At 42.4% G+C, this 126726-nt stretch overlaps 1 protein-coding gene across 2 annotated transcripts; it reads left to right on the plus strand.

The window, feature by feature from the left end:
• The first annotated feature begins 37623 nt into the window (after positions 1-37623).
• Positions 37624-120696, plus strand: MPPED1 (metallophosphoesterase domain containing 1). Of its 2 annotated transcripts, none has more exons than XM_081005724.1 (8): positions 37624-37745; positions 51769-51826; positions 53360-53634; positions 58641-58822; positions 74540-74765; positions 108797-108912; positions 115088-115201; positions 118729-120696. In XM_081005724.1, exons 3-8 carry the CDS (start codon positions 53483-53485, stop codon positions 118845-118847), a joined length of 909 nt encoding a protein of 302 aa, XP_080861850.1. In that variant the 5' UTR covers positions 37624-37745; positions 51769-51826; positions 53360-53482; the 3' UTR covers positions 118848-120696. The 2 variants fall into 2 exon arrangements, with proteins under 2 accessions (XP_080861850.1, XP_080861851.1); XM_081005725.1 differs by lacking the exon at positions 37624-37745 and adding an exon at positions 37923-38160.
• Positions 120697-126726: the final 6030 nt, after the last annotated feature.

Genomic DNA, 126726 nt, shown 5'->3' on the forward strand with positions numbered 1-126726 from the left:
CACTTAAGTTCTTATGCCCACTGGTTTATCTATCTGAGTATTTTTTTTATGTGGTCTGGCAGCAGCTCTCCTTGATCTTAGGCAAAGCTCTTTCTACAGCTTGTTACTTGAGCTCTTTTAATGTGGCAATGCTGTGGCTCGCAGCTCAGAACTTCTGCATGCAGAATGTGTGCTCGGATCTGCCCTTGCACACTCCTGCCCCAATACTACTGTATCTCTCTCAGCAGAGTGTTTCTGATAGGGGCTACCTGGAGGTCTGCATGGCACTGAGGTTGAGCAGCTTCCCTAGGCAGGCCTCTTCAGCGCTTCTTTGGGAACCTATGGACCAGGGGAATGCAAAATAAAAAATGATCTGTAACAGAGGTGACCGTGCATGTGAGCAAAAAGGAAGCAAAGTGGGGTTATTGGGGCACAGCCTTGAAAATGATCTAGGCACTGCACAGAGAAGGCGGGAATAAGCAACGTGCTCTTTCCTGAAAGTTTAGTAAGTCTTATCCAGTGAGGAAAAAAGACCAAACAGTGAAATTAAGGATTATTGGATAAATTAGCACTTTTTTAAAAAAGCATACGCAATGAAGTCTACTGTAATTGCAGGACTCCTGAGTCAAACACTGATTTTATAAACTCTCTCAAATTTACACTGTAGGCATATATTGTGCAAAGCTAGCCTGCTTCCTGGCACACATCCTTCCACTGGGGAATTTTTGTGTGTGCAAGTGATCGCTTACACAACCACTTTAATTGCTCAAAAATATTAAACTTTTATAAATAAAAATGCTCTGTGTTAATTTGACAAAGACACTGCTGCCTCCTTGTGGAATGTCATGTCTACTGTTTTTTTGCAGATAAAGTCGCTCAGATTCAGAAGGAGGTAGACTCCACCGGGGGAGCAGGGTCAGGGCGGGAGAGTGCTAGAGTTCTGTCTAGTCTTGTTACATGGGATCAATTCCAATCTGTTACCTCCGAGGATGTGGACAGGCTGCTTGGACAAGTGAAACCAACCGCCTGTCTCCTTGATCCTTGCCCATCCTGCCTGATAAAAGCGAGCCGGGAAGGACTGGGCTATGGGCTCTGCGAGGTGGTGAATGCTTCCCTCTGTGTTCCCTCTGTTCCCTCTGAACAGCTCTTACTATCAGAAAGTTTTTTCTGATGTTTAGCTGGAATCTCCTTTCCTGATGGCATTGGTTCGAGTCCTACCCTCCAGAGAAGAAGAAAACAAACTTGCTCCATCTTGACAGCCCTTGAGAGATTTGAAGATGTTTCTCCTATCTCCTCTCAGTTTTCTCTTTTCCAGGCTAAACATACCCAGCTCCTTCAACCATTCCTCATAAGGCTTTCCAGACCCTTGATCATCTTGGTCGCCTTCCTCTGCACCTGTTCCAGCTTGCCAACATCCTTCTTGCCAACAGGATGTGGACAGGCTGCTTGGACGAGTGAAACCAACCACCTGTCTCCTTGATCCTTGCCCATCCTGGCTTATAAAAGCTAGCCGGGAAGGGCTGGGCGATGGGCTCCGCGGGGTGGTGAATGCTTCCCTCCGTGAGGGAGCCTTCCCAGACCCGCTGAAAGAGGCGGTCATTAAACCACTTCTTAAAAAAACATCTTTACACCCGGCCAACATGGCCAGCTATTGCCCAGTCTCAAATCTTCCATTCTTGGGCAAGGTGATTGAGCGAGTGGTTGCTGAACAACTCCAGGCACGCCTGGAAGATGCGGACCATTTGGATCCCTTCCAGTCTGGATTCAGGCCTCACCATGGGACTGAAACTGCCTTGGTTGCGCTGGTTGATGATCTCCGGAGAGCCAGGGACAAAGGTGAGAGCTGTTTCCTAGTTCTGCTGGATCTCTCAGCGGCGTTTGATACCATTGACCATAACATCCTTCTGGACCGTCTAGAGGGGCTGGGAGCTGGGGGCACTGTTATACAGTGGTTCCGCTCCTTCCTCCTGGGCCGTGTCCAGAAAGTGGTGGTGGGGGATGAGTGTTCAGACCCCTGGGCTCTCACTTGTGGGGTGCCTCAGGGTTCCGTCCTCTCCCCCATGCTTTTTAATATCTATATGAAGCCGCTGGGAGAGATAATCAGGGGGTTTGGGCTGGGTGTTCATCAGTATGCAGATGACACCCAGCTCTACCTCTCCTTTAAATCAGAACGAGTGAAGGCGGTGAAGGTCCTGTGTGAGTGCCTGGAGGCGGTTGGAGGATGAATGGCGGCTAACAGATTGAGGTTGAATCCTGATAAGACAGAAGTACTGTTTTGGGGGGACAGGGGGTGGGCGGGAATGGGGGATTCCTTGGTCCTGAATGGGGTAACTGTGCCCCTGAAGGACCAGGTGCGCAACCTGTGAGTCATTCTGGACTCACAGCTGTCCATGGAGGTGCAGGTTAATTCTGTGTCCAGGGCAGCTGCTTACCAGCTCCATCTGGTACACAGGCTGAGACCCTACCTGCCCACAGACTGTCTTGCCGGAGTGGTGCATGCTCTAGTTATCTCCCGCTTGGACTACTGCAATGCGCTCTACGTGGGGCTACCTTTGAAGGTGACCCAGAAACTGAAATTAATCCAGAATGCAGCATCTAGACTGGTGACTGGGAGTGGCCACCGGGACCACATAATACCAGTCCTGAGAGATCTGTATTGGCTCCCAGTACGTTTCCGAGCACAATTCAAAGTGTTGGCGCTGATCTTTAAAGCCCTAAACGGCCTTGGTCCTGTATACCTGAAGGAGCATCTCCACCCCCATCATTCAGCCCGGACACTGAGATCCAGCGCCAAGGGCCTTCTGGCGGTTTCCTCATTGCGAGAAGTGAGGTTACAGGGAACCAGACAGAGGGCCTTCTCGGTAGTGGCGCCCACCCTGTGGAACGCCCTCCCTTCAGATGTGAAGGAAATAAGCAGCTATCCTATCTTTAAAAGGCATTTGGGATTCAGGGAAGTTTTTAATATTTAATGCTGCACTGTTTTTGGCATTTGATTGGGAGCTGCCCAGAGTGGTTGGGGAAACTCAGCCAGATGGGCGGGGTATAAATAAATTATTATTATTATTATTACTATCTACTAAACAAGAAGGCTCTCTCAGCCAGTGGCTCTCCAGGCAGGAGTGCTGGGCAGGCAAGGCCTTCTGCATCAGGGCCAGTCTCAGTTCTCTCGAGCAAAGCTTGAAAATGAAAAGGACATTGTCAACATCTTCACGGCCTTTATATGGTGTGACCACACACTGATTCTTATCTACAGTTCTGGTTGCTGCACCTCAAAAAGAACATTTTGAGTAGGAACACATGCAGACATGAGGAACTGTGCCAGGAGGAAAGGTTACAGCAGTTGGAGAGTTTTTGTTTAGCTCTCTAGAAAAGGAAAAGGTGGGGGCCTGACAGATTTATGAAATTATCCATGGGTCACCTTCTGGGCCCTGATGGCAGCATTGGGTGGGGCCACAGGCAAAAATGGACACTTGATCCCCAGCGGTCATCTAGTCCAACCTCCTGCAGTGCAGGATTCTCAACCTGCAGGGCTCCATCCAGTCTGAAACCAGACCAGACCATGCCACGCATAGCTTTGCAAATGTGCTAGAGACTCGGTGGTGGTGCCCGGGACTGATGTTTCCTGGTTTAAAGCATTCTCTTACAACTTGAAAACAAATGCTGATTTTCCTTCAAAGTGAAATTGGGCTACCAATTTACCATTCCTGTCTTGCAGCATACAACCAAATCCCTGTGCTCCTGCTTTCTCTTTTCAAATTTGACCCACCTACCCTTGGTCTAAGACAAACAGCACCACCAAACAAGGGGAGTCAAAGAGCTGGCATTGGAGGTTCCCTTTTGGAAAGGGGGCACCTGCTACATTTCAGGCTACATCAGATTATTCTCAGGACGAACTCCTTTATCTCTAGGCAGCGCACTAGTTCTACAGGCTGTGGTTGGGGAAAAGAGTGGTTTTTAAAGAGGTTTGGGCAGAGGCCCAAAGCATATCTGGGTCGCTTCAAGGAAATGATCAGTAATGGTAGAAAAGCTTTCCTAAGGTCCACTTGTCCCCATGCCAGTGATCCTTCCCGCAGCCAGAGGGGAGTTTTGTGCATGTACGAGGCCACACTGGTACGCAGGAGGGATGGTCATGCTCCACAGCCTGCCTTGGTCAATGCTCTCTGCGCACTGAAACACCCCACAGAACCTTCCGCAGTCCACACGGTTTCAAAGGCAGAGATACATGCGTTTCTCAGGTGGGAAGCTGACATGGAAAGGGTTTTCCCAGAAGAGGAATGTTTGAAAAACCACACACACACACACACACACACACACACACACACACACAGAGTGCTTTTTTCCTAGAAAAAGAGGTGCAAGAACTCCCACCTTCTTTTTGACAGACAACCTTATGTTGTTGAGCTTTTTTTAGAGAGCGCCAAAAACAAAAAGGAAAACAATCTCAGCATTTTTTCTTAAAACTAACAGCTCTTTAGCAGCCTTGAATGCATCCAAGAGCAGGGGCGTCTTACCCATAGATGCTAGTGCCATGGGGCGCCAGGGCGCCAAGTTCTGGAGGGTGCCAGGGAAGAGGTGGAGGCTGGACGTGGCGCCTCCTGGCATCAGCTCACCGCCCTCGCCTGCCTCTGCCATGCCCCGCCGAAGCAGCTCCACGCCCGGAGCCTCCATCTGCCATGGCCACATTGGCACGAAGTGGCCAGCTACGCCAGGAGGCGCCGCATCCAGCCTCCGCCTCTTCCCCGCCGGAGGAGCTGCCCTCCAGCCGCTGCCCGCCTCCTCCAGCCCCGCCGGCAGCACCGTCCTCCCTAAAAAAATCTGGGAAATGGGGGGGGCGCCGGAGGGAGCTTTGCACCACGACGCCGGATATGCTTAAGACGGCCCTGTCCAAGAGCAAAACTTTGGGTCCTGTTGTATCCACCCACCTCCAGGGCAAGTGAAGATTATCTGTGAGCAAATGTGAAAAATTATGCACCAGAGCCAATGTAGCTGCCAGTCTGTCCCTCAAGTGCTGCCTGCCATCTTACCCCATGTGTGGATTTAACAGTTGATTTAAAACCAGTCTCAGGAGGACCTCTGGATGCTTGGCTCTGGCATGAATATGCCCTTTGTCTTGCATCAAGCCTGCGGCTCCCATGTTTTGTCACCAGATGGCAGAATTCTCCATAACAATAGCAAAGAGATACAGCAGAGAAGAATGACGTGGAAGAGGGAGCTGCAACTGGAAATAGTAGCTTTCAACTCATCTGTTTCTATTGAAAGTTTTACTACCATTCCCCCCCCACACAAAAACATCAAAGAAAATAAAATTCTGAACCGACATTCAATATCAAGTCTCTCCCCCCATTTTAAATAGGTTTAAATTCTAGTTTATTAGATTTGCTCATAAATTTTATAATTTTATACTTCAATATGTCACTTGCAGAGAGTAATGAAAGAACACAGGTTCTTTAATCCAGCTAGGTTTTACTCTTCCTGGCATCTGTCTGTCTCAGGAGACAATGGAGGAGAGCGCCTTTGGGCGTAAAGTCAAACAGGTGGAAGGTTGCAGCGCCTGCTGTGGCTGTGGAGGCCGATACGGGAGAGACATGTTTTGTTGCAGTCGGGGCAGAGGAAGGCGTCCAGTTGTGCTGCTGCAGATGCACCAGGGCACATCTTCTCTCTTCGTTTCTCCTAGGCTCTGGTCATTCTGTGGATACCTGACTTGACTGCCTGTCTCCAGGCACTGTGGCTGACTGCAAGGGACTCCCAGAAATCCCATGGCAGGGTCGATGTTGCCAGCCTTCATCCTTGGGGATCCTGCCATCTTCCATTCTACATGACCAAGGCAGCGCAGATGTCGTCTACACTTGTTGTACTCACCCATTAAATTAATGAGCATGACTAAGTTTGGTCCATTCTTTTCAAGAGGTCTGCTCTGAGTAAAACTTTGTTGCATGCCACCCACAATGTTTGAGTTGAAGCCCATGTATATTAACTCATTTATAACCCTGGCTTTTCTACTAGTACCATCATTTTGTTTAAATATTAATTCACAGCACCGCTAGATCCTCCACAGATAATAGTTTGTTTTACATGTCTTTCTAGTCAACATCCCATCAATAACACAAAATGGCCATTATAATCCAAGTGATCCTTCCTGCGCCCAGAGGGGAGTTTTGTGCATGTATGATGAGTTATTATAATTATAATTCAATTTCTCTCTTGGTTTTGCATTAAAGTAAATACACAGCATAGTGCCATTGTTTTTGGAAAGGAAAATATTAAGAGATAATTAAGCCTTTAAATGTCATGCTGACTGGTGGGGGGTTGGGGGGGGAAAGGCAGTGTGGTCTATAGGGCACAATTGGTCCTCAGGTAAAGAATGCTAAAAATGGGTGCCAATTCATTTGAGAGCCTTGCTTTTAGAAAAGTGGGAGGCAAATGAACTGAGAGGTTTCAGAACTTGTAACCCAACCCCTCCACCAAAGCAAGTCATTTGGGGCCCAAAGAATCCAAACAAATACTTACACAGACTCTCCTTGAAAATCAAAGACATTTTTTTGACCATAAGAGAAATTTCTCTCTCTTTTCCATTGCATTCAGGCCAGGTTGTGTGCAGAAACACGTTGCAACATCTATTATCATTTTTCAAAACAAGCATGGTACTTCAAACAATGCGTTTACCATCACATCTAAGCTTGGCCATGAAGCACAGCTAACGGCTCTGGATTTTGGTCTATGTCTGATGGATCTGGATGCTCGACCCTGTACCACCCTCACAACAGATCATACCGACTCAAGGTTTATTCTCAGAGAGGCCACCACCATGGAAGAGGGTTGAGAAGAGGGCTGTGACACATAAGGACAATGAAAACTTCCAGTCTGGACTAACGGCACCGTTGCACAAAGGACCCCTCAGTTTAAAGGACCCCTCAGTTCAGAAACTAGACTATACATGAATCCTGTACAGAAACTGGACTCAGAAACAACTCTCCTTGAGTTCAGGGGGGCTTCCTCCCAGGCAAGTAGGCGCAAGATTGCAGTCTTCATTTCTTTACTGGGCTGATCTACTACAAGACTGCAACAGCCATGCCGTTACATGCAGAATTGCTTTGATGTTTATCGGAGCTAAAGGAATACAGCTTCTGTCTGTCTACCAAAGACAAGTAATAATTATCTGAAGGGTGGGAGAAATGGAAGGAGAACTGCATGAAGAACAATGGATAATAACAAAGGCTTTATTTAATCTGTTTCAAAATAATAATAATAATGAAAAAGGTCTAGACTTGGTACCACCCAGCTTCATCTAGAAATGCAAGGAATGTAAGAATTGGCGCAATCTATCATTTGGCACTGATGTTGCATATGTTCTGGAGAATTATCCTTAAATTTGTCTAATCTTATAGCAACACACCTCCCATGGTACAAAGAGGAAAAACAACAAGGATATTTCCGTTTGGAATGTTTTGTATTAGATTTATTACAATATAAAAGTTAGCTCCAGCCATACAGTAAGAGATCCCCATCTCTTGCAGACCTGCTGGCAGAGCCGGCCCACCCAGGAGACAAGGCAAGGCAGCCGCCTTGAGCAGCCCAAGCCCAAGAGAGGCAGTGCCGGCAGCAGCACTGGTTTCTGGCAAGATCTCACTGAAATCTCATGAGTTCTCACAGCGTGCACAAGATCTCACAAGATCTCACAAGAAGCCGTGGTGCCAGCAGGGCAGGGAGGCAAGTTCCTGTTTCGGTTCAAGTGGCAAAATGGGACTCACCACCTCTGGTTCTGGGCGATCCATTGTATGTGAAGATCCCTGGAGAGTAATGGTCCAGGGAGCCATACCCAGCCCCAAATTGCCGGCAAACCCAGCTGTCCCTCCACACACTGCTTTTGCCTTGGTTTGAAAACACAAAACTGTTCTCCCTCACACCTGGTTTCCTATGTGGAGAGAGGACTTCCGTATGGAAGAACTTTCAGTCATGTTAGAAGGGATACAGCCCAGGCATGAATGTATCTTTCACCTCAGTGACAAATAGGCCTTAGCATGTGCTGGTGATGTCAGCAGAATTCTCCAAATTCTCATTTATGTAGAAATTTAGGGTGTTGTGGTACACCAATGTCTGCCCTAGAACCAACCCTTCTGCCTTTTTTTTTTTAAAAAAAATAATTTTTATTAACAGACCAATCAAATCAAATTAAATCACATCACATAAATTCCGAATTACAAAGCCGAATTTTAAATTTTTGTTGAGGGGACCCATATTTCAAGTTCCGAAGGGGGATTCCGATCATCATCTTGCTACTGCGTTAATATCCAAATCAGTCCAAATAAAGTTCATAAAGTTCATAATTCTATCCAGTCTTATCTTGCTGTTTCCACATCTCATCTTGTTCGTATCTTTTTTCTTTTTTCTTTATGATCTCTTCTGATAATCTCCTTAAGCAGATAAACACCAATTATAATCCTGTGTGAATTTTTCCGTTCGTCCAATCCTCATATCAAGATGGTTTCCATATATCATCGCTTTCATAAATAACATCGCTCTTTCCATCATTGATCTTGCAAAACTGTTGCTCTTAAGTCCCTCTGAGGAGTCTCATCCACAATATAAAAGCAGCTCTATTTCTCCTCCCAGACCCAAGTCCTCCGACAGAGCTTGCCAACATGGCGACGGTATTTTTAACTGCGTCATTCCAAAGCTCTTATACTTTGCACAATCTTCTTAAATCATGCTTTGGTTAGAAAATTTATCTCCACACAGTCATAAATCCACAGCTTAAGTCATTAAAACGACATTTCTGACTTGTGGGGGGGGGGGAGGGATTCTTGGTTAATCACATACAGGAGAAAAAAGGAAAGTTTTCCCCCCCCTCCCCCCTCCAGCCCTTTGCCGTACCGAGCCTTGGCGTTTCTTCTCATGATTTATCTTGTTCCTCCGACCCGTCTTGTTTATCAGAGATCTCTTCTGTTAGCAGTCTTTACTCCCCCTCCTTCCTTCAAATATGTGCATTCGCTTCCTCCTAATTGTTTCTTTTGAAGTTCTTGCAGCTAGTGGCGCGGATCAGAGACAGCGTCCAGGAGCGCCGAGATCCACAGGAGGGCATTCTGCCTAGTGCCCCCATCCCCACAAATTCGGGGGTGGTATAGGGCACAGCAGGCAAGGGCAGCCCCCCCACAACCTTGGGGGGGGGGTAGGGAGGCTATTTACTCCCATCACAGCCTCCTAATTACCTCGTGTGGGTCGGAGAGATGTTATTGTCAGCCATCTTCCGATGCGCCCCTAGTGGCCCCTCCCCAACCCTTCTGCCTTAGATAGTCTGTCAGTTTTTGTCATGAAGTAGTAACTGATTTTGACTCAACAAAAAACAGGGGATTTTTACTCACTGCTTAAGTACATAATATCTTAATCATTTTGATGAATGATTTCTGAAATTCTCTGAAATTTTGAATTACTATTACTTTATTGAATTGTATCATTCATTTTTATGAATTTGTTGTTTGTTTTGTATATGCTATTGTGTTTGATAGTACAGTGGTTGCAATGTTTGTTGTTTTTCAATCTTATTGTGATTATTGTGATCCACTTTGAGCTCAACATTTGTTGTTGGAAAAGCAGAATATATATAAATATTAAATCAAATCAATGTTAAATCACATACTGTAAGTTATGTTGACTGACTACTTTGTGTTTTATATCTGGCCAGTTACACACCTCATGGAGTGATTTAGTGTTAAAAACCTGTCTTGGATTGGGCCAATGCTAATCTGAGTCAAGTGTTTTGTTTGTTATAGTGATCAGACATGTGCTGGGAGCTTTTGAGTTTCAGGAATAGAAATATTTCCTGAAAAAAACATTTTGGTTATGTGGTCGTTTACTTGGATCGTGTGCAGTTCCATTGTTCTCTCTACCTGACTGTTGCTACATCTTTCTTCTTCATGTAGTCGTCTAGCCAATCAAACATCTTGTAGTGAACAGAATGATGTCACAAGGCTATAGCTACTCAGATTTGACTAACAACTTTATTGTATTTTATGTGCTATAAGTCACCTTGCTATATTTTATGAAAGAGCAGATAATAATTGTTTTTTTTAAATAAAAGAATAAACAATACAACTAAAGGTAAGTGAAATTTCCCCAAAGAATGTATAATTGCCAAATTTTCAAGTAGCACCAAAAAAATAAAGTTCATTTATTGAGATTCTGCCTGAACCACTTTGTAAGTGATATTGCAATACAGATTCTCACTCTCTCCAGTTAAGTTATTTGGAATCCTTCAAGATTTGGGGATGGTGACTGATTACCTGAATTACCAAATGTTTCAACAGTGCTGATTTATTTAATTGCTATTTCTATAAATGCACACACACAAAGCGGGCATGGGGACGTGGGAATAATGTCATATAGTTAAGTCACTAGGTGGTATTGGACATAGTTCTATCTGAGTAGAGTCAGGATTTTTCAAGATTTTTCTACTCTGGTTAGAGAGAGACAATGAAGTCCTTTCCCCACTTTCTCAGTTTACTTCCTCTTAATGAATGCAAATGGTATTTATGACTTACTCAACTATTTAATCATGCAACCTGCAGCTGCTCATTTCCGTAAATTTTCTTATATTTATATCCTGCCTTTCTTCAATCATAGAATCCAAGGCAGAGTATACAAGGTTCCAAGTCAGTCACCTTCCTACTGACCAGACCTAGTCCCTGATGGTCTTCAGCAAGATGTGGCCTTTTATACGGTCAGAGTCAGACCATGCTCTCATCATATACCTACCTGATCCGCTCTATGGAATATTAATCTGGCACCCTTCCGATCACAAGAAAATAATAAATAGAGTTTTTCCCACCTCTGTTTTGCAGTCCTTTAGATGCTGGAATTTGTTTCTTGCGCTAAGCAAGTTGCACTCAGGCTACATTAAAAGCATGTCTATAATCCCAATCACTGGTTCAGTTCAGAAGTATGATTACAACCTTAAGCATGATGGGTAAATGTAAGGTTATTAGCTGTTAGGATTGCTATTGAGGTCAGGATTTTAATAAGTTCTGTGTTGTGTACTGCCAGGATATCAGATTTATGCAGTTGCAGTTTGGGTACTAGCATTTTTAGCGTCAGCATTTTTGTAGCAACAAACCAGATAATGTCAGGGATTATTGAGTCCAGATAGTTTGGGTGCCTGCCTGCCTGCCTGCCTCCCCTCCCACTATGAGAACCTTCATCAAATTGGTCTTTTACCAGAAGGAGAATGCAACACTTTTCTTTCACCAAAACCAAGCAAGACAATACAAAGGCTAAAAAAAGGAGACTGTTTAGCTTTATATCTTTGGAAAACTTTAGTGTTAACCACATACAGTACATTACATATGCATTTTATTCGCCGCTAATAAACTGCAGGGTTCATTTCTTTCCAGCAGGCAACATGTTCCAAGCATGTTTCCAACACTTTTATTTTTTCCAGTTGTACTGCAAGACTCTGAAGAAAAGAAGAAACTGAATAGCAGAGTAATCGAATGCATTCCTATTTAGCATGAAGAGAGCAATACACACCCAAGATGTCCTGGGATTAACAAGTTAAGATCCAGCAGATCTCCGGCCCAGCCAGCCAATTCCCAGCTACACTAGTGCAAGCCCTGCGATGCCAGCTGAACAGAGACCGGTGGATCTTATGCTGGCGTAAGCCCTAAAAATATTGGTAACGCAGGAGAGTGACAGCCAGCAACAGGGCCAAGCAGTGTCAGGGGGAGACTAAGCTGCACCCTACCTCCTCCACGCAGCTCTGTCAGAGCAGCAGAACTTACAGTGGCACAAATGGTGTAAATGTCAAACTCTGTATCAAAGGCTTGTTTTCCTTTTGCCAGGCTCAAACAGCTCAGCCAGCGGTAGCTGCACTCTGGAACGGAATGATTTTTGCCATCTTCCTAAAGTTCTAGGAGGATTGCAGCCTGAACCTGCCGCCTGCTTTGGGAATGCCAGTGACCCCGATGGCATTACTACACCAACAAAGGCTTTTAACATGTAAGGATCAACTGTATGAGGATTGATTCAGCTTTGCTGACCAACAAAATAATATGTAATACAACAATAATATTTAGTACACGAATTTCAATATTTATTGCAATCATTAACAGTCTCCACATACCACTAACTGAGAATTCCTTGAAGATGTATTTCGTGTTTAGATTGTTTATTATCCTGGGACATAGGACAGATTAGTGAAGCCCGACTATTCCTCTTATGAGTGGAACAGAGTTTTTCAAGAAACAAAGGGTTCTTTCTGAAAAATACGGCTCCATCGAGTTCCCCCTTGAGTACCATTTGCCATATCATGGGCCAATATCATTAAACTATATGTGTTTCCTTGATTCCCCTGGACATCAGCAGCTGCTGCTGGTGGAATCATATCATCACAGAGTTGCAGAGTTGGAAGGGGTCCTAAGGGTCATCTAGTCCAACCCCCTGCAATGCAGGAATCTTTTGCCTCATGTGGGACTCGAACCCACAACACTGAGATTAAGAGTCTCATGCTCTACCGACTGAGCTATTCCAGTCCAGACAAGGTAAAACACGGTGCAATGACTTCAGAGATAGAATTTGTGCAGGAACACTTCTCTCTCTCTCTCTCTCTCTCTCACACACACACACACACACGGTATCTCGTACATAATACACCCCATTATTTGTTGTGCATTCCAATAAGCTGCAATTCCATCTCTAGAGGTTCATTGAAATGAACTGCAAGTTCAGCTTAGGTTCCTCATCAGTATTTTATTCTTACCAGCCTTGTTACCCAGTGCTATTGCTATCTGCAATGAACAGATACTATGGCATACTCACTAAGAGACAGCGCTGCCAACCAGAAAATCCCCTGTCTGTCACCATTTCACTAGTGACCTCAGGCAATCTGCTCTACCCCAGCTCCCTCTCCTCTCTGCTAAATAGTGACAGTAACAGTAACTTACCTAGCGGGTGGTGGGGTTGGAAGATTAAGTAAAATAATTGGCCTCTTGGCTGCTGTCTTATTTTGTGCTGTAATTTTAATGTATCTGGTACTGTTTGCCACCTTGTGATTTCAAATGAAAGGCAGCATATAAATGCTTTAAATAAACACACTGATATAATATGTACCTTGATCATCTACAGCATCCAAGATTGTCAGCATGTACGTATTTCCTTGCCAGAAAACAGCGGTTTGTGATATTTACAGTCTGCACTATGCTCTCCTTTTGGTGTCCTCCTCCTGTTTGTTTCCTGTTGTGGCCTGGGAACAGGTGAGTGTGGAAATCTGGCAGTGCGAAAGTGTGAGTATTCTGCCTGGTTAAAAACTCTTTGCACTTTGACAACTAGCATGTCAAGGAAAAGGCATCCCTGGCAGGCTGGCTGACTACATGCAGGATCTTGAAAAATATATCTGAGGAAAGATTCGTACATGCAGCATCCTGCCTCCATCCAATCTGTGGGACGTTGCAGCAAGAGCTGCACCAAAGGATTCTACTCATTGTGTGGTTCTGCTGAATGTCAGAAAGGGGGTCACACTGAGGACTGGAGAGCTGGTCTCCATCTCCAGATGTCCTTCCTTTGGAGCCGCCTTCCATGAAGCCGAGGTGGCTAATCTGTGTTCCTGCAGATGTGGATGAAATACAGCTTCCGCCCATCCAGGGCCAGATGAACTGCATCCAAGAGTATTAAAAGAACTGGCAGATGTGATCTCAGAACCACTGGCAGTCATCTTTGAGAATTCCTGGAGAACAGGCGAAGTCCCGGCAGACTGGAGGAGGGCAAATGTTGTCCCTATTTTCAAAAAGGGGAAAAGAGAGGACCCAAATAATTACTGCCCAGTCAGTCTGACATCAATACCAGGGAAGATTCTGGAGCAGATCATTAAGCAAACAGTCTGTGAGCACCTAGAAAGGAATGCTGTGATCACCAATAGTCAGCATGGATTTCTGAAAAATAAGTCATGTCAGACTAACCTGATCTTGTTTTTTGACAGAATTACAAGCCTGGTAGATGAAGGGAACGCAGTGGATGTAGCCTACCTTGATTTCAGCAAGGCATTTGACAAGGTGCCCCATGATATTCTTGTAAAGAAGCTGGTAAAATGCGGTCTTGACTATGCTACCACTCAGTGGATTTGTAACTGGCTGACTGACCGAACCCAAAGGGTGCTCATCAATGGTTCCTCTTCATCCTGGAGAAGAGTGACTAGTGGGGTGCCACAGGGTTCTGTCTTGGGCCTGGTCTTATTCAACATCTTTATCAACGACTTGGATGATGGACTCAAGGGCATCCTGATCAAATTTGCAGATGACACCAAATTGGGAGGGGTGGCTAACACCCCAGAGGACAGGATCACACTTCAAAACGACCTTGACAGATTAGAGAACTGGGCCAAAACAAACAAGATGAATTTTAACAGGGAGAAATGTAAAGTATTGCACTTGGGCAAAAAAAATGAGAGGCACAAATACAAGATGGGTGACACCTGGCTTGAGAGCAGTACATGTGAAAAGGATCTAGGAGTCTTGGTTGACCACAAACTTGACATGAGCCAACAGTGTGACGTGGCAGCTAAAAAAGCCAATGCAATTCTGGGCCGCATCAATAGGAGTATAGCATCTAGATCAAGGGAAGTAATAGTGCCACTGTATTCTGCTCTGGTCAGACCTCACCTGGAGTACTGTGTCCAGTTCTGGGCACCACAGTTCAAGAAGGACACTGACAAACTGGAACGTGTCCAGAGGAGGGCAACCAAAATGGTCAAAGGCCTGGAAACGATGCCTTATGAGGAACGGCTAAGGGAGCTGGGCATGTTTAGCCTGGAGAAGAGGAGGTTAAGGGGTGATATGATAGCCATGTTCAAATATATCAAAGGATGTCACATAGAGGAGGGAGAAAGGTTGTTTTCTGCTGCTCCAGAGAAGCGGACACGGAGCAATGGATCCAAACTACGAGAAAGAAGATTCCACCTAAACATTAGGAAGAACTTCCTGACAGTAAGAGCTGTTCGACAGTGGAATTTGCTGCCAAGGAGTGTGGTGGAGTCTCCTTCTTTGGAGGTCTTTAAGCAGAGGCTTGACAACCATATGTCAGGAGTGCTCTGATGGAGTTTCCTGCTTGGCAGGGGGTTGGACTCGATGGCCCTTGTGGTCTCTTCCAACTCTATGATTCTATGATTCTATGATCCCAGCCACCTGGGCTGAGGGGCAGAAATTAGGCAGCATCTGGAAGGCCAAAAGTTAGCCACTTGTACTATAAGGCTACATAAAGGTTTAAAATGCAACCAGCAGAGGGAAACAGGTTATATGCATTCTCTATGCATTGTGTGTTTTATAGTTTGAAATTATCTTCTTCTTGAGACTATGGGATAGGAAATTGGGCAGAGACAGTGAGTGGATATTGGTGATCATCTGCCACATGGTAACTTACTATGGCCATACTGCTAGAGGTGCAAATGTGTGATAAAAGGGGCATCCGCACGCACTCACCATGTGAACAACCACGCCACCACAAGGTTATTTCACGTGCCACAAACTGAGTTAAGTCATTACAGAACAGCTCCCCTAATATCTGGCAGTAAGATGTTGGGCTGGAAAATCACATGCCTGGATTGAGCTCATTGCTTTTGGGGATTTAGGATATGACACTTCGTAGTTACATAAAAACTTTAGCTCAGAGGGACAGAGAAGCTTTTACACTTCTTTCTCCCCGTGTTTGACATTAGATGGATGGACAAATGTACACACACCACTCAATCTCATCACTGATTGACAGCTTGGCAGCCTTTCCCTTCAGATGTTTTAGACAACACCTCCTATCAGCTCTGCCCATTGGTCATGCTGGCTGATAAGCTGGAGGCCAACAGTATCTGGGTACATCAGGTTGGGAAAGATGGCATTGTAAGATGGCTCACAGCAGGATGTGGAAAGTGCTGAGGTGGGTGAAAAGTCCTGCATCTGATCGTTCACATTGTGTGTGTGTGTGTGTGTGTGTGTGAGAGAGAGAGAGAGAGAGAGAGAGAGAGAGAGAGAGAGAGAGAGAACTCATCCTCAGAACAAGAAAGTTCTGTTCTGTTTCAACCTCTACCCTATTAGCTACTGCAAACACATCCCCACTGTAACCATTACCGTCACCCCTGTTTTTCATTTGCTTTGTGGTTTGAATATTGTCCAAATATTCCTGCCTCCAGGGGCACATCTGCTTGTATATATTCCTTCTTGTTTATATAATGAAAAGCCAAATACTGGTGCCAAATGGTGGACCCAAGAGAACTTTAACAGGGCATCCAAGTCCTGCGATTTGGCACAACAGTGAGATTTCCATATTTGTACATTCAGGCTGCGTGTATATTAATTATTATTTGTCAAGTACTGACTGTGCTTGGCAGTGTGGAAAGCATGGAGGCAGACATGAATTCTGCTACACACAAAAACACTCTCTTTTTCTTTCTTTTCTAAGTCTATACTGTAAACAAAAGAAAGAATTTGACGGTGATGGTGAAACGCGGTAGCAAGTTGCTAAGGTGTCCTGTTGTCATAAAAGAACATGGCAGGAAAGAGAAAGCAATTCTGAAGATGGCAGCATAATGCTACGTTAGGAACCGACCAAGAACAAAGATATTTCACCAAGAACCCAATAAATTTGCTAGTTTTGCTGGCTACCAGAGACTGCAAAACTGAGGGGTGTCATTAGGGATCGGTAGCCAAAAAACAGCAACAGGTCAGCTGCAGAAAAGAAGAGGCAAGACAGGCTTCTTTTTATCCCACACTATCTTTTAGTTAATCTGTACATCTTAAATGAACAAACAGTTTTGATTTTTTTTAATGATATTTATTACTTTTTCAACATTTCCAACACAGCACTACAAACAAAAAGAAAAAGAAAAAAAGAGAAAAGAAAAAAGAAAAAAAACAATACAAATACAATACAAAAAAAAAAAATGCTACATGGACTAACAAAGCAAACAAAAGCAAACAAAAACAATTTAAAAACACCTCAAACATTTTCATTCACTTATTTCCAGCAACCTCCTCACACCTCCCTTTTTGTATTCCACTTCTATTATTTGTTTCGGCAATTCCTTTCCATCTTACTCTGTTTTCTGTTCTATAATTATCTTAACACATTCTTACCATACTTTCCCTTTAATTTTCTATTAATCTACTTATACTTAATTCTTTATGACATTTCTACTAAAGCCATGTAATTTCATTCCAACATTTTTCTAACATTCCTTAATTTTACCATATTTCTATAAATAGTCTTTAAACTTTTTCCAATCTTCTTCCACCGACTCATCACCCTGGTCTCTGATCTTGCCAGTCATTTCCGCCAATTCCCTATAGTCCATCGACTTCATCTGCCATTGTCCAACACTTCAGTGTTTTCAAAAAGCAACCATTCTCTCAACCAGCAAAAAGCAGATGGTTCACAACGAAGTTTAAAGGTCTGGCAGGGCAGGTCCACCTCCTTCTTTGGCATCCATCAATATCTTAAGTTTTACTCGAGGCTTCCTGCCCTGCCAAACAACTCTAGGAGCATCCCTCTGCCACCTCCTGAACCCCTCCGTCCCATCCAAAGCTTGCAATGTTTGAAAGAAAAGCAACAAACAGTTTTGATGCTGGGCTCCGTCAAAATTTGCTAGGCCTGTCAAAACCCATGGGACTCTTGCCTTGATCAGCTCTGGGCTCTGTTCCTGAAACCAGAGTGCTCTGCCCCAGCTCCAACACAAATTCGAGGGCAGAATGTATCCCAGCGTTACCCATCCGGCCAAGTCACAAAGCTTGTGGCTTCCTTTGGGTGGGTGGGCCAGGGTGGGCCAGGCATTTTGCAAGCCTGAGCGAAGCACCAAGCAGAGGCCTAAAACCATAAGCGGCTGTGGGCTTGTTGACTATTGTCTGGCGTGAGCTGAAATGTTGTAGGAGAGAAACGTGTTGGTGAATGAAAATAATAAAGCTTTCGAGAGCAGTATGGGCGTTATGCTTAAATGTGGTGAACATTTCTTTTATTGTAATACCATGTAAATAGCAAAAACCATGAAAGCCTAACCGCCCACATGCAGTTCTTTTAGCCTGTGTTGGAGGGGGAAAGCACAATTCCGTACGTTTCTCCTGCTATGGAAAACAGCTGAGCAACATACGAGTGGCATTCAGGAACCAGAGAAAGAAGGCAGTTCCTGCCTCATTAGCACTTTATTTTTGTCAATCTGATATACCTTGGGAAAAGATTTCTGCTTTTCAGGCTCAAAGGCATCATCTTTCTTAGCACTATAAATGCAACCCTTCTTAATTTAGGAAATGCTCTGCTGCACATCTCATTTCCAGCAGTTTTCCCCACAGGATGAACCCACTTTCTGTACCAGATCCAGCCATGTTGTCCAGCTCCATTTTGCTTTTTAAGGATGTTTCGGTGACCAGTCAGTCAGTATGATATAGAGCAGGTGTGGGGAACCTTTTTCAGCCTGGGGACCACATTGTCTCCTGGACAGCCCTCTGGGTGCACGTCCAGTGGTGGGTGGGGCCAAGGGCCAGGTAGGTGGGGTCAAAAAAGAAAAGTGGCCAGAGCCACAGGTGTCCCTCTTACCTTTGAACATATTGTCGAGATGTTCCAAAATTCAGAACATTTGGCTAAAACATGATTAATGTTTGGAATGATGATGCTGTACAATCAAGTCATTGTAATTCTGGGATGTCTGATAGATGTGGGAACTGAGCAAGTATATATAATTATAGTGCTGTTTTTCTAGAAAAAGAGGTGCCAGAGCTCACCTTGAACTTCTCCCTTGTTCTCTTAGAGTGGCCATGGAACCCACCTGAGAAGTGTCGGAGCTGAGCTCTGGCTGAAAAAAGGTTATACATTTATCATTTGTTATTGGCAGAGAGGATTTTGATAGTTCAGCATTGGACAAAAGTAAAAGTTACTTGGAAATTAATGATTTGTCCTTGTTGAAATGTTTGCAACTCAGTTATCTGATGCTTGATGTATGAGATGAGGTACAAAGATTCAGTCAAAGAAACTGTAATACAAAACAATATAGGCAGCATCTCCTCTTAACTGTGATCTCATTCAGACTTCTCTGGACACTAATGACAACCTCTTTGAGAGTTTTAATTATCGGATGTGTTTTCATTGACTGGCTGATCTTTCCTTAACTTGTGATGCACTGGTGAGTCACCGAGGTGAGGTTTCTAAACAAGTTCTCCCCCCGGCTCCTGATGATCCCACCTCCATTCTGCTGCCCCTCACGCCACTTCTTCCCACAGGCTCACCTTCAGCTCATTTCCAGAGGCACCTTTGGGAGGGTGGCTGCTTTATCTACTTGGAGGTGGGTGTGCACAAAACAAAGAGTTTGGCAGTCCAGATGCAGACCATAGTCCCCTTCCGCTCCAACCAACAACATTCTTTCCCCTTTGCTGCCACATTCTGGACCAATATACGTTTCTAGAGATACTTCAAAGACACATCCCATGCAGAGACCACTGCAGTAATCCAGCCTGGATGCAGATAAGGCCTGTTGTGACCATGGCCAGATCTGATCTCAGGAACGGGACATGTTTTGGAATATTGTGCATTTTTGAAATTTTGACAAATGGGTACACTTAGAAACAAACCAGCATATTAAACTGGGCTCAGAAACAGATGATGAGCCAGTGCAGTTTAAAAAAACAACTGGTGAGGCATATCGTCTGTGTGGTTCCAGTCAGCAGTCTAGCTGTCATGTTCTGTACTTTCTATAGTTTTACTCTTCACATTCTGCTGTGAGTAACCAGAGGGATCTGACTGGCCACAGCTGAAAACAGAATATTGTCCTTGATGAACCATGGCAAACACCCGAAGGCAGCCCTGTTTCAGGAAGCTTTTAATGTTTGATGTTTTGGTGTGTTCGTGGCTGGGGTAACCCAGTCAGATGGGCAGGGTACAAGAAAATAATAATAATAATAATAATAATAATAATAATAATAATGTCATTTAAATCCCATTGACTTGGATGTCCCATTGTCAACCTGGGTTACAAACTAGCTGGTAATGTTACAATATTGCTTTTAGGAGTCCAAGAAAATTGGACTATGCAAGCAATGTCATCACCAGTTTTCCTTAAGAACATAAGAGGAGCCCTGCTGTATCAGACAAAAGGCTTATCAAGGCTGCATGCGGTTTATTGTATTTCCCCAATGTTTCCTTACCTGATAGTTTCTGCATTTTATTTGGTCTTTTGCATCACATAAAACCCACGTCTGGCAATCTAGCGGAATACAGTGAAAGTTTAACACTCATCTCGGTGTTGATTGTTTCTGGAAAAAATCCATTTGCAACCCCATTAAGCCAGAAAATCACAGCAGTAAAGTGACAAAATTTGCAGCTGTATACTGGCAAAATGCTATTTCCTGCCATTTTCATGGGTGAATCAGAATCACACATGCGCAGAAGGTGTGGGGGAGTAGCAATGCTATCCGGTGATGTTCCTTGTGCCACACCGTGGTCCACTGAAATGAAATGAAATTTAGCATGACATGCTGGTGTATTGCTGCAACAGTCACAGTTTTATAATGCAACAGGTACTGCAGTGTGAAAGAAACGTTAGAAATTGGGAGAGAAGCACTGCTCTTTTAATCAGTTAAACTAACACAGGAAACCCCATTTCTGAATGCAGCCCTAGTCCAGCACCCTCTTCTCACAGTGGCCAACCAGAGGCCATTAGGAATCCCCAGGCAGGACCTGGGGGCAACACTTCTCTGTCCACCTGCAATTTCCAGCTGCTGGTATCTAGAGGCATGCGGCTCCCAGCTGTGGAGCTACAATACAGTCATTGATAAATTTATCCTCCACGAATCAGTCAGACCCTCTTTTCAAAGCCAGCCAAGTTAGTGACCATCGCTAAAGTTTGCAGGAGTGAACACGGCATTTTTACTATGCACTTTGCAAAGAAGGATTTTCTTTTGTCCTGAATCATCCAACAACCTGTGCTGAATGATGGAAGATTCAGGGTGGCTCCGAGTTCTAGTATTATGAAAGAGGGAGAAAATAATTTCCCTGTTTACTTTCTCTGTATTATGCTTCATTGGGCACTTTGCTAAAAGCATAACCATCGTCAACAACTTAGAAGAAATAAAATGAGTGTGTTTTGTGTTCAACACCAGACCTTCTTCACTCCCTTTCCTGAGTGCCACACAACCTTTTATTTTTTTATTTTTGGTACCTAAACCATAAAAAAACAGTGCCTTGTTAATGAGATGAAGATTTGTGATTGGGGAATAGACTGGAGAAAGAGAGACAAGGTCAGGAGATAGACATTCCCTTTGGAATCTTCTCCCCCAAGTTGGCTCTTCCATGTCACTTGACAGTAACTTACTTCTAAGTCTCTATCTTACAACGGGTTAAGGTTTCCGCAGTGTCTCATGTGTTTCTGTGCCTTAATTGCTCTCTTATTAGGGTAAAGCAAAGCAAAGCTGTAGGTTTTCTTCTGCAGTATGAGTGTGGCTTAATTGCATTTGGGAAAGGCAAAGAGGGGAATGGGAGCTTGCCAACATTCATGCTGTCTGTCATCCACAACCTATTGATGACAAGGAGTTGAAAGCTTGGCAGCTCCTCTTATAAACAGCAACCTGGACGATGAGGAATGGAAAAGATTATATGAAATATACAGACAAAAGGGGGGCATTCTTCAAGAGAAAATTAAACACGAACAAAGGGCACAGAACTACCCCAAACAAGGGCCTTATCAAAACAGGAGAATGTTACATAAAATAGTTGCCTTTTTCAATTAAAAAATAGATTTATGCTAAGCAACATAAGCAGGCATAAAAACACACAGTATTCTAGGGCTTGCCGATCAGAAGGTCGGCAGTTCAAATCCCCACAATGGGGTGATCTCCCGTTGCTCAGTCCCTGCTCCTGCCAACCTAGCAGTTTGAAAGCACAAAGTGCAAGTAGATAAATAGGTACCGCTGCGGCGGGAAGGTAAACGGCGTTTCTGTGCGCTGCTCTGGTTTCGCCAGAAGTGGCTTAGTCATGCTGGCCACATGACCTGGAAAAACTGTCTGCGGACAAATGTCGGCTCCCTGAGCCAGTAAAGCGAGATGAGCGCTGCAACCCCAGAGTCGTCCGCGACTGGACCTAATGGTCAGGGGTACCTTTACCTTTATTCTTATAACTGTAGAGCAGGTATATATCTCTGTCATACAGTAGTATGAGTAACAAGGTATTTTTCTAAAAACACATTTAATTTATGTGAATTGCAGCTCCATTGTGGTATATTAGCATAGAGACTGTGGGCATCTTCAGGCATTTGCCTGAACATGTGAATGCCAGAGTGTTTTGGGGGTCAGGGTGTGCGTGCAAGTCCCACCCTATAGCCTCCTGCATTTCCTTCCCCATAATGTGTAGGAAAGGTGTGGCTGGTGATTATGCTTGCTTAAATGCAAATGGAATTGTCCTCACAATCAGGGATCTCCTTTATCTAGCTCCCCAGTGTCACTGAAGGTTCGACATGCAGTAAATGAAAAGGAGTGAAAGCCCAGTGCACACCTTTTCTACGCAACATGGGGGAAGTTAGGGACTGAGCAGTGGGGCTGGGCTTGTATGTACATCCCTGCTGCCATCCACTCTTTGACGCAGCTGTCTGTGCAAAGCAAGAGGCTTTGATAAGCACAACAGAGGAAGCAGCCATTGTTGTTCACTAGCTAGTTTCATTCATATGAAAAAGACCAGCTCCTAGTACCTGAGAGGAACAAGATCTCTGAATGTATGCTAATGCACAGATTTGCACTGATCTGTTTGCCAACCACCAACGCGAACACACACCTCCATTTGGCCTTTAATTAGTCCTGGCAAGAACAAAGCACTGCTTTCAATGGTAAACTCACGCAAGTTGTTTGCATTCCTCCGAGCTAGGATGCCCTTTCTCTGTTTTGCTGCATTGGCCCCCTACTCTTTTGCACTTGGCAGTCAACGCCAGGTGCAGTTTGTACCTAGATTGGCTCATGGTCTTCAACTTTGCTCCCCAAGAGTGCTTCTCCAACCTGTGGTAGAACACTTGTCTCATCGTACTCCGGGTTGTTGAGCACATTCACCTTGATCTCAAAGTCATCTCCTTCCTTTAACCTCAGTTTTGATTTCATTCACCTTTTGTCTTAAGAAACATCTTACAAGTTTGTATGCGCTTGTTTCCAAGGCACCACATTGTTAAGCCTTTGTAGGATCTCTTGAGGACAAATTGCTCCAAATGTAGCCGTCTCCCTTCTTCCACCTTGCCTCCACTCCATGTTTGTTGTTTTATTCAGCTTACACAGAAATCTTAATGGGACATGAAACCATTTGTTCTCCCTTGTGGTCATTGTTTTATCTTCCACCATAGCATCTACTAGAAATCCTTTAGTTTTACCCTAGAATATTTCAGGTGAGGCACATTCTGGGCTGTCATTTGTGTCCAAGCTTTGTGATCAGTGTCTAATGGGCTAACCTATCAGTTTTGGTTTCTCAGAGTTTGCCCTTTGTTCAGTCTTAAGTTCAGTCTGAAAACATGTTTTTCCTAATATGCACATTTTTGTATATGTACAATATACATTTGTCTAACATGTATATGTTATATGCATAATATATGCATTTTTGCAAGGAATTTCTCTGGTGTATGTTATTTTCACAAACATATTTTTTTGTGTGTTTTCCCTCCTAATAGAAACATTTCATACTTTTGTGTGTGTGTTAGAGACTGCATCACTAAACTCAGAAAAGTGTGAATTTAAAAGGGAGAGCTGCCCCTTGGTTTGTTTATTGGTTAAGAAATTTGAACAAAGTAGTCTCATATTAAGCTATGAACCAATTGGATTTCTCCCTGACCTCTAGCTCAGGTCACTATGAAACAGGAATTCTCCTTGGAACAGGTAACAATTAGGTTTGCAGTCCTTCTATTACTCTCTAACTCCTCCATTTCCCAGACCTCACTGTATTACAGTATCTCCGGTCACATGGTCCAAAAGCTGTCATTTGTATTTGAGCTTCCCCCACTGTATCTAGGCTTCTATTGCAGTCTAGATTGTGCATCAGTTCCATATATGGCAGCAGTAATGTTTCCTGCTTGCATCAATCTCTAGCAAAGAAACTCAAAGTAACCATTTTACTCTGGGCATTTATTGCCTTGCCCCCTTCAACAGCAGACTGCTCTTCAGTGCTGTTCTGACCCTTCTAATATTTTTTTTTAAAAACCAAATTGAAACACAGTGGTTCTTGCATTCCCCTAGCTCTTAAGGGTACAGTGCTCTAACAACTCTGGGTCCAAGTGCCAAGATCCATGCATCCAGCAGCACTCCAAACACAGAGCCAGAGGCTGCAGAGGCAGCAGCTAAGGAGTGGGGCCAACTTTTTGGACCACCAGGGCCTGTAGGGTTACAGCCCAGACCCTCGCAGTTGTCCTCCCCCTGAGCCTTGAGGAACCAGGCTCCCACTGCAATTCATTGGTCCAGGGCTGCAGGAAGCTCACCAGGAGGAAAACAATGGAACAGAGTGCCCATCTTCAGCCGGATTATTGGCCTTACAAAGCTGGGAGCTATCTACAAGGGGATGGGGCCTGGAACAGGGAGCCAAGAGACAGAGGCTTAAAGGGTTTGTTCTGCTTCCAACTTCTGTGGGAGTAAGTTGCTTGCTTGGAGCTATCCATGGTCCTGTAACTCACCTCCTTCTCCTTAGGATCTGGCATCAGACCAGAACATGGCAGCAGTATTTGGGAAGTCTGAAGCCTCTGTGGGGACACATGTTAAAGGGACATATGGCTTGGTACTGTGTCTGTTTGAGTGGACAATGGCTTGGTGAATGCTGTATGAACCAAATTTTGTTTCAGGGAACCATAAATATCCTTACCTGCAGGCTAGAGGAGCAGGTCTGGTACATATGGACCTTGCTCATCTCTCAAAGCCTCTGAGTCTATCTCAAGTAGAATATATCCTACCTCTCATTCATTTAAGCAACTTTTCTTATTGTTTTAGAATACTTGTTTATAATATACTGAATTTTCTCTCTTGCTTTTAAGTTAGCTGGGCTGGAGGGAGGGTGGTGGGAAAATGATTGCTTTCTTATATTTCATTTTCCATCCTCAAGTTGTTGTTATATAAAACTTTCTATTCAGTACTTATAGTAGCTCCATTGTAATTTTTTCATCTTTTATATTGTAATCATTTTCATATATTTTTCTGTTTATCCTGGATCACGCTTTCACTGTTTTAAAGTCATATATGTAATTTTTCACAATTTGTCAGCTTGCTAAGGTGCAACTTACAGTATACTTCCAGGATAGGCCTTGCAGTAACTTTTGGTGTGGTGCTGACTTTTGGCCACTATTTGTATGCTCACTGGAACAAATTTAAAGACTAGACTAAATTTAAAGCTGATTTTTCACATTGTACTATTGTTTTTCCTCACTCAGTGCCCCCACAATCCTCTGCATTCCACTGTGTCATCTTTGGTCTTGCATCATAGGAAATTTTGTTTTGATTGTAATATACTTGTGTGCAAACTTGTCTTTTGTGGGGGAAGAGGGGCTATTGTTTTGTTTTCATTATGTATTATGTATTTTTATCTTGTATTTTTATGTATTAATTAATTAATGATAAATTATGGGTTCAGGTCTGTGGCTGTGACATTGTCTGGGAATAGCAAGAGAGGCCTCTCATTTCAGCAGTGGCAGGGACGCTCTGTGCTCTACCTCAAACTCACCTTATCGCCCACTGCATGACAACAACAACAACGAAAAGAACAGCTGGATTGCTGTTTTGTCTTGAAGCTGCTGAAGGCACAGGAGCTTTGTCAGAGAGAAAAAATAATTAACCTTCCTTGCCAGTTTAGTTGTTCATGCCATAAATAATAAATGGATAATAAATAAAATTGTTGAATGAATATGCGAAGAGGGGAAGGGGAATTTCGCAGTGGTTATTGTTTGATGTTGGAGGAAAATACTCCTTTGCTCAGGCATATCAAAGTGGTTTTTGCAACGTATGATTAAAAATAGATATAGGGAATATTGAAAAAGGGAGAAAAGTGGGGTCAGCTGGGAATAACAGCTGACACAAAATTGTAATACATAGTTCTTCTGCCATTTTTTTGAGTTGGGGGTGGGAGAGAGTAACAAAGAGAACATATTGCAGTGAAAGAGCTGCTTACCCAGTCTAGGATGGGCAGCAGTTGTGGTCCATCACGTCTGGCCATGCAACCCCTCAGAGTAACCTCCTTTAGGCGTCTGACCACTGATAATCCTCAGGCCAGCCACAAGGCACTATGGGGATTCCTGCCTTACCTCCTTATGAATTTGGCCAATCCAGCTAGGCCCATGGCTTGGGAGTGGCGTGTATCCCTCCCACCCAATAAAACATGGTTGGCCCTCTCCTTGGCACCATGTTCTGCCATGGAGCAACACCCACCCATCCCACCCTCAGTCAGCTAAGCTTTTGTGTTAATTTCCTAACATTTTTCTTCCAGGACTCTCTTCTGCGGGCTTTTGCTGTGGTTTTATAATGGTTGCTGTATTTGGAGCCAGGAAGGAATTTCCCCTGCAGATTAGGCAATGATTGGAATCCTTTAGTCTAATCTCTGGCGGTGGCGGGGTGTGTGTGTGATCACCACAGCAGCATGATCGCAGGGTATCCCATTAGAGGGGTCTAGAGGGAAGTCTCTGTCCAAAAGCTGAAGCGATCAGCAAATGGGCCATAGAGCTTCCTCCAGCGCTGTGGGAGAGCCATCTGTGTAGACCTGTGTCTTGTGATGGATCCATTATCCCAGGACTGACCTTGTTATGCCTGTTAGTTCTTCAATAGGGGGCTGAGGGATACACGCCAAATGCCTATGCCAAATCCTACCTATACCTGAAATCAGTAAAGTTGTAGCCAGTTTAAAATCACAGTACCTTGTCGTATACGTCACCTTCTCACATTGGGCCTTGCTCCCGGGAGTGGAGGGCACTGCATGTGGGACTGCAAAGATCTCCACTTCTTGAACTTTGAAAACTAATGATGTCCGGTGTGCAGCATGTAATGCAACAAAGGGTATATTAACATTCATTTGGAATTATTCATTGGAAAGAAAAAGAATAGACACACGCTGATCAAACTTCTGCAAACAACGAATGAATATAACTAATCATGCACAGAATCATGTTCTTACTACTATGCCTGTTTTTTAATCAACAATTTTAAATGTTTTATTTTATATTGTTGTAAGCCACGCGGGTGGCGCTGTGGGTTAAACCACAGAGCCTAGGACTTGCTGATCGAAAGGTCGGCGGTTCGAATCCCCGCGACGGGGTGAGCTCCCGTTGCTCGGTCCCAGCTCCTGCCCACCTAGCAGTTCAAAAGCACCCCCGGGTGCAAGTAGATAAATAGGGACCGCTCTCCAGCGGGAAGGTAAACGGCGTTTCCGTGTGCTGCGCTGGTGCTGGCTCGCCAGCCACGGCTTAGTCACGCTGGCCACATGACCCGGAAGTGTCTCCGGACAAGCGCCGGCTCCCGGCCTCTTGAGCGAGATGAGCGCGCAACCCCAGAGTCGGTCACGACTGGACCTGTTGGTCAGGGGTACCTTTACCTTTACCTAAGCCACATACAAATTTTGCTGAAGAAAGCAAAGCAATGTACTTTCCCAAGGTGAAATGTAATGAATCCCAGAAGAGAGGAGGCCAACAACCCTCAGGGGCCCCCAGTCACATCGCTGACCACAAAAGGGACGTTTTAAAGCAGATAGTGGAGTCATCTGACCATCTGAAGAATGCTCCTTCACAATAGAAGTGGGATAAAACCCAGGAAGAGATGATGCAAATTATTTGTCAGGGCAACTGCTACATCAATTCCATGAGAAACAGAGCAGAATTAGCAATCCAACAAATTTTATTTATGAAATAAATATCAATCTGTGTTTGATGTTGAGCACAGTATTACTTGTATTATGTATGTCTGAGATAGATTTTTACACAGACACTTTCAAAAGGAATCTCATCTCCAACACCAGGGGTGGGGAAGTGGATCTGTGGACCATTTTGACACAGGAGTAGGGCCACTCACCTGCCAATCACCTGAGGTCACCATGGCATCAGATGAAGCATATTCCTTTGCAAACAAGCTGTAGCTGACTGGTGGCATCCAGCCTCTGCTTCCTTTCCCCACATGGTTTTATTTCAAACTGTGTGTGCAAAGGAAGTATAAAGGAAGCAGAAAGGGATATGCTTGCCTTTATGCTTTCTTTGCCCATGCTGTGTGAAATAAAACAATTTGGTCAAAGGAAGTGGAGTTTGTAGGCTCTGCCAGTCAGCTGATTGGCAGCTGCAAGCCCCACTTTTGGCTTCAGTCAGGATCTTCCAAGTGGATCAATTCCCAGAGGGGTTACATTTGGCTCCAATTTTAAAAGGCACTAAATGCACGTCCCACATGCCAAAGAACAATTGCCAACACATTTTAAGTCTCCTGGTTATTTCTTGGCAGCTGTGTCTATGTTATACATGTCAGGTGTGGGGAAGGTTGGTGTGGTTTTGGGAAAACAGCCTTGCCAACCTAATAAGACCCATGGGACGAAGATGCCACATCTGGACCACACACCTATTCCTAACAAGAACCTCATCTGCCCTGGAGTGCTGTACAATATATGTAGTATAAATCAGGAGGACAACCATTAGTATACACTTAATGACGTCTAACTGTATTTAGTAGAACCACTGTTAGTGTAGATATAACCTGATTAGAAATGGACAAACCTGTCCATTTCAGTTTCTCTCAGTTTTCTATTTTTCTACTCTTAAATAAGTTTCACCCCTTTTACTGTGGAGGAGAGCAGAGCGACCAAGACAGCCCCCCTCCTTCATGAATCCATCTAATACTCTTCTAAAGCCATCTAGAACTTTTCCATGGTTAACTGAAAAACATCGGGAACAACAAAATAATTAGTGGAACAATATTACTTTCCAATAAGTGTTAAGATACGAGAATGGTAAATAGCTTAAAATACTTGATCATTTAATCCTAAACCCTCACAAAAACTTCCCTTGAAGACCACCATTTCCTGGGGGAACAAGTTTTGACCTCTCCAAAAGTCTTGTCATTTGTAATTTTTTTTATTTTTGCCCCATGTGTACTTAATGAAAGCCACAGAGGGTATAACAGAAACAGAACCCAACAACTGGTATATAAATATACGTGAAATATAAATAGATATTCCTAATTTGATTTATATGTGTGTGTGCATCTGTATTTTTATATCTCTGCATTGCCATACAACACATTATGAAATCATTGCTGATAGGTGGTAAAGAAATGTTTTTAATAAATGAATATATTGAAATAACTGTTCTGATACTTCCATGTGTGGAGAGGACAATGATCAGAGGGACTTCAAATGTAATAATTATCAGACAGGCAGAATGAGCAGAATGCAATAGTGTAAATAAATAAACCATCACCGTGCATAGATAATGTGCTCCCTTAAATGCTCCATCAAGCCTTACTGTAAATAACAAAAAATGTTCTTTAAAGCAGCAATGGGCAATTTTTTTTTCATTTCGTCCATGAATGATGATCCACTGTCCCATCTCACAGGAGTTGAGATACAGTTGCTACCACCCCACAGCCACAAGTATCACACCATTCTGCTCCATATTAGTTCATGTGAACTAAATACTACCTGCAGCTTCCTGGCCACGATCGCAACCATAATTCAAGATACTTGCTTGACAATAACCATACGTTGAAATGGTTTATGTGAAAAAGATCCAAAGAGCAAAACTGCAGACAGCAAGAGTATGGGTCTTTCTCCAATACATTTCTATAGTAGAGGAAAGTGCTCAAGGATTTTGGCAGTGTGGGTGGTTGCGTGATTTGCCTCTATGGTACAGCTGAAAAATACGAACCTATAAGAAAAAGAAAAAATAGCAGCATGACACTTTGAAGATTATCTATAGCAATAAACTGTAGGGCAAGGATTTCTACCTCTCAAAGTCCTTCAGAGCCAGCTGCGCTTTACAGCAACTGTAGGTGAGCAATGCAAACGACTTCTCCTTTGCTATACTTCACAACCCACATATTTTTAGACAGTACCAGGCCAGCTTTTATCATAAGCACAGGCTCTGGACATCTGCATTGGGACCAAGAGAACAAAGACCTGTGATACAAATAAATCCAGCAGATTGAAGACAATCATAAATGTACCATGGCATTCCCGAAAGTGACAAGACATTTTGGATACAGATAGGTAGCCGTGTTGGTCTGCCATAGTCAAAATAAAAAAAATCCTTCCAGTAGCACCTTTAAGACCAACTAAGTTAGTTCTTGGTATGAGCTTTCGTGTGCAAGCACACTTCTTCAGATACACTGAAACAGAAGTTGCCAGATCCTTCTATATAGTGAGAAGGTGGGGAGGGGTATTACTCAGAAGGGTGGTGGGAATGGGAGATTGGCAGATAGCTGAGATGAGCCTGCTGACGACTCTTAACGACTGCAATAGGTCTTACAGGAAAAAGCAAGGGGTGAGAAGGTGAGAAATGGCTTAGTCATGTATAATGGGATAAGAATCCAATGTCTTTGTTCAAACCAGGTCTCTCCATGGTTTTAAGTTTGGTAATGAGTTGCAATTCAGCAGCTTCTCTTTGGAAAGAGAAGCTGCTGAATTGCAACTCATTACCAAACTTAAAACCATGGAGAGACCTGGTTTGAACAAAGACATTGGATTCTTATCCCATTATACATGACTAAGCCATTTCTCACCTTCTCACCCCTTGCTTTTTCCTGTAAGACCTATTGCAGTCGTTAAGAGTCGTCAGCAGGCTCATCTCAGCTATCTGCCAATCTCCCATTCCCACCACCCTTCTGAGTAATACCCCTCCCCACCTTCTCACTATATAGAAGGATCTGGCAACTTCTGTTTCAGTGTATCTGAAGAAGTGTGCTTGCACACGAAAGCTCATACCAAGAACTAACTTAGTTGGTCTTAAAGGTGCTACTGGAAGGATTTTTTTTATTAAGACATTTTGGAATAAAGCATAGGCAGCAATATTTTTGACCCTCTGTGCTTAATTTTGACAATGGAAAGCTTGAAGGTTTTCCTCCAATTTATTCGGTTAAGTTTTGATCAGTTGTTTTGATAAGTAGATTGGAGAAGGAAGGCCGAGGTCTAAGTAGATACATAGCTTTGAGTGCAGTGGAGCCCCCACTTTGACCCCCAAAAGTTATGAAAATAACAGTTCAACTGTAGCCTAGGACTAAACCACGGAGCCTAGGGCTTGCCGATCAGTAGGTCGGCGGTTCGAATCCCTGCGACGGGGTGAGCTCCCATTTTTTGGTCCCAGCTCCTGCTCAACTAGCAGTTCGAAAGCACGTCAAAGTGCAAGTAGATAAATAGGTACCACTCCGGCGGGAAGGTAAACGGCGTTTCCATGCGCTGCTCTGGTTTGCCAGAAGCGGCTTAGTCATGCTGGCCACATTACCCAGAAGCTGTCTGCGGACAAACACCGACTCCCTCGGCCTATAGAGCGAGATGAGCGCCACAACCCCAGAGTTGTCCGTGATTGGACCTAATGGTCAGGGGTACCTTTACCTTTAATGTTTTAAAAGCAATATTGCAGTTACTATATGCATAAAAAAAAAAATAAACAATTTTAAAGCCAATTTCATTATTTTAAATCCAAATTTTATTCCTTCGCAAACCCCACCATGCTAAACGTAGAGTTTTTGGAATAAGCAGCAACTGCTCTGCCTGTCCATTATCTTCTCTTACAATCCATAAGAACTGGATATTGATACGGAACACTCCCCAACCAAAGAAAATAACAGCCATCCCCAAATTCTCAGATGATGTGTGTCTGAAAATAGCAAGGGTGCAAACTGTCATTGTTTAGCAGTTTCACCACCATCTAGGAGACAGATTCTGTGAGCTTACAGGACAGCCTTGGCCAAGTCCCTGTCTGGGCTAAATATTCAATAATTTTTCCTAATACTTGTATTACTAAGACTGTATTTAATGCCTATCAGTTTGAAAGACATATAAGGCCATGAAAATAAGGGAGTAAATCTTCCTATGATGGTAAAGGGAAACATAGCAGTAAAATAAAAAACAAAAAGTGGTTCTATGTTGCAAATCAAGCACTGCTAGTTGTCTCTTTTTGTTTCCCAGTGTATTTCTTACCAATATAAAATTTGGTGTGGCACGAGCAGATTTTTCTTCTGAAAGTGTGGCTCAGAGGAAAAAGTTTGGGAACCGCTGCCATAAGGGATGCCAGTGGCCGCCCCCCGGGGGCCCTGTTAATGTTTGTGGCCCCTGGCATTTGCCCCACCCTGTTGGGTGCTGATGCTAGGCCTGCCAAAGCAAGCTGACCCCCAAGACTGTCACGCTAGGAAGAGCAACGGCCTTCAGGAATCCTGCTTCCCAGCCATGCTGACTTTATGCCTTGGGATGTCAGCCACTGGGGAAGAGCAGTGGCAAAGGCCTATTGGTCGCATGTCCTGCATGCGACCTTTTCATAGGCATCTGGCTGCCCACCGTGGGAAACCATGCTGTGCTAGATAGGCTTGGTGTGATTCGGCAGAGCTCTTCTTATGTCTTTATAGCTTAGAAATAAAGTTACATAGTTACTCCTTAAAACCTATCAGGGAGTGTCTGGTCACAAATTTCCCTCCCTGATACTGGATATCAGCTCCATGTTTTCCCTTTCACTCAGGTTTGATTGGCAAAGATCAGGAGTAGCGCTTTATCAATAATAGCACCCACTCTACAGTATGCTACCCCTGCGGAGATTTGTCTGGCATCTTCCCTGTTGACATTTAGTTGAAATAATTTCTATTTGTGAAGTGTTTCTGTTCCTGGGGGTATATTTTAACTGGCACTGTGAGTTTTTGATTTTGGTATTTTATTGTATGCAACTTTCATTCCCTTGTGGCAAACGTATAAATATCCTCAGATTACACATATCCCGTTTTTCTTACTGTTTTCACAATCACAGTGCTAAAAAATAGCAAAATGTTAATTTACAGAACCATTCCAATGCATTGTTTTCTGTGATTTTTGTGGGATTCTAAACCATTTGCAAAAAGTGATGTTTAAATTGGTGTTTGCATCTTCGACATGTGTACATTGGGGCAATTAAAATGATTTTTAATCTCACATTAATAACATTCATACATGGAGACATATAATTTAGTTCTAAAGGTAATTGCAAGCCATGTACACTTCCGTTAACTTTGCATATAGCACATGCCTACAGCTGGTTTGGAACAGGGGCGTAGTGGGGGGGCAGCTGCCCCCCCCCAAATCAAGTAAATAAATAAAAATACTTAACTGACGAATTGCATCACAGATAACTTGGTTCTTTCCCCACTAAAATAAAGCCTGGCTATGCCCATGTTTGCAAAGTGGCCCTTCTTTGTGTGTCTCCTCTACGCGAGGTCCGAAGGGTGGCAACCCAAGAGTAGGGCCTTTTCAGTGGTGGCTCCCCGTTTGTGGAATGCTCTCCTCAGGGAGGCTGGCCTGATGCCTTCATTATACACCTTTAGGCATCAGGCAAAAATGTTCCTCTTTAACCAGGCCTTTGGCTAATTGACATCCCTTTTAATTGACATCCCTCTTTTAAAACGTGTTTGAGGGGGGCTTATTTGGTTGTTTTTGTTTTATGTACTTTGTGGTTTTATATTCTGATTTTATCCTGTGAACCACCCTGAGACCTGTAGGTATTGGGCGGTATACAAATTTAATTAATTAATAATAAGTGTTGTAACCATGACGTTAGCCACAGTCCATATCTATTCTGTACCTGTCCTGTCATTTTTGACAAAATGCTGTGTTCTGATGTGTTCCCTGTGCCAAACCTGCTTCAATCTTAATTGAGAAAAAGAATGACCCAGCCTTGCTTTAAGTTGGTGATATGTACAAAGCATTTGTGTCAGGTCCGAAAGTGGACTACCGAGAGATGAAAGTAAGCCAGAAGAGTTAGAAGAAGAGAAGAGTTACTAAGGGTAAATTCTCCCTCTGCAGTAGCCACTGGGGAGTTTGTGACACGGACGGCTGATTCTCTTGTGCAAAGGTTTTCAACCTTTTTGGGTCCATGGGTCCCTTGACCAACTACATTCTTTCTGCGGCACCCATGTGAGGCTCAGGAGCCCAGTTAGGTCACCCTTGCCTGCAGAGCCGGCAGCCTCTCACCCTTTTTCAAACACCCTCCCTTGTGAAGTGTTCCCTCTCTGAGCTGCCCCTCCCCTGCCCCAAAGAGAGGTGCCTCCTCACACAGCCCCACAGGGGCCTGGCACTTGTCTGTCCATTCCCAACAACGAGGGACTGGCAGGCTGGGCTCCCTCACCCACTTGCTTGCTTACTCCAAGGATGCCTCAGCTCCTGGAAACCAGCACCCCCTGGCCAGCCCCAGAGACACCATTCACATGGGGAGCTTATAGCCAGGGCTGCTGCAACAAACAGCTGTGCAAGCCTTGGGGAGGCAGAGATGCAAGAGGGCATCAGAGGGAGGGAGGGAAGGAAGGAAAGAAGGACAGAGGCCAGTGTTGCCTGGGGCACGCCTGAGCATCATTCAAGGCACACTGGTTGAAGACCACTGCTCTAGTGTACTGTTACCAGCATGGCTTTTTGATGACTCACAAGAGCATGCTATAAGTCACAGTAGCCCTGTGAGGTAGATTAAACTGAGCCATAAGTGACTACTGGCTTTGGGTGCAGAGAGTTCTGCGCATTAGTTTCCTCCGCATTCTTCCCCCCACCCACTTCATATCATGTTTGATTGTAAGCCATGACTTTATGTTAGCCACATTGAGCACATTAGCAGAAGGGCAAAAAGAGAATGTAGCAGATAAATACATAATGTATGAATCACAGAACGGTAGGGAAGGGACCCTAAGGGTCATCTAGTCCAACCCCCTGCAATGCAAAAATCTCAACTCGGAAAAAACCTTCAAAGGAGGAGAGTCCACCACCTTTCGTGGGAGTCTGTTCCGCTGCTGAACAGCTCTTACTATCAGAAAGTTTTTCCTGATGTTTAGCCGGAATCTCCTTTCTTGATGGCACTGGTTTGAGTCCTACCCTCCAGAGAAGAAGAAAACAAACTTGCTCCATCTTGACAGCCCTTGAGAGATTTGAAGATGTTTCTCCTATCTCCTCTGAGTTTCCTCTTTTCCAGGCTAAACATACCCAGCTCCTTCAACCATTCCTCATAAGGCTTTCCAGACCCTTGATCATCTTGGTCACCTTCCTCTGCACCTGTTCCAGCTTGCCAACATCCTTCTTGCCAACAGGATGTGGACAGGCTGCTTGGACGAGTGAAACCAACCACCTGTCTCCTTGATCCTTGCCCATCCTGGCTTATAAAAGCTAGCCGGGAAGGGCTGGGCGATGGGCTTCGTGGGGTGGTGAATGCTTCCCTCCGTGAGGGAGCCTTCCCAGACCCGCTGAAAGAGGCGGTTATTAAACCGCTTCTTAAAAAACCATATTTAGATGCGGCCACAATGGCCAACTATTGCCCAGTCTCAAATCTTCCATTCTTGGGCAAGGTGATTGAGCGAGTGGTTGCTGAACAACTCCAGGCACGCCTGGAAGAAGCGGACCATTTGGATCCCTTCCAGTCGGGATTCAGGCCTCACCATGGGACTGAAACTGCCTTGGTCGCGCTGGTTGATGATCTCCGGCGAGCTAGGGACAAAGGTGAGAGCTGTTTCCTAGTTCTGCTGGATCTCTCAGCGGCGTTTGATACCATTGACCATAACATCCTTCTGGACCGTCTAGAGGGGCTGGGAGCTGGGGGCACTGTTATACAGTGGTTCCGCTCCTTCCTCCTGGGCCGTGTCCAGAAAGTGGTGGGGCGGGGATGAGTGTTCAGACCCCTGGGCTCTCACTTGTGGGGTGCCTCAGGGTTCTGTCCTCTCCCCCATGCTTTTCAACATCTACATGCAGCCGCTGGGAGAGATCATCAGGGGGTTTGGGCTGGGTGTTCATCAGTATGCGGATGATACCCAGCTCTACCTCTCTTTCAAATCAGAACCAGTGAAGGCGGTGACGGTCCTGTGTGAGTGTCTGGAGGCGGTTGGAGGATGGATGGCGGCTAACAGATTGAGATTGAATCCTGACAAGACAGAAGTACTGTTTCTGGGGGACAGGAGGCGGGCAGGTGTGGAGGATTCCCTGGTCCTGAATGGGGTAACTGTGCCCCTGAAGGACCAGGTGCTCAGCCTGGGAGTCATTCTGGACTCACAGCTGTCCATGGAGGCACAGGTTAAATCCGTGTCCAGGGCAGCTGTGTACCAGCTCCATCTGGTACGCAGGCTGAGACCCTATCTGCCCGCGGACTGTCTCGCCAGAGTGGTGCATGCTCTTGTTATCTCCCGCTTGGACTACTGCAATGCGCTCTATGTGGGGCTACCTTTGAAGGTGATCTGGAAACTACAACTAATTCAGAATGCAGCAGCCAGACTGGTGACTGGGAACGGCCGCCGAGACCATATAACACCGGTCTTGAAAGACCTACATTGGCTCCCAGGACATTTCCGAGCACAATTCAAAGTGTTGGTGCTGACCTTTAAAGCCCTAAACGGCCTCGGTCCAGTATACCTGAAGGAGCGTCTCCACCCCCATCGTTCTACCCGGACACTGAGGTCCAGCACCGAGGGCCTTCTGGCGGTTCCCTCACTGCGAGAAGCCAAGTTACAGGGAACCAGGCAGAGGGCCTTCTTGGTAGTGGCACCTGCCCTGTGGAATGCCCTCCCACCAGATGTCAAAGAGAACAACAACTACCAGACTTTTAGAAGACATCTGAAGGCAGCCCTGTTTAGGGAAGCTTTTAATGTTTGATGTATCACAGTATTTTAATATTCTGTTGGAAGCCGCCCAGAGTGGCTGGGGAAACCCAGCCAGATGGGCGGGGTATAAATAATAAATTATTATTATTATATTCTTAAATTGTGGTGCCCAGAACTGGACACAGTATTCCAGGTGTGGTCTGACTAAGGCAGTTAGGTCCAGTCGTGACCAACTCTGGGGTTGCGGCGCTCATCTCGCTTTATTGGCCGAGGGAGCCGGCGTACAGCTTCCGGGTCATGTGGCCAGCATGACTAAGCCGCTTCTGGCGAACCAGAGCAGCGCATGGAACACCGTTTACCTTCCCGCCAGAGCGGTCCCTAAAGCAGAATAGAGTGGTACTATTACCTTCCTTGATCTGGACACTATAATTCCGTTGATGCGCCTAGAATTGCATTAGCTTTCTTTCTGCTGCTGCATCACACTGTTCCCTCATGTTCAGCTTGTGGTCCCCCAAGACCCTTTTCACACGTGCTACTGCTGCCCAGCCAGGTGTCTTTCTTTGGTGCATCTGGTTCTTCCTCACAGCCCTAGACTTAGAGGGCAGGGGGGGCCCCCGAGGGTCAGACCCGGAACCGCTGAGCCCCTCGGACCCCAAGGTCCTTTCCACACGTGCTGCGGGCGAATCCCTCACACCACTCCGCCGCCCCCCCCCCCCGCGGCTGAGGAGACGGCGACCCAGAGGGGGTCGGTGGGCGAGGGCGGCCCCAATGCGCCCCTCGGAGTGGTCGTCGTCCCCCCTCCCCCTTTCTCCTCAGGCCGGGGAGCGAGCGAGGGAGGGAAGGAGGCGCCCGGAGGCGCGTCTCTGAGGGGGCTGAGCCGGCGGCGGCCGGGCTCTGTCTCGGGGGTGGCGAGGCGCCCGGGCCCCCCAGGAAGAGGTGGGGGCGAAGGGGGAGGGGAGACCGGGAGCCCCGTTGCCAGAGATGGCTGCGCGCTTTAAAAGGAGGAAGAGGAGGAAGAGGAGCGAGAGGCAGAGACGGGCTCCGTGAGGAGAAGTGAGTCTTGGCGGGAGAGCGAGCGAGCGAGGAGGTGAAGCGGCGAAGGGAGGCGACGCCTTGGCGGGACGGAGAGAGAGGCGGGCGGGCGGGCGGGGGGCGCTGAGGGAGCCCGCCTGCCATTGGCGCGGGGGCGAGGCGGGCACCCCCTGCCCAAGGAGGAGGAGGAGGGCCGGCCTGCCTCTGCCTGCCTGCCTGCCGGGGAGGCGGTTCTCCCGCCCGCCCCGCCGAAGCCGCGATGGGGGCCGCTTCCCTCGCGCGGGCGAGGCAGGCGAGAGAGGCAGCGAGCGAGAGCGCGGCGGCGGCTGCTTGTGGGAAGCCCCTGGGCGCCTCTCCTTCCCCTTCCTCCCCGCCGCGGGCTTTGGCGGGCTTTGTTGTTTTTCCAGGTTCCTCCTCCGCCTCGTCTCGGAAGCAGGTAAGGGACCCGCCGCGCTCTGCCTGTCACGCGTCTCCCTCCCCGGCTCGTGTGTGCGCGCGTGTTCGCGTGTCTGCGGCTCCCGCCTTCCGCTTCTAGATCCTTCTTCCCGGCTGCTTCGGGGCTCCGAACAAAGCGGAGCGGGAGGCGGAGGAGGACACGACGGGGCGGCGGGGGTCTCCCCCTCCGCCTCCGCCGCCAAGTTAGTCCGGAGTTTGCCGAGTTCCCGCGGAGGCTCCTCCGGGCGAAGGAGGCATTGCAGGGCTGAGCGGCTGCAGGACGCCGACCTCGGCCAGGCGGGCTCCCCCGTCCCTCCGCCGCGCTCCTGCCGCTCTTCCTCCGCCGCTCGGCTCTTGCCCGGAGCATCTCCTCCTCCTCCTCCACCCCCCAATTTCTTAAGAGCCTCCTGCCTCTTGTCCGCGGGTGACTTTGCAAAGCGGTCCCTAAATCCTCGGAAGCCCATGCTCCCTCCAAACCCGGCACTTTTTCGTTCCTGCGCACATGCTTGGCTTTTTCTTCCCCCTTTAATAATAGTAATAAAATAAAATAATTCCTTGGAAACCGGCTCCAACCCGGATCATCCTGCAGCCCCGGCAAGGCTTATTAGGGATGCTCACTGAAATCATCAAGTGTTTCTTCCGGGTAAAATGTGCATAAGGTTGGCCTCTATCCTGCTGACACCAACGCGAGAAGTTAAATGTCATTCAAGGGGGTTCGCAGGTCAAGACCTTTTTGCTCAGAAGTAAATGCCATTGAATTGCGTGGCGCTCTCTGCCACAGGACTAACTTCAGCTGCGTTGGGGTCTTGGAGTTTGGGTTAGAGCACCGCTCAATGGATTTCTACTGGACAACTTGTGTCCTCTGCCCTACATTTTACTTCGTCAGTGGTAGTAATAAAACAAAAATTGAAGTCATGTCAGTGGCTAGTAACCTAGAGCATTGTTTTTCTGTTTGGGATCAGTAAGTGAATTCATTGCCTTCACCCTGCGGAAGCACTGGTGTCTGCTTGAAGCATAATTGTTATGTCCCAGTATGTTATTTAATGTTGGATGTAGCAAAAGTCACTAGCCCATGGTGTAACAGACTATTGTTCTCGCACATCTGTCAATGAAATTGAGGATATTGAATTTTGAAAGTTCCTTCTAGTAAAGCACAGTGATATGTATGTATGTTCAAGGTAGCAGGCCATTGATAATTCCTTTGGGAAAAATACTGGAGAAACTATATTGGAGTTTAAGACTCTGAAAGAGAACAGTAGGATGTAATGGACCTGGAAAAACAAAAACAGTAACAACAATAGTTTAATGTTTTTGGACATGTAAAATTTGGACACTTAAATTCATACTGTGTTTAAAATGCTTTCGCCTTAATAAATGTATTTTCTTGAAATCTTATTAAGTGTGATCCCATATGCCGTTAAGTATGGCAAAAAGCTGGTATATTCTAGGCTGTAATTTAGCCATGGAGTCGTAATGATATGTTTAAACTGTCATCTCAAGGTTTATTTCATTATCTCACATGATAGGCAATTTTTATTAAATTGCAACCTTAAAATTTCTACCTGCAGGGAATGTATATTGTATGCATATATAAGTTAGTGCAGTGCATATTTATGAACACTCTCTCTCTCCTTTTCTCCCTCTTAAGGTTTAGGAAGTGATATGACTGCTAGGATTTCTGACATCTTGTAAGCAATGTTCTATCTGGTGTGACTGAGGAATCTATCTCACAATTGATACCAATACCTTTAGCTGCTTTTCTGAATTAGGAATTCAGTTTTACAATAATAATGTGATCCAGTCTTAAAGGTGAAATCTGTAGCTTGTTCATTTATGGTAGTGTTAATGTTTATTTCTATAGTTTACGTCTGTTTGTTATGTTGGAGGTGTTATTGGTCTCAGTGTAAAGATGGCCAATAGTTGTTACAGTCCTCCTATCATCTATAGATATCGGGGTTGTATATCCTGGAAACTGGTTTACCCCTAGTTACAGTTCCCAGGGCCCTTAACAGTACAGTTCCCATGATAATTGGGGGAGGGAGGGGCATGCTTTAAATGTATTGTGTGTACACGGCTTAAGTTTCTGGGCCACTTATGGGCAGCATATTATGGTTTTGTTGAACAACCTTTATGTTGCAGTTTTTTTTATAGGCAAGCTATAACAAATAATACTTACAGAAGTTATGGAAATAATTGTTCACTTCAGACAGTCCAGGAAGTTCACAGACCGACCTCATTTGCATTGTTTTACCTAAACAATTTCAGTCCGACCATCTTTAGTAGATGAGGCAAAAACTTCCAGGGGATGTTGCTATTCACAAGGGAGAGTTAATTACTTTTTATAATAGAATACTTGAATACCAGTGTCATCCTTGTTTAGGTAGTGATGTTCCTGGAAAGGGTCTTACTGATCGCATGTTTTGTAAGATCTTATGTCTGGTGGCTTATCTGAAGCATAACAATTAACCATTACCACCATCCTCTGCAGTTTAATTACTTAATTTGATGATAATACCGCATGTGAAATTTGTTGCCAAATCTTGTTCTAACAGTCTTGCAATGGAAGGCCATTTTCAGTATAAGATCACCTTCCCTTGAAAACCCTGCCTGCTATGCTGGCATCATATTAAATATGTCACCATTTTCGGTTTGGATTTGGAAGGAGTTGGTTGATTGAGGATGTTGAATACAGTACTTCCTTTCTGCATCATAAACACGTTAGTGAAAATTTGAGTGTAAAACCATCTACCCCTAGTAATGAAGTTCTCCTACTCTCTCTTTGTCCTTACATTAGGTGTGTAGGAGAAAAGAAGGAAAAAAAGGTGGCACTATGCTTGGCAGCTTTAAGCTGTTTTCCCCCTCCCTACACCTGCTCAAAGAAGATAGATAACGAGTAAATTGATTAAACGATGGGTTAAGAGATTTAGGTTATACATTAGAAATAGTGATGAATAACCTGTCTAAAGATGAAGTAGAACCCTTCTAGAAGTGATATGGAGAGCCATGTCAGATCCGTTGGTGCCTTACTTTAGGAAACAGAAAGACAGTACTGTGTGTTGTGGAGGTGTGTTAAGGGGTGTGTTAATAGGGTGGTAAGGGTTATAAGGGGTCAGTGACCGAAGACAGCAAAGGGGAACAGATTTGGATCCGGAATTGGTGTGTAGGGGTGGGATTGGAGTGCTCTGGGATTTATTTGTGTGGGGACTATGGGGCTGAAAAAGTGTGAGACTTGAGTGTCACAAGGCATTTGGAAGCTGCAAGCTAGCTTTTTAAGGTTTGGATGTTCCTTTCCACTGAAAGTAGAAGGCATTTTTTCTTCTTTTTTGCTAGGAGTGCTATTAACTTTTGTTTTTGTTTAATTTATTTATTAAATTTGTATATTGCTCTTCATCCGTTGATCTCAGGGAAGTTCACAAAATACATACAACAAAATACATAATAAAAAGAAAAACAGAAAACAAATTCACGATGAATTTATTTATAGGTGAATATTTTTGTCTGAATTTTCTAAACATAAATCCTTAAACGAATTGGTCACAAAAATCACTGACTTAGTTTCTAGTGATAGTACCAAGCCAGACAGCAGATGAAATTACTGCATTTTTACTATTTTAAATTCCACTATTTCACATTTAACTAATACCAACAGTGTAAAAGTTCATTGTTCAAAAATTATAAAGCTCCTGTCCAAAGGCCTTACAAACCTTTTTTTTTTGTCAGGGGGGTACCCTAACTCTAATGTGTAGAATTGCAACCTAAATGATTTGCACTTTAACTCATTGGTATTGTTTGATTATTAAGGAGAGGATGAAGATTTTTTTAAAATTATAGGTTATAACATATACCTATGTTTCTTTCTGATTGATTGAAAACTAAGAGACCTGTAGCACTTTAAATGCTTTAATAATAATAATAATAATAATAATAATAATGGCTTAAGCTTTTTCTGATTACAGCCCACCTTGTCAGGTGCCAAAGGATTATTTGTTGCTTTTGCAACAAAGATTTGTGAATAGATTTCTGGAAACCTGCATCATTTCTTGTTTTACACAAGGCATACATGCAACAGCATCATTCATTTTTTGTTTAAACTTCCCTTTATAAATGCTTTTAAATAAAATGACTAATGTAACATAAGAATCATTTTTCTCCATTAGTTTTAGAAACTAATTAAAGAGTGAATGTTTTCTTTTTTTAAAAAAAATCCTGTTAAATTCATTAGGTAATTAACCGGCAGCAAGCAAATGAATTGTTCTTAAAATCAGGCTATATTTTGAGTTGTAACAAATTTTAAAAGTCTAGCACGGTAAAGGAAAACCATTTTTACTATATCACAATTTGATCATTGTAGAAAGTAAATCATGGAAAAACATTTAATATCTGGATTTGGAGTCATTAAATAAATAGATGGTCAGGTGTCATTTTGATGCAGAACACTGACAAATATAATTAGTCTTTCACTGTGAGTCCTAATTTTCCTGTAAATGAACAGTTCCTTTGTTTTCCTCTTACATTTTACATGGAATTAGTCTGATTTATAAGAACTTACCAAGAAAATGTTATCCTTCTTGTCTACAATTCTTTATTTATGGACTTAATTAGATTTGGAGCCCGTCTCATTTTACAGATATAAAATGAAGATAGATTGTTCCTATCCTATATATATGTTAGACAAGGACTTGGATAAGAGTGGGCGACAATTTATGTACAGTCACAGGTGTTCATACATGCTGCACTCAAATGGAATTTCCTGGGGAGAAAGCAAAACAGAAGTAGGGGAAGGGAATGCTTCATAAGGAAAAATAAGGAGAGATGTTAGCATATGAAGGATCAGAAATGAGAAGTGAGAAGACAGGGAAGTGAGGCTACTTTTCATTAAATTACTCCTAGAGACAAGTGATGGTGCCACAGAAATGTTAACAGAGAAAATTAAGGCATGGGATGGCAAGGAAACATGCAAGGGAAGAGAGTTTTGAGGAAAGGGACCAGGATGTCTGTCCATGTGTCTTTAATAGCGGACAGTCCTCTATTTGAAGGACTGCGCCCAACTCCAATAGAGAAGGGGGCTCACCAACTCCAACTGGATGGCTCTTCAACAATACCTGGGCAGTAGACTGAGAAGACTCACAAGGAACCTGATCACTGTCCTCTCTTCTATGATGAGATGTGTTTCTAGTCGTTGAGTCTGAATTTGCATCTATACATTTAAATCAGCATCTGCAGAGTTTATGGTAACGTGTCCTTGTTTGTCCTCTTTTTTTGGTTATGCATTTCTTAACCAATTCCTGATCCACAAGAGGACCTATCCTTGTATTCAGTGACTGCTAAACCTACTCAGGAGTCTTTGGTGGGATACTTTGTCCAAAGCTTTTCGGAAGTCCAAGTACACTATGTCAGCTGGATCACCTCTATCTGTACACTTGTTGACACTTTCAAAGAACTTTACCAGGTTTATGAGACAGACCTTCCATTTGCAGAAGCTCTGCTGGCTCTGCTTCAGTAAGGTTTGTTCCCCAGTGTGCTTGGTTATTTTATCTTTAACAATACTTTCCACCAGTTTTCTGGGGGCATTCAGCTAACCAGCCTGTAATTTGCAGGGATCTCTGCTGGATCTATGTTTTAAAAAACATGTTGCCTTGGCTACTTTCTAGTCCTCGGGTATGGATGCTGCTCTGAGAGACAAGTTACATATTTTTGTTAGAAGATCAGCATTTTCACATGAGTACTCTCAGTTGGATTCCATCTGGACCCAGTGATTTCTCCGTTTTTGTTTTGTTTATTTGTCCTAGAACCTCATCTCTCATCACCACTATCTCCCTTAGTTTTACAAACTCACCTCCTGCAAAGGTTAGTTCAGGCACAGGGACCTGCCCTATACCTTCTGTCATGAAGACAGAGGCAAGGTATTCATTCAGCTTCTCCTCAACCCCTATCATTCTTTAGCACTCCTTTGACTCCTTTATCATCCAAGGGTCCAACTGTCTCCTTGCTACTTCCTGCTATTAATATATTCAAAGGACTTCCTGTTGTTGGACTTAACATTTTTAGCCATGTGTCCTTCAAATTCTATTTTAGCATTCCTTACTGTCTGCTTGCACCTCCCCACCCCAAGTTTGTGTTCTTGTTTCCTTTTTTGGGACAAGCCTTCAGTTTTTTGAAGAAAGCCTCTAAAAGCTGCTTTGACTGTCCTTCCTTGGAGGGTTTTAAGCAGAGCTTGGATGGCCATCTGTCATGGACGCTTTAGCTGTGATTCCTGCAATGCAGGGGGTTGGACTAGATGACCCTTGGGGTCCCTTCCAACTCTATGACTCTGCTCATTAACCAGACTGGTGTTCTCTTGACCCTCATGGTACCTTTCTTGATCTGTGGTATACACTCCAGTTGAGTTTCTAATACTCTGTTTTTAAACAACTCGCAAATATTTTGAAGTGCTTTGACCCTCTTGACTTTGCCTTTCAACTTCCTTTTTACCAACTTTCTCTTCATTTGGGGGAGGTTTCTTCTTTTGAAATCAAATGCACTGTGTTGGATATTCTTAGATCATTTACATGTATATTTAATTTAATAGCACCATGGTCACTGCTCCCAAATGGCTCAACAACACATACATCTCATATCAGGTGCTGGGGGGGGGGTGCCTCTCAAAATTAGGTCCAAGGTTGCCACCCCTCTGGTTGGTTCTACCACCAACTGTTCTAGGCTACAGTCATTTAAGATCTCTAGAAATTTTACCTCCTTGTCATGACTGGAGGACATATGCAGCCAGTCTGTGTGAGGGTAGTTTCAGCCACTCATTACTACAATGTGTCCTCTTTTGATGCTTGATTTCATTATTCATCTCAAGATCTCCCTGGACCCCTGGGGCCCAGTATCACCACCCACAATGATTCTATAGAAGTATTCGTCACTTTTGGGATTTCTAGCTAGCGGGATTCAATGCTGTCTGTGACGTTCAGAGCGACACAACCTTAGGTACACCCTTCTTTTTGCTTCCTGTAGACTTTATATCCAGAGATAACAACGCCCCACTGGTTTTTTCCATTCCACCAGGTTTCTATTATGCGTACTATATCAATGCCATCCTCTAAGACAAAGCGCTCCCACTTGGAGGTGTCTAGGATTAGCATATAAACACTTATATAAATCTCTCTTTGGTGCTTGTGTTTGTCTTGTGGTCCTTTGGCCTCTCTGAATTTCTGTCCTGTCCCCTGCACTCTCAATGCCTAGTTCTCTGCAAGCCCATTTAATTTTTCCTCAGTTTCCTCAGTTTTACTTTGTGGTTGAACTGGTCACTGCTGCAATATCATTTTAGCTGATCTGCCACGGGGTCCACTGACCCAGGCAATCACAGACTTATTCTTTCTTGCAAGTATGGATGCAGGACACTCAGGAGATTTTCTGCCTAATAGCCTCTTGCCTTTTAGTGACTAGTCCTACAAATATGGAAGTGCACTTAGTTGTAATTGACCATTATATAAATAAACTGCTCAAAAACCAAAGTGGTTTAAAAATGTTTCATGTTTACTTCTAGTTAGAAATAGGCTTAGGTTTTTTGGTTTTGAATACTAATCCATAATTGTTCTGTCTTCAAGAAAGTTATGGGAGTGGAGAGAGAAAGTGAGAAATCACTATAGATTGCAGTTTAAAGTGTCCCAAAGGATTTGGTTCTCCTTTCAAGATGCTTGTTTAACTCCCATTGACAGTAATGGCAGATATATAATGCAGTCAAATTTTAATGAGTTGGCTTGTAAGTGCATATTTCCATGCTAGGCACAGTTTCAACTTAAAATTACACTTTTGAAAAAGGTTCATTCATTTACATTTTCAACCAAGACCGTTTTTTCAGGGTTCTCAGTTCTGCCAGTATTTACGCACATCATTGACTTCAGACTGCAGATGCCTAAATGTCAGTTCATAACAATATTGATGTCAGTTCCATAAATTGGTGGAAAGTTACTGATTAGGTCCGTGGTTTTCCACCAGTGTGCCTTGGCACCCTGGGGTGCCTTAAATAATGGTCAGGGGTGCCACGGGCAACACTGGCCTCTGTCCCTCTTTCCTTCCCTCCTTCCCTCCCTCCCTCCCTCTGATGCCCTCTTGCATCTCTGCCTCCCCAAGGCTTGCACAGCTGTTTGTTGCAGCAGCCCTGGCTATAAGCTCCCCATGTGAATGGTGTCTCTGGGGCTGGCCAGGGGGTGCTGGTTTCCAGGAGCTGAGGCGTCCTTGGAGTAAGCAAGCAAGTGGGTGAGGGAGCCCAGCCTGCCAGTCCCTCGTTGTTGGGAATGGACAGACAAGTGCCAGGCCCCTGTGGGGCAGTGTGAGGAGGCACCTCTCTTTGGGGCAGGAGAGGGGCAGCTCAGAGAGGGAACACTTCACAAGGGAGGGTGTTTGAAAAAGGGTGAGAGGCTGCCGGCTCTGCAGGCAAGGGTGACCTAACTGGGCTCCTGAGCCTCACATGGGTGCCACAGAAAGAATGTAGTTGGTCAAGGGACCCATGGACCCAAAAAGGTTGAAAACCTCTGGATTAGGTAATAGAAATCCCAAGCATATGCTTTTAAACTCTGTTACCTCCTTCACTCCTGAAGGTGGAGGTGGTCCTAGAAGCTGGGTTCCTGGGAGTGTCACTGCCGCTGAGAAACAAGAAGTGATGTGCCTATGTTTGAGTGAGGAACTAATTGGAACTCTGCAAGCAGCAGTTCTAGCAAAGTGCTTCATTGCACAGGTATTCTCTGTTGTCAAGCAAGAGAATGAGGATTACAACTGAGGTGAAGGGGGTAGTGCTTCCTCCATGTGCAGGAACTTGCATGCATGAAAGTGCCTCCAGACTGTTGGAGGGGCTCAAGTGCTTACCAATAATTTAGGTTTGTGCAAATTTAGGTTTGCACAATCAAAGTGGGTTAAAGTGCTAGGGCACCTCAGTGGAGCAAATCAACATATATATATAAATGCAGACTTCCTGCAGTTAGGGAAGTCACAGAGAAATGCACAGGAAAGTGTAGGATGAATGAAGAGTTAATGGGAAGTGGCTCACCATGTAAGCTTCATGTAAGCAAATCTATATGAGGTTCAGTATACAGGCCATATAGAGGAGCACTGAGAAGCACACACAGATGAACTGTGAACAGGCTTCAGAAGGTATCTTACTCAGAAGCAGATGAGATCTCAGGTGCTCCTCCATCTCTCTCTCACTTTTTAAATTGTCTGGAGAGTTCCAATATGTACAGGGGCTGCAGCACAAGGGAATTGAGAATTTAACCCTTCCACGTCCAAGAAGGCCAGCCCCCCCACCCTGTTTTAGCAGAGGCGGACCTTGGTAATATGGCCCTCTGTGTGACGCCAACATTTTACATCCCGCTGCCTTCCCAAAGTTGGGCAAGTGCTAACTAGGCTTTGGGAAGGAGTCTGGGGAGGGAGGGGGGACTCTAGGTTCCTGTCACACCTCCTTCCCAAAGCCCAGCACTTCCTAGACTTTGGAAAGGAAGCCAGGAGGTGCCCCCTTGCCCCCTGCGCTCTGTGTTGGGGAACCATTCGTGCTGCCGGAAATCTGCCTCTCCTGCTAGGAAAACCATATATGTGTCAATTCCAAATAGCCTCAGGGAGGGATGGTGGTAAATTTGCTCCCTCTGTAGTACTGATTAGATTAGGTCTCCAGCATTTCTGTATGAAGAAAATGTCAAAAGACAAAGGTGCATTCAGACATCTCTGAGGCATATGTAGCTTAGCCCTTGTATGATTAATAATTTTATGAAATACTTTTACTTTTACCCATCTGATTATACCATCTTTTCCCACTGGATATCAATTCATCCCTATCTCCCCCTAACATTCAATTTATCCTTGCATCATCAGCATGTTATAGATTTGCAAATATCATATGAAAATGCACTTGTCTTCTCCACACTTTAACTGCTTAAATTCCATGTTCTCTCTTGTTATTTTTATGTATTTCCAACCTTCATTATAAATATTATGCTGTATGTGAGCAGTTTTTTGTTTCAATATTAGATTGCAGTTATAAGAGATAATCACTATGGGGGTGTATCTCTGGGGTTTGTGAAATACACTGCATAGGTATAGCAAAAGTTGAACAGGGAACAGTAGATAATGGAAAGAGAGACATTATGAAAGCAGAAGCAAAGAGTTAGAAAAATGGAAATCAGGAAGAAAGAGTTCAGAGAAATATTGCCTTATCTGTAAATAAAAAGAGCAACTAAAATGTGATTGAAAAATGGCAAAATGCAAAAGATGGAATTACTTTCTGTAGACATGTCAACAATGATGGAATATGTTAGAGTGAAGAGTAAATATTCTTCAGCAAAAAAAGCAAAAATCCAAAGTCCTATAAACACCTATTCATCTCATAGAATGAGATTTCTTTATTAAGGTGCATAAAATAATAATGTATTGCCTCTGAAAGGTCACACCAGGCTAAAAACTACAGCTGATTTTACATGCCACAGATAGTTGTATTAGTCCTTTTAGTGCAGGAAGCAAGATGTGGAAGCTCTCAGAGCATCCACTCACAATGCCACTGGTTGCTTGAGGTTTTCCTTGCCTCTTGAGGCATCCAGTGATCCATTTATCCCTCCACACGTCAGAGTTCCATGTACAGGGGATTTGCTCATTCTTTTTATTATTAAATGTATATCAAACAAAACTTTACAGTATTCATGATTTGTGGAAAGGAGCTCAGAGTCTTGAAACAAGACAGACTGTATGCGTTGTATCCAGTGATCCTGCAGGTACTTTTTCCGGCACAACACTCTCCTCTCCCCTTGTCCCTGTGTGCCCTCCAAAAGTTCTCTAGAGGGTTGGGGGAAAACTCAGAACATATCTGGAGTGTGCATGGAGCGAGGAGAGGAAGGGTCAAGCATTCTGTGTGAATGGAATGACTTCTTTAACTACAACCCTGTGAGCCTACTATTGTGCTTTGGCAAAAATGACAGAGAGGAAGGTTTAGACCATGGGTAGGCAAACTAAGGCCCGGGGCAGGATGCGGCCCAATCACCTTCTAAATCTGGCCCGCGGACGGTCCGGGAATTTGCGTGTTTTTACATGAGTAGAATGTGTCCTTTTTATTTAAAATTTATGGGGCATAGGAATTGGTTCATCCCCCCCCCTCAAAATATAGTCTGGCCCCCCACTAGGTCTGAGGGACAGTGGACCAGCCCTCTGCTGAAAAAGTTTGCTGACCCCTGGTTTAGACCAACAGGTTTGCAGATCCCTCCACTTGCAAGCTGTCTGCAAATGTGGGCTCTCACAACTATGTTCTCCTTGAGCAGAGGGCAGAAACTACAATTGCCTTTTGATACAACAGAATAACTAACATATGACAAATCTTCTCCAATCCAGCAAGACGTTTAACTTGTATCTAATTTTAGGCACTTGACTAAGTTGCTTATAAATTAGGTAAATATCTACAAACCTTCTCATTTTGCATATCTTAAAACATTAACAAAACAAATTATGATTGTATATTTTTGGATCAGAAAGTACCACAACCTGGGGTTGTCAATCCCATTTCATGGGAATTTTCCTCAAAAGTGCTACGTGCTGATTGTGCTGTGCTTAATACGAAAACCTCCATCTTCATAGTTTTCAATTGCCACAAAAATGCTAGGTAGGACCTTCATGAAAATCCTTAAGCCGTCATGGCCTCTCACTTTGTCATGCAGAGTCCCAAATTCCCAGTTGCAAGCCTTCCCTCCCCCTCCTTGTAAAAAACCCCACCCAAATCTTTCCCCACCTTTTCATTCATTGCCTCTTCCATCTCCTGGCCAGGGAAAGAGAGCAGCAGCAACCTACTTCAGTTTCTCATTTGCACAGATTTACCAGCTGCTCAGGGACGCGGGTGGCGCTGTGGGTAAAAGCCTCAGTGCCTAGGGCTTGCTGATTGAAAGGTCGGCGGTTCGTATCCCCGCGGCGGGGTGTGCTCCTGTTGCTCGGTCCCAGTGCCTGCCAACCTAGCAGTTCAAAAGCACCCCCGGGTGCAAGTAGATAAATAGGGACCGCTTACTGGCGGGAAGGTAAATGGCGTTTCCGTGTGCTGCGCTGGTGCTGGCTCGCCAGAGCAGCTTCGTCACGCTGGCCACGTGACCCGGAAGTGTCTCCGGACAGCGCTGGCCCCCGGCCTCTTGAGTGAGATGGGCGCACAACCCTAGAGTCTGTCAAGACTGGCCCGTATGGGCAGGGGTACCTTTACCTTTACTTTACCAGCTGCTCAGCAACACTGCACACAATGGGGAGGGTCTGCTCTGCGTCCAAACCTCTTAGGTCCCGGCCCAATTTGTTTGCATTGCTGCCTCACCTTTCCTTGCCAGTTTCATTTGGGAACCTCAAGTGTCACTGAGGTGTGTTGTGGGCATTTCCTCTTTGGGTCCTGCTTTGAAAAAGATGCAGAGAGATCTGATCCTGCAGCTTGTCCCTCTCTGTGGCTTAAAATGAACCAGACTAGATTCCTGGAGTGTAGGGGCATTTGGGGAAATGGGGAGGGGTCTTCCGGAGGAAAAACCCCTCCCTCCAAAGCCCTTTCCTGCCTGGCTTCTCACTTGGATGGGAAAAAGACATTGATTTCTCCCATGAGCTAAATTGGAGTCGCCTTCTGAATATTGGGGCATGTGCAGAGTGCCCATTCAATACACCAGCATTCGAGTCAAGAGGTGGGGGCTTAGAGGAAACTTGCTACAAACATTTAGATTGTGCTGAGCCACTCTCTGACTCAACTCTCACAAGTATGCTGACTCACTCTTTAAGGAACCAGCATATACACTCTGGTACTAACCCATAAAACCTTTTTTAAATGTCAAAATCAGCATTTTGAATTGTTCTCAGAAGTGGACTGGTTGCCTATGCTTCTGTTTATAAATTGCATGATTTCATTTCATTTCACTTTCAATTTGTATACCACCTTTATACATTAGTGTGCTCAAGGGTTAGAAATGACAAAATATATAACAATAATCACATTGGTTCTATTTTCTACTATAATAAAGTAACAATCATATTGTCATTCTATAACAACTCAAAATGTCTTTAAAATATGTGATCGGCTAAATAAACGCAAGATATGCAATGTTGTAAATCCTTTTTGAGTTTTCTTCTGAAGACTATGGTTCTGTTTCTGTGTTACAGGGTTTCCCTTCTTTATGCAGAAAATAAAATGTTATTGGGCTGATACAACTTATTTTATAAAGAGTAAAATATTGCACTTACGACGAAGCATGCATTTTGCTTTTACAGCATATATATTTTATGAGCAAACATGGATAATAATTTAAGTAATAATCATCTCCAAACTGTTTTATGAATGATGGTTTGTTGTCTCACAAATTGAATGTGGCCTTCTGGACTTATAATAATGTTTTCAATATAGCTAGCAAATTGCCCATTCCCAGTTTATTACAACTGAGTCCAAATAAACAATGAACGTTTTTTCACACAGTTTTTGGTGTTTTTATTCTTTCAAATAGAAGATGTGATTTTCCTTCAAATCAGGTTGTCAACTCCCCCCCTCCCCCGCCCCCTGGTAGGCCAGTGCTATTTTGGAGGGGCATAACCATCACTGTGATCATTCCAGTGATATTAATTCTGTTAATTTTTTGTTTTTCAGGAGGTGCAGCACTGACAATGTGAATGTGCGATGATGAAAACATTTGTGGTTTGAAACTGTAAGTTTCCACTGTTGGTGCTTGCAGAGAAAAGTATGCGATTTTGAGACTGGAATGATGAAATTATTTAAAAGATATGTTAGTTTGGGAGGTGATAAAATTCTGATACTGTGAACAAACAAACTGATGCCAATGATATGGTTAGAATCCAAAGGGGAAGCTGCACATACTGAGAGCCAGTGTGGTGTAGTGGTTAAGAGCGGTAGTCTCGTAATCTGGGGAACCGGGTTTGAGTCTCCGCTCCTCCACATGCAGCTGCTGGGTGATCTTGGGCCAGTCACACTTCTTTGAAGTCTCTCAGCCCCACTCACCTCACAGAGTGTTTGTTGTGGGGGAGGAAGGGAAAGGAGAATGTTAGCCGCTTTGAGACTCCTTAAAGGGAGTGAAAGGCGGGATATCAAATCCAAACTCCTCCACATGACCTAGTGCTCATGCCTTATTTTTCCAGAGTTTTCTGCAATCCCCCCTCAAGCCGTTAAACTTTTTTTAAAAAAACGTACCAAATTTACATATAGTTTGATTTTACGAAGGGAAACTTGGCAAAAGGGAAAGTGCACAAACAGCATTATTTCCATTGACATGTTCATTTACATTTACAGAATTGTGTGAATGCTCCACCTCAACCTGCAGATCTCAGGCTATGTAATAACATACTTTTAAATACACTGGAAGTGAATAATCAATGCAAAACAATAGGCTGCAGGTTTTGAAAATGGATTATTTTGGTGGAGTCTTGAGTAAATATATAGAAAAGCAGACAAAAATGCACAAACCTTAGATAGTCATTATTGTGCTATTTGTTTGTCGTATTTTTAAAGATGTGGGAGCCACAATTTAGGTTTGGTAGATCCAGTCTTCATAAAAAATAATTTCATGAAAATTCTTTAAAAATATTTATGTGAGAAAAAATAATCATTAAAGGAATGTACATTTGTGACACCCATTTTCTGGATTCAACAAAGCATGTTCAGTTATAACTGTTACAACATTCCTCTGGGTAATTCATGGTTTTATGAGTGCCATTGAACCATAGGAGAAAACAGACCTTATACTGATTTCTTTGGAACACACACTTGGCTGGAATCTCTTCACGCACAGGCATGCAGTAGATTGCAGCAATAATATAAACCTTCACTAATACGCTTAGACTAGGGGGGAATTAAAATTAAATAATTGTGTTTGCAAAACATTAAAACTGACATGCAATTTCTAAGCATTACTGCATTGTTCAGTAGATTTGTGATTCAAAGTCCTTACCATTGGAACATGTTGTGCCATGTGTCCTTTGATAAGTTTGTTTTCCTCCTTACTCACTAACACACACAAACACACACACACACACACACACACACACACCCCACACACATCAAATCGTCAAGTTGCTGAGATGGAGAGATTTGTAATGAGATGTTCAAGTTGTTAGCATTTATCTTCCTCTCCTAAATCTCCTTCTGACATTAAATAAAGTGTATTTCAGGCAGATTAACTGTCAAACACTTATGCCAACTACATTTCCCCCCAATCTGCTTCTAGGTTTTCAGAAGGGAAAGTTGTGCATGATGAGGTACGGAACGAACATGGATATTTTTAGCCCGTATAGGAAGATAGTGGAGATGACCCCCTGAAAAAGCATCACCATCCTCACACAGAGCAAGCATGGCTTTTGCCCAGTCGCACGTTATGACAGCTAGAAGGCATCAGCACAGTAGACTAATAATTGAAGTTGATGAGTACAGCTCAAACCCGACACAGGCATTCACGTTCTACAACATTAACCAGGGACGTTTCCAGCCCCCACATGTGCAAATGTAAGTATTCTAGTTCTGTTATTGCTATACACAGACTTCTGAATGGTTATTGCTATGTCAATGTGGTATTTGATGGGCCAGTCAAAAGCGGGAATCGAGGGAATAGTGTTTTGGGGGAACATGTATTTTTATTAACAGATGCAAGGTGGAACACTGTGTTGTTTTACCTTGATATTTAATAAAGGCAATTGCAGGAGCTTAGTACTGTATTATACCCTTAATCAGTAACCACCCCACACCCTTATATGAACAGTTATTTTAATATGAAGCCTTTTAAAGAACAAAACAAGTCTCATTGTTTGTCTAGAGATTCAAGAGATCTGCACTGACAAAAGAATGGCAGCAACTAATGAAATAGTGTGAGCACCCATATGACAAATCCTGCTTTGATTCTGACAGTATGTGAAAGGCACAGGATGCTTAAAGTGTAATTAGATTAATGTGTTTGTTTTGACTTTTTGTGTACCGTGAAAACATCTGTAAAGTTAATTGCTCTGAAGGGTGATTTACTTTTAATGTAACATGGAAGATCATAACTGCAAAATGAACAGTGCTAATAAACTTGAGAGCCTTAAGGAAAAGAAAATATTTAGCCATAACAGTCAAATGAAGTATTGACATTATTGTAATATATTTTGGTAAAGTATAAAAACTAGTACAGTATCCTTTTTCTCTTTAGGTTAGTGAACTGTAACTTGACCAGGATAGGAGTAGTAATAGACTTAATGACTTCAAAACTATAGGTCATGTTTTTCAAAAACCAAACATGCACTGTGCACATTTGACATGCAAACAGAATTATGTTGGCCCATTACCTGGGTCTTCTGCCCCTGCCCCCTCCCCTTTTGAAGATGGGGACAACATTTGCCTGCCTCAAGTCTGCAGGGACCTCACCTGTTCTCCAATAATTCTCAAACATCATAGACAAAGGTTCTGAGATTACATCCATAAGCTCCTTTAGTACCCTTGGATGCAGCTCATCAGTCCCCAGAGATTCGAATTCATTTAAAGTACCTAGGTGTTTCCTTACTACCTCTTTTCCTATCTTGGGCTGCAGCTCCCCCCTTACATCATTTATTCTGTTATCACTTTTGGGTGAGGCCAGAGGCAAAGTAGGTGTTGAGTAGTTCCGTCTTCTCCCTGTTTAGGTTTTGTTGGGTTAGTGTTGGTTAATTGTTTAGTTGGGGTTGGTGTTTATTTTAATTTGGGTAAAACTGTAAACTGTTTATTATTATTATTATTATTATTATTATTATTATTACTGTTGATTTATTGGTTTATCTATTTAATGTTTCATTTTTTTATTACGTTTTCATATATGCTGTAAGCTGCCCTGAGTGGCTGGGGAAACCCAGCCAGTTGGATGGGAAATAAATAAATAAATAAATGATAGCTTTTCTCTGTCTTCTCCACACAGAGGACCTACCACTTACCTATTTTTCCTCATGCTTTAGACATAGCCAAATAAACCTTTTTTAAATTTATTTTTAACCTCTCTTGCAAGCCTGAGCTCATTCTAAGCTTTAGCCTGCCTGTCCTCCCCACTGCAACTGTTGGCTACACATGTATACTCCTCCTTTGTTATTTCCCCTTTATTTCATTTCTTAACTCTCAGCTCATTGGTAAGCTTCTTATGCAGCCACACTGGTTCCTTGTTGGAATTGTTGCATTTGGGTCTTCATTATTTCTGCTTTTAGAGACTCCCATCCATCTTGGACTCCCTTCTCTTTGAGTATTCCTGACCATGGGATTTCATCCAGTAGCTCCTTAAGCTTTTTGAAATTGGCCTTCTTAAAGTCCAGAGTGCATGTCTCTTGCCTCTGTATCATGAAACCCTGGAAGACATGATCATTTTCTCCCAAGTTTCCAAATCCTTCCACTTTGTTGATCAGTTCTTCACTGTTAGTGAGGACCAGGTTTGAGATAGATGAACCCCTTGCTGCTGCTTCTACCTTCTGTCAGATGAAATTGTTGGCGAGGCCATGGAGGAATTCGCTGGACCTTACATTCTTGGCAGAGTTTGAGTTCCAACAGATATTGGGGCAATTGAAGTATCCCATGACTACTGTATCTCTCCTTTTTGAATGTTTGGTAATCTGCTCTAGTAAAGCATCATCCAAATCTTCAGTCTGGCTTGGCGGTCTGTAGCAGACTCCCACAGTAAGGTCGCTGTTGTTTCTCTCTCCTGCCATTTTTACCCATATACCCTCAATCTGCTTTGCATACTCCAGGTCATGGATTTCTTTACAAGTGCACACCAGCGTTCAAATCAACTGCCTCTCAGCCTAACCACTCTCACAGGGTTGTTGTAGGGATTAAATGGGGAGGGGGAAGCAATGTTTGATTCTCACCATATCATAGAGCTGGCAATTTCCCATTCAGAACAGTCAGGGAAGGATTAAGCATACTTTTAAGTCAACTGATTTACAGTCATACCTCTTGTTGCGTTTGCTTCACATTGCGGCTTTTTGGGTTGCGAATGCGGCAAACCCGTCGCCACACGCACAGAAGCATTCATGCTTCGTGCACGCGCAGAAGCATTCTATGCACTTTGCAGAAGCGCTCTATCGCACTCCGTGTTTGCGCAGAAGCAGCGCTCTAGTTGCGGAGTTTTTGGAGTGTGAACAGCACCCTGAAACGGATCGTGTCCGCAACTAGAGGTACCACTGTATTGCACTTAGGGCACTGCCAACACCCCCACAATACACAAGTAATTATAGTGGGAAAGTAGGACAAAGGGAGATTACTTTCAGCTACAGTTTCACCTCTGAAATTGCCTCAAAGATCTTCAGAGAATATTTGGCCCATCTACCTTACCTGTTCTGTAAGGGTTTTTTGAGTTGGTAATTTATTATTCATTTATTGTGTACAATAATAAAAAGGTGCTCATAATTATGTGAAGTGCTTTATAAATATAAAGTTTAATCTGAAATGTCTTAATAGTAGCCTGAACTGGGACTGGAACATTGCAGGCAAATTACTGTGCACAGTGTCTCCTTTTGCTGATTAAAAATACCCTAGAGAGTGGAGTCAAAAGACTGGTGATTTCTTGGAAAATTTGGACTGAGGAAACCTGAAGCTACCAGTACCTAGTTCTGCCACACTTTGTATATCTGTATTGATATTTTTTTGCCACCCTATCTGGGTTCAAGCCTGGTTTTTATTTATGTTCTGGCTTGCTTTTTCATGATCACATATTTTGTTGTTCCCTTTGAAATGTTGACTTCTGGAACAACTTTTGGGCTATGTTATGCATCATGAAAATATCTAGGAAATAGACTGCCCTAGACTGATTTATGAAAAGGGTATGTTTCATTATATCTAACTTATATGAAGTAGTTACCATCCAGTTGCGCTGTGAAACTTGGGGGCTTAATACTCTATGCAAAGGTACACTGTGCTAGATAGTTTAGCATTAAGTGTTTATAATGTATTACAACATGTGCATATGAAACTTAACAAAAAATGGCTGGTGAAGCACTGCTATGGGGCAATTGAGAGAAAGAGGAAAGCATGCCTTTCCAGTAGCCATTGGGAGCTGGCAGTGGATAGTGCTGGTGGCTCTGTCAGAATTCTGCAGGTATGTGGCTGCTGACAGCTCGCTGTCCTCTGGCACAGGTGCAGGTTGCTGACTTCAGCAAGGGCCAACAATAAGCTTCCAGGCTGTTGAGTGAGCCCTACTCCCCACTGCTGTCTCCTGACAATTATCAGTAAGGATGTGACCTGCCCCTAGATTGTATTTCAGTGGCAGTGCAAGCAAGATTTCCAACAGCACACTGCCTCATCAGCTGCTGGTAGACACAACTCCATTTATACGCTATTTTTATGTTTGTGTTTCAAATGATCTCTGTTAGAACTGGGCAATATCTGCTTTCCAACATTGTAATATATCGCCAGCCATGGAGATGCACATCTTTTGCCTCTTCCTGGTGAGGCCGAGCAGGCAGCGCCACCCTGGGTGGAGCACATCAGCTGGCGCGCTGCATGCCATGGCACCACGCAGCCGCCGGTCTCCCCGGAACCGCGCCAACGATAGTCTCACTGTGCAAGCGGCGGCTACCAGGAGCCACCGTTCTACTCAGTGCAAGGAGGAACCAAGGGAGGGGACAGCCTGCCAGTGGTTGTATGGCCAGGGGGGAAAATGAAGTCACTGGCTAGCAGGCAGGCAAGCCCCATTCCCGAGGCTGGTGGCTGGGCTGCGGAGGGAGGGTGTGGCCAAGCACCAGGGGGTCATCAAGTGGCCTGTCTGAAGTGCGCAGTGCTGGCTGGGAGCGGCACTGGGGATTCATGAAACGTTGCCTGATAGGAAATTCTAAAATCGCTCTCACAATTTTATCTTTAAACCGGCTTCAGGCAAAGTTTCTCTATATCTCCCAGGCCTAACCTCTGTACCTGTTGTTAAACAGCTATTTTTCATGAGCTTTTTCAGACTGGTTTTCCTTGAAAGCTTACAGACGTTTCAGTTATGTATAATCTATGTTAATGTATTACAGAATTGGTTATTTAGGCTGTAATCCTAACCATGTCTACTCAGAAGTAAGACCACTTAAATTAAAGCAGGTTTACTCATAGGTGAGTGGGATTAGGATTGCAGCACACACTCAAAATATCTGTAATCCAGATCATGTAAACTGTTCTCTCTCCAAATTAATATCACTACAGAAAGGCCAGTTATTGATTTAACTATTGTGAAAAGTTGAAAAAATGTATTTAAAGGTTTTCTCTAAATGGTATGTTAACTGAACTTCAACAAGAAGAGGTATTTATTCATTTGCAGTAAGGAAAAAATAGCTATAAAGTAATAAACATTTCTGATTTATTTTTACAACAATTTTGTCCAACAATTATGAAAACTGAGTTAAAAAATGTACTGCTTGTCTGCTTGGCTTTTCTGAATTGCTGTGTCATATACATGGTGAGAGTGTATTGGATTTGCAAACTAGATGTGTGAAAAACACAGTCATATGATTACATTTTGTAATAATTCCTCAATATTTTTTACATAGGGTGGATCCTGTTCCACATGATGCTCCTAAGCCTCCTGGATACACACGTTTTGTCTGTGTATCTGATACTCACTCCAGAACAGATCCTATCCAAATGCCATATGGTGATGTTTTAATACATGCTGGTGATTTTACTGAACTGGGACTGCCTAGTGAAGTTAAAAAATTCAATGAGTGGTTAGGTGAGTATAGCGTTACAAATAATTTCTAAAGCTAGTTTCATTTAACCAGTGAATAAAACCATACCTCTGCTTCTGAGAATTATGAATATTAATTTTGTCTTGGTGTTGAAGTAAGTGATCAGCACAGTGACAAAATCAGATTACTGTGTGCTTCAGCTGTAAGAAGCAGCAGTTTGAAGTCATGATTTTTTGCTTCCTGAATTTCTAAACTTTGCTGCAACTCAACAGTTGAACCTTTGATGATTTGCATAGCAACTCTTGCAAACATGGCAAACATTTATTTACCCCAGAGGCTGATAATTTTTCTGTTTGTGGCTCAGCTGCACTGCAGTCCTGAAATCCAAACAAAGCAAAGCACGAGCATGTAGTTGCTGCCTTGGCTAGAGCTGCAGATGCCTTTTGTAGGAACTGTTGGCATTGTTCACTGAAATTCTCTTCCATTGGGCAAGCAAGCAAGCAAGCAGTAATCTACATGCACTCCTGTATTGTTTGGAGTAGGCGTTTAAAGTATAAGCTTTAGTTTTGCTTCACTAAGTGGCTGCCCCACTATTCCCATGAATCATGGATTTCCACTTTGACGGATATTTTCCTGAATTATCTCTCAAAAGAATAGGAAAAATGGCTGAAAACTGAGATTCATGCATAGCATTGAATATTTTTAAACCCCGTTAAAATGAATGGTCCTAAAGTAAGCACGTAGGATGAAAAAATTCTTTTTTGTATGAATGAACACAATAGACTTCATATGTCATGAACTGATTGAAGCAGTGGTATGAGTTAAGACTTATTTTAAGCAAAGCAAGAAAATGATGAGTGGTGTATATTTTTAGCACTGTTGAGCCTCTTGTCATTAGAAGGCTAGCCTAACTGGTATAATGATGTGTGAATTTGTATATATGCGAATATATATCAGTGACCAGCTTTAATGATGGAAAGCTTTTCAGCAGATGGAATTAGAGAGGTGCAGCAGGTCGAACAATACAGAAAGCATTTTGAGTCTTAAATCCTTTCTGCATCAACATTAGATTATGATGGAATATTCAGATGGGTAGTTTGAATGTGATCAGAGATTATGCCCTGCTCCTTTAAACTGCTTTAGCGAGGCAACAACTTAGTCCGTGTTTCAGTGTTGAACAGTGCTGATGTGTAGAATTTAAAGTCAGTTTTCTGTTTCATATCATGTTGTGTCCCTGTGCATTAGGCATCTTAAACATTGAGGGCATTTTCGCACATGGGGCTGAATACAGTTCTTCCTTTAACAGCAAATTCGGTGGGTGAGTGCCAACAGGGAATGGATCTAAAATAGGGCCAATGAGAAACATATTGGCATGTCTGGAAGCAGCAGGCTTATCATACACAATATCAGAATGGACTAACATACCAGGCAAAAGACAATCCCTCCTTCCTTTCAGCTGCTGGGACAGTTGAAAAGAAAAACAGAAAACTGGAGGTCAAGGGAAGAGTAGACTTGCCTGCTTGAATGGAATTGGCCGTGTGGAACCCTGAACAGGAATACTCCTGTTAGGATGCAAGAATACACTGCAACATTTTGTTACGGGTGTTTCTTGTTCTCTCTGGTAGTGAACTGGGTGGTTGGGTGCCTGTTAGTTTGAAACAAAATGAGGACACCAAAATCAGGAAGGTGTTTCTACATACTCAGGGAACCCTCTAGAACTGCTGGAGTATATACATTTGTAAAGGAATATAAATGAATATAAAAGAAAAGAAAGGTTAAATTCAACAAAGTGCCCAATAACCACCTCAGAGCTTCTAGAGTTGAGAGCGTAGGGAAAAACAGAGTAAGATATCATTGCCTGAAGAAGGAACTTCCAGGTACACAGTACCAAAGAATACAATTTACATTTGCTGTTCCCTGTTGTTGAGGAGTCACAGCTACACTAAAATTCTGATTTACCCCCCCCCCATTGTTTTCTGTGGGCACCTTTGACTTTTGTCTAGGGGTGAATAAAGATATAAAAGAATCAGAAGTTTGGCAACTTATGTGTCATTCAGTTTAGTGTGTGGTTGAGAGAAGTTGAGATACAAAATGTGAGGGTGTCAGTTGAGGAAGGGAAGAAACGGAGGTTTGGAGTAGTGTTCAAAATTAGCCAGGCACATTTTGCACCTGGCTTTTGACCACTTGCGACCAAGTGAAGATGCCTGGGTGCCAGGATGATGCCTGACCTCTGCACCATCTGGAGGTGCATGCCTCGGGATCATTGGATCTGGACTGTTTTCAGACACTAATACCTCATCCTGTAGAATTCTAGCAGTTATATTTTATCTGCACAATAGGGAATAAATTTCTGGAACCAAAATGTTTTTTTCTGTGCAGCCTGATAAGGAGCAGTCACCATTAAGAAAAAGAGGTAGGAGGTGGCCAATATATATTTGGACTGTCCCTGCCTGGATCAAGTGACTTTTCTTCTTGACATTCTCAGAGCTCTTAACCTAGCTCAAGGTTGTCATTTGAAATAGCCAGATGTTTAATCAATCACAGTCAGTCCAGAGCCATCTTGCCCCCAAAGGGGAACTAGACATTCCATTTTGGTGACTGTATCCTTGGTTTAAGGAGCCATTTGGCACCCAGCTTATACACCTGAGTTTCTAACACTGGTTGGTGGAAGGGAAGAATGATTTGCTTAGTGAGTACTCTGGAGTGAGGGGGTGGGTGTGCTATATGGGGATGTTTTAGGAGGAAGGAAAGTAAAAAGGACACCTTTGCTTTTCCCCATTCTCTAGCAGGAAATGCTGTTTCACCACTTATTGCGAGTGGAGGGAGTTTGTCCCACTGTCTGGGAGGGTGGCTAGGCCCCTCATCACATCACCAGGGTGGGGTTGCGCAACCATTGAGAGCAGGCTTCCTCAACCTCGGCCCTCCAGATGTTTTGAGACTACAATTCCCATCATCCCTGACCACTAGTCCTGCTAGCTAGGGATCATGGGAGTTGTAGGTCAAAAACATCTGGACAGCTGAGTTTGAGGAAGCCTGATTGAGAGCAAGGCTCTGGCCATTTCCTTGCTCCCTATCAAAATTTAGCCTACCAATGTTCAGTTTCCAGCCACAGATCCTTTGTTCTGTGGCCATTTAATCCAGTCCTATGCAAGACAGTTCTATGAGCTGACCAGGACAATTATGTTTTCTAGTATTCTTTTTCTGAAAGTTGTTTCAGCTAGCCATTCAAGCAAAAATGTTTACTTTTAAACACACACACACACACACACACACACACACACACTCCCCTATAGTATTTAGAGTCATTAGTCCCATCTCTTCTAGCAGAGATTTGACAGGCATCCTTGCTATGGACTTCCAGGTGTCTCTTGAAGATCCTTTTTAGGCTGACAGGTTTATGCAGCTGTTTAAATTTTCTTTACCAGCCAGTCGTTTTCAGAGTTACTTTGTACTGGTCTTCTATTGTTTTATGTTTTAGTTCAATCATTGTACACCACCTTGATATTATACATGCGATGGTGGTATATAATTTTTTAACATAAATAAATAATATAGTATGGTGGGACTGTGCAGAATAGGGCAATAAAACAGAGTGGCTCACAGATGAGGGAAGCTGAAAAATACTAGTTTGTTAAAGAAATAAAGGAGTCCTCTTTGGGAAAACTGTGGACTGCCCCCATGAAAGCCACCTTGAGTCCTTGTCAGGGAAAATGCGGGGGGAAAGAAGTGAGTGAGTAAGTAAGTAAGTAAGTAAGCAGACAAGAGGATAAGCAGAGCCACCCATGTAACCATCTAATCAAACTCAGAGTTTAAGAGAGAAATTAGGATTGGGGGAGCATGTGTTATCATAGCCCAACCCCATTTTTGTTCTCCTCCCCATTACCCCCCCCCCATTGCAGTCCTTTGGGGGTGATTAATTGGAATCAGATGGGAAATCATTTTTACTGATCCAAGTTAATGGGAGTACAGCCCCAACTGTTTAAAAGATCGTGGATGGTGAGTGAAATTAGTATCATAATGGCCATTTTCCAATCCAATTGTTATGAAGAAGCATCTCTAGCAGTATGTGCTATCCAAGGTGTGGCTTTAATTCTATTGCAGTACAAGAACTGTCAGCCAGAAGGACTCTATGGGAGGCCAGTCATCTACTCAGAGCTCTTAGCCAAGTTCAGATGTTTAGGAGATGAGTAATTATATAAAATTTAGGAAACATCTGAAGGCAGCCCTGTATAGGGAAGCTTTTTAAGGTTTAATGTTTTACTATGTTTTTATATTTGCTGGAAGCCACCCAGAGTGTCTGGGGCAACCCAGTCAGATGGACGCGGTACAAATACTACTACTACTACTACTACTACTACTAAATTATTTATACCCCACCCATCTGGCTGGGTTTCCCCAGCCATTCTGGGCGGCTTCCAACAGAATATTAAAATACAATAGTCTATTAAACTTTAAAAGCTTCCCTAAACCGGGCTGCCTTCAGATGTCTTCTAAAAGTCTGGTGGTAGTTTTTCTCTTTGACATCTGGTGGGAGGGCTTTCCACAGGGTGGGCGCCACTACCGAGAAGGCCCTCTGCCTGGTTCCTTGTAACTTGGCTTCTCGCAGTGAGGGAACCACCAGAAGGCCCTCGGCACTGGACCTCAGTGTCCGGGCAGAACAATGGGGGTGGAGACGCTCCTTCAGATATACTGGACCAAGGCCGTTTAGGGCTTTAAAGGTCAGCACCAACACTTTGAATTGCGATTGGAAACGTACTGGGAGCCAATGTAGGTCTTTCAAGACCGGTGTTATGTGGTCTCGGCGGCCGCTCCCAGTCACCAGTCTAGCTGCCGCATTCTGGATTAGTTGTAGTTTCCGGGTCACCTTCAAAGGTAGCCCTACATAGAGCGCATTGCAGTATTCCAAGCAAGAGATAACCAGAGCATGCACCACTCTGGCGAGACAGTCTGCAGGCAGGGAGGGTCTCAGTCTGCATCCCAGATGGAGCTGGTAGACAGCTGCCATGGATACAGAATTGACCTTCGCCTCCATGGACAGCTGTGAGTCCAAAATGACTCCCAGGCTGCGCACCTGGTCCTTCAGGGGCACAGTTACCCCATTCAGGACCAGGGAGTCCTCCACAGGGAAAGAGCACATCTAGCTGGCTACCTTTGAGGTCAGTCACCTTCTCTTCCCTCTTAGCCAGTGGTGAGGAAAGAAAGTTGAAGGAAGGTAGTGTATTGGCAGCAGGGGGAAATGGCAGAGGAAATGTTGTTTCTTCCTTTGCCCTGTTTCCACTTTCTTGTTGGCCCTCTCTTGAATGCATAATGATTCTGTTAGTGTGAAAGGTTACATTAGAACAGTTCCCCAGCTTTCTTGTTTAGTACCGTAGTCCTAAAGTTAGCTTTTCAGTTACTCATTTGATTTTCCTGTTCCTGGCAGAAACTCATAAAGAGTGCTTTCCCTTCAAATACTCTAAAAGTTGTATGTGGTACAATATATGAATTCTGCGGTTTTAGCTGGAATGCCATTTGAGACAACATGTTGATTTACTTCATATGGGTTCTATAGTAGAGAATTTTTCTCTCTTTTGCTGTTTCCTTATTGTTGGTAGGAGAGTGCATGCTCTTTTAGTGGGATACGGTTTTAAATATCAGACAAATAGTTCTCGGGGTTTTAATTAGTATACAATTTATTTACACTAAGCATATAAAAACTTACCCAGATTCCTTGAAAGAATTTCTTGTTTTCAATAAACCACCCCATGTGCCTCTCCCTCCCTCCTTCTCCTGCTCTCTTTATGTCTGTGATCTTGCTAATTTGTTTGAAGGAATAATTGACACCATATGGCAAGAGCTTTCACCCTTTCCCACATATTCTTGCTGCATCCCAGACTGCATTATTTAACCCTCCCCTTACAACTTTTTTTATTACTTTCTTAGATTTGGTTCCTCTCATATTCAAATATATTCTGCCATTTTCTCTAGCCTCAGAAATCCTTTTCTCATCTTTTAATGCCTATCAAACTGTCCTTCTTTCATAGTTGTGTCCCTTTTCTTTGTGTTTGCTTATTACATTCTTCCAGAAGTTTCCAAGCATTCTTCCAAGTGTTGCCCAACTTTATTTATTTTATTTTATTCTTTTTATAAATGGCTTCCCATAAAATAGCTCAAAGTAATTTCACAGTAAAAACATCAGCTGTTAAAAACAATTCCATATATACAGAAAATTAAATACAATTCAAAATATTAAAAACAATTTCAAATCCAACACAGATGCAGACTGGGATGAATATCTACACTAAAACAGATTGTTTTAAAAGGAAGGTCCTAAGTAGGAACCAAAAGGCAACAGAGGTGGTACCTGCCTGTTAGTTAATGGGAGGGAGTTTCAAAGAGCAGGTGCCATCACCCTAAAGGCCTGATTCCTGTATTGACCTCTTGATAAGATCATATAGATTGGGTATATAATGGGTGAGAAAGTCCTTTAGGTATCCTGGTCCCAAGCTGTGTATGACTTTGTACACCAGAAACAAAATATTGAACTTAGCGCAGCTGAACTGGCAGCAAGTCCAATTCTTTCAGCACTTGTGTAGCATGGTGATACTAGTCTGCCCCAGTGAGCAATTCAGCTGCTGAATTCTGCACTAGCTGCTGCTTCTCAACCAAACTGAAGGGCAAACCTACACAGAGCACATTGAGGTAATCTAGTTACCAGCAGCGGTCTGATAATCCAGGTCCAGAAATGGCCGTAGCTGTCTCACCAGCTGATGCTGGTCAAAGGCACTCCTAGCCACTGAGGTCACCTGGGCCTCTAGGGACAGATGGATCCAGGAGGACCTGCAAACTATGAACAACGGAGCAATAACCCAGACTTGGGAACCACCCACCCGCACACCTCTGTCTTGTCAGCATTCAGAGGTAGTTTGTTCTTCCTCATCCAACCCACCACAGTCCAGGCAACAGGTACATGGCTTGCAAGCATGACCTCTCCTGCTTCACATCTTAGAGGTAGATAGCATCACTCTACTGATGACTTTTTGCTCCCAAACCCCTATTGGCTTCATATTGCTGACAAGATGGCAGACCACGGCACCCCACAGCACAACTGCCAGGAGATTGAGCAACAATCATCTAATACTATTCTCTGAAACTGATATAAGATCTGAACTGTAAAACCTTGCCTCCAATAACCATCTCCCTAAGATCAAAGACCATTGGGAGATCGAGTAAAGACAACAGGGTCACGCTCCTCCTTTCCTTCTCCCAATAAAGGCCATCCATCAGGTCAGCCAAAGCCAATTCAGGCCCATAATCAGGCCTGAACCCAGAATGTTGGGGGTTGAAATAAGCAAGAGTCCCTGCAGCTGCCCCACCACAACTCTCTTAATCACCTGAAAGGGGGTATTTGCCACCAGGTGGTACTTGTCGCAAAGCAGTGGGCCCAGGCTTTCATGCCTTGTCTCCTGCCATCTACCACATTTCAAAATCTAAGTATTGTTTGTTTTTAAAGGCAATATGCACAACTTCTCAGAAGTATCTCTCTACCTATACTCATCCTATACTTATTTTTTTTACTAAACCCCCCTCTCAACTTTTTTGGATAGTACCATTTCTTTAGGTACTCATTTCCATACCATAACAATAAAATGGCATTTATTTTAATAATAATTAACTGTAGGTTAGCTATGTACTTCAGAAACAGCACCAGTAAATGGCCTCCATATAAGGATTATAGAGATTTCTCATGTAGTACATCCCATAGTTACTCTTAAAAATCCTCTACATGTCTATAGTCAGAAGCAGTGATGTGGAGACGTAAATTATCCAGTGCTTTATTTTGTTGTTGAAAAAAAATCTGTTTCAAAAGTCCATTAGTAACAATGAATGGGTGCAGATTGCAAATGCAGTACTAAACAAATATGGCAGTTTCAATGTTTTTAGCTCTGCCTGAATTTGCCCAGGGATTTCCCCCCAGAAAATATCCCAATTGATTTTTTTCTAGAAAACCCACATCACTGGTCAGAAGCAAGTCCCATTGAGTTCAGTGGAGGGTATACCAAGTAAGGTAGTATACTCTAGTCAATTTTCTTAGAAAATGACTTGTCAGACCACTATAAATGTAATATTGGATATGGAAAGCTGTTATCCTCATCACATGTACTTGGAAGTAACTTGTATTGAAATCAGTGACACCTTCTTTTAAGTAAATTGGTCTAGTTTCAAAATGGAGGTATATTTTTGAGCCAAGACAATTTTTCTCCCGTGTGTGTGCGTATACACCCACACCCACCTTTTCCCTTCCTATTAATATTGGTGCTGGGTTGTAGTATTTATTTGATATTTTAATGTTTAATTTAATTGCTAGCTTTTATTATTCAATGATGGTCAGATATAACAGTTTATAGGTTATTTAATAAGGTGTATTCATTTTCAGTGTTAATGTACATTTCCCAGACATCAGCCGAGTGTTTAAACACAGCACTGTCAATGAGATGCTTAAAATGCAATCTAAGGCAGTTACACTGTCTTTACCGTATCACTCACTTCAGTATTCTAAAAGGTTGAAATGAGAAAGAGAAAGCGTTAAGTGAGCATTTATATGGTTGCCAGTGCTCTTGCAGAATACTAAAATCTGTTCCAATAAAATATCTGCAGAAAAACAGAGCACAAACTGCTGTTAGGAGCTTGTGTATATGTCTCACTGAGGTTAGTTTATCGTTTGTACTATTTATTTTCACACATAGCATAGGAAAGGCTACAAAAGCATAGCCATGTAAAATGATTAGGCTCGGTTCTAGAACTGATGCTCCTTGCAGCAATTAAAGCCAGCAAAAGAAGGAACAAGTCTATGTGGAATCTAGAGCAGATCAGAAATGTAGTGCACACAGACCAAGAGTAAACACTGGTATACCAGGCTGGTCTAAGGCAGAGGGGAAGCAGCTGCCCCGCCAAACAAGGAGCTTGCCCCCTGCTTGCACCACCCCCCATTGCTGGACTTTGGCATTAACATATACTGTTACTTTTATTTCAGAAATCTAAACATGCGTTACACAGCTTGTGTGTGTGTGTGTGTGTGTGAGAGAGAGAGAGAGAGAGAGAGAGAATGAAGTGAAAGGAAAGAAAAAAATATTTGAAACAGTGATACAATACAAATTATAGGTATACAAGTAATGCAGTTATTCCAACTAATGTGAACTTACTTACATGACCTGATAATTTTTTAAAATGCATTCCAAATAGAATTGTATTTATCTGTGCACAATCTGCGTCTAAAAGTAAACCGTTCATATATTGCGATAGTTGTCATCTCTTCTATCCATTGCTAAAAGAATAGAAAATCCAAGCCATAGAAGAATTCCCAGCTTCCCTCTACTATCTGTGCTGTCTCTTTAAAATCCTTACTACTTCCCAAAACACCCTCTCCCTTTCTCTGGAAAATAGCAGTGATTGACAGAAGAGAGGAGATAGGTTTGACTCTGTCCTCCCCACTTCATGTGCGTGGGGCACTGACCAGAAGAATGCTGCACTACAAAATTGAAGGACATTTGCCCCATTGGCTGCACAGCTTGCCTGGGAAATGAAGATAAAAGGGAAGCAACAAGCCTTCTCAGTCTCTTCTCCCTGTATTATCCTGCTGCTTGGGTGGGCGGGCAGTGAGATCTTTCAGGGATGGGGAAGTTCATTTTGTCAAACCATGGATTACATTGACTTAAAATAATTTTTCTTCAGATTTGGGGGGGGGGGAGAACTTGGCTCATTACTGGTTGTTGTTGTTATTATTACTTATTTTATTTATTGATAATTTTACAAAAATAATCTCAAAGCAGCACACAAAGTAGAAAGAATCCATACAAAGTAGAAGAATCCATACAACACAGCTCAAGGAAATAAAACATTAAAATCAGCAATAACAAACTAAAAGCAATGATCACTAATAGATAGGAAAAAATATCTCCCAACCGAACCATAGATTATAACAAATTATAAGATTATGACAAAACTCCTAGTTGATCTACAGCTAGTTTGGGAGAGCTCACCCATCAGTATTTTGTATCCAACAAAGCAGTAATAGATTTTGGAATGATGTCCTCTGCCCATGTTGTGCTCTGCTGACCATTCAAAAGTTGTAAACTTTAATGTACAACTGCAGCTGCTCCCGTTTCTCCTGTCACCCTCCGTCCTCTGCCCAAGAGCTTGCAATTAACCTCTTCCTGCTTTTTATAAAACGTAGGGCTGCTGGGAAGGCTGTGATCAGGAAAGATAGGGTGCCTAAGTGCTAAGGTGACCTTTCTGGTGTAGGTGTAATAAATCAAAGCTGGGAATCATTTTGAGTAATATAAGTACTGCAAACGGGTTTTCAGAACCTTGGCAGTATTTTGTTTATTCTTGAAAAACATGATGAACAATAAGGTGAATGGGGCCCTTGAAATGTGGTGATATCCTACTTTTGTTGCTCCAGTAATACGGACCACAGTGTCTCATAATGCTGAAATCCTCACTATAAAGTGCACAGTAGTTTGAAAATTGGAATACTGTGTTTTAGCTAGCACATAACATTCCCCCCCAATCCATTTCATATTCCTTAATTTGTAAAATAAATGTTCAAAATGAATAAACAAAGCAATTATCAGCTATAAGCTATAGACAGACACATGCCCATTAGACTGATACCATCAAATTAAAGAATGACGTGAAAAATGAAAAACAGAACTCACACTCACAAAGTTACTGGTGAAGAAGTTAGGGATATAGATAATATGCAGTTACACAAAAAAATCAGAAAAATGGCTAATTATATTTTGCTCTAGTTATAGATGTATATACACCTGCCAACTGAGGATTAAATTTCAAGCATCTGGTGAATTGGACTTTAGTCCCCAAAAGCTTATGCTACAATAAAAACAAGAAATACAGCAGATTTATAAAGATAATTCTAAAACATGTTGGAAGTATGGGCAGTGGAGCTGAGAAGACTCAGAGCTGGTGTCAGGTGAGCTTCTTTGGAGAAGGAATTCTATATATGAGCTTTTACAAATGAGAAAACCCTGTTCCCAGTCACTATTCATCTGCCATCAGATGGTGCGTGGACCTGAATGTAGACTTCTGATGATAAATGAGGGACTCAGGCAGGTATCTGTGAAAATGGCAGTCCCTTGGGTCCCTTGACTATATTCTCTACTCGTTCCCAGCCTAACTGGACTCTGGTAACTCTTCAAATGCAACCCCATGTATAACACTTTGTAGTAATCAAGTTGGGAGGTTAACAGGTCACAGGCCACTGTGACCATGCTAGCTGATAAAGGGGTTGCAACTTACGTATCACCCTTACGTGAACCACCAAGCATTGAACCTAATATTTTAGAAGGTTTGCAACTTCATTCAGAATAGATTGAACATCATCTCCCTGGTTAGGTGAAACATCTACAATGTCTCACCTGGACTAAACTTCATTTTATTGGCCCTCATCAAATCTATTACTGCTTTCAGATGTTGTTTCAGCATGTCTACTATCTCACTTGAGTCCCAACAAAAAGGAGCTGGGTGCCATCAGCATACTGATGGTTCCTCACTCCAAATCTTCATACAATCTTACTCAGCAGCTTCAAATAGATGCTATGGGAGACAAGATGGAACCTTTGGGATCCAACAGCATAAACACCAAGGAGCCAAACTGCGATTTCCCACTACCACTTTCTGAGCTGGCCAATAATCTACAGTTTCCCCAACCCACATTCTTCTTGGGTTCCTATATTACAAGTGTTCTTCTCTCTCTTATTACACCAAAAACATAGGTAGTATACAGAACACCATAAAGAGAGACAGAAAAAGTTTACATTGAGGGCTTCTTTTAACCTGATCATATTAGGAGATATGTCAAAGGGTAAGAGCTTTCAAATTTTATATATTAGGCTAATCACTGTGCCCTGTGATTTATTAATAATTTGCACTATTTGATTTAGCATCTGAAAAGCTAATTTAGACATGCCTAAATGGGCACCCAGTCAATTTCTTCCTCTCCTTTGAAAGGCAGGCTCTTTTTCTATGTTAAGAACTGGTTTTCAAACTCCTGTAAGTTTCAAAACTGGTTTGTCATGCAGTAAAGTACTTCTGCTGCTCAAGAAAAACTTGCCTGTTAGGCAGAGAAACAGTTGCGTATTTCTTTACATCCTGGTCTTGGAAATTAATTCGAAATCATTGGAAATAATACACAAGACTTTCTAGTACAGAGGGATTTTTAATATTTGTGGTAATTGCCATGCCATGTCTGTTATGTTATGCTTAAGTGATGGGAAATTGTATGTTATCTTTCTAATTCATAAAAGAAGCCCAAATGCAGAAGCAATTTACCTGGCAAAAGAATGCTTTCAGAGTACTCTGAAACAGCAAAAGTATTCTGCATAATTTAACTTTAGATCATAAGACTGCACTCCACCAACCAGTCTATACTGGAGTAGCTATGGATTCGTGTTAGTAGGATTTTAGGGCAACCACATTCTACTGACTTATTGGATTGGAATATCCCATCCTGCTCACTCCAGTCCAGTGATTTACTTCCGATAGAGTAGCTTCCTCACTTTGAATGGCTTCTCCATGAATTTGATTAGGAGCATAAGAAGCTGCTGCCTTGTACCAGGACAGAATGTACTTGTCCATTTAGATAAATATTTCCTACTTAGGAAAAGGTATTTCATATCAGCTGTTACTAGTTCCTTTTAGCTGGAGAAGCCAAAGACTGAACATAGGATCTTCTGAATGTGGGATGCAAAGCTCTGCTGCTAATTTAATTTATTTCATTAACCTTGTAGGCTGTACTTCATTTCAAAAGAATCAGAGCCATTTCCAATGTACTATAAAACAATATGTTATACAAAGAAACAACAAACATATAAAACTAAGTTAATTTTAAAACCACCATTGATGACAAACCAGCAGTGGTTTGACACATCTCAAGATCTCAAATTGTCTAGATTTAATTCACTAAATTCCTGGGAGAACAGATAGATTTTAACCTAAGGTTACCAGACATCCCCGTTTCCTGGGGACAGTCCCCGGATTTACAAATCCGTCCCCATACAGAATTCATTGAAGTTGAAAAGTGTCCCCGGATTCATTGAAAAAAATCTGGTAACCTTATTTTAACCTGATGCCTGAATTCCATCAAAGCTGGGTCATTCTATGCCTACTGAGGGAGAGAGTTCTAGTTGGGGTTTTTATTATGGATTAGGACTGATCCCGTATTGCCACTTGCCGTGCAACAGCTGACAACAAAAAGGGTGACCTCTGCCAACCTCAGAGTCCAAATTGGTTGATATAGGAAGAGGTGTGGCCAGGCTATCATGGTCTGGGAACAACCACAGCTAATACACAGTCCTACAACACAGTGGAAATAGTCACTATTTCAGTTCAGAGCCTCAAGTTCAGCCCTGAATCTGTCACTTGAGGGTAAGTGCAACTCTGAGCCTCTTGGGCTTGCTGATCAGAAGGTTGGCAGTTCAAATCCGCTTGATTGGGTGAGCTGCCATTGCTCTTTCTCAGCTGCTGCTAACCTAGCAGTTTGAAAGCATACCAGTGCAAGTAGATAAATAGGTGGGAAGGTAAACAGTGTTTCTGTCCTCTCTGGCTTCTGTAATGGTGTTCCGTTGCACCAGAAGAGGTTTAGTCATGTTGGCCATGTCTTTGGACAAATGGTGGCTCCCTTGGCCTGATGTGAGGAGCACTACAACCCCATAGTCACCGTTGACTGGACTTAACTGTCCAGGGGTTCTTTTCCTTTAGCTTTACCATTCACCCAATTTCCAGGCAGGGAAACCACCCGTGCGTCTGTCTTGTGAGGATATGGCTTAAGTTTATTGGCCCTCTTCCAACTCATTACTGCTTCCATGGACCAGTACCTCCCAAGATGTCAAATACTGGGGACCAGGGCTTCAAGCAGGCAACTATTTGTGCATCTGAACATATATAGCTCTGTGAATGAGAACTACTGAACAGCAAGTTCTTCTGTGGTTGAGCAAGCATGAATATTTATAATATTATGGCCTAATATTTAGTTTGGGGGAAATAATCAGGTCATTTTCTGTAATGTAAGGCTTACTGACTTGCCAATAGGTATGGAGAAGCTTGAAAAAAGCTGTGCTGCAAACTCATCAAAAATAGAGTTGTTAATTGAACAGCTGACGGACCTATAACCACAACGATGCAGCTACCTCTATGATAAGTGTTGCTGTACATTTAAAGTCATTTGATAATTTGCTTAAGTAACATCCATAGATAGCAGCATGACATAAATACATTATTTGAAGCAACAACTATATCCAGCTTAAGGGTTTTAGTTTAGTAGATTTAGTAGGTTTAGATGAGCTGGAAATCATTTAGAAATCACAATGGAAATGGAATTGTTCATGCAAGTTTAGTACAGTGGTACCTCTGGTTACGTATTTAATTCGTTCTGGTGGTCCGTTCTTAACCTGAAACTGTTCTTAACCTGAAGCACCACTTTAGCTAATGGGGCCTCCTGCGCCGCTGCTGCACGATTTCTGTTCTCATCCTGAAGCAAAGTTCTTAACCTGAAGTAATATTTCTGGGTTAGTGGAGTCTGTAACCTGAAGCTTATGTAACCTGAGGTACTACTGTATTGAATTTTCTTCTACGTTTTATAAGGATACTAGTTTGAAGCTTGTTAACAGCTATAGCACTTGTGTGATATTAGCAGCTCATGTTGGTGTCAACATATATATGAAAAGGAGACAAGTCTTTTCAAACTGCAATTGAACTTATATCTTAAATTTCAAGAAGAGTTTTGAATAAATCTAATTTTATCATAAGGGCAGAAAATCCTGATATGCAGTAAAGAATAGAGATGAAAGAGGGTGGGCTTTTTTATTTTAAAAAGTACATATGTCCAGGTTATATTAAAGCTAGATTTGTTAGCTATCATTTCAAAATCAATATTCATGTAGATGAGTAATTTTGATAGGATTTCAGGGTAGGGGGATCCATTTTAGCTCGTATGGAAAAATAGGTGTCTAGGGGGGAAATGGGTAAGAATGGATATTTACCGAAGTACTATACTAATGTATATTGACAGTTAGGGCCACGTGAGATGTGATAGATGAGTTTTGTGTGTTTAAGTACGGAAATGTCATAAACACAATAGGAGCAGGTATTTCAGTAGCAAAATATGTACCTGAGTAAGAGGTGCTGAACTTTCTCCACACCTGTTTTTTTACCTTCCAGGTGCTTTTTGTGTAGTTGACCTCACTTCTAGTATCACAACTCAAATGAGGAGAACAGTGCTTGGGGAACAAAGTTGGATCATAAATAGTTGATCAGTTGACTAGTCAAATAATGGCCATGCATTTAAACAACGTAAAAGATACTTAAAACCTGAACATGTTTGATACTTTTAGTAATGACACAAACAGATTTGTCAGCTGTTCTTGTGAAACACTGAAATTAACTTTTAATTTGCAATGAATTATAACTTTTAATTATGGTAAGTAAAATTTATACAAATGTGCAAAAATCGCTGAACAATTCTTCACTTTGGTTATTATCCCACAAGAAGCAAATATTTAAAGGGTTTGACTTGCCAAGAACTTGAAGAAGTGCAAGCCATATTGCTTTCCTAGGTATAATCACTATGAGTTTCATCTTTGGACTTCCTTTGGAATGATTGGCAACATCGGTGGCATAATTTGAATATGCATACTTCATTTTGGGGTTTTTAAAAATAAGTGTAACAATAAATGGGTTTATTGTGTTTTCTCCCTACCATTTAGGCAGCCTACCATATGAATACAAGATTGTGATAGCAGGCAATCATGAACTGACGTTTGACCAAGAGTTCATGGCGGACTTAATCAAGCAGGACTTTTACTACTTTCCCTCTGTATCCAAGCTGAAGCCAGAAAGCTACGAAAATGTGCAGTCTCTCTTAACAAATTGCATATACCTTCAAGATTCAGAAGTGACAGTAAGGGGCTTCAGGATATATGGCTCCCCTTGGTAAGTATTTAAAAACTTAACAGAATTGATTAATTCTAAAATTGTTCTCATTTTGATGGTTATACAACAGGAAAAAATGGAAACCCGGGGTTTTTTTACAGCCAGAACTTGCTGTGTGGTGAATTCCGCACCCCTTTGTTGCGTTCCGGCACCTTTTTAGTGTTGCTGCTGGAATGGCTCTCATAGCTGCATGCTGGAGACGGCATGCAGTAGGTCGCTGCGATCTGGGCAGCAGCGCACCTCTTTTTTTGGGGAGTTCCTGCACCTCTTTTTCTAGAGAAAAAGCACTGTAGAAACCATTCCATATATTTTATAATAAGGTTTCAACAGTTAAATGATTTATAAATTAGATGAATTAAGAACTTTTGATCAACTAAAAAGTATCTTCAATTTATCAGGGAGCAGATTATAAATATTTGAATACAGGTCCTTATAAAAACTCTGTATAGCATGGAAGGATATACATATTCTGCCTTCCCTCATACACAAGAGGAGGCATGATAGATGTCTTGAAACCCAGAATAATCCCTGGCATTTTCAGACAGGACTTTGATCAGAGGCAGGGAAGCCACCAGACACAGTGAATCTCCTGCCATATCCAAGGACTGATCAGCTGCCAGAGAAGCTTCTATACCCTACTGCCAAGGGCTCCTCCCTTCAACCCAGTTTGAAGTCTATGGGAACCTGAGAGCAAAAGAAGCAGGAAAAGATTGATGTTTTGCCCAGTCATGAGATGTGCTCTATCAGTAATGGCACTGGTCTCTGTGGCCAATCAGGAATTTACTTTGAGCCTAGTTATTATGGGTGCCATCCTGGGTGCCTTCAGGAGGGATATGAATTGAATAAATAATAATAATAACTAATAGGTAAAGGTAAAGGGACCCCTGACCATTAGGTCCAGTCACAGACGACTCTGGGGTTGCGGCACTCATCTCGCTTTATTGGCCGAGGGAGCCGGCGTACAGCTTCTGGGTCATGTGGCCAGCAAGACTAAGCCGCTTCTGGTGAACCAGAGCAGCGCACGGAAACGCCGTTTACCTTCCCGCCAGAACGGTACCTATTTATTTACTTGCACTTTGACATGCTTTCCAACTGCTAGGTTGGCAGGAGCAGGGACCGAGCAACGGGCGCACACGCCGTCGCGAGGATTCGAACAACCGACCTTCTGATCGGCAAGCCTTAGGCTCAGTGGTTTAGACCACAGCGACACCCACATCCCTTCTAACTAATGGGTACCTACAAGTAAAAAAAAGCTAATCAGTTCTGGCCAGTTAATCTTTGTGAAAAGAGGCTTAACTTGAGGGTGTATTTTCAGAAATACAGTCGAAACTTGGTTCTCGAACTTAATCTGTTCTGGAAGTCTGTTCGACTCCCGAAATGTTCGAAAACCAAGGTGCGGCTTCCGATTGGCACAGGCGCCCTGGAAACAATAGCCAACATGCACATCAGATGTTCAGCTTGCGAAAACCGTTTGAAAATGGGAATACTTACTTACTTCTGGGTTTTCGCCGTTCAGGAGCCAATTTGTTCGTCAACTAAGCTCTTTGAGAACCAAGATTCCACTGTAACTACTAATCCAGGTTCACAGTGGAGGTGAGAAATCCTGGACGCTCCGGGTGGCGCTGTTGAGCTACTTTGGAGTATGTGGAACTCGTCCTATTGGCTATAAGACCTGGAAGACCAGCTCCCTTCATTGCAGGCCTTTTCCCACCTGACCTGGGAGGGCGGGGCCCTGACTAATTCCAGCTACAAAAGTTGAGGCTGCTGAACAAACTCTTGGGCTGGGGTGTTGTTTAGGACGTTTTGTTGCAATGGTGGTGGGAGGTCGTTTCTGTTATTGATAGCAAATTTTTGTATTGCTATTTTAGCTTTCTTATTTATATGGAACTTGTTCAATATGTCCGTGTATATATATAGAGAGAGCAAGCTGCCTTGAGCATGGTTTTAACTTTCAAAAGGCGACATAAAAAACAAAAGATTGCTTGCTCATGGGTCTGAGGAGAACTCCTGTATGAAATTCTGCAGAGTTGTGTTTGATTCCAACGTTTTATGGTGTGAGTCAATGGCTACATAAGAAATTTGAGACGGGTAGCCCTGATAGTTACAATGAACAAATAAGAGTCTTCAGACACCTTTAAGACCAAAAGATTTATTATAGCATAAGCCTTTATAGTCTACAGCCCGTGTCATCAGAAATGTGAAATATTATTCTTGGAGCCAAAGTTGGCATGATGCCAGAGATGTATGTGAAATACATCTCCCCAAATCATCACTTTTGTCTTACTCTTTTGATTAAAAGCAGCTGCAGGTTACGGAGAGCCAACGTGGAAAAGGGAGGGATATCCAACTCTTCCCTTTATGTTGACACCCTGATGCAAATCCCCATTCCAAAGCCAGTATTAGTTGTGGAATGGAAAACATGCAGAAAATGTATTTCCCTGTGTTTTTTCCCAGTGTTGATGGAGGGTGTGAATTAAGGAATTAAGCTTATTGAGGGCCAATGTTTTTAAAAAAACATTGGAAGAGAAATTGTTTGATATATGTGACAATAGAATATAGTGATGGGGTGGTTTTGCTTGATGAAGCATCAACAGAAGTATAGTGTCCAGATCAAGGGAAGTAATAGACTCCAGACCACACCTGGAGTCCTATGTCCAGTTCTGGGCACCACAATTTAAGAAGGATGTTGACAAACTGGAGTGTGTGCAGAGTAGTTGGATCAAGGGTCTGGATGATCTAGGGTCTGGAAACCAAGGGTTTGGAAACCAAGCCTTATGAGGAATGGTTGAAGGAGCTGGGTATGTTTAGCCTGGAAAAGAGGAAACTGAGAGGAGATATGATAGCCATTTTCAAATATCTTAAGGGCTATCACATGGAAGATGGAGAAGTCTGTTTTCTCCTGCTCTGGAGGGTAGAACTCGAACCCATGGCTTCAAGTTACAAGAAAGGAGATTCTGAATAAACACCAGGAAAAAATTTCTGACAGTAAGAGCTGTTCGGCAGTGGAACCTCTTGGGAGGTTATGGACCCTCTTTCTTTGAAGGTTTTTAAGCAGAAGGTTGAATGGCCATCTCTCATTGATGCTTTAGCTGAGATTCCTGCATTGCAGGGGTTTTTACCAAATGACCCTCAATGTCCCTTCCAACTCTACAATTGTATAAGATGTATCCAGCCACGTTGATGCAGGAACTCTTCTTCTTTGCCGATCACTCGTAGCCAAGTAAGATTGTCTTCCATGAACATGGTCTTAACAGTGAGTCCGTAAGTGACTGTGGAGGCCAATTCTGGATCCACAAATCCTTCCACAATGGGGACATAGGTTTCCAGCGGGGAGTTGATCATGGTGAGGGTTTGCCAAGCATGCCTTCCTCTTAGCACGTTTCCCCCTTTTGTCCTGAGTTTGAGCGTCTTCAAAGTTCATGACACCTTTGGTAAAGGTTGTTCTCCAATTGGAGCGCAGGCCAGTGTTTCGCAGTTGTCGGTGTTTGTGCTACAATTTTAAAGATTCACATTGAGAGAGTCTTTAAACCTCTTTTGTTGACCACCAGCATTACACTTTCCATTTTTAAGTTGGGAATAGAGTAGTTGCTTTGGAAGACGATAATTGGGCATCCGAACAACATGACCAGTACAACAGAACTGATGTTGAAGAATCATTGCTTTGACACTAGTGATCTTTGCTTCTTCCAGTACACTGGCATTAATTCACCTATCTTCCCAAGTGATATGTAATTTTTTCAGAGACACTGTTGATGGAATCTTTCAAGGAGTTGGAGATGGCATTTATAAGTGGTCCATGTTTCACAAGCACACAGTAAGGTTGGTAGTACAATAGCTTTGTAAACAAGTATTTTGGTTTCCCTGCAAATGTCATGGTGCTCAAACACTCTGCCCTTCAATCGGGAGAAAGCTGCACTTGCAGTGCTCAGGCGATGCTGGATTTTGGCATCAACGTTGGCCCTTGTGGAAAGATAACTGCCCAGGTAGCAGAAGTGATTGACACTTTCCAACGTTACACCATTGAGTTGGTTTTGTGGCACTGCAGAGAGGTTGTTTTGTGCTTGTTGGCACAGCACTTTGGTTTTTTGGATGTTGAGCAATAGGCCAAGCTTTTCTGCAAAGATATTTTGGATGGTTTGAAGGTCATTCTCCGAGTGTGCACACACTACGTTGTCATCAGCATACTTAAGCTCTATGACGGAAGTTATGGTAACCTTACACTTTGCTTTCAGCCTACTCAGATTAAAGAGCTTTCCATCTCTTCAATGTATGATTTCTACTCCGGTGGGGAGTTTCCTTCAACAATGTGTAGGATCATGGAGATGAAAATAATAAATAGAATTGGGACGATAACACAACCCTGTTTATCACCTGATCCCACTGTGAATGGTTCACGGAGAGCCATTGTTATCTGTGATTGTTGCTGTCATATTATCATGGAGGAGCTGAAGGATGTTTGCAAAGTTATCTGGGCACCGATTTTCATAAGGACAGTCCACAGGGCATTACGATTTACTAAGGCCTTAGTCAGGTCAATAAACACCATATACAGGAGTTGGTTTTGCTCTCTGCAGTTTACTTGAAACATTCAAGCGGTGAAAATCATGTCCACTGTCCCCCTAGAAGGTCTAAAACCATTTGGGGGTTCAGGAAGGGTAGCCTCAGATATTGTGAGGTGACGGTTTGCTAAGATCCTTGCAAGAATTTTGCTGGCTGCAGCTAATAAAGAGATACCTTGATAGCTTCTGCAATCCATTCTTTCACCTTTTTTTAAAGAGATAATTTTGGCATCCCTAAAGTCTGTTGGGATCTGCTCTCTCTCCCAGATTTTTTTGATTAGCTTGTGAAGTTGTGTAAGTTCAATTCCACCCACTTTGAAGACTTCAACAGGTATCTTATCAGGTTCGCTGGCTTTGTTGTTTTTCATTTGCTTAATAGCTGTACACAACTCTCCCAGTTTTGGAGATACTGCAAGCTCATTTCTAATTTGTTTTTGTGGGATTTGTGAGAAGACCTCAGCAGCTATGGGGGAGTTGTGGTTAAGGAGATGCTGATAATGTTCTTTCCAGTGCAGTGCAATAGCTTCTTTATCTTTTAGAAGTGTGGTACCGTTTGTTTAGCTATGATTTGTTGGCCCATAGATAGTCTTTGTGGCTTTAAAGAAACTCTGTGCATTATGAGTGTCGGCTAAGTGCTGGATCTCTTGAGCTTTTTTTACCCACCAGGTGTTTTTGCGTTCTCTGGTTTTTCTTTGACCCTCAGCCTTAGCGTTGGCATAGAGTTTTTTCTTAGTGGCACAGTTTCTATCTCTTTGCCAGATCTGAAAGGCCTTCCTTTTCTTGTCAATCATGCATTCAGTCTCACTGTCATTCTCAGCAAGCCAGTCCTGAGGTATAATCTTCATAGCCATCGTGGAATTGGTGATCTGTCCAGCAGTCGTTGGCACTCGGCATAGTTCTGGTAAGGAGCACATCACAGTGATCTTCAGCTCATACAGTTTATTACAGCTCATACAGATAACCCCACCAAAGTGGATTTTGTTGTTTGTGATTTTGTTTCTGTGTGTTCTGTAGGATTGGAATGTCCCAATTTTTCATGAAGAAGATGTGTATTCCACAGTTCCATTGAAGTGCAAACAAGTACAGAATATGATAATACTGTATGTGAAGAATATTATGTGCTTTGGGGGCATCAACTTCTGTTTTAAAACAATAAGATTTCTAGTACTGCAATATATGGCTGCTAAAATAGAAGTGAAAGCATTTGCAAAACATCTGGTAAAATATTAGAAGCCAGTATTGTGGTTACATAACATTTTCCATTGGTCTTCAGGTAGTACTTTGGTGCCTTGCCAAACTTCTTATCTCATCCCTGGTGAAATCAGGAAAATTTGTTTTATTTATACAGATTGCAGAATGCAGTTTTTTCTTTGCCATTTTGGTAGTTTTAGTACAGCATACAGGGAATACTGGGTGTGCATAAGGTGTATACTTATATTGGAAGTTCAATAAACCCACAGTAAACTTTATTACAATTTTAACCTTTTAAAGAAAATACTGAGGTGTCTGGTTTACGGTTCTATATTGTTGTTCTTTACAAGTCACATAAGTCTGGTATATAGGAAACAAGTTGTCAGACCTAATGCACATACCTCAGTGTGAATTTTCACAGTGTGAGTAAACTGTGAAATATATTGCAATTTTTTTCTAAATGAAAATTGGCATTCACCAGCTTGATGCTTGTATTGGTGTTAATCCTCCCCACCTGCAGATTGTTGTGCATTTATCTAAATTTAAAACCACATTTCACTTGAAATGCACCCATTTATCTCCAATATCCAAATGGTTTTGTATTTTCTGCCTATCCACCTGCTGTTTTCAGTTTGATCTTCCAAGTTAATTTTGTGTCTGTTATACATACAGCCAATACAAAAACTAAAATTGGCTTCTAAAATTACGAAGTAAATAACTACCATTCCCAATAGTATTTTTTTCTGTGGCATACCACTTTTGGCACCTATTACTAATTTGTAAATCTAATGTAAACATAGTAATTATCCTTTGACAATATTTCTGGACTCTTTCTTGGTATCTTCACAGTCGAAACATCGAATCATGGATGTAGATGCAAAAAAGACCTGCATTGCAGGTACAAGGAAGGAAAAGTAGTGGTGTTCTTAAGTAATATATTCTGCACTGCGGAAACAGTAGATGATGTTATACAATAGCAAACACTTCCACAAATTGCAGAGAGATCCTGCTGAAGCAGAACCTTGCTTTTTCTAGTGGCAGCTGCTGTGCCCAAATGGCTAAATGAACTGGACTTCCCTCCTCCTGACAGGTTCTGTTCAGTGTATTGCTGTCATTGCCCAAACAAATAGATATTGCTTAATCAGTAATACTTAATCTTTGGAATAAGAATGGGGTAAGATGCGAGACTCAGGTCATTGTTTTGTGGAAGCTCCTCACCCCTCTTGATTTATCCTCATCTGGACTACCAGGCAAGGGCAAGTGCTAGGAAGAGGTTTTCAAACACCTGCCTCTTCTTACTGTATGAAGGAAATTGCTGCCTCTTTCCAGAGGCTGATTTGGATGAGTCATTAGGCAATGTGTTAAGGAGTAGTAAATTGTTCCCTTGTAGGTTTTCATATATAGGATTGTAGTCTTCCACCATATAACTATGGTTTCATTGTTGCTTTCCAAAAGTGATTCTGGAAGTTAGTCATCCTCATAAAGCCTCAAAAGATCAGAATTATAATGTGGTGGGTTGATGCAAAGATATACCCTGCATTTCTCTTATGTGCTATCCATTCTTCTCAGAAGGAAATGAGCTTTCGTCAGATAAAATATTTTAAGAGGTGAGAAAACAATTGAACACTCTGTTCCTTGATAAGATTGATGTAGAGTTTCTTCTAAATTTGCTGACTGAACAGGTTATTTGATGAGGAAAAGTGTGCAATTATTTCATTGCACAAGTGAGGTTCAAATAAGCTGTCAAAGAAAACTGGATTCAGATCTTTACTCCTCCTCCCAGTTGATAGACTTGATTACTCCTTTTCTAATTGGGTTGCACAAACATCATCCCAACAGTTGCACAAGAGCACATCTGGATAAGGCATCTGGTCTTTTGCCTATGTTTTCCCAGCTGTTACTGTGCTCTTTCACATATACAGTATAATTAGCGAGCTTGCTAATCACATTTATCGGCCAGCAGCACAACCTCAGAATTTGAAAAAGTGTTCCTGTGATCACTGAAATTGACATCCAATAACTGATCACTAGGTTGCAAACCAGGATTGCTCATGGAATTTAGAACTCCAGATTGGCTGGAATGATTCACATGATCATAAACACAATGTTTGAACCTTGTGTTAGGATAATCTGTTAGGATTGTGTTAGGATAATCTGACCACTGCAGTCTCTATATTACTTACAGCATCTACCAGTCCACAGTGTCACCTCATATTCCAGTTATTTCATTCATTCCTCTTCTACTGATGATACTTCTCAGAGCTTCTTTCATTGTTCATTAAACATTTCTCCATAAGTAAAATACAATGCATAAGTAAAATACTATGCAACATCAAGACTGATTGGTTTATTTCGTACTAAAGATCCAATACCAGTTTTGCTAGTGATTGTCTTTTCTCAGACACTGTGCAGATTTTAACTATTGTCAAAGTGCATATCAAATGAAATAAAATACTTATTTAATTAAATGTAACTTATTTAAATATTAGTGTCCACTCCTATGTTGAGAAATTCAGGATTGCATTTCTGTCTTCAAATTAATGTTGAATTAATCTGAATATAGCTTTTAAACTTACATGCCTAAAAAGTCCGCTAAAGTTCCGAAACGTTTGAAAACTGAAAGCTGAAGCCTCAAATCGGAAGCCTTAATACGTAAAACTCAAAGCAGAAGCCGTGTTTCCTGTTTGACTTCCGAGGCATATTAAAAAAACAAGGCATTTTCTTCTGGGTTTTTGGCGTTCGAGATCCGAAACGTTTGACTACGGAGGTGTTCGAAAACCGAGGTACCACTATATTGCTATATGATGGGAGGTTGATGTCTTAAATTTGATGAGGTTTAGTATTCTTTGGAGCATAGAGAAGATACTTTATTTCAGATGTTCAGTAAATTAAAGTTAAACGTGACAGATGCTTAATCTTTTCATAAAAATACAGAATTGATCATCAAGTTAAAAAAATAATAATTTTAGCATTCAACACACACCGTTTTTATTAGAGCATTGAATTGACATTTTATGCCCAATGTTGTACTTACTCGGGCTCTCCGTTCTAGAAGCCACCATTTCTTTTCAAAACTCTTCATTACCCTTTCAGGTATCATTCTCAACTCTGACTCAAACATACTCCCAGCAAATCGCAGATGAAAACAGATACGTGCTTGCACCATCCCTGTTCTCACAGCATTTGCTACTTTGTGAACACCACATCCTTAATAATGGCTATAGATTACTGAAGGCTTTTCATTGCCTAGCTGTATACTGCAAATATTTACCCAGCACTAGTCTACCCACTGATGTGTATAGGCCAGACTAGGTCTGGGGGGGGGGGGGGAGAAACATGGGTGACTATCTCAGACAAAACAAGCATGCAGCGGTTTTGCAACAATGTCATATAGATTCTCCATAAATTACTAAGTGAATGAAGAATTACAATTCCAGAGAAAGGGACTAGTGTGGAAGCAACCTAACAGTTCTGTGCCATGCACAGTTTGTATAATTGTGTTATACTCAAGCAGCATACAGTTAAAACTTCATTCAATGTGAATGCTATCATTTCACACTCTTTTAAACAATATAATGCAAAAGTATGGACTTCATATAACTTTTTTCAACTGCATGGGCCTTACAATAATTTATTTAATTTTTAGCTATTTTGGAAATGGAAAGGAAAATAACTGATGTCTTGAGGTGTGTCTATTGTGGACCTTTATGCTTTTCACTTCTCCTTTAAGGGACACATACTATACACACTGTGCCTAGTAGCTGAATGTTAGAGGCGATTCCACTGAAAAGCACTGTGAATGTGATATGAAAGCTCAGTCCATGGAATACAGTGGTGATATATTCACTCACAGTAGTCATCATTTGAGGCTTCAGTCATCAGATGATGTACATGCATTGTTGGAATTCCTGCTGCATAATTGCAGTTATGGGATTTTTGTCTATCACATGACAGTGTATATTTTGACTCCACAAAGTGCGAAGTGACGGAGAAAGGATGTTTGTGTTACTGTGTTCCATGAAGTGGGACTATTGTCCTTTGTTTTTTCTCTTTGCTGTCTAATGCTAGAGAGAGAGGGTGCCATGTTCCAGTGCTCCGTGTGTGTTTATATGTAAATAAAGTAGATTAGCCAAAATGCTGAGTTGCTGAGATCTGCTACGCAACTGCGCAAACTCTGCGGATCCCAAAGTGTGCCGGTGTCTGTTGGCATCGATCGCTGTGATGTTCTGGCAGAAGAAAGCTTTTGAAGCTCCTGAATAATCGACTAGGAGGGAGAGAACATGCCAGTTGGGCATGTGTCTCTGCCAGGGTCCTACTCGATTGTAGGCTGAGCTCCTGACATGGATATGTGTGCCCTTTGTCCCAGAAATAATCAATGTATGTTTCCTGCACATTCTCAGGGTTTCCATATGTTGTATTTGCTTGCCTGGGATTAAAGTTTCTAGGATCTAGTTTTCTAGGAATGTGAAGTACCCAAATATGTTTCTGGAAAGTATCCAGCATTTTAGCTTGTACTAGCAGACAGAATGATCACTGTATGGCTGAACAGGTACATTTTGTTGTTGTTGGCACAAATGGAACAAATTCAATGCAAAAATGCGACTACAATAATACTCAAGGAGGCTGGGGCAGTGACAAGGAAGTAGGTCAGTGGGTGAACCCATGCCAAACTTGCATGAATAACTTGCACCATTTTAATGATGTATGGGGCTTTGTGTAAAAAACAACCGTGAAGTGGAATACAAACAGTGACAGATTATAGTATGTGATATAGCATGTGTCTCCTCAGCAGGTACAAAAAATGGGATGAAAAGCTCCTCCTCAGTCACAACCAGGAATGAGCATCCTGTTAAATTTAATTGTTTGTTTCCTTGCTTATTATAATGGTCATATATGCAGGATAATTTCAAAAGTATACCAGACTCTTACTTGTATGATTGTGGTATGAATTTTCTTACTTCAGCACAATGTTTTTAAATCTTTATTTGCTATACCGTAATCATAGTCAAAAATCTTTGCTTATTTTTGAAGGGAGTTAATCCTTGCATGCATGTATTATAACACGTAGTTCAGTTTTCAGGTACTTAAGAGAAAATAATTGAATTTTCAGAGTAAGTTAAGAAGTGTACTCCATTCAGCTGTCTTTTAATTTAAGGCCTACAAAATAAGAGACCTGTAATTTCACTATGGGGAATTGCTTCATTTTCAAGCAGTTCATAAAGCACAGGAATTTTAAAAAACCAATCCCCGAAAGCATTTCTTTTTCTTTTTCTTTTTCCTCGTTTCCTTAAAAGTTTAATTTTATGAGGAACATCTGGGGTTTTTTTTACGTTTTAGGTGGGGTTTTTTGTTTATGCTATAAAATAAAAACTTCTGCTACTAATTGTTCTTAATTTAATAGGGTGTCCATTCTTAAGGGGCAATCTTGCCATTGTGCATCCATGGATAAACCCCATTTACTTGCCATAAAGGCAAAAGTCACTGTACAATTACTTATATTTAAGTTCCATTCATTTCTGTGGTATGTAGGCATATGCAGCTGGATTGGAGCCATTTAAACTAATGGGTTAGCTCCAGATGTGCAGTATAATTCTGCACATGTTTACTCAGATTCAAATCCCAATATGTGTGTAGAATGAGACTTACTCCCAGGTAAATGTGTATAGGATAGAAAGCTGCCTTTGATACTCCAACAATGCTTCCCTCCAGCCAATAATTTTTAATCTGAGTAGAATTCTCCCTTCTCTTCTGGCCACAGTTCTGGTCCAATGGGGCGACGCAGACTGCCCATTTACTTAACAAATCCAAACGGCCAGATTTTGGTTGTCTCTGTAGAAATAACCAGCAGCTCACTACTATATCACCCATATATACAAATTGTGTACAAATGAGAAGGTGAATGGCAGAGTTTTTTCTGAAATATCATGTTTGTGCCATTGTTTTAGTGCACTTAATTTGTCGTTAACCAGATAAACAGAAGGCAGAAAGTCAGAAGAGGAGCTTTTTGTCCTCTTTATTTTACTGAGATAGCTTCAGCTTTTAATAATTTTTGTGTACATATTTGACATATAATATGCATGCACGTGCGTGTGCACGCACACACACACACACACACACACACACACACGTTTCAGTTTATTATTTTCTGCTTATTTAACTGAAGCCTGCTTTGAATTAGAAAAAAAAGTTGGCAAGCAGCTAGTCCATATGGTCTAATTACTTTTGGTATTTTGGAAGGGGGGAAAATGAAAGCCTTATGTGAGAAATTAAATTGAAAAGTGGATCTTATTTGGGCATTCCTTGTAAATTTTTAAAACATGTTTATTACACGTATATCCTACTTTCTTTAGTCTTTTGCCCTTCTCAAATTTATCCCTCACCAGCAGGAGTTCGTGGAAATTTATCAAATTATGTAAGCCACAGAGGTTAATCTTCAGGATTCCTGTTCACACAGGGAAATTCCCATTCTACAAAGAGTCTCACACATAGCTTGTTCTTGGCTTTGTTTGTTTCAGACTGGACTGTGTTTCCTAAACCTGGTAGTTCAGACACAGTTCTTTTCTGAATTACAGCTGAAGGCACACTTCACTCTTTTACACCACAAAAGTGTGAATAAGCCATCATTAGAGGAGTCCAACCTTTGTTCTTCATGGGTATACCTAAAAAAAGCAGTGACTCATGGAGAGATGCCATGCGTGTGTGTTGGTACATACACTCATGAATAAACAGAGCTGCAGAGATGGGATCCCCACCCCCACCTCCAGAACCAGGATAAAATGGTCCCTTTTTCTGGGAAATATTTATTTATTTAGCAATATTTATACCCTATCTACTAACCAACATTATAAATAGGAAGAGCACTGCAATTTCATCCATATTAAAAATGTATTTATTTGCACATTAGCAAACCCATTTTTAAAAGAAAAAAAAATAGCTCGCAAGTCCAAGCAATAGGGGTCTCAGCCTCCTGTGTTCCAGCCAAGGCTTCACCCATCTACTATTCAGAGCTGGCTAGCTTGCGGCAGCTGAGGGAAAATGGTGCTTGCTTCTGCTCATGCTGTTTTTGCTGTAAGAATGAATGAATCTTTATTTGTGTCAGCCATCGGCCATAGCAATAAAACAACAATATGATATACAAAGAATAGAAATAAGAAGTCAATTATACAAAATACACTTTAGGGTTTTGAATCAATAGTCAAATAGAATCATAGAATCATAGAGTTGGAAGAGACCACAAGGGCCATCGAGTCCAACCCCCTGCCAAGCAGGAAACACCATCAGAGCACTCCTGACATATGGTTGTCAAGCCTCTGCTTAAAGACCTCCAAAGAAGGAGACTCCACCACACTCCTTGGCAGCAAATTCCACCTTCGAACAGCTCTTACTGTCAGGAAGTTCTTCCTAATGTTTAGGTGGAATCTTCTTTCTTGTAGTTTGGATCCATTGCTCCGTGTCCGCTTCTCTGGAGCAGCAGAAAACAACCTTTCTCCCTCCTCTATGTGACATCCTTTTATATATTTGAACATGGCTATCATATCACCCCTTAACCTCCTCTTCTCCAGGCTAAACATGCCCAGCTCCCTTAGCCGTTCCTCATAAGGCATCATTTCCAGGCCTTTGACCATTTTGGTTGCCCTCCTCTGGACACGTTCCAGTTGGTCAGTGTCCTTCTTGAACTGTGGTGCCCAGAACTGGACACAGTACTCCAGGTGAGGTCTGACCAGAGCAGAATACGGTGGCACTATTACTTCCCTTGATCTAGATGCTATACTCCTATTGATGAGGCCCAGAATTGCATTGGCTTTTTTAGCTGCCGCGTCACACTGTTGGCTCATGTCAAGTTTGTGGTCAACCAAGACTCCTAGATCCTTTTCACATGTACTGCTCTCAAGCCAGGTGTCACCCATCTTGTATTTGTGCCTCTCATTTTTTTGCCCAAGTGCAATACTTTACATTTCTCCCTGTTAAAATTCATCTTGTTTGTTTTGGCCCAGTTCTCTAATCTGTCAAGGTCGTTTTGAAGTGTGATCCTGTCCTCTGGGGTGTTAACCACCCCTCCCAGTTTGGTGTCATCTGCAAATTTGATCAGGATGCCCTTGAGTCCATCATCCAAGTCGTTGATAAAGATGTTGAATAAGACCGGGCCCAAGACAGAACCCTGTGGCACCCCACTAGTCACTCTTCTCCAGGTTGAAGAGGAACCATTGATGAGCACCCTTTGGGTTTGGTCAGTCAGCCAGTTACAAATCCACTGAGTGGTAGCATAGTCAAGACCACATTTTACCAGCTTCTTTACAAGAATATCATGGGGCACCTTGTCAAATGCCTTGCTGAAATCAAGGTAGGCTACATCCACTGCGTTCCCTTCATCTACCAGGCTTGTAATTCTGTCAAAAAACGAGATCAGGTTAGTCTGACATGACTTATTTTTCAGAAATCCATGCTGACTATTGGTGATCACACCATTCCTTTCTAGGTGCTCACAGACTGTTTGCTTAATGATCTGCTCCAGAATCTTCCCTGATATTGATGTCAGACTGACTGGGCGGTAATTATTTGGGTCCTCTCTTTTCCCCTTTTTGAAAATAGGGACAACATTTGCCCTCCTCCCGTCTGCTGGGACTTCGCCTGTTCTCCAGGAATTCTCAAAGATGACTGCCAGTGGTTCTGAGATCACATCTGCCAGTTCTTTTAATACTCTTGGATGCAGTTCATCTGGCCCTGGAGACTTGAATACATCTAAACTAGCCAAGTATTCTTGTACTATCTCCTTAGTTATTCTGGGCTGTGTTTCCTTTGCTGAATCATTTGCTTCAAATTCTTCAGGTCGGGCATTGTTTTCTTTATCGGAGAAGACTGAGGCAAAGAAGGCATTGAGGAGTTCAGTCCTTTCTGTGTCCCCTGTTTGCATTTCACCATCTTCTCCTCTGAGTGACCCCACTGTTTCTTTGTTCTTCCTTTTGCTACGAACATACCCATAAAAGCCTTTTTTGGTGCTTTTAACCTCTCTAGCAAGCCTGAGTTCATTCTGTGCTTTAGCTTTTCTGACTTTGTGTCTACACGTGCTGGCTATTTGTTTGAATTCCTCTTTGGTGGTTTCCCCCCTTTTCCATTTTTTGTACACATCCTTTTTTAATCTTAACTCAGTTAAAAGTTCTTTAGATAGCCACCCTGGCTTCTTTAGGCACCTTCCATGTTTCTGTCTCATTGGTATTGCCTGACGTTGTGCTTTTACTATCTCCCTCTTGACAAACTCCCAGCCATCATGAACTCCCTTTCCTTTTAGTATTACTAAAAGTGGATCTTATTCTAATTGCCCCAGCTAAAAACCTTGCAACCTTTGCTGACACCTGCTTAGTTTGATCTGCCAAGAGAAAGGACACTGTGGCAGTGGTTGGGCGACCTGGCATGGACAATAAAAGAGGGGTGATAACTTCATTCCTCAAGCATTGAGAGTTTTATTGCAAGGTGAAATCTTCCTTTGTTTCCAGGCTCATAATGGTAGTTTCCCCTCCTCCAACTACCTTCCTCTTCCATTTCCTCCCCCTCTGAGCTCCTATGACAAATGAGTGCTTTGCTGTCACTCAAAGAGGAGTTTATAATCTTCCTGCTTTTAAAAATGGTTGTATTTAAATGGGGGATAGACATTGTGGGCCACATGGTCAGCCCACAACCTGCATGTACCCCTCGTAGGGCTCCTCTGTGACCTAATAATAATAATAATAATAATAATAATAATAATAATAATAATAGCAATGTTATTATTTGTACCTGCCCATCTGACTTGGTTGCCCCAGCCACCCTGGGTGGCTTCCAGCATATACAAAAACATAAATAAAACATTAAAAACTTCCCTGCCTTCAGGTATCTTCTAAAGGGTGTATAGTTACTTATCTCCTTGACATCTGATGGAATACCGTTCCACAGGGTGGGCACCAACACCGAGAAGGCCCTCTGCCTGGTTCCCTGTAACCTCACTTCTCGTAGTGAGGGAACTGCCAGAAGGCCCTTGGAGGTGGACCTCAGTGTCCAGACTGGACGATGGGGGTGAAGATGCTCCTTCAGGTATACATCAAATATCTGGCACCACATATTTTGGTACCTCTAGCAACTTTGCTGCCACCACTGCCAAATAGGGTTAAACCTCCCCTCCCCACGTGCAAGCTTCCCACATAGCCCAGGCACCAGACACCGCTGCCTCTAGCCATGCCCATTGGTTTGTGGCTCCCAAATACTCATCCACTTGCTGTACATGACTCTCAGGACAAAAAGTTTCCCATCCGTCTTATATGACTGCGTCTAAAGCTTTAATAGCTCTTTATCTGTTTCCCCTAATAGTCTGGTGTTGCAGTTGTATTTAAACTATATATTTAAAAGTACACAAGAAGATTTGACAAAGAGGTGAAGGCTAAATGGAGAAAACTGGAACAGGTTGTTAACAGCGTCATCTGGATTCTCCATAAAAACTGAGTGGATGAATGATACCAGACTACACAGCAGGGTGGTTCCTTTAGAGTAAATGAAATGCACATGTACAAGGGCAGCTGGACATGATATAGATGCACAATATCCCACATATGTTGGGACAGCCTTTAATGTGGATACCATATTTAGCAACTGAATCTGCCTGTTCTTCTTTCTGAATTCAGCTGTATGCTCCTTCATTATTCAGAGTACAGTGGTGCCTCGCAAGAGGAAATTAATCCGTTCCGCGAGTATCTTCGTCTAGCGGTTTTTTCGTCTTGCGAAGCAACCCTATAAGCGGCTTAGCGGATTAGCACTATTAGCAGTTTAGCGGCTATTAAAGGCTTAGCGGATTAGCTGCTAAAAGGCTATTAAAGGCTTAGCGGCTTAGAAAAAGGGGGGGAAAGCGAAAACAAATCTCAAGACTCGCAAGACATTTTCGTCTTGCGAAGCAAGCCCATAGGGAAATTCGTCCTGCGAAGTGCATTGAAAAACGGAAAACCCTTTCATCTAGCGGGTTTTCCGTCTTGCGAGGCATTCGTCTTGCGGGGCACCACTGTAATGTGGAACTTGCTTCCAATTCGATTGGAATTGGAATTCGATACAGAGGCATCCCAGACTACTATTCCAGTAGCAAGCTGAAGGAGGCAGTATTTCTTATGTCTCATGTCTGGACAGACACTGGTTTCCTACAACAAAACCTGGTGGTAGAGACCATCTGTACTCTGGAACAAATTGTAACAGCTCTTTCTAAGATGTCCTTACCCTAGGAAAACCAGCTGGTGTAGACCTTCCCTATACTTATGGTTGGCTCATTACCTATTTGTTTGGCCAGTTGGTGGGTCCCATTGAATAATTTCTGAGCATAGAATTTCTGCTGATTCTAGTTATGCAGCCCTCTGAAGACGGATAACAATAATCCAAGTGCCACTGGATGCTACAGTAGAAGTTTAGCAGCAGACCTAGTCACTTTAGTCAGGCCAGGTGATCTGTGTATTATTTTTTAAAAATGAATTTTATTAGGGTTTATAAAGAACAATACAAAGATTATTGTCAAAGATCTCTTTTTTTGTCCAAACTAAAACATGAATTCAGAGACTAAAAAGAGAAAGAGAAGAGGAAAAAGAAAAAGGAAGGGGGGAAAAGAGAAAGAGAGAATAAAAGAGAGGGAGAGAGAGAAAATGTGTGTGAGAGAGCGGGGAGAATTTTATATATACAGTTGTACCTTGGTTGTCAAACATAATTTGTTCCGGAAATCCGTTCGACTTTCGAAATGTTCAGAAACCAAGGCACGGCTTCCGATTGGCTGCAGGAGCTTCCGAAAAACATTGGAAAACTGGAACACTCACTTCTGGGTTTTTGGCATTTGGGAGCCAAAACGTGTGAGTATCAATGCATTTGAGAACCAAGGTACGACTGTAGTGGACAAAGAATCAGAAGTTCCTTAGCTTCTTAGCTTTTCTCAATCTGTATACAAATCTAAAGCAGGAGGGTGTGCTCTCTTATTCAAAGTACTGGGTTCTGTTTTCTGGAGCCTAAGATGTAGCAAGCACTGATGAGGCAAAGACAGAAGGCCTTACTGTTAGTATGTCAAACTTGGTGAAGCAGAGACTCAACACCGTCTTACAATTGCATGCTCTTATTCCTTAATCTGCTTGAAGAATGTCCTGAGACCTGATCATACATAATTCGAGGTAATTTACTAGGCCAGGCTATAAGGTGCTTAGGTAAGACCCTAATAAAATACTGCTTTTTATTGCTTTTACACCAATTTTAATTATGGGTGTAAATCTGAAGAGGTGAAAAATAGAGAGTTCACCTCAAATTGGAGAACCAAAAGGTAATAGCCGCATGGTGTCCCTTACTTTTGGCTGAAGCTGAACTATCATTGAGTTGTTGGTTTTTGCTGTGTGTATCTTAATGTTAAATATATGACTTTTTATTCCCACCTACCTCAGAACTTGAATGTTTCCTTCCATCATCATCATCATCTTTTGAATTTATATACCGCCCTATACCCAGAGGTCTTCAGAGGAAGTGTAACCCCATCAAGAGCAAGTGATCTCCCACCCATCTGGTCTAGGGAACCACCCACTAACAGTGCCTTAGTCTTATCTGGATTGAGTTTCAGTTTGTTAGCTCTCATCCAGTTTAGAAGAATATCGTGGCTGATGGTATTGAAAGCTGCTGAGAGGTCACGAAGAATTAACAGGGACATGTTTCCTTTGTCTGTCTCTCGACAGAGGTCATCATACAGAGCGACCAAAGGAGTTTCTGTGCCAAAACCAGGCCTAAACCCCGATTGAAATGGATTCAGAAAATCAGTTTATTCCAAAAGTACTTGGATCTGGTCTGGGACCACTGGCTCCAGAACCTCATCCAGGAAAGGGAGATTAGCAGCTGGCCAGAGGTTAGTTAGGTTTTCCAAATCCAGGGGAGCTTTCTTAAGGAGTGGTTTTACCACTGCGTCCTTCAAACAGGCAGGGACCACCCCCTTTCGTAAAGAGGCATTGATAACCTCCCTGGCCCAGCCAGCTGTTCCCTGCATATCAGACTAAATTTTGGCAGAATTGGGGTGGGTGGGGAGGTAACACAATTGTATATATTCATCATTCTGTTAACACTATTTTCTATGTGTTCCTATCTTGTCTGTCTTAGTTATGGAGATAAAACTTACTTAGTTTTATTTTCCATTGTTTTATAACAAATTAATTTTTAGAAACAATCATTTCACATTAGTCACAGCTCGAGTCTTTCTTCTTTCCAGTCAGAGATGCATGAATTCTCTTGTTAAACAAAAGGTGAATGATTCCATGTGTAATTTGAAAGAGGAGAAAAAAACAATAGTTAATATCAGAAATGCAAAAAAGTAAAGAAAAAAGTACCAGCAAATTTTGATTTCTGTGTCTCATTTTCCCTTTCATTTAAAAAATGTTAATTTAAGACAGAATCCCTTGGAAACTTCACCTGTGCCTCATTGAAATTTAAATGTGACATGGAGTTCTGGCATACCCTTTGGGGCAAGCAAAGATGGTTAAGAATGTTGTGAATATTCAAGTAAAACAGTGAGTACTGCTATTAGAATACTTACAAATGAATTTGAAGAGAGTAGGTGCCTGTTCACATTAACCCTGTCAGCCTCTGCCACTTCATACTTTTCCTGGCCCAGGGACCCATTTGCTTAATTTGGGACAGAGTAAGTCACTTGCTGTAGGGATGCGAGTGAGTAGGGACGTGGGTGGCGCTGTGGTCTAAACCACTGAGCCTCTTGGGCTTAATGATCAGAAGGTCAGCGGTTCAATTCCCCGCGATGGGGTGAGCTCACGTTTCTCTGACCCAGCTCTTGCCAACCTAACAGTTTGAAAGCATGCCAAAAAGTGCAAGTAGATAAATAGGTACCGTTCCGCCGGGGAAGGTAAACAGTGTTTCCGTGCGCTGCTCTGGTTTTGGTGTTCTATTGCGCCAGAAGCGGCTTAGTCATGCTGGCCACATGACCCGGAAAAACTCTGCGGACAAATGCCGGCTCTCTCGGCCTGTAAAGGGAGATGAGCTCCGCAACCGCAGAGTCGTCTGCGGCTGGACTTAACTGTCAGGGGTCCTTTACCTTTACCTTTAAGTCACTTGCTAGACACCCCAGAGACCCCAGCAGAATATATTCTCGTGAGAAAAGGAGCTAGGACTGCTGGCCAACACGGTTAACTTTTTCTGCAGTCACTCTGCACTTGACCTGGAGGCATCAACACCTGGAGATGGGAGGGGGGCTTTCTCCTCCTTCTGCTTTCTCTTTCTCCTTTGTGGAGTTTAGGGAAATAACTTTTATTAGGCCAACCAACATGTCACCAAGTAGTGTGTAAGGTTTCAACTTTCCCTGGTGCTCAGTAGTAGAGCACTCTTTGCATAATGAAGAACTGAAGCTTAATCCCCAGTGGGGAGAGGTAGGGCTGGGAGACACTCTTGCCTAATCCCTGAAGGGCTGCTTCCAATCAGTGTGGGAGGTTCTGAGCTAGATGAATCCAAGGGTCTGACATGCTATAAGGCATGTTTGTGAAAATGTATTATTACCAGGACTGGCCCACCCATCAAACAACGAGAGGTGACCGCCTCAGACGGCAGGATCCACAGGGGCAGCAGATCCTGATGTCCCCCCCTCTCCTCCCCCCAAATTCCCTTGTTCCTGATGTAGATTTTCACTCAACCCTTCCTCCCTGGCTATGGCGGGGCAGCGGGAGGTGCCAAAATGTCTTGGCGTCCCTGATTAATATTGTTTGTTCACTAAGTTTCTGAATCATTTTAGGGCTTCCTTTTGAATTATTGCTTGTTGACACTTTCAGAACAAATAACAGTATCCCGCAGCTATCTGTAACCAAATATTACTCTGATGTTATTAAACTTGGTTGAGTAGATTGTTAAGGAAGTTCTTCCATGCAAGCCCCATTAGATGAATAGGAGCTGTGCAAAAGGCTGGTTTATAACTCCAGTTTCTTTCAGTGAGATGCAGAGAATCATGACCAATATATTTAGAACCTGGGTAACTGGAAATAATATGATGGAGTGTGCAGGATTGAAACAATTTTATTTCATCCGCATAATAGGATGACGACAACAATAAATGTGTCTTAGTTTAATGTGAAAGCCTTAGTTTAACATGCAATTTATTGATGAGCTATAGACCACTACAAGAATACATGGTTTGATAAACTGAAAAAAGGGATTCACCAGAACAGTCTTTATAAGGCATTTTTTCCCAATTTTGGGACAATTACAGCAATGTCTTCCTTTTATATAGAATAGATGGTGTATTTGTCCAGATTACAAAATATCTACATTCTACGAGTAATGTAGAAAGTAGAAAGCTAAGGTTGCAATCTTATGCATACTTTTCTGAGATTATCCTTAGTAGGGGTTGCTTCTGCATGTATATGCGCCAGACTGAGCTCTAAGGGTGTTTTGTTGTTTATATTTTGCTCACCAATTTATGTAAGGGAGCATTCTTACTTTACTGTCAGTGGCTTGTTTAACTTACATAAAAGAAGGCAGGTATAGATTATTTATTACACTTATAGTTATCTGCATTTAAACTAGAAAAAATAATACTTCATGTTCTTGGGCCAATTTATGGAAACAAAATAGTGAAATTCTTGATTGTACTTTTCTGAGAAATGAGACGACAACCAGATTGCATCTGGACCTTTTTTTCCTGTGTTCATGCCCTGTTCATTTCTGCAACTGTTAAAGTCATTTGAGGGGCGTAAACCCTCAATTTCCATGTCAATTAAAGATCAAATCCACAGAAAGCACTATAGCCATGTAGCGTAAATTACATGTACAAATGTGGTGCGTCCCATTTAAATAGCACCATTTGAATGACACTGGCCCTTTTTAAAGCAGAAGTTGAATAAAACCAGAAACTGATAGATAATTAGTCTGAAATTCGCTTGTCCACTTTTTTTTAGTCTCACTTATTTCTGTTATTATGGTAGCAGAAATGAATACTTCAGAGAAAACTAAAGTGCTAATTATAGCTAAAGAGGTCATTTATAAGAGGTTAAATTGGTTTAATTAGAATTTATTTGAAGGTTACATAGGAGTACAAAGAGATGTTAAGGGGTTAACCCATAAGAGATTATATTGTAGTCAGTGTTCTGTTAAAGTTTGAATTAATTTTTCCCATGGGTTTTTCACATTCTAATTTTCAACTAAATGAGACATCTGTTTCAGAAAAGGAAAATTTGCTATGGTTGTCATAGCAACTATCATTCTGTAGGAAAATTATTCCAATGGTTACTTTACAGCAGAGAGGCAGACATTCGGTACATAAAGCAGCATCCAAGAGCTAGCAGAAATTCAGTCCTTTTGTATTTGACCTGTAAAAGTTGTTCATACATTTTAACATAAGGTTAATTAGGCTGTAAACAATTTTTTTTGCCATTCAGTTCTTCTCCCTGGAGCCTTGTGTGTAGCAAAACCTTTTCTGTCACAGCATTAACAACATTCAGTTTATATGGGATACAGAATACTGAAAGAAATTTGTTCTCTTTTGGAAAGGAAATCTGTCAGAATACAGTGCTTTGTCATGAATACTTTTGTTTCTTTAGTGAAATGCATGGCCATTTAGATACATTAAGTAGATTAACGTTCCAGAAATATGTGAGGGAATGTTTTCCAGACATCTGCTTAAATTTTACTTCTTTTATTTAATCAAGTGAAAGTAAAATAAAAGTATAAAGTAAAATAAAAAGTTGTATGAGCCATATTTTTTAAAAAAAAAAATCACAGAGAAGATCCTAGAAAGGTACTCAGAACCTTAGTTCCAGATATTTAATCAAATGCTCTAAATTAAATGTGAAGATCTTTTTAAAATCAAGTTTCATTAAGAGTTTCCACATAAATACAATAACAGCCAAATTGGTCTAAAGAAGATAAACAGGAAACAAGCAAGAATAAGCAAAGGAGGGAAATAAAGAAGAAGAAAGAGAAGAGAAATAAGAGAAAACAAACACAAAGCCCTCCCTCACAATGATATCTTAACCCCCAGGGGTCAGCAAGGTTTATCTTGCCTGGGCCAGATCGGTCCCGCGGAGATCCCTGTGTGGGCCAGATCACGCATGCACCTGCAATTTTCGGCGTCTGCGCGTGCACACCTGTGATTTCCAGCATCTGCGTAGATGTGATTTTCGGCGCCGCAGAAGCGAGTCCCCCTGCTATGCCGGTTTAGCGCAGCACGCAAGCAGGCAGCTCTATTTGGGGGCGGCTCAGGGGCTGGCCACACGACCTTCATGGGCTGCTTCCAGCTCATGGGCCTTAGGTTGCCGACTCCTGTCTTAACCCTTATTCCACACATACTGTAGAAGAGTGAACCCTCCCAGCTCTCACTGAGCAGCTTCCCCCTCTTCCCCCAGCCTCCCACCCTGGGAGATCCTCTCTCCCTGCCCCTCACACAGGGCCCTTCATCTTCCATTCATCACCTTCCTGTGTGTATCTTCATTAATCCAAGGTAGGAAACGTCAAAAAACAAAGCATAAGTATAGATAGAATTAACAGAGAGAAAACAAGAATTAAAGATAATAGAAAAGCAAGATAAGAAGAGAAAGGCGGGGGAGGAAAAGAGGGTCCTCTGATTCTCTGTCTGTCAATTATGTGTATGACAATTATTCAAAGTATGCACTCCAGGATGACATCTAGCTTGTATTATTGTCCAGTTTTTTCTCAATCTGCTAGGGGTTGTTTTCTCAGTCTTCATGCCCAGGCATCTTCATGCTCGCCTTTTTCCATACAAAAAGTACATAAGTACTTCAATTATTGTTGTCGTTAAGTGCCCAAAATAATCCCTCTCCAATCCAATGTGATGAATTTCTCCCCAAGGGTTCTAACAAATCTTAATAGTGTAATAGTCCGTACTTATTTGCTTGCTGTGTCTTCATTAAACCATACTCAGTTCTATATATTCCAGTCCCATCATGCTTCATCCTGGTTTGAGGAAATAGGGGGAAATCCTTTTTCTTCCACATCTTCCGTTCTTTTTCCAAATCAATTGCCAAGAGTTTAGAAGCTTTGTCTTCTCTGGTCACCTCAGTTTGTGCACTAGGCCCTTTCTCTGTGCCATCTCCAGTTGTCTCTTAATGTCTCTGATCGCTAATCCATTAATCTCTTCTGGCATCACAACAACATCCTTTGTCTGTTTAATGCCTCCAGGCTTTCCATGGAAATCTAAATTAGGGGTGAGGATCTTGTGGATCTTCAGATGTCACTGGACTCCAACTTCCATCAGCCCCAGCTAGCAGTCCTAAACCCACAAACATGGGAGTAAGCCCCATTCATGTCAGCAGGACTTGGGGCTTATCCACACTTACCTTTCCTGCATGCTTTCCAGGCATGGGCTGCACTTTAAAGCTGTGAAAAACCAAATTGCTGTTTGTTGCACTTCAGCATTAAGTAGCAGGTTTACACGGGGAAAGCTCTGGGGCAAAACGAAAGTGTGCTTGGACATGGCGTTTTAAAGCATGGACCTTGTGAGTAGACACTTTATAGGATTGCAGTTTAAATCATCTTTAAATGGAGGAGGGGGTGTCATAGGATTATTCATAGAATCATAGATTTGTAGAGTTGGAGGGGAAACCCAAGGGTCATCTAGTCCAACCCCCTGCAATGCAGGAATCTCAACTAAAGCACCCATGACAGATGACCACCCAACCTCTGTTTTAAAAGCACCAAGGAAGGAGAGTCCACCTACTCCCGAGGGAGACTGTCCCACTGTCAGACAGCTCTTACTGTCAGAAAGTTCTTCCTGATGTTTGGTTGCAATCTCTTTTCTTGTAACAATCTCCTTTTTTGTTACAGTGCACAAAGAACAATAGTTTCCTTCTTTACACTTTACATTTTAAAGATTTTTTATAATGATTCACGAAAAGGTACCTCAATGCTATACTCCTAGAATGGTTTTGAATGTGTGTCTGTTAGGCCTATGAAGTGTGTGGAGAGGTATCTTTCCAAAGGCAAGAAAGAACACGAGGCTCGTGCACCAGATCTTTTCTAGGGTTTCATCTTTCTAGCCAGATTTTGGTCTGGTTTGAGATTATCATAAGAGAGACAGAATAATGGCAAACCACACGCCTTAGCGCTACCTTTGCATAAAAGAACAGCTTCAGCTTCCATAACTCGGCGGATCTTAATATATACTACAGTTCCAAGGGAAGAGAAGGATGGACATTTCTTGTCCCATAATAAGCTGATCATTTCTATTCATAAAGGAAAACACCATTTTCTAAGAAGAAAAATGTGGGTTATGAATATTAGGCCTAATGGAGGAAATGATAGCAGTGGGATTTTGCATGTATTGCTTAGGACCGATGAAACCCTCAGTTTCAGTGGTGTGAAAAAATAGAGGTTATATTTATTTCCTTGTTATACTTTACTGTAACTACAGATTTCTCCAATATTTGACCTTTTCTATATGATAACTTTGGAATATTCCTTATTCCATATGTTTATCCAGTATCAGCTTTAAAAATTCACCAAAAACTCCAATGATATCTATAGATATCTAGTTGTAATTGGGGGCACCTAGTCAAATATAGCATCTGATGATCCTGCAAGCAAATCCATATCACCATTTGCATCAGAAGATGCACCCAGGAAATTCAGTGGGGCTTGGATGAGCACTGTCCACTGGAAATCCATTGGAAATCACTGGGAATCTGTTTGTACATTGCAAAGACATTCATTGACACAGTTCCCATAACTAATGGCAGGGAAAACAATAGAACAGCAGGATTATATTTTCATTAAAAGCTCATTTTTTCAGATTTGTTGAAATATGTAATGAAAGTGAAGCTTTGTTTAGACAATTTTGAGGGAAGCCAATTTCAGGCTAAGGAATGGTCATAATTCCAGCCATACTTTGGTCACTGACTACTGTAGCCTGGCAAAACAATCCACAAATGTTATTTGCTTGCAAAAATAAAAATGACCATTCTGCTCCTGGCTGCAAGTGGAGGGATGGAGAACTGTGCCCATCCTGTAGCAGCCTATAGTGTTTCTATTCTGGGCATAGAGCAGGAATGGAATAGAACATCTTTTGATGGACAGACCCTGGGTCCGCCTCAGTGGCATGCGGTCAGTGAACTAGTGGGACTAGGCTAGTCCCCTAAATGTGGTTGAAACTAGCATGATCAGCCCCCATGACGTATTCTCAATTTCTCCAATGGAAGGGCTTGAGATTGAGCGACCTTGGACTGCTTCTCACCCCACCCTTGCCATTCTCCAATAGGTAAAAAAACCACTTGAGAAGCCCCCTGACTTTCGAGCTATAGAGCCTGCCTTCTAATAGCTTTTAATAGGCCAGGTGTTGAGGCTGCCTGTTTCCTTTTGTACCCACTGGCCTGTTTGACCTGCCAGTCACCTGGGGCATGTAAACGATTGTGCCTTCTGAGGGAGGTCAAGAGGCAATGGGCCATAGTCCTGTCTCAAGTTCAAAGTGAGTGGACACCACTTGTCCACTTCATGGTGACCTGGCAACCAGTGGGATAGACCTGGAATCAGATAGCGATTAGACTCTCAGTAGGAGAGGGACTAACTGTGTCTGTGTAGGCGGTTGGGATTTTGAACTATCTGAGTGGGGTCAGGGAGGGAAACCCAGTTTTGGTTCCCTAAGGATTTGGAATCCTAGAATGGGTTGAGTGGATGTTGTACGGATAGCTAAGCAGTGCCATTTAAAAGTTTCTCTAAAAGGGTTCGTGTCTTTAAGTATTAATTACAGTGTAATTAAATAAACATATAGTTTTGTTCCAGACATTCCTCCTCATGCTTTGACGCTCTGAGTGGGCAGCCTTCGCTGGGCAGCCTTCGCTGAAGTGCAACACCTTGCTGCTGTGAAATCTGAAATTGTCAGTTGTAGACCTCTGCTGTGTAATACAGGATTTTTATTATTATCTATTAACACATCCAGAATATCAGTCACATTACCCAGCACCCATCTTAAGTGAGGGTGTCTGTCACACATCTCTCCTCTGCCAGCCGGTTCACTCGTTTGCATTCAGTCCCTTGTTGCTTTAAATATAAGGTTGGACTACTGTAATGTTAGAGCTTTGAAGTCCTGTATGCCATTTTAAATAGTGAAACTAAATTTTTGCAAATTTCTTCAATGAGAGGACTTTAAAATATGGTTTTGGATGTGAGGCATTCAAATTTGCTATTATGTTTGTGATTAGACATTTAGCTTGGTAAGTCTATGTTGGATTAAGAAACACATAAAGTGCTTTTGGAAAACCAAAGGATTTTAATTTTACCTTCTGAAAATGTCAGGTAATGCTAAATAATAATAATCATAATTAATATTAATATCACTAATATTAATATCACTGCATTTGCAATTTTACAAAGCAAAACTAAATTAGATTAATTTAACCAAAATATATTTTGAATTTCCAAGTCTTGTTTCAAATTTTTAGCACCCATCATTTTTTGTAATTTGAAAGTTGAAAAAATCAGCACACGCCTTTTATCATGCCTTAGTCTACCTGGAAACAGTGGTGGACTTTAAAATTTCAACGGTGCCCTGTGCAATGCCAAAATTTGGTGCCACCTCTCACCTTCTTTTCTACTTAATTCAGTATGTTATAGTTGCAAATCCCTGCAGCACCCTGTAGTGTCGGTTCCCAGTGCAGCAGAACCAGTAGCTCTGGCCAAAATCCACCTCTGATGGAAACCTGTTTGGGGGGTTTCCCATGGAAGAGGAGTAAGGAACTCACATCAATTCAGGAATCTCATACCATTCTGCTCACACAAGTAGACTTCTACAGTCTGTGTAGTGCAAGGCAACTGCTGACTTACTGTGAGAACCAGCCATCATGGTGTCTATCTGAAATGTTTTGTGTGCAACCAAAAAGAAAAGCAGCCACTATCTAATATATTCCTTTTTAAAAAAGTTCTGGGCTGTATGATTGTGTATTGTTGCTGCCACTATAGAAGGAGAAAATTAAGGGGAAAGGTGATAATTGAAAATCTGGAATTGAGAGGATGACAGGATAGTATTCATGCGTAAGGAGAAACAACCTCTGTCCAAGTTCTCTATAGAGCTGACAACTTTTGAATTGTCTTTCACAAAGACATAGTTTCATTGAAAAGAATGTAATGTACTACACTCATGAATGTAAAGGTAGTATATTGCATTTTATGTTGCTATATTCACACATCCCCAGTATGGATTGACTGGGTGGATCCTTGGAGTGCCAATGCCTCAGTGCAGGAGGGAGTCATAGCCTTCAAAGCAGTGGTGGGGTGGCCCCTTTTTAAGAAGTCCTCCCTGGACCCTTAGTTGTACTGCCCTGTTGCATATATTCCTTTCCTGGGCAAGGTGATTGAAGGGTTGGTATCTAGTCAGCTTCAGACATACCTGGATGAAAATGATTGTATAAAACAGTTTCAGTCTGACTTCAGTCTTGAATTCTCTACTGAAACAGTCTTGGTTGCTCTTGATTAATAACCTTTATTGGGAGAGAGAGATGGGTGGCGTGGGAGGGGGGAAGCGCTGTTCTGTTGTTTCTCCTAGACATCTCAGCAGCTTTTGATACCATTTGCTTTGGAGCAGTGCAGGTTTGGAGTTGGACCACTGGTCCTCACTGCAGGTCCACTCCTAGAAAGTGGCATTGGGGAACTTTGGCTTGACCCCATGGCATTTGTGCTATGGAATCCCACGAGGATCCACCGTGCTAGTCGACATCTATGAAAGCTGCTGGAAAGAATCATTCAGGGATTTGGCACTGGATGTCACTAGTATGTGGATGACACCCAGCTCTTTCTCTCCATTCCATTTGAATTGGGAGAGGCTGTGCAAAGTGCTGGACTAGTTTCTGGAGACAGGCATTGGCTAGATGAGGGCCATTAAGCTGAGACTGAATCCGGATAATACAGGTAACTCATAATGTCTGGGAATTGGAGATATTTCCCCTGATGAAGCAGATGTGTAGCTTAGGGGTGCTCATTGACACGCTGCTGTCACTGAAGGACCATTGGTGAGGAATGCCTGTGCCCATCTCCACCAGCCATGGTCATTCCTGGACAAGGATAGCCTGACTTCAGTGCTCCACACTCCAGCAATGTCACACTGGAGTATTGCAGTGTGCCCTATATGGGGCTAGTCATGGAGATGGTCTGGCTGTTATGCTATGTAGTGAAAGGGATCATCTAATAAAGATTCTTAAACCACTACACTGACTGCTAGGGCCAATTCAGGGTGTTAGTACTGGTATATAAAGCCCTAAATATCATGGGGCCCATATATTTTAGGGAGTGCCACTCCAGTATCTGCCAACCCATTCTCTGAGATGTGCATGAGAGGCCCTGCAAATTTTGATCCATTGACAGCCTGCTAAGCGGTAATACAAGATACAGAGTCTTACCTGTGGCAGCACCTCATTTGTGGAAAGCCCTCCTGATGCAGCTATGATTTTGAGCCTCACACCTAGTTTTCCATTTGCTTATCAGTTCATTTCATTGTTACAGATTGATGCTGGTATGCAGCTGTGTGTGTTTGTAATTGGCTGTATTTTGCATGATTTATTGAAATTTTTGCAGGAGGGATGGTGGTCTAGAAGTGAAAATGGAAATAAGTAAATATTGGTGAGCATATTTCCTGTCTTAACATACTAATTTATGAGCTTTTCTATAGCTCATATTTTCTATAGCTATAAAAGAGGAAGCCTGTTAGATTATCTTTCTGTCTGTAAAATAGGATCATGCACTAATATTAACCCTATATGTATTGCATATGCCTGTCTCTTCCCCATCTGCAGTAGAATTTAGTTAGAACTTTTGAGGACTGGAAACAGGAGTAGGGAGGGATGGTTTTCGCATCTGTGTTCAGTAAAACCTTGTAGTTCTAATAGTCATGGAATATCGAACTTTAACATTAAGGACTTCAAAGTGAAAAAGCAATACTACAAAGACTATAAAGGGGGTGACATGATCAGAGAGAGAAAATGTGTTCTCAAAAGAGGGGAGAAGCATTCTGGAGCATTTCTGCCATTTGTTTTCTACCAGTAGCTTGGAACTTATTCTCTCAAAATTTATTCTATATTCAGGCTAGTTTGCATTTATAATAGCTCCTGGAATGCAGTATTCTACAAACATTCCAAAATACACACACACACCCCAAAGGAAATATGAAAAAAGCTTCAGAAAGATTGCAGACAACACGTTAATTTCTGAAAGCACTAGCAATTCATCAGTAGTGGAAGAAGATAAATTGCAGCTTCAGGGGCACTTCCTTTTGTCTTTGCCATGCAGTATACAAAGAATAGTTCAGAGCATTTCTTGAAAGAATTCTCTGTCTTTTGTTGATGTAGCAAGGAAGTAGTGTAAAGCCTTCTCCAAAGTAACATCTGTAAAAGAAGTGTAGTTGATGTGACTATATTGCTAAGCACTAACATTGCAATTATCATAAAACTTATTAAATTATAACAGTCTGTTGTTTGTTGTTCCTTCTGTAAGGGATATAGCAAAAGCCCCATTCAGCAGAAAGATGAAAACCCACAAACATATTCAAGAGTATCAACCCCACACTCCATTACTTGTAGTATTGCCAGGAAGCAATTGTTTGCCACTGTAGTGATAAATTTTAATTACTGAGATTGCAATCCCTTTAACTTCCTTACATAATGAACACAGTTTAAAATAGTAACTTCAGAGTCAAATATTTGAATATGAAGGATTGGAATAGTAATAATTAGCATATCAAATGCCAGAATAAAACGTTATATACTAGTAATTGAGTAACTGGAAAGATTAGTTGTTAATTTCAAATTTTGGAAACCAGAGATTTAGGTTTTGTTTTGTTTTTATCAGATTCTTCTCTGAACTGCCCCCCTCCCTTCAATAGGAACTTCAGTGCTGCTGACATTGCTGTTAATATACATCTCGATTTAGGCAATTGCCTTTCGGACCATTAAAAATGGTTGGACATGCCATCTACAGGTGAAACTGCTATCTTAATTAAATACCATATCAACTGATGTATTTGTTTTAATAAGATAATTTAGCAGGCTAAGCAGGCATGGCCAATTAATTTACAGTGGTACCCCGCAAGACGAACGCCTCGCAAGACGGAAAACCCGCTAGACGAAAGGGTTTTCCGTTTTGGAGGCGCTTCGCAAAACGAATTTCCCTATGGACTTGCTTCGCAAGACGACAGCCCATAGGGAAATCTCAGGGACAGCGGGGAAGCGCAGCGCGTCTTCCCCACTGTCCTCGGACCTCCTCCGAAGCCTGGCGGCGGGGCGGGGACACCTCCTCCCGCCGCCGCCGGGCTTCGGAAGGCTCCTCCGAAGCCGGGCGGTGGGGCGGGAACACCTCCCGCCGCCGCCGGGCTTCGGAAGGCTCCTCCGAAGCCGGGCGGCGGGGCGGGAACACCTCCCGCCGCCGCCCGGCTTCGGAACGGTGCTCCGAAGCCGGGCGGGGGGGAGGGAACACCTGCCGCCGCCGCCCGGCTTCGGAACGGTGCTCCGAAGCCGGGCGGGGGGGAGGGAAGACCTCCCGCCGCCGCCCGGCTTCGGAACGGTGCTCCGAAGCCGGGCGGGGGGGAGGGAAGACCTCCCGCCGCCGCCCGGCTTCGGAACGGTGCTCCGAAGCCGGGCGGGGGGGAGGGAAGACCTCCCGCCGCCGCCCGGCTTCGGAACGGTGCTCCGAAGCCGGGCGGGGGGGAGGGAAGACCTCCCGCCGCCGCCCGGCTTCGGAACGGTGCTCCGAAGCCGGGCGGGGGGGAGGGAAGACCTCCCGCCGCCGCCCGGCTTCGGAACGGTGCTCCGAAGCCGGGCGGGGGGGAGGGAAGACCTGCCGCCGCCGCCCGGCTTCGGAACGGTGCTCCGAAGCCGGGCGGGGGGAGGGAAGACCTGCCGCCGCCGCCTGGCTTCGGAACGGTGCTCCGAAGCCGGGGGGGGGAGGGAACACCTCCCCCCGCCGCCCGGCTTCGGAACAGTGCTCCGAAGCCGGGCGGGGGGGAGGGAAGACCTCCCGCCGCCGCCCGGCTTCGGAACGGTGCTCCGAAGCCGGGCGGGGGGGAGGGAACACCTTCTGAAGGCGGGCGGGGGGCGAAAGTCTTTGTCCCCCCTGCCCGCCTTCCCAGGGGCTTTTGAATCGCCCCGGACAGCGGAGAAGTCCTCCGCTGTCCCGGGGCGATTTTAAAATGCCGCCCGCCAGCATTTTAAGATCGCCCGGACAGCGGAGAAGTCCTCCGCTGTCCCGGGGTTTTTTAAAATGCCGGGGGTGGGAAGAAAAGCCCTTGCCCCCCCCCAGCCTTCAGAAGAGGTCCGGGGACAGACTGTCCCCGGACCTGGTCTGAAGGCGGTTTCCCCTAGGAACGCATTAATTGATTTTCAATGCATTCCTATGGGAAACCGTGCATCGCAAGACGAAAAACTCGCAAGACGAAGAGACTTGCGGAACGAATTAATTTCGTCTTGCGAGGCACCACTGTATTAAAAACATTTAAGCTGTGGACAGAGTTGTGTATAATTTAATACACATTATTGTTTCCAGTACAGCTTTAATAATTGGCAAGGATCTTACTTTTCTATATTGCCAAATAAGTTTTACATAATAGCAGTAAAATATGTTTTGATTTAGCACAGATTTAATCTGACCCTGTGCAGGGACCAAATTATCCTGTGTTGTTGTTTGACTCATTAACAGGATGATATTACAACAAGTTGCACACCCCTAATCTCCAGGTTAATGTTCATAAGGGTGGGGGGCAACTGTTCAGCTGTGTATTACTTGAGGAGTTGCTGTAGCAGGGCTGGGTGTATGTTTTTTGAATAACTATAGAAAAGGCAAGTTGGGAAAGGTCAGTTTGTCAGGTAATAGTGCTATGCCGTAGGATACGAAAACTTGAGTCCCTCCCAATGCCTTGTTATATTCCAGGGCTTCATTGCCCCAATCCATCAAGGTCTGCAAACTGGCAGTGGGTGGAGCCAGAAACAGAAAAACTAATCCAGCATAGACAGCGCTACTTCAAGTTTCACCATGGCTACCTCACATTAGAATTCCCAGTTTATTCTTCAGTAAACTACATTGGGTTTGATGGGTTATTCTGAAGCAGGAATGGGAGGAGAAAATTTATTCAGTTTGCATGTAAAGGTGAATCTATGCACTTTCTGAAATGATACGCAACTAAAACACAGCCATCCTTTAAAATTTCTGCGTCTCTTAATTTTGCAGTGGTGTTCTCCAACCAAATACAAAGTGCATATATGCTAAATTAAAGAGTGCATAAAATGCACATATCAATGAAAATAACATACAAAAATGTATTAGGTAGCATTGCTTTGCAATAATATGTGAAACAGGCAAAATTGCATCTATCCCTATATATTAGGATAAATTTGCACTAAAATGCAAAACGCTATAATATTTTAATACACTGAAATTGTAAATGTTTGTATGGATTACTCTGTGTTTAAATTTGGTTGGTAATTGAATTGTTCTCATGTGTTTGGCTAAAGTTGGTCACATGGGAGGTATCTAGTGAAGGAGATTATGTAAAGCACGATTACTGTATTTTAGAATTTAGCCGTGAACACTGCTAAGTTGAATAGAGTGTTGGAGTTCATCTTCTCTGCTTGAAAGAAACGGAGCAAAGCTGCAGAAGAAGGTAAAAGTGGAAATCTCTCATAGGATCTGCAAGGCATGTCCTAGTTGAGAAACAGAAGGTTGAGTGCTGAGCTCTGGAAAGAGTGGAAAATACAGTTGTTTGGAAGTTAGAAGAAGAGACCGTAAGGCCATGCATAGAGAAGCATGTGCGTTTAAATATTATGTTCTAATTCATCTACAACTATAAGTTTCTGCAAGTAAAGTTTTTGAATGTTAAAGTCTGGACATTGGTTTAATTTCCAAAGAAGGGTGTCAGTCATATACCGGTATATGATTTGAGCTTCTTAGCTTCATTCTCATTACTCTTACTTCAACACAGTATTCACAAACTGATATGGAAATGTGTAGAACTGAATTTAAGATTAGACAAATGAGAAACTGAGAGAACAGAAATTGACCTGTCCACATATATAAAGTACACAAACCAAAAATAGGTGCTGTTAGTAATTCTTTCCTTAATTGTGTGCTACACACACACCACACCACACTACACCACAATGCAAACCTTTCCATTTGTTTTACACGGCTTGGAGGAATATTCCCCAAGCCGTGCAACCCAGAATATGTACCTGTATCCATTATGAACAAAGTTGAACGGAATGTTTCGTGGTTGGTCTTAACTGACTAATCCAACGTGTATATAGCACTGAAGAAAATCTCTCCCTTTTTCGGCAGGCAACCTTGGTTTTATGGCTGGGGCTTTAATCTTCCGCGAGGCCAAGCACTTTTAGAGAAATGGAACCTAATTCCAGATGGAATAGATATTCTTATAACACATGGACCACCTCTTGGTAAGGAAACACTGAAAAATGTTTCGGATCATTATTTATCTGTGTTGTGTCATTGCAAATAATAGTTTGTAGATTCTGCTGCCACTTAGAATGTGTGGGTTTAAAGGGGTGTGATTCTGCAATGCTTTAGAGTGAAACAGTATTCCACTCATGCTTGCAGTCCTCATTTCTGTTTTTTATACAGTGGTACCTTGATTTGCATACGTCTTGATTTGCATACGTTTTGGATTACAAACACGTCAAACCCGGAAGTGCGTGTCCCAGTTTGCAACCTTTTTTTGGATTACAACCCTCTTTTGGGGGGGGGGGATTACGAACAAATTTTTTTTTGAGGCCCCATTGGCAAAAGCGCACCTTGGGTTACAACCTGTTTTGGTTTACAAATGGACCTGCGGAACGGATTATGGTTGTAAACCAAGGTACCACTGTATTAGGATTTTATGTTGTGAAGCACCCTCAGATCTATGAGTATAGGCTGGTATACAAATTTAATTAAATAAAATAATAAATAAATAATTACAGGACGCTTTAGTGATTTAATGATTGAAATAACCAAGATTATAACAATGAAATAGGAAAACTATAGTGACACATTGCTTATGCAGTGTGAAGTTCTAGTGTACTGCTACAAGATTTTGTTTCTTTGCGGTGTCTGCAATATGTGCTATACTGCAAAGATGCATGCAAAGCTCAGTGGAAGCAAACGGGCATTCCAAAAGCACACACATAAAATATATGCTAACCTTGCATCCCCAATGTGTATGTTCATTGGAACATTTGAATTCCTATGCCTGGAAGTCTTCACATGTTTGATGAACATGCTTTGAATCATTGAATTGTAGAATTGGGAGGTTTCCAAAGGTCATGTGCAGCAAAATCAGCTCATGTTCCTCAGAGAATGGGATGCATTTTTTTTTTCACAACAAGATGTTCATTCACTGAATGCCAGCTTTTTGTAATGAGCTGTGGAGTCTCTGGTTTATCTTGAAAAACTGAATCACCTCCCATACTTCAGCTTGCCTGCATATTTAAAAGCTAGTGTAATATAGTGGTTCATGTAACATGAGCTATGATCTAGACTTTCCCAGTTCCAAGTGCATCTCAGCCATAAACTCACTGTATGATCTTAGACATGACACTGTCACTCAGCCCTCCATTTGCAATGTGATGACAATAATACCAGCCTATCTTCCAAGATTCCAAGAATTAGTGAATGAATGCATGTGAGCAAAATAATATATGAACTTCCAGAGTTAAGCACTTTAGAATCCCATCAGATGTCAGTAACCACACAACTTTTAGAAGACCTTTGAAGGCAGCCCTGTATAGGGAAGTTTTTAATGTTTGGTGTTTTATTATGTTTTTATATTTGTTGGAATCTGCCCAGAGTTGCTGGGGCAACCCAGTTAGATGATTGGGATATAATAATCATAATCATAATATTATGGAACTGTAGAGTTGGAAGGGACCAAAAGGGTCATCAAGACCAACCGTATGTAATGCAGGAATCTTTAGCCCAACGTGGGGCTCAAACACACAACCCTGAGATTAAAAATCTCATGCTCTACCAACTGAACTCCTACTTACGTCAATAGGAGATATTCGCCTACATGCTTAAACTCACTAATTTTGAACAATGGAATATAAAGCTAGATAATGCTCTAACTCCTAAGTGTTAGGAAAGACCTCTGGAAATGGGTTATTATTCCATTCTGAATCTTTGTTGAGACTTCTTAAATTTCCTAATAGATACAGGTTGCTTATAATTTATCCTAGCTGCAAAATATTATTGATGGCAACAGTTGCTCCATTAATATCTCTTTTTCTTGTTGACATACTTTAATGAGCTGACAGTTTTGGTGCCATATGCTTTGTAAAAAGAGGAAAATTCGCTGTCTTACTATCCCCCCCCCCCCGGCAAAAAAAATATATTACAACACTGTTGAAAGTTTTGGGGACTTTCAGCAGGGCACCCTAGGAAGTGCATTGGAGGTGGTTATTGCTCTGTGACATTAGATTTATTATAGACTCCAATAAGATGTAGCGGCTGTCTGTCTGTTTCATAATTCCAGTGACAGCTTATTTCTTCTCTATAGGGCCCATGGGATGACGTTGCAACAGGCTGTCTGACTTGAATCCTGCTCCTTGCATTAAATCACAGACAGCTTTGAGCCTAAGCCAAAGAGGTTAACTCCAAAGTTCTTTTACAGCTAAAAACTTTCCAGAAATAATGTTAGAAGTATCTGTGAAGATACAAGCTTAGTTGTAGTTAACAAAGCCCCAGAGATTAAAGCTAAATTGCCCACCCAAAGTCCTTGTAGTCTTTGTTATTCATTGTGAAAGTTGGAGAATGAGATGAGAGCTTGGGAGGTATGAAAGGAATGGGCAAGAGTCTATGGCTGTAGCGAACCTGAGTGGTGTAAGGAAGTATTCAGGTTTTAAAACTCATTGAATGCCGAAGGTCTCACTGAATGTGACAGCAAATAGTGATATCGTGTCCTCATCACGAATAGATATGGGGAAAAGTTCAGGAGTTATGTTGCCAAATGAAGTTAGGGAATCAGCAATAGATGTCTTGAATAAACCTAGAAAATTGACATCAGAAATACCCTTTTAATGCCCCCAGTAACTGGGGGGGGGGCAGTTACTCATTCCAACAAGCTAGGTAGCTTTTTAGGTGGAAGGAAAGGAGGCAAAAAGTCTTCGTGAGGATTTTTGACTTGTTTAAAACTTTATCATAACTCTCCCCCCCCCCCAGAATACCCATGATCCTTTGATGAAATTGGTTGCTTAAAGGTGCATCAGGGGTTCTAAAGGCATGTTCATTGATGAGAAGGAATGAGGGATTTGCAGATCCTAATCAAGAAATTTCATTTTCATAGAATTATTGAATCATAGAGTTGGAAGGGACCACGGAGGACATGTGGTCCAACCCCCTTTCATGTTCTACCAACTGAGCTATCCCAGCATCATGAATTTTGTAGCTTTAGTGATTTACCCAGTTTTGGAATTATCTTGTATGCATGTTTCACTTGTGAGTTTAAAGATGGTTTGGTACTGCTTAAGAATGCTCAGATCAACATATTTCTGGCCCATGTCATCCATCTATCTTACACTTTAATCTGTGAATATTGGGGGGGAAAAGGTTTTTAATAATGGCTTTCTACGTGTCTTCCTCTCAAAATCCGTGTTTTTTAAAAAATGAGCAAAAACAAAAGCTGCCAGAATATGCAGGAAGTGCAAATGCCAGTGAAATAACTAAGTTCCCATCTAGTTTGGGAGGAAGTATGGATCAGATCAGTTCATATCAGAATCCTCAAATACCAGAATCCTCAACCACAGTGCTCACTTGCCCACAGAAATGCACTTTGCTTTTTCTCTGCCACCACTTCCTACAAGTATATCCATTTATAACTAGTTTTACATGCCTGGGGTTATGCTGGTAATAAGGTGGTTAGGCAGGGATATTTTGAACTTGTTGGGACCCAGTGGATTTTTACTTTGAGTAAAAGTGCATTGTTTAAAGTGAGTTGTTTAAAGTGCATAGCAGGCCACCCTGAGCCCTTGGTTCAAGTTAGAATACAATATGAATAAATCTCTACATCCATCCCTGGCCTAATTCAAAATTCTTTCTTTTCTCTGGGGGGACTTTTACTCCTTTTGTCTTTTGTTTTTAAACAAGCTTTCATTTCTCCTTTATGTCTTTATCAAACAGTCTGTTTGATTGTTGGTGACAAAGATTTATACTTTCCTGCCAGTTACAGATCCCTGTTTTCAAGTAACCAAGCATAGGGGAGGAAGGGGGAATCTAAAGCAATCTCTAATTGTTAGCTAGGTGTAATCAATTATTCTTAGTTTGTGTAGTCAGGTGTACATAATAAGCTGCAAACATATGGGAAAGCTTCAGAAGGCTGATATTGCATGCAAACAGAAACATGTTCAACATAAATAATGCTTAATTTAATGGAGAAGTTAATTTCATGGATTTTAGTTTGCAAAGTTTTTGAAGTGGAAATACTTTTTGTCTTTACAGACAGGCTTATTTATAATTAACTATTTCCAGCCACTGGACCAGCAGTGGTTTGAGTTTCAGTCTCTGTTTGCTGCTCAGGACATTCTATATGGGAGATACTTTTCCCATTATGTACTTTGCCTTCCTTGACCTTGGCGGAAGAGTTATGCTGGTGATGTTCTGCCTCTACCGTCGGAGGCAGTGTGGCTCTGAATACCAGTAACTGGAAATCACAACTGGGTAGGATCCTGCATGCTAGCTCCTCACAGACATCTGGTTGGCCACTGTGAGAGCAGGATACTGGAACAGATCGGCCTGTAAGACTTGATTCAGCACAGCTCTTCTTATGTTCCTAGAATGGCCATTTTGTACCTTGTGCGAGAGGATTTCATGAGAAAAGCAAAAGGAAATAGAACAGTTTTTTCCACTTGCACAAGACCCTGTGCACCCTCCTGCAACAAGTGGAAGCATGAAGAATCTAATACGTATTGCAACACTTTGCGCAAACTTTGCCTTTGATTTGAGGCAGGGATGGTTTCGATCAGGGATGTCCAACAGGTTTTCGATCTACTGGTAGATCCCAGCGAGGTTTTGGTAGATCGCAGTTGATCTCCGGTTCCCTTTCCTTAGCGTCGCTAAACTGACTCCTGCCACGCCCCCTCGCCCCACCCTTCACTGTTGTATGATCTCTGGAAGGGAAGACGGAGCTTCCTCTGTGCTGCTGTTTTGATCCATAGCGATATTCTTCTGAGTGACTTTATCCCTTTGTCCCCCCCCTAAAAAAAGGTTAACCCCTAAAAAAACAGGGCTTTCCTCCTGCCTCCCTAAAAAAAGCAAAGCTCAACAATTTTGAGCCGAACCCCTTCTTCTGATTCTTCTGAAAGTAGATCACAGTCTCTTGAGAGTTGGCCACCCCTGTTTTAGATTATATGCCATTATTATTATTATATTTATTTTGCATGTTGAGCACCATATAGATAACTTTTAAAAGCTTTGCTAGTCCCAGCGGAACACAGAACTGAACAGAAGCATTTGGCATCCTGTAGGTAATGTGCACAGAATTCTGGTTAGAAACCTTCCATATGGCTGAAACTGTCAGAAAAAGCACAAGAGCATTACGGAGAGGCTGCTGGGTCTCAAGCTAAAGGCTCATCAGGTCCAGCATCCTGTTCTCACAGTGGCCAACCAGATGCATGTGGGAAGTCCACAAGCAGAATCTGAGCACAACAGCTCTCTCCCCTCCTGCGGTTTCCAGCAACTGGTAAATGTTACAGTTATGATGTCGCATGTTTTCATTTCCTTACCTTAAGGCTCCTTCACTGTAGCTCTTCAAACTCTAGCCATTGTTTTAACATAGTAAGCATCACAAAGAGGCAATAGGAACGAGAATGGAAATGAGAGGTCATTTTCTGACCTCAGCTGGCAACTGCTAACATCTCTCACCCTACTGAACCACAGCACTTACAATGAGACTTTAAAAATGGCGTGCTATACTGCAGATTAAGCGCTTCTATTCCGAAGGTTAAAAAAGAGTAACTACAATATTCCCCACCTTGAGATAATTTTATTCTTGTCAGGAATGTTTTTAGAAACTCCGGTATACTAAGCATGAGATTAGGTACTCTTTTCTTCTCGCATGGGGGCCACAAAACATTAAGTCATCAAATGTCCATTTCCATTCATTTTAGGTGTTTGCCTGTACTCCATGAGAACTTGATATTAGGCATCATGGTTTGAACATAATGGCTGGTATTCAATTTATTTCACTAGGACTCAAAGCAGAAGAATAGCTGGATGCAGGAAAACAGCAGATATGTCTTAAGCTTATTAAACTATACATTTAGTTTAATATTAAACTGTACATTTGTTAACAAATATTTATTAGCATTTATTTAAAACCATATCTACCATACACACACACACACACACACACACACCTTTGTTGTTAGCAGTAAGATTAGTCTTAATCCCTTTTGTTTGCATAGTTTGATTATTCCATTTTATTCAAATGCACTTTCAAAGATAATTCTTCATAGAGACACAGTCACAAGAACTAGGGAGAGAGGTTCAGTGCTGTGCATTTTTAAAATTCAGGTTATAAAATTTCTCAGATAATATCTGTTTTCTTTGTTCTTCTTTTGTACTGTATCTTTTATTCTAAAGGTTTCTTAGATTGGGTTCCTAAGAAGATGCAAAGAGTGGGATGTGTTGAGCTGCTGAATACAGTCCAGAGACGAATACAACCACGTCTTCATGTTTTTGGACACATCCATGAAGGTCAGAAAGCCTCTTTTTGTGTATAGATTGAATTCCAGGTCAAACTTTCATTAAATGCCGGACCCCACCAAATACAAATTGAAGAGGTCCAACTTCTGTTACTATTGTTGAAGGCCTAGGTTGTAACATACTGTGTTAATACTGATTTCACCTGAATTATGTCCACTTTAGTTCCCTAAAATTTCTAAAAGAAAAGCCATAGTACGTGGATCCTGAGGGGCAACTGTCTGCTACTTACTAAACAATGTCAGTAGTTTCCTTTTCCAGAATTGATCTGACATATTTATCTATCTTTTTCTAAAACAACAGTGCCTTTATTTCTGTGAACATCACATTATAAATAATCAGTTACACTGATTCTGAAGTCAATTTATTTAACAGCACAACCCTTTTGAAACTCAAGGAAATTTAAAAACCAATATGAAATATAGCATGGTGATAGAATATAGAATCAGAGAATTGTAGAGTTGGAAGTCCAAGCCCCTGCAATACAGGAATCTCAACTAGATCATACAAATAAACATTTCACAACTCCCCCCAGGCACATGCATGTCAGCTCTGGAGCCGACTGCGCATCCAGCGCTGGCTCTGCCCTGCTTATAAAACCCCAGAGCGGACTGGAGTGAAGCCTTCTCACTCATGGTTTGCTCACCTGGCCCTGGCCCCAGCAACACCGCAGATTGGCCAGTTTTAATAGGGGTTAGGTGGGAACCCCAATGGCCCGTGGCGCCGGGAATGCAGGCCAGGTGCGGCAGACTAGCTTGTCTCCGGGGAGATCATGGGTGCTGCGCACCGGTCTGCAAATGGCGCCCACCGCCAGATGGGTGAGCAGTTATTTCCACACATGGATACTTGAGATAGACTCTCTTGCAATGTGCATAATTAGTCATTTGTGACAGCAAAACCAGTCAAATCAATGCTGTCACAACTTGTAGCACAAATACTACCCAGAACTAAATAGTCCACTACAATGCACTGCTGAGTATGTAGTGTTTGCTTTGGCAACAGCATGATAAAGGATACAGAACATTATTTATTGCAGATGACAGGAACTTAAAGAAAACAAGTAGGAAACAGCAAGCTAGATGTTATCCTGGGACGTTCAGGTTCCTCAGGGAAGAACTCCCAAGTAAATTCTATAGACAGCCTTAGAACAACAAGCTCCTCTTTATAGTGTCTGCATGATGTGAGCAGTAGAAATCTTCCCCCAACCAACCAAAGCTACATCTGCAGTTGTCATTTATAGAACCTTGGGGAGGAATAACAACATACTGTTCTCTCCCCTCTAAAACTTTTTTCCTATCAAAAATGTCCCACCTGAAACTATATTTTCTGCTGCTCCCTTCAAATGGTGACAGAATCACCATTATTCGAGTGCTGTTGCCAACTGCTCATTCTTCAGCCAGGGCTCAGTTTCAGTTTATTGAGGGCTGGTGAAATCCTAAATTCTCCCTCTCCCTCCCTCTCCCTTTTCTTCGAACATTTCCCCCCATTCTTATATCCAGCAGCTGTTCAGTCTCGCCCCTTTAAAAACTGCTTAGGAAAAGCTACTGAACTTTCTAGGCAGCGCAGCTACTTAGAAGCTGAAGGATGGAGCCTGCAATGTTTTCATGGCATTTCCAGCCTTTTGTTTTTTAAAGGTCTCTAAAAGTGCAGGAGTATTGCCAACTTTCTCATGCTCTTGTATGTATTTATAAGCCAAGACCCATATATGAACAATATCTATCAACTGAACTGAACAGGTTTGCTCTTAAGAGTCCATTCATCTTAAAGATACAGTAATGCATATAATCGTGAAGTAAGTGCATAAAGTAGAAAAGAGGCAGCATGGAAATTGGGGTGATCTGTGTGCAGTGGGGAGTTGAGAAGAATATGGAGAAGGCTGGAGTAAAAGGAGTGGAGGTGACCATAGGAGCAAAAGGGGGGTGCAAACAAAGAGGGAGCAGGAGGCATGGAAATGTGGTTGAAGATAAAAGCAGGGACATGAAAGAGTACAAAGAAAAAAGGAGGGTGTCTTCATAAGGGCTGGTGAAAAGCAAGCTTAGTAGTTGCCTGGGGTGGGAAGAGGAAGCTCTGGAATGGATGGCGGTCCAGCAACACCTGCAAGAGTGACATGCAAACAAACAGAATAGAGACAGGAATTGCTTTGTTCCTTTTTTCCCTCCTCCTGCACTGTGCTGAGTTCAGCTAAGATTTGGCTTACTGCGTCATCTGATCCTGGGCTTTTGGCTAAAATCTCTTCTCACTAACCACAAGCTGTAGCCAACATTTGTGATGTGTGAAAGCTAATGTTTTGAGTCCTTAATGCCATTTAGTTCACACTGAGGGCAGGTAATGAGGAAGAAACAGGAATGTGGACTCCTCCTTCAAGCACAGTAGTAGCCTAACATCTCCATTGTTTCCTCATGCAAGAGGAATAGGAACTATTTCCTCTTCCAAAACCAGGGGTTTGGCAACTGACACATGTTACTATTGTTCATTTCTGAGTTTAATCCAAAAATGTCCGTTTATAATACAAAATGGATTTGGTTGTTTGAGCACGTAAGTGACCTTCAGGTCCTAATGTTCACCACCTGGAGGTCCAGACCCTGCTGTGACCTTCAAGCCGGGCCAAGGGCCTCCACATCATCCCTGCATGCCAAGTGGCAGTTTAGTGAGAATGGCCTCATTCACACCCTGAAGACCACAGCAGGGTCTGAGTTCCCAGGCCTTGGCAAGATGGCTTCCAGAAGAAAGGTATTGGGGCTGGGTTTCAACACAGAGCTACTTAAACCGTAGGAAACAGAATTTGAGCATACCTCCACACGACTTCCCTGGACACCATCCCCCTGGGTGACAATGGCCAGTATTTTATATTGCTTCTTCTTGAAATATTTTTGAACATTATGGAAGTTAGAATGCTGTTTGCTTATATTCCGGTGAAGACAGATGGAGTGACATCATTCAGTAGAAAAGGGTGCTTTAGGCTTTTCAGCATGTAGTGATGCTACAAAGCCCATGTCATGGGGTGTGATGCAATGAGGTCACCATGTAAAACACCACTGCACTTTCTGCCACCACCCAGTCTTGACTCTTTTCAAATGCCAGGACACGACAGAACCCTAGATGTGGTTGCTGAAGCTCTTTTTCTGATGAAATACAGAGTCAAAATACTTGAAGAATATCAGGCTAGAATTGCTGTTACTGCCTTTGCCAAACAACCACCATTTTGAATTCCCGGATTCCCTAATGCCTTCCAGTGAAAGTTAATTTGAAGCCAAAAAAGAGAGAAGATTATATGTGGTCTGGCTGGTGGTTTTAGCTCCTGTGATTTGTATTGCATTTTATTGTGCTGGTCTTTTTGTATTTGAATCATATGCCAAGCTGGATTTTTCAGACTTAACTGTGATTTGGGGGGGGGGGGGGGATCACAGTTATTCTGTATATCATTTATTCTGTTTTTGTTACAATGCTTGGCAAACTTGTTTGATGAGATATCTTAACAAGTACAACTGAGTAATAATAACAACTATCTTCTTAAATTCTAGGTTACGGAGTTATGGCTGACGGAACTACCACCTACGTGAATGCTTCTGCATGTACAGTGAATTACCAGCCACTCAATCCACCTATAGTTATCGATTTGCCTACTCCAAGGAACACATGATTATCACACGCAGAAGTATGAAGCCTGCAACCTGCGTAAAACATTGGCTAGCAGCACAGAGCTGCTGATGTAAAAACTAAGCATACGCTAAATTATGAACGTGTTTTTCTTTTCTCTTTATGAAATAACTGGAGGGGCAAGAATGGACAGACATCAGAGGTATCTGGTATCACAGCCTTCTAGAAATACTTCAACAGATCTAACATTTCATCATTTTAAAAAGACTTTTTAATACAGAAAAGGGGTGTGCATTCCATGTTATATCAAGAGAAATCAATGCATTATGTATATTCCATGTGCTATATTGAACTTACTAAAATGACATGACTCTTCAGCCAAGTGGTTCTTTATGAAGGTTTACAGTTTTCATGTGTGTTAAATGCTAGCATTTGCTCATTTAAACCTGGTTTCACAGGATAATCACAGTGAGGGGAAAATATAATTGTGCTAGATTCTTGGGACTATTATTACAGATATAAAATGACTCCCCATGTATTTAAGAGGTCAAAAGAAGCACATTATTATGGCACATCCTTTTCAAATCTATAATCTTCCAGTCTTGTAAAACCGAGTATAGGAGAATTTTAAAAATCTTCTTCCATCTGATATTAAATATGGAAAGTGATATTATGGTGGAGATTACTGAAATGCACCGAAAAAAATTGAAAGAGAAGTAGTTTAAATTAAATGTAAACTCAGGAATTAAAAAGCCCCCTCCCCCCAAAAACCCTAATGAATTCTGCAGCTGTTAAATCTCATACAGGGCAAACCTAATCATGTTTCCTTAGAACTAAGTTCTACTGTCTGCAACTGTCTGTACAACAATGCGCAAATGCAACTTGAAATACTTGCTGCATTTTCAGCCACTACTGTGTCCATAGCCATAGCTTTTGCCCTTGCAGCCCAGTTCTCAAAGGTCAATTCCACACTCACCCAAGCTGGCAAATGTGCGTGCATGCAACTGATCCAAACATGTTTAAGAACTGCGGAGCAATCCACATGAGCACATCACAGGGAACATAAATGTGGATTTTAACTACTATATATATATAGGCACATAACTTCAGGAATGTGGAGTTCAGGGTCAAATCTGAGAGAGGTACATAATGATAACTAGACTTGTTGCTTGTTCAGTACTCAATTTGACGATTGGTTGGAATCCATGGAACAGGGATCGCAAAAAGAAGACTTGTCATTTTATGGCAATCTTATGTGTTCTGAAAATATATATTACTGTGGATCAAATTTATTCACAAGATCGGATGTGCAGATATAACTTTGCACAGAAAGGCTACTGCAAGCCAGGCTACATGGCAGATATCTCTGGCCACCGTTGCGAGAAAAAGCAAAGCCGCTATGACAAGTGGCCAGTTTGCACCAGCCTTTCAGCACATGGTCCTTCCTCCAAATGAAGGAATTCTACATTCTCAACCAGACTTTTAATGTGGCTATTTTTATAATAAACCTTTACTTAAGTTTTCTAGTGACAACCCCAGAAAATAAAATAAACAAGCTTCCTGAAACAGATAAATGAGTCTAAAATGTTTACAATAACTCATAGCACTTCAGAAACACTTAAAAAGGAGGTGGAGCATATTATTAAAATAAGAGGCCTTTCCGTTTTTTGCCTCAAGAACATTTCTATGTAAGTCAGGATATATTCTCTGAAGAATATTTTTCCCCCTGAGAATATTTCTTTGGAATATTGTGCATTTTTATGTATGAATGACATTAAGAAGCTTTTGAGGTCATGAAAATTTTCAGGTGTGTTGACTCATTTTGGCATAACTGGATTGTTGTTGTAATTTTCTGTCAAGCATGTTAGACAAATAAAAATCTTTTAAAGCTACTAATTGCGTGGTGTACACATAGACAGGAACAGGGCATTTCACATTCAAAATGCTGCAGTTGTGGACTCATTTTTTGGTAAGTGTCTGCTTCATCATACATTAGAAAACATTTACCAGCAGATCTGATGAGGCTTGGTGTGCCATTTAAGGCAAAGTGCCCCAGTCGGCCATTCTTCTTTGCTCCTGCTCTCACTAGACACAGCCTCCTAGTTAAATTGTTGACAACGCTACGTCATCAGTCAGTGGACTGTCATGGATGCTTGTAGGCCTTCCTGGGCCATCTTATCCCACGAGGTCTCATGCCATCTGAAGAACATAAGGTCCTTCCACAGAACAGGGTGTTGTTTCAGCTTGGACAGTAGTAAACTTTGAGCAGGCACTCTCTGGGGCCACCTCACCCACATTGTCTTCCTCAGAGGAAGGGCTGCCTTGGAACAAGGCATGGGCAACCATGGGGTGCTTTTTGGTTGTTGGCTAGCCTAGGGTTCTAGGCACATGCTGCTGCTACTGCGTAGAAGCCAGGCTTGGGTTGGGAGAGGGTCTGGGCACGGCAGCGGCAGTAGTAGCAGCCGGTGACTTTTGAGCAAGAAAAACGGTCATGGGTGGCTGGAGTAATGCCAGATGTGTCAGGGAGCACTGATTCACCCTTTATGCACATACAATCTGCCACCTGTGGCAAAGGTCTCATCTTGCCCAATGGGGCAGCCAATGGCCTTAGGTTGGGTTGGCTACCACTGGAAAAAAAATGCTTCTGTTCAGCTGGTATTAAAGGCTGCAACTATAACATATGCAGGGACCTAAGCAACTGGGGACCTAAGGAATTCCTGCATTGCAGGGGTTAGACTAGATGACCCCTGGGGTCCCTTTCAACTCCATGATTCTGTCAATTGCCTTCTCCATACCAACCTGTCCATTCGCTGAAATCTACGCGTGCTGCTCGTGCTTTCACCTGCCCATCTTATACATCTCGTAGCAGCCAGTCGGAGGGCCTTCTCTGTTGCAATGCCAAACTGTTGGAATTGCCTGTCCTGTGAAATGTGGCAGACACGAGCCTTGAAAGTGGCTTGTGCAGGAGAACTTTCTGCTCGGTTGTGTTATCTTTTCTACAGGGAGCTCAAGGTGGCATACGTACTTCTTTCCCTCCCATCCCCATTTTATCCTCAGAACAACCTGCGAGGAAGGTCAGTCTGAGAGGCAGTGACTGGCCCCCAAGGTCACACCCAGTGAGCTTCATAGATGAGGGGAGGATCTGGAGTCCTTAAGTTGCCTCAGCCCCCTGGTTGGTTTGATCATCATTTCTTTACTTCAGTTTTTCTAACTCTTCAAAATAAGGCAACCAGAACTCTTTGCTTGATTGCAAAGCCACAAATTTCTGTAAGACATTTAATTTACTCCAGAACTTATACTGGGTAATATTCATGGCAATGCAAAAGCTGCAAAAGTTGGTCCTCTCCAAGGTCATCTCAGGCCATAAATAAAAGTATCTCTCCCCCCCCCCCCCGAATAAAGCATTTATTTACGGCCATTATTTGCATGCTGTTCCACAAAACGATCTTGCAAATAAAACAATTTTGAGCAAAAATAAGGCATAATATTGTAAAATCAAGGCAGGTGTCAACCCTGATGTCATTCTATGTTTGCCAGTAATTGTGGCCAACTGATGTCTGTTTTGGCCAATCTTTGCCTGCTATTTTTCCCCTTCTGCTTCCAGAATGTCTTGCACCCGGGTCCCACGCTTAAATTTAAAATGCAGCAACATTGAAGGCGTATTTAGATTGGCAAGCACTAGTAAAAAGTGAAACGGGAATCCCCACTTGTGCACAATCGGCGCACACGCTCCCACTTACATGCGTGCCAAAAATGGGGGGATGGAATTGGGCAGGGGCGGAATAGGGAATGCCCCTTGATGTGCACCCCTGTGACACACGTGATGTCCTGGAATGGAGCCCCCGTGTAAGTGGGGATTCTCCGTGTCCCACAGGGGAGCCACTGAAAGAATGTGGTTGGTCAAGAGAGACATGGACGCAAAAAGGTTGAAAACCACTATCCTAAACCATTTCCATCTCTGCACAAATATATTAACCGCTTGTCACCCCCTCCTTCACAAAAAATGCATTTCATTCACTTGATAAGAAATCACTGAATCCCAAAGTTACAGTCTAATCACAGAAACTTTCTTCTGCTCCCAGAATTTCGTCAAATCAAATCAAATCCGTTTATTGTGAGGACCATGCCTGTACACAAACATCAACACAACAATAGTTAAAAAATATTAAAATTCATTACATACTACGCCAACAAAACCTTCATCCCACAAAATAGAAAGAGAGGGAAAACAAGCAACGAGTTAAACAGACGATGAAGGGGTCTTTACATTGTCATCCATAAATCTTTCCCTGGCTTTCATGGCCTTCAACTCCCAGAATTTAATTTAAACTAACCTCGTGACCATTATCACATGAAACAGCTGTTCTTTAATAAAATATTTTTAATAAAACGTTTGCAAACATATTTGAGGTGAAAGGCGATATTAACATATGGTATCTAATTAATTTCAAGTGTTTTTGTTTAAAAGTCTTAGGTTTGTTTTCCTCCCCCTCCCCCAAAAAAAAACAACAATGCAAAAAGAACAAACTTCCTCAGACATTCCTGGTAATTGTCACTACACTTTCCAAATGACTTCCATATTTTACATGAACTTGAGGACCACTGAGCTGACAATTTATAACAATTTACTCTTAACAGTCAAACATAAGGAGCGCTCTTTAACCCCAGAACAGTTCTATATATCCATTTGCGAGCTCATTCTTAATAGCATTCTCCTATTCTAATTTACAGCCTGCCAACCTAGCAGTTCGAAAGCACCCCCCGGGTGCAAGTAGATAAATAGGGACCGCTTACCAGTGGGAAGGTAAATGGCGTTTCCGTGTGCTGCGCTGGCTCGCCAGATGCGGCTTTGTCACGCTGGCCACGTGACCCGGAAGTATCTGCGGACAGCGCTGGCTCCCGGCCTCTTGAGTGAGATGGGCGCACAACCCTAGAGTCTGTCAAGACTGGCCCGTACGGGCAGGGGTACCTTTACCTTTTTTTATTCTAATTTACAACTTTGTTTCCTCTTGCCATTCAGCTGCAGTAATGTTCCATATAATACATCTGTGGCAAAGATCACTCCTAGGGATACAGTGTTCCTCACTCCTTGATTTGCATTTTTTAAAATTAGGAATTTATATGCCACCTTTCAAAACAAAAGTTTTCTTAAAGTGGCTTAGAGTTAATATCTTTAAAGCATGCAACCAGTATCTAAAAATGTTTAACATATATTGACTGCTTAAGTGATTAAACTAATAATAACCACATTACACTATAAAACGCACAGCAATTACTATTTTAAAAACCCAGCTCATAATTTAAACAAAGAGTGAATTGAAATTGATCTTTTAAACCTGCATAATGGCAAACAGAAAAAAGAGAGTCAAGCATAAGAGATGAGCTGTACCAAAGTCCAGCATCCTATTCTTACAGACTCACTCGCTGGACCATCATCTTGTTGTGGGGAGTGGGGCTTGCATGTTCCTATGACCTTGGTGAGCAAAGCCGTCGGGAGTCTCATACTCCCAGCAGGGTCACCCAAGGTGGTAAGGAAGGTCAAAGGGAAGGAGCTAGACAAAGAATGATCCAACAAGTCCTCAGTGGCAGAACAGGTGGAAGATAGTGGTTATTGGGTTGTTCTTACTACATAACTATCCCCAACAACTTACATTTAAAAGCATGCAGCCTCCAGTGTCTAGCAACCATCAACAGGACTTTTTGCCCCAGTGTGCATTGCTTTACACACACTTACATTGGATCATAGTTGCCATTTTAATGCCCGTTTAATATCCATAGAATCATAGAATCATAGAGTTGGAAGAGACCACAAGGGCCATCGAGTCCAACCCCCTGCCAAGCAGGAAACACCATCAGAGCACTCCTGACATATGGTTGTCAAGCCTCTGCTTAAAGACCTCCAAAGAAGGAGACTCCACCACACTCCTTGGCAGCAAATTCCACTGTCAAACAGCTCTTACTGTCAGGAAGTTCTTCCTAATGTTTAGGTGGAATCTTCTTTCTTGTAGTTTGGATCCATTGCTCCGTGTCCGCTTCTCTGGAGCAGCAGAAAACAACCTTTCTCCCTCCTCTATGTGACATCCTTTTATATATTTGAACATGGCTATCATATCACCCCTTAACCTCCTCTTCTCCAGGCTAAACATGCCCAGCTCTCTTAGCCGTTCCTCATAAGGCATCGTTTCCAGGCCTTTGACCATTTTGGTTGCCCTCCTCTGGACACGTTCCAGTTTGTCAGTGTCCTTCTTGAACTGTGGTGCCCAGAACTGGACACAGTACTCCAGGTGAGGTCTGACCAGAGCAGAATACAGTGGCACTATTACTTCCCTTGATCTAGATGCTATACTCCTATTGATGCAGCCCAGAATTGCATTGGCTTTTTTAGCTGCCGCGTCACACTGTTGGCTCATGTCAAGTTTGTGGTCAACCAAGACTCCTAGATCCTTTTCACATGTACTGCTCTCAAGCCAGGTGTCACCCATCTTGTATTTGTGCCTCTCATTTTTTTGCCCAAGTGCAATACTTTACATCCAGCTGGAGAGATCCTTCTGGAGAACCTTGCAATCTTTTTTTTTTTTGTTTTTTTTTGTTGTTTTTTTTTGTTATCACCCTGAATAGTTTGGTGTCATCAACAAGCTTTGCTACCCCGCTGCTCACCCCCAGCTCACGGTAATTTATGAACATGCTAAAGAGCACAGGGCCCAATACAAATTCTTGGAGGACCCAACTTCTTACATATTTCCAGGGTGGGAACTGTTCATTTATTCATTGTCTCTGCTTCCTGATCTTTAAACAAATTGTGTTCCATAAGAGAGACCTGTCTTCTTATCCCATGACTGCTAAGCTTACTCATGAGTCTTTGGTGAGGGATTTTATCAAAAATCTTTTGAAGGTTTACATACAAAATGCCCACTGGATAGCCATATTCATATGTTTATTGACCATCCCCCAAAACTCTAAAAGGTTAGACAGGACGCTGGTTTTTCTTGATCAAGACTTGTTCTAATATATGTTTGGCAATTGTATCTTTAATGCTTTCTGCCAGTTTCCCCAGAAAAGATATTAAATGAACCAATCTGTAATTTCTGGATCTCCCTTGGACCTTTATTTTTAAAATATATATATTTTAAAATATATATATTTTAAAAATGGTATTGTATTTGCCACTTTCCAGTCCTCAAGTATAGAAGCTAATATTAGGCCAAAGTTACAATTTTTTTTTACATCACAATTTTCGTACAGTAGTTCCTCAGGTTACAGATGCTTCAGGTTACAGACTCCGCTAACCCAGAAATAGTGCTTCAGGTTAAGAACTTTGCTTCAGGATGAGAACAGAAATGGTGTGGCAGCAGCACAGCAACAGCAGGAGGCCCCATTAGCTAAAGTGGTACCTCAGGTTAAGAACAGTTTCAGGTTAAGAACGGCCCTCCAGAACGAATTAAGTTCTTAATCCGAGGTACCACTGTATTTGCTTTAGGAACTCTTGGCTGGATGTCATCTGGATACTGCGATTGATTGATTTAATTTGTCTGTATATTTTAAATCTTCATCTTTGATGATATTATTGGTTTCAGTTCCTCAGATTCCCTTCCTGAGAAAATTCCTGAGAAAATTCAGGGATCTTCCACCATCGAGACAGACAGAAATAATTCAGCTCTGGGATCTCCTTTTCATTATTTAGCTCACCTTTGACTCCTTTGCTGCCCAGGGATCCAGCCACCTCTCTATCTGCTTTCCTGTTTCTAAGGTATTTTTGTTTATTTGTTATTGTTGATCTTTATTTTTTTAAAAATATTTTATTAAGGATTTTCTTGTTTTACAGAAGTAAGAGTAATGCCTCGTATTTTTTTTTTTCCATGTAACATTTTTACAAATCCGTTTCATTTGTTGGGGCATTAGGGGGAGAAGAAAAAAAAAAGAAA

This window comes from Podarcis pityusensis (genome assembly GCF_964106645.2).
Source record: "Podarcis pityusensis genome assembly, chromosome: 5".
Lineage (NCBI taxonomy): Eukaryota > Metazoa > Chordata > Lepidosauria > Squamata > Lacertidae > Podarcis > Podarcis pityusensis.

Coding starts and splice junctions, on each gene's coding strand:
- MPPED1 (XM_081005724.1), top strand. CDS start 53,483: ATGGCTTTTGCCCAGTCGCACGTTATGACAGCTAGAAGGCATCAGCAC. Junction 58,823..74,539: donor AAAATTCAATGAGTGGTTAG/GTGAGTATAGCG, acceptor CCTACCATTTAG/GCAGCCTACCATATGAATAC. Junction 115,202..118,728: donor TTTTGGACACATCCATGAAG/GTCAGAAAGCCT, acceptor CTTAAATTCTAG/GTTACGGAGTTATGGCTGAC.